This window comes from Danio aesculapii, chromosome 2 (assembly GCF_903798145.1).
Source record: "Danio aesculapii chromosome 2, fDanAes4.1, whole genome shotgun sequence".
Lineage (NCBI taxonomy): Eukaryota > Metazoa > Chordata > Actinopteri > Cypriniformes > Danionidae > Danio > Danio aesculapii.
Window position 1 is genome coordinate 41,240,122 of NC_079436.1, and position 133,349 is coordinate 41,373,470.

Genomic DNA, 133,349 nt, shown 5'->3' on the forward strand with positions numbered 1-133,349 from the left:
TCAACATACTGAAATTAGTCACAGCCAATTCTGGTTTAAAGAAAAAACAAACTTGCAGTGTTACTTTAACGTAATTGTCTCAAGACTTCCACTCTCATTAACTTCCATTCATTTTTAGCTGTAAAAAAATAGCTTGTTATACTTGAAGAACAAGTGCACTACCTGACAAAAGTCTTGTTGTCGATCCCAGTTGTAGGAGCAACAAATAATAACTTGACTTTTAGTTAGTTCACTTGTAAAAGTGGCAGAAGGTAGATTTTACCGATGAATCATCTGTTGAACTGCATCCCAATCATCACAAATACTGCAGAAGACCCATTAGAACCTGAATGGACCCAAGATTCTCACAGACATCAGTCAAGTTTGGTGAAAGAAAAATCATTAATTTGGGGTTACATTCAGTATTGGGGTGTGTGAGAAATCTGCAGAGTGGATGGCAACATCAACAGTCTGAGGTATCAAGACATTTGTGCTGCCTATGACATTACAAACTAGATGAGAGGGCAAATTCTTCAGTAGGATGGCACTTCTCATCCTCCACATCAAAGTTCCTGAAAGCAAAGAAGGTCAAGGGGCTCCAGAATTGGCCAGCCCAGTCACCAGACATGAACATTATTGAGCGTGTCTGGAGTAAGATGAAGGAGAAGGCTCCAAGTTCATGGGAGTCATACACAATATTAATTAAGCCACTTCTTATACCAAATGATGAATTAGAAGTCAAGTTATTATTTGTTGTTCTTAAACCTTGGATAGGCAACAAGACCTTTGTCAGGTAGTGTAGTTTATCCATTATCTGTCATTTCTTCTTCCTAGTCATTTCCCCATAGTCAAATGTTTTAAAACAATTGCAGAAAAGAGCTTACTTCTACATTGCAGAATAAAGCGAATAACAATTCTTTGAAAAAAGATGACTGATTTGGTGTGTGTGGTGGGGGTAGGGAGTCCTGTCTTGCTAAGATTTTAAAAAGGCAAAAGGAGACTCCTCTGGAGAGAATCCTTGAAACTCAGCATTCTGTATTTTTCCATTAAGCTGTCAAAGTAGTTTTGGGATATCATGCTCTTAACGCACCATCTCCGAGCCCAGGAAGCTCCTGAGGTTTGGTGCTCCGATTCACTTCTGCTGTCGATGTCCCCTTAACCACATACTCATCTGTCTTTATTCTGCTTCTGGGATTTCACTTTTCCTTTCCATACAGATCTGTCAGGACTCAGGGAGAGACGGAGGGATCCTGGGTAATCGCGAAATTAAAAATGTCTAGCGAGTGTGCACACAGAGGCACTGGAGACGTTATTCTTCACGGCAGCGAAGTCTGAAATGCGTTTAATTTGATTCATACCTTTATTGAAGAGGAAAAATGGCCGACTCCTAGTTGGAATCGATCACGGAATTGCTTTAAAGTGTCCGTTCCTATTTCTCTTCTGACAAGCTGATGCACTTGGCCGGAGGAGAAGCAATCTTTTTGATAACAGCCAAACGGAGCACTGTATGAGGACACAGATTCTCAGTTCTGACAGCATCTGTAAAATCAGATCCATACATCATGCCAGCTCTTGCGCGTCCGCCACCAACGCCTGGCCGAAGGAAGCTCGGAATATAAATTCCCAGCCCTCCCCGCGACACGGCTCCGTATTAAAATTGCATGATGGTAGCATGATGGAACTGCAAGAGTCGTTCCCTTCGGAGACATCTAATAATGTCACCCTGCAACATTTATCACATCACGACAAGTCTGTTCATTAAATCTGCCATGTGATGTCTCCTCTGTCTCAGTCTTTCCCTCTCTCCTTGTTACCCCAGGTGGGATGCGGGATTACTAGAATAGCTAAAAACAGCCCAGGCCCAGCACAGTGTGGCCTGGATCTGTGCTCTGGCTCTTTGAAGGCAGAGCTGAGGGAAGCGGTCGTATCAAACATAATGAGGCCTGAGTTATGTAGGCCACTCACCGTTTTTATGTCATTTTTAATTGCTGTTGCAGGCATGGCCTCTTCCCAGATTCCCCGGGCGGACGACCTCATATGGCAAAGGACAATTAGGGGCCATTTTGTCAGAATTTACGTCTTCATCGCCCATTAGACAAGCCAAAGATATGTCATGATTGTGTTTTTCAAGTGGAGAATCTAATTGCTCCATTATGCTCTGACAGGAGACATTCATACAAGCTGATGTGCTTTTACCATGGAAAAGCTACCTTGTTAAACGCTTTTCTTTCCCTTTTATTGATGCGTGTGTCACTAATGTTATGTGTTGGAAATAATGTTTGTTTAAATGTCTATACATGGAATAATACTGAACTTTTTAAAAACAAAGATACTTTATGTGCAGATTAATAATGATCCCAAAAAAGAATTAAATTACTCTGTAAAGCCTTGCATATGACAAGAAGCATTCATTCATTTTTCTTCAGCTTATTCTCTTTTTCTGAGGTCAAAAGGCATTATAATTTGAACGGCATCTATGCTTATGTTAGTCTGTTTTTCTTTATCCCAAGGTCCCCATACACTTAGACCAGGCCGTATCCTAAGCATATGCTTTGGCGGTCATAGGGGAGTGGAGAGCATGAGACTGGTTCCTGAAAGATCTCAGTGACAGATGAGTCTCTGCACCTGTGTGTGACCTACTCACACACATGCAGTTTCTCCATGATGGACGTCCAGCGTTCTCTAGACTGCAGCTTTGCACAGGAAGTTTGGCCAGAGGAGAAATGGTGGTTCCTAACTAAGCCTGGTCTCTCTCTAGGTTTTTTCCCTTCACTTTCAATAATTGGTGAAGTTTCGTTCCTCGCCACTGGCTTGCTTGGTTTGGGACTTGAGGAGCTGCACATTGATGCGTTTGCTCTTCAGTGTTTGAAGAAAGCCCAGCAGAGACTGTACTTCCTTCGTCAGCTGAGGAAGTTCAACCTGCCACAGGAGCTACTCATACAGTTCTACTCAGCTGTCATCCAATCCATCCTCTGCACTTCAATCACCGTCTGGTTCGGCTCAGCTGCCAAAACCGACCTCCGTAGACTACAGCGAATAGTCTGGACTGCTGAACGAATCACTGGCACAACCCTTCCTACACTTCAAGAACTGTACTCTTCCAGAGTGAGTAAAAGGGCTCGCAAAATCACTCTGGACGCCTCACACCCAGCACACTACCTGTTCGAACTGTTACCGTCTGGTCGGCGCTTCAGAGCACCAAGTACAAAAACAGCCAGACACAGGAAAAGTTTCTTTCCTCAGGCTGTCTACCTTATGAACAGTTAAATATTCCCCTACTGTGCAATAAATATGTGCAATACTTTCTCATACGCACTTGTATACAGCACCTTATATCAATATACAATGCAATACTTTCTACATTCGCACTTGTACACAGCACCTTATAACCTATATATTTATAACAATCTGAACATACAACTCAACATCCAGGTTTCTACACTAAACCCATCTGTTTAATGTTCATCATTTTTTATTATTATTATTTTTTTTTTCAGATTTATTTTGTGTTGTCACTTGTCACTTTATGTACACTGGAAGCTTCTGTAGCCAAAACAAATTCCTTGTGTGTGTGAAGCACACTTGGCAATAAAACTGATTCTGATTCTGATTCTGAACTTTCAGCAGTGAAAATTAAATCACACTGAACTGAGCTAAATTCAACTTTAACTCTAAAACTGGACTGACGTTTCAATTTTAATTGACTGAAAATTCAATGTTAAGCTACTTTGTCACAATCTACACTGTAAAATTGCTACATTAATAAAGATGAACTGAATTGATTTCCAGCATATGTTTTATGCAGTGGATGCCCTTCCAGCCGCAACCTAGTACTGGGAAACATCCACCCATTCACACACACACTCATACACTACAGTCAATTTACTTTATTCAATTCACCTATACCGCATGTCTTTGGATTGTGAGGGAAACCGGAGCACCCAGAGAAAACCCAAGCGAACACCGGGAGAACAAACTCCACACAGAAATGTCAACTCACAGCAAGAAGGTTGCTGGTTCGAGATCCAGCTGGGCCAGTTGGCATTTCTGTGTGGAATTTGCATGTTCTTCCTGTATTGGCGTGCTCCCGTATTCCCCGAATGCGAGAGTGTATGGGTGTTTCCCAGATATTTACTAATAAACGTTCCTCAAAACGTCATGTCTCATATTCGATACTCACATTTTAATGTGATTCTGCTCTTATAACTTTTGATTTAGAGCATGTATGATATGTTATTATATAACCCCTGCAGAAGATTGTGTGGAGCGCGGGGCACAAAGTAATAAGTGGTAAAATGTTTTAAGGTATTTGCTCAGGGTTAACCATGGCAGGCTTCCGAGGTTTTCAACACAGTGTCTGCAGACGTCTTCCTGCCAATTATTGAAAAAAGTTCAATGAAATTTGGATAAGAAGCAGGAGAAACCATTTTCGCAGCATAAAAGTATTTTTTATAACAGTCGATATTGTTTTATTTTTTAAAAATCTGTGAAAGTATGAACGTAAAATATTCTATTGTTGTGATTACCGTCTTCTAGACTAAAAGATGGAACCATTTTGAAGGATGTAAAAAACACACAGTGACTGCTAGCCAGTTTTGGGGAAAACAACACAGCGGGGTTAGTTGTAACAGGGTGTTACAAATAAACCACACACTGTTGGACACCAATTAATTAAACTAACAAAATATTTTTTATAATTCTGAGTAATGTTGGGAACTTTTCATATTAAAAATGTTTTTTAATAGAAATAAGAATTTTAATGCTAATAATGCAAATAAATGCATTGTATAATAATGGATAATAATGCAAATAAATGCATTGTATAATAATGGATAATAATATAAATAAATCAGAAAGTGTTTATCCAAAAGATAAATAAATAAACATGCTGTGCTACATAGAATAAAAAATGAGCCAATTACTGAGGAAATATAGCTACTATTTAAAGTAAACTGAATTTATATTAATTGTGTGAAATCTGCCTTTATAAGCACATGTTATAACTAACCATCTTGTCTGTTACATCTTGCCCTGCAGGTAAATAGTAAAATTTTTACTCTTGGCACTTTTGGCAATACTGCACAGAAACCATAGATCAGGCGGTGATACTTTCAGGGCTCATTTGTAGGAGAGGCTTGTGTGTTGTTGGTTGGTTTGTATGGTTTGTCTAACCCCATTACGTTATACTTCAATATTTGGCCAAAACCAAAAAGTATTACTCTCTGCCCCGCTCTCCCCTACACATGAGTTTTGATCATGTTGATCGTTTAGATTCTTTAGAAACTTTAGAAAAAAGCATTGCTCTTGGTTTACTGCAAATCAAATATATAAGAATTATGTGGTATTTTTAAATCCAAAAACTAAGCTATACCACTACATTTTTGTTTTTTGTAAGCTTAGCAAGTAAAATTTTCCTCTTCTACTTGTCCCACTTTACAAGCCTGCATATCTTTCTGCTCCCGCGCTCCTTGTTTTTTGTCAATCTAATCGCTAATGAGCAGTAATATCCAGTGCAACTGTTTTGCCGGTCGATGTCTCTCATCACAATGGTAATCAGTTTTTACAGCACTCATCGGCCGAGTGGTTTCAGCTCGCGACTATACCTGGAGTCTAATCAGATGTAATCAGCAATGGCGCGCTGATAATGGCCACGCGCTACGATCAATGTCCTCTGGTGGCGAGAACAAATCATTAGAGGAACATAATCGTTAACTTTGACAACATTAAAAATTGATAATTTCATTTGCACCTCGTGAAAAATCGGGAGAGCAATATCCATGTCTGCAGGCTCACTTGTCATCGTAATCTCATTTGAATAAACAGCACAAGGTAAAGGCATCAGACCGTCACAGCCAGCACCATCCAAAGTGCGTTAGGAGACAAAAATCATCGCGGAAAATGTGATTACGCATTAATCTCCACTATGTCTGGTGTATTTTTAAACGGTACCGCTGAGGTTGGATGGTAACTTTTTGCGTGCTTTAAGTGCCCAGCTGATGTTGGGCAGCATGGCAGGGACTAAATGTTCCCGCTCAGCATGGGAGACGGGCAGAAAGGATGTCCCGCTGTTTGATGAATGGCTGTGGAATCAATGTGGATGGGCTCTGACTGTAGGGATTGATACTTCTATCAATGCCCTTTTCCTTACCAGCAGATACATCAGCCGGCTTTGGGCATTGATAGAGAGGGAGACGGCATCTTTGTGTGTGTTTGTATTTGTGACTGTCAAGCTGTGTTAGACCGTATCTATATTTGACATTTCAGATGTAAGCGCCTCTTATCTTACAGTTTGTGTCTGTGTGTACGGAGCATTTCATGTTTCTCTATGAGTGTTGAATATTACGTTTCTTAAGATGCACAGTGTTCTCCTCTCTGTAGGCATACTGTAGGCACTTCTCATGCTGATGTAGACAGAATGACATTGAACATGGCGCTAGACGCATCACTAGTGGCACAAAATAAATCTGGAGATGTTGGAGGCTTTGTCTAACTTACAAAGCAGACACAAGATGTGTTTCCATCCAAAGACGTAAACAGTGTTGGGCAAGCTACTTGATTATTGTAGTGAGCTAAGCTATTAGCTACTCAACTTAAAATGTAGCTTAACTACACTAAAAGTTACCCTTTGGGAAATGTAGCAAGCTAAGCTAAAAGCTACTTGGCAAAAGTAGTTGAGGTACATCTAAGCTAGCTTTGCAATTTTCATTTTTAAATCGAAGCAACTTAAATCCAAGTCAATCACATCTTAGTAATCAATAAAACTGTCAATGAAACATACGAGGCAGAATTGCCCTGTTAAATTATTTACTGCAAATAATATATTGTACTAAACAGAAACAAATAGTAGTATCTTACACAAATGTTACGCATTTAAAATACTACAGTATTTTATAGTAAAGGGAAATATTTAGGAATAAGCATTATATATTTATTTCTATATATTTATAATAATAATATAAAATAATTGTTTGCATTAGCCAAAACCGATTAGCTGAAGTCACAACGAAGCGACAGCCAAGGGAGGATTCCGCTTAGTCTTAAAGCCTTTTCAATTGGTTATTTTCACTTATTATGATGGCATAGCAGTCAAAATAAGACAAATAAGCTCATGTATGGGATAAATTCTGGACCTTTTGCCAGTGAGGGTGTGGATCTTCCGAACATGGGCCTGCCATAAAGCATGTCATCACCGTCTTTTGAAAAAGGTACATTTTTGTAATAACATGATCCGTTAAAGCAAAATCTTGTGACTTTTTTGATGCACAAGCTGGATTTTAAATGTGTCTATATAGCGTATGCTCATATTTTCTAATTGATAAACATTTTTCCTCCCTAATTTATCCCTATGAGCATCTTGGCATTTCCATTAAGGATTGTTTTGTATGCGATAGTTTAAAATGTGCATTACCTATAACCCATGAGGTATAGTTATGACCCATTAAAATACCTTAACCCATGGTGTTTATGGAGCTCTAAATCTGGAATTTTATGATCCAATTTTCCCTTACTTATCATCATCTCTCTTTAAAGAAATAGTTAACCCACAAATGAAAATGTGTATATCAAAACGATTTTAGATGAAACTGTGATTTATAAAATGCAAATCAGGGGCTGCTGGCACTTGAGAGTTAAAAATACCACATGCAGGCAAACCAAAATGAATATCCGTGACTCCTCGTGATACATTGAGGTCATATGAAGTGAATCGTTTGGTCTGTGCAGGAAAAAAACTGAATAACATTTTTAAAATGACTACTTTTAATCCACTGCCTTTGCAAACAGTGTTCACGAGATTCTCTTCGCTTAAACATGATTCTGATTTGTAATTCAAATTTGAATTTAAAAAACAAGAACAATAAAAATCTCCTGAAATTTTAATTATTATTAAAATAGGATTTTAAAGGTTGATATTTGTGCTAACTGTAATTTTGAATCATATTTTTTTTCAGTTAGAAGGTTCTAAACAACCCAAGGTGAACGCCCAGAATAAAAAAGTTCTCTAAAAATAATTATGTGTCATGATGTTATAAATAATTATGCAACAGGATGCTCCAGGCTGTTGTGAATGAGCTCAGGAATTTTTACTAAGGCTGTGGATTAAAGGTAATTATGTTGTAAATAATTTTCAGTTTCTTGCAAAGACCAATCATTTTGCTTCATAAGATCTCAATGTGTCATCAGGAGCCACGAGTATTAATTAAGCGCTTTTGCTTGAATGTTTGACTCTCAACTTGACTACAGTCTCTTACCTGAAAATGTTCTTTAATTTCCCATACATATTGAATAGCCTAAAGGTGAGTAAATTAACAGTATACAGCATATTTTCATATTGAGTAAACTACCCTTAAAACAGCATTCACAGTATCCATCTATCCAACCATTAGTCTGCCTATTTACAGCTTGTGTATCTTTCTATCCAATAGAATACTTCCTTTAATCAATATCTCCATCAGTCTATTCATTTATCTATCTATCTATCTATCTATCTATCTATCTATCTATCTATCTATCTATCTATCTATCTATCTATCTATCTATCTATCTATCTATCTATCTATCTATCTATCTATCTATCTATCTATCTATCTATCTACACTTCAAACAACACAGTATTTAACTGTAATATGAACTGTATTTGACTGTAGGGCAGTTATGCCATAGATTACTGTATTTTAAAGTTAATATACAATACTTTAAATACATATAGAGCAAGATAAATGGTGCTGTAAATGTAAATGCATTATTCTTGCTGATTTACAGAAGGTTACTGGTGAACTGCTGCCATTAAGATACTGTATATTCTACAGGAAATTGTTAGCAGTGTATCTGTAATAAATATTGGATAATATTGGATTTGTTTTAATATGTATTATTTAAACTCATGTTTAATTATTAATTTCATTAAATACAAAATTCATTCATTCATTTTCATCCACTTTTCCGGGGCCAGGTCGCAGGGGCAGAAGTCTTGGAAGAGAACCCCAGACTTCCCTCTCCCCAGACACTTTTAGATGATATTAAAACACTGGGCATGCCCCATACAATTTTTATGAGTATTTCACACTGTGGGGGGAAAAAAAGGTATAACTTAAATCGCAGCAAATTCAATGATAAACTTTCATTTAATTTTCTTTGAGTTTATTTTATCCCAGATTTTTTTCTGCTTCACTAAATTCAAATTTGAATTAGAAATCTGTAATTGTGTTGATTTTGCGATTGCTTCCTGAAAATTCTATTTCTTAATCCACATTCACATCAGAAAAAGAATTTACACATTCATATTATTGAACCACACAGTATTGAACTAACGACTGTTATTTTTAGCGTTCGAGCAAAAAAAAATTAACAACAATGCATGTGGCTCTGCATTTTATTTCTCTTCAGTCTAACTCTCCATCATCGTCCATCTCCTCAGGAATAATGTGATTCAGCCGACAGTTAAAATCAAACTGTCTGAAAAGCATCCAGCAAAATGCCAGGCTCCAGAATCTCCATAAAACAAAACAATTAAGCCCATATTCATTATGAAGCTCCATCTCAATAAGTGCCTGTCAATGCGATTACAAATTAGCTATTATGACTAAAAAGCCATGTTGTATATTTATCAAGCAGTAAAATGTCATTGCACACATGCACAGCAACCTAAAATCTGATTATAACGGTGACATTAATGGAAGGGTGAGACATAACAAAATGCAAATGCTGTTTTCAAGACACAAATGTATTATGGGAATCATAATAGACTTATTCACTTCCTTAATGCAATGCTTGTGGTATTATTGTGAACTATTCATCAGCGAATGCTATACTAAATAAAACATCTCTCTATTGTGCATTTATTAGCCCGACCATCTGTTACGTAATCATTAGGCATTCATTTTAGGTCAAAACAGTCAGTAGTATTACTACTCCTACTTGACTTTTAGGTCAAATATTCTTGTGCCCTAAAAATCCATTAGATCATAAAAAAAACATTCCTTATTTAGCATATTGAAACACGGTATGGTACACAGCCTACATGAGAAGTAGATTTTCATGGTGGGTGTGAGGGGGTGATATATTTGGCCATTTCTGTCAGGTATTATGGAGCATTAAATACATTAAGGTCTGGTAACCTTGAGCAGAACGCTGCGTTAAGGAACTGTGCCCGAAGCCATCCCTCTTCACCAGCCCGAGTGATGGAGCAGAGGCTGCTTCATTAGCCCCCATCTCAGTCCCTTGACAGCTTTACACACACACTCACACATAGATCTTAGCCTATGTGCATCCACATTCTCCTAAAATATATATTGCACTAATGTGTCATTGGTGCTGAACCGAATAGATTATCTCTAGAAAAACTCATAGGCGCCCTATTAAAGTGGCTATATGTAAGAATTTACATTTATTAATAGATTTTTTTATTGCTGATGGGTGAACAACTTGTAGCAGCATTTAGACGAGACCTTCCTTGACTCCCTGGTTTGTGTGTAAAAGTCTTTAGACGGATTTTTAAGTGACAGTGTCTTTCAGAAGGATGTTTAATATATATATATATATATTATATATATATATATATATAAACATATACATATAAAATGTCTCTTAATTGCTAACATTATATTCAGTGGGTATGAAAAACTGAGGTATGAAAACTCTAATGGCAGACAGCTGCTTCTCACTGAGGGCTATATATGCTAATGAGGGATAGATCATCACTAATGGGCAGGACTTTCAACCCTCCCATTTTTCCCAGGATTCTCCTGTATTTTACAATTCGAATGTGGACACTTGTGGACACAGTGGTTTTGGGTGCATGCTTGAACAGACATATTCAACATAATGATAATAATAATAATATTTACAACATCTAATCATGTTGATCTTGGTGGGTTTTCTTTTAAACAACAAATTTTAACTTAAATGACATTAACAGTTGGGAAAACAATCAAATGCTTTCATTATAGATGTGTGTAATTTAATGTAATCAAATAAAAAATATAAATGAGAGATTCGTTCGCTGCTCTTTAATCAGAATGTTAAAATTATTCAGTAAAGAAAAGGTTAGAGATTTGATAACTCGATTCAATTTCTGTATAATAGCTCTTAATTTGAAAAGGTAAATTTATTTGCAACTTTTTCTAATGTAAATATTATTATATCCTTTGTAAATAATAATATTAATAATAATAATAAGGGGCGATGCAGTGGCGCAGTAGGTAGTGTCGCTGGTCGCTGGTTCGAGCCTTGGCTGGGTCAGTTGGCGTTTCTGTGTGGAGTTTGCATGTTCTCCCTGTGTTGGCGTGGGTTTCCTCCGGTTGCTCCGGTTTCCCCCACAGTCCAAAGACATGCGGTACAGGTGAATTGGGTAGGCTAAATTGTCCGTAGTGTATGTGTGTGTGAATGAGTGTGTATGGATGTTTCCCAGAGTTGGGTTGCAGCTGGAAGGGCATCCGCTGCATAAAACAAATGCTGGATAAGTTGGCGATTCATTCCGCTGTGGCGACCCCAGATTAATAAAGGGACTAAGCCGAAAATAAAATGAATGAATGAATGAAATGAATGAATGAATAATAATAATAATAATAATAATAATAATAATAATAATAATAATAATAATAATAATAATAATAATAATAATAATAAAACATACTATGGACCATTTCAACCACGTATTTACAATGAAACAACTCCAGATTAACATAATTAGTAAATTGGGGAATTTTTACTAAGGGAGAATGTCAATCAGTGTTTCTGCAGACTGTTTTTATGAAATGTGATTGTAAAAAAAAAATTGAAAAACAGCTAGTAGCGGCACTTAAACGAGACCTTTCTTGACTCCCTGGGTTGTGTGTAAAAGTCTGTAGACTGATTTTTAAGTGAAGGTCTTAGATATTTTTTTGCCGCGGCAATCAAAAGGATGTCATGCTTAATCATGCTTCAGAGAACGACATTTTCTGCTCTGTGCCATGTGAAACAAATGCATATACAATTTTTCAAAATAACAGAGATTTAAAAAATGGCAAAATAAAACTGTATTCTCCACTCAGACTGAATTAAAAGAGTCTGGCTATGATTCTGCAAACCTGAAATACTGTATGTTCATCTGGATATGTTTTTTCTTGTAAAACCTCTACAAAAGGATGCTGGTTGTCATACGTATTGGATATGGTAAAATAAAACGTATGCTAAGCTTAACTATTCATTCATTCATTCATTTTCCTTCGGCTTATTTATCAGGGGTTGTCATGGCAGAATGAAATGCCAACTAAAACATTCAGTATGTATTTTACACAGTGGATGCCCTTCCAGCTGCAACCCAGTATACTGGGAATCATTCACTCTCTCATTCCAAGCATTTATACACTACAACCAATTTACTTAATCCAATTCACCTATAGCGCATGTCTTTGGATTCTGGGGGGAAACTGGAGCACCCGGAGGAAACCCATGCCAACACGGGGAGAACATGCAAACAACACACAGAGATGCCAACTGGCCCAGCTGGTACTTGAACCAGCGACCTTCTTGCTGTGAGGTGACAGTGCTTACCACTGAGCCACCATGTGGCCCCTTAAGCTTAACTATACTAAATGCATTTGCGGAGGTAATTCAGCGTGCCAATTTATCTTGCTTTTACACTTTGAGCTCTATTCTTAAAGTATATTTCACTTTCACTCAAGCACTCTTCAGTGTATGTAGTCTATACAACGCTACACCTGAGTTGCTAAGCATCAGAAAATGTGTCTGTTTGTTTACAAAGACTAATCATGCTCATTGTTTTGAGGTCTTTATACAGTATTGTGCAAAGAACTATAGGGAATTAAGGCTTATTCATCAATGATTTGTGACCCTGGACCACAAAACCAGTGTTATTTTGCACACGTATATTAAATAGGCAAAAATACATTGTTTGGGTTAAAATGATTGATTTTATATGCCATATTTGCTTATGAGGTTTTGTAAATTTCCAATTGTAAATACATTTTTTATTAATACACTTTTCTAAGCACTTAGTTTATTTTAAATATATATATATATATATATATATATATATATATATATATATATATATATATATATATATATATATATATATATATATATATATATATCCAAATTTTCAGATCATTTTATTTTGGCTAAATATTGTCCTATAGTAACAAAAACATACACCAATGGAAAGCTTATTTATTCAGATTTAAAGGGGGCCTATTATACCCCTTTTTGCCTATGTGTCAGCATAGTGGCAGATTCAAAACAGGACAAAAGTTATAATTTTGACTTCATTTGTGCATCTCTTGTCTCCTAGTTGCTAACATTATCTTCAGCAGGTACAGAAAATTTTGGTATGAAAACTCTAACGGCAGACGGCTGCTTCTCACTCTATGCTAATGAGCAATAGATCGTCACTAATGGACAGGACTTTCCCCCTCTGATGACATGTACAAAGGGAGAATGTCAATCAAAGTGTTTCTGCAGACCGGTTTTAAGTATGATTAATATAAATAGAATTAATATATATTTACCATTTGAGGCTAGCTATATTCACATACTGTGACACACAACTGTGTTTAATCCACATCAAAAGTGGTTTTCGCATAATACTGTAGGTCCCCTAAGAGATGATTGGTTATGTGGTCCAGGGTCATATTTATGAAAAAAAGAATTTTAAAATGGTGGTATTTCACTCCTACTGTTCATGTATGCAAGAAACTACAGCAAAAACCTAGACCTCACCTGCCTAAAAGATATCCGCATTTTCCCTTTAAATGATTACAAAGACTATTATATCAAACATAACTTTAAAAGAGAGAAAGCGCATATACTGAAAAATAATCATACTTTCTATCGCTCATTTGTTGCTGTCAGAGTACACTTTAAAAAGCTGTGTGCTCAACTGTCTGCATGTCCAATTCTACAGTATCTCACTCCAATCAAAGTCCCTTTAAGACAAGTCATTTCACTAAGCAGCCATCTTTGAAACGGCTCTCGAGCAGTATGCTCGGGCATTCTGTCTGAATGGGAAATATTGAATTCTCCAAAACTGTTTGCCAAGCTTTGGATTACATTACATATTTGGAATCACCAATAAAATTAAACAACAACTGTCTCATAAGTTTAGTTTCTAAACATTCAAATCAAACAAAAATTGCTATTTTTCAGGTTGCCCGACCTAATGCGCATGCGCACTCGAAAAGAACAAGATCACGACACCAACCTCATTTATGCCTGTTCTACACATTATCATCCTCTGAGAAATGATCATCCGATCGTGCTGCTATTATAAAATAATTCACAATTTGGTCTTGATGGTGAATCAAGTTTGTGGCCGTTTGAGTAATTGCTGTCATGTGATGTGCGTTTGACAGGACGAACTGTCCCTGGAGTTCATTTCATACAGATTACAAAACCAAAAATATTCAAGTGCAGTTGGTTCATTTAAAAGTAGAGATTTCAAGCTTTATATGGATATATTTCCTGTCTTGGAAGCAAGTATTAGCTTAGATTCCAGTGTATTTGTTGACCACATAAACTATCGTGAAAGCACACGTCTGGTCCGAGTTTCTCCCCTGGAGAATCGTCAATCTATGGCAATCAAGGATTGGCTCCTGTACTAGTAGGCGGAGCTTCATTTGCCATATTGACTGATACACTTTTTCCCCATTTAAAACTGTATGAGTGACACGTCCTGTGTACTCTATAGTCTTTGCTCCAATTTGTAACTTTTTGATTCAGTGGCTAATTAGCATGAACTTGAACATACATTTTAGTACGATTTGCTCATCTCCCAATGATTGTTGGGTTTAGGGGTGTACTTTGATGCCACGCCTACTTTTAAAAATCTTACATTTTCATACAACTAAACTTGAATGAATTAGCCACCAAACTGACAAAGCGTAAATTAGTTACGTTTCCTCATGAGACCAGGCTGGCATATCCTATTGTACACATAAAAAACTTTGAGCTTCATAGTAAGCAAAAAAGTGGCTCCAAGTGACACAGCTCTTCCCATTAAAATCACCAAATCTATAAACACCCTTTCAGCATAGACAGCTTTGTTTGCTCGCAGTCAATATCTGGTATAAACCTCCCACTGTTACCCTGGCCTACTCAGACTTTCATGATAGAATTCCAAAAACAAAACAAAGGGTTTCCTGATATCAATAATTCACGGTAATCCTGCCCCAGTGAAATGAAATACGGAGGTCTGGATTAGCCAAATCCCGCTCTGTTTTTTGGGGAGGGTATAACCATTATTGTCTTTGCCTGCCCCGGTGGCTTTTATTGTATACCCTGCTTGTGAGAGATAACAACTACAGCTGCCATTCTGTTTTGATAAACAAAGAGAAATATATTTACACCCCAGCATCCGAATGGAAATATGAAAATTCCCGGTGCCAAGTACGGGGTAAGCAGTTCTGTGAAATTAATGATGCGCCACAGATCTGTTGTGCGTGCGGGTTCATATTTCAGCCAGTCTGTGCTGATATTCTCTGGAGCACTTGAGCTACATTTTTCAGGATACAAAACGCTGCTTACACCACAAAGAGCTTGATGGGGGAAAAAAACAAAACTGTAATTTGATGAAATATGATTTCGCGTGCCGGCAGTCGGAGTGTCAGTACATCTACAGTTCTGGCTAAAGGATTTTCAACAAACAACGGCAGCTTTGCCCTTCAGACTAGAGCCGCCCACTATTTATTAAGGAGAGGGAACACGTACCAACAAATGGCTGTGGGGATGTTTACAATTCTTCCAACAAAACCAGAAGAAAGACCGTGTTCCGCAGTCTGCCCCACTCTCTCCATTAATGATTGCTCAGGTAGAGGGAGGGAAAGAGTGATGGATGCCGGCCAATGGCGTCTCTCTCTTCTCTCCTATGTGATGGAATGGGAAAAGTCAGCGTTTGCCTGTGGATTGAGCTGCGGGTGATTAAATAGTCCAGTTAGTCCACAAAGTCGTTAAAAACATTAAGTGCTGGGTAATTAATCAGAGGCGCCGGGCAAATGAGTAATTGATTTGCCATTAAAAAAAGGCTTTCTTGCTCATGGTCCACCCAGAATGCCATTGTGTGTGTGTTTTTTTTTTGGTCATCCCAGCCTGCTTTGATACCGCATTCTCATTCTGCGTCAATTAAGGCATCTCTCATCAGGAAAAATATTAACTCTTTATTTACGCATTATTTCCAAAGTCTACTCTAAGAGAACTGTATTGAGGGTAGGAGGCTCATTCTGAAAACGTAGCCCTATATACATTTCTGAAGATCGGAAAGTATGTAGCCAATGGTACGTATGGCTGCATTTCATCTTTAAAACGAACAATATGGGGCGGTATGATGCCGTTCCTTTTCGCGTTTACCAGCTGACAGCTTACCTCCATATGGACAGACTTCCAGAGTCAATCAATAAAATTGTTTGGGTTTAGGGAAGGAGGAGGGTGGGTCAAACTGGTTACAGCGTGAAATCAGTCCATACGGAGGTAAGCGGTCAGCTGGTAAGTGCGAAAAGGAACGACGTCATACCACCTATAGCGTTGGTTTTAAAAATCAAATGCAACCATACATACCTCTGACTACATAATTCGCATTCTCTAGAAAGTATATAGGGTACATTTTCAGAATGAGTCCATGTTGCACAATTCCCATAATGCAATGGTAAATCCAGTTTCTTATTGTAAAAAGCATTTGCAGTATTATACTGGGTGAAATACAGTAAATAACTGCAAATTACAGAAATTTCTAACAGTGAACTTCTGTACATGAACACAACACATAGGCCCAATCCCAATGCTATTTTTGTACCCCTAACCCTTCCCCTTGGCCCTTGAAACAGAGTGTAAATGGGAAGGGCTTTAAAATTTACCCCTAGAAAATGGGACACTACTACAACACCTGCACACCTCATCATATGTCATCATGATCTCTTGCTTCAAATGAGATCGCATGATCGTGACTGATGTAGTTATTCTAGTTGTGTTATTTTTTGGTATTTATCTTCAGGAAATCACTGAAGGCAACGATATCATGTTATCATAACAATATAATGTGGCAATAAGCTCGTTACTGTACTGTGCATTTCACAGTGGCCATATTTCCTATGTAATCATACAAAAACAACATTAACATTATAGTAGACACTGTAAAAAGCTCATTCCCAGCCACTAGACTTTTCTGACAGGGTAATCGAGTGTCATGGAATGACAGAATGGTGTGCGACAGGAGTTATTAATATGGATTATAGAAAGCAAAACTTAGCGGTTTTTCATTTTAGCTTTTTTTTTAAATCACAACGATAAAACACGAATGCAGTTATGAATGTATTAAAATATATGCTTGTTTGTTGTAAAAAATTTTAATAATGAATTCGTAAAATCTCCTGACTTCTGTGTGCAGTCATACTGCCATTGTAGCTGGTATATTGTGGTAAATTTTCCTACCCCTTGGTTTTGAGTGTGGTCCTGAAAAATCCAAAATGTCTTCGCTGCAATCTGTAACCACGATGACGTACTGGACCAGGTCCAGGTAAGGTAACTCCCATGCTACTGTGATGGTTGGGTTTAGAGGAGGGGGAGGGAGAGGTGTAGGTGATCATCCATTACGTACTTGACCTGGTCCAATACGTCATTAAGCTGCAGGCTGCAGTCAGGACAAAAGTTCTTGAAAAATCTCTGTTTCAAGGGCTATCTAGCCCTTCCCCTTAGCCCTACGCCTTTAATCTAAAGAGAATTGGAACACCCTCTACCCCTCACATGAACACGCAAAACAAGGGGTAGGTGTAAGAGAAATGGCTAAGGGGTAGATTTGGGATGGGGCCATAGACATACCTGATTCGTAACAGTTACAGTGTAAAATGAAAGTTTTGATAGCATTTCTAAAATATGTTCAGCTTATTCAGATTCTCGACGGCAAAAGACCAAATTAGTCTAAATGATTAGCAAACATTAATAGAGAATTATATTCCTATGACTGATGTTAATGGAAGTTAAGTATAAAAGCATATTTCTTTTACTGCTACTCCAATTTATATCAAAAGGATACAATTGCTAGATTTGAGAATGAAAAATAATGAGACTTTAATTTATCTTTTCTTCAGATTTCCTAAGATATTAAAATCTAAGGTTAAAATTTCATTACGAGCTAATAATTCAATTTGTCCTAGAGCAAAATATCTGAGCTATGATATTCGCATCAGTTTAATAGTTTTACACACTCACTGCATGCCTACACTGTTTCATATTTGTAGAAATATCTGACTCAAAGTTGATATTAAACATATCTGAGAAGTCCATTATGTCTCATGAGCTCTGCGAAAGCAACCTCCAAGCAATAACATTGTCCTCTGGGATTGTCTCGTTCTTGGAGTTTGAGCTCTCAGAATCAAACTGCCCGTGAATAGCAAAGTAAATCAGCAGACCGAAATACTGCACAGCCACTATACGCAATTCTAATTGAATTAGACAGTCGTCGTGGACAAAAAAAAACTGAGAAAGTGCAGATCTCAACGGGGGTGAATTAGACTCCAGCATAAAAGGAAGAAATCCATCATGACAATGGTTTTTATGAGGAATTGTGCTTCAGCTTGTGAAACATCCACAGGCTTTTCCCATTTTCCCCCTCTATATGATCATGCTTTGTTTGATCCGTAATGTGTAATAATCATGTTTAAACAGCACGCTTCAGCTCCCAAAGTGATATTGATTCCCTCATTTGAGCGAATGGGTGGAGTATTGATTATGCAAATCATCCCACAAAATTGCGGATTAATCATTCCATCTAACTGACCCCATTTGTTCACTCTCTTATACTTCATTCCACTATAATGTACAAAAATTCATGATGTAACCAAGCAAAACACAATGTGATTAGGCAATATTGAAATATGTGCTTGACATAATGCGATGCAACGAATTGTGGGAGTTGTGTTTGCTTGCCTACCTGCCCTGTCAGTCTACCCAGCTCACAAAAATATATGCACCTTATTTTTAACACAAAAATAAGTGTGACCAATTTGAATGTGTCAGGCCTTCTGGTCCATCACAGAAGGCCAAATGAGCTTGTCAAATCGCATGTGAAACACTTGCGAAACATGGGTTTGGAACATTTTTCACATTTCGTGCCGTGTAAAAAAAGATTTGTTAATTAAGAGTCTAGCTATTTTGTGAAGTGTTTTTTTCTATTTATTTACGATTGTGAACCATAAATTATACAGAAATACGTCTGTAAAATAACAAAACAACGTACTGGCAGTTTATTACAAGGTTTTTGTAGCATAATATACAACACCAACCCAGACAATATATTACTTTTTTATTTAAACATTATTTTTTTTATTTAACCATCAACCTGCAGTCTTGACACGCTCCCCTCATCATTCTTCAAAAAGGTGTTCAACTGTTTAGAAATGGAACCTGGATAACACCCTACTGAGCAATCACAGGCCAAAACTTTCTTCAGTTAAACAAAGATAAAACTGAAGTTATTGCGTTTGGGAACAGAGATGAGGTTCTCAAGGTGAATGCGTACCTTGGCTCTAAGGGTCAAACAACAAAAAATAAGGTCAAGAATCTTGGTGTGATTCTGATGTCAGATATGAGTGTCAACAGTCAGGTCAAAGCAGTTAGTAAATCAGCATACTATCATCTCAAAAAAACACTGCAAGAATTAGATGCTTTGTTTCCAATGAGGACTTAGAGAAACTTGTTCATGCTTTTATCAGCAGCAGAGTGGATTACTGTAATGGACTCCTCACTGGCCTTCCCAAAAAGACAGTCAGACAGTTGCAGCTCATCCAGAACGCTGCAGCCCAGATTCTGACCAGAACCAGAAAATCAGAGCACATCACATCTGTCCTCAGGTCTTTACACTGGCTCCCAGTTACATTCAGAATAGATTTTAAAGTATTATTACTGGTCTATAAATCACTAAATGGCCTAGGACCGCAGATCACTCAGATCTTTAGGATCACATGAACTAGAAATTCCAAGAGTTCAGTCAAAGCAGACTGAATCGGCCTTCAGCTACTATGTCCCTCGCAGCTGGAATCAGCTTCCAGAAATGATCAGATGTGCTCCAACATTAGGCACATTCAAATCAAGATTAAAAACACATCTGTTTAGCTGTGCCTTTACTGAATGAACACTGTGCTACGTCCAACAGATCGCACTATTCTGTCTTTATTTTCTTTTTTATTCTTTTATAACCTGTTTTAACACATTTAATCTGTTTTTATCTGTTTTTAATCATTTTTATATGATTTTATTTATCTTTTTTATTCCTGTTTGTGTAAAGCACTTTAAATTGCCACTGTGTATGAAATGTGCTATATAAATAAACTTGCCTTGCCTTAAAAATGGCAGGCATTAAAGCGTCATTTAAAAAAAAGCCTCTGGCTTGTTTTTTGGTTTTGACACACCCCAACACAACTCGGAGGTGCTCAATCACAAAACGGTTTAGGCAAACACAGCTTCACTTTTATTCATTGATGATGATGCACCGAGACAAAAAGAATGCACTGTAGCTGCTTTTTCATTGGTGTCTGATCACAAAGAGCTGTGTGATAAATGCAACAGCAACTACAATAATGTCAGTATGGGAGTTATTATGGTGAGTAACAAATAGAGTTCGATGGTGAATTTCATTACACTTTGCTTTCATGACTATCAAGTCTAATACACGCTAGCAAAAAGTGTCCCGGTTTGTACAAGCATTAGGATCTTTAAAGTCCATTGAAGTCTGAAATTTTCGTTTGCGTTTTTTTTTTTTTTTCATATTCAAATCTGAGAAATTCATCATGTGCACAAACGTTCCACAATGAGTCTGATGCGTTTTAATTAATCTGTAGCAAAATAATTAGCAAAACAATACAAAATGGAGTCTTTGAGTAGTGAAAATGATTTTGTTGTCTTCTCCCTGCTCAACAAAAGAAAAAGAAAAAGTAAATATTGGCTCCATCCCATCTTTAGATTGTGGAGAGGAAAGAGAGTTCTAGTTCCTTATCAAAGAGCTGCAGGATTATCCCAAGCCATTCAAAGTTTACTTCAGGATGTCCGCGGTTCAGTTTGATCCCTTGCTCACTAGTGTGATTTCACCAAGTAGTACACGTTCCTGGATCAACATCTACGTTGATCCAGGAACAAGATTCCAATCAGCCATTTAAAATTAAGGGATACGTTCACTATTTATGTTCAGTTTAAGCTTATGGTTAGGATACATGATTGTTATTCAATTATTATTTCCCTCTGATTAGGAATATACAGGAATATATTTCCCTCAGATTAGGAATATACAGTTATGGTTGGGTTGAGGGGTAGGGAATAGGTATGTATTACATTTTTAAACAAAAATGACATTCCAGGATCAACATAGATGCTAATCCAGGATCACATCGTACTTGGCAAAATCACACTCACCTACTTTGCTAGCGATACTGGAACAACATATTAAAAAGAAGACCACCAATTTGTGTAAACCAATTGATCCTGCACCAGTGTGATTTTGGATTTTGCCTTTCACTTGTGTGGCAGCCCTGAATTAACACCTCTCAAAATGCCTTTTTGGATGTGAAAAACTGAAAAAAAAAACCTGAATCGAATTTTTTTTATGATGGATAAACGTTTTGGAGGTAGTTTGTCATTAAGATTGACACAATGTGAGGTCGAATTTATTTTTAATGTGCAAAAATTGCAGATGAAAATTTCGGATTTGATGTGCAATAATACAGACCCAGAAAGGACATGGAGGTGGGGGAAAAAATAGGTGGAAGGAAAAAAAAATGGGTGGGAGAAAAAAAACAGATATATAAAAGATATATCTCGCAAAACTGTTTTTCCTGTTTACTTTATGCATGTCAAGCCTACCATTTTTGCCGGGATTCTCCTGTATTTTACCATTCTATCCCGCTATCATCCTATCATTAAGTATTTTCCCATATTTCTGATATATTTTGAATTTTAAAAGCACACTGAAATGAATATAAAAATGTCTGTGTTCACTTTCTTTCCATTAAAGCTGTGAGTCGATCGTCGCCCTTTGCAACCTCTGAATCAGCGAATACATGTATAGCGCTGACTGACGGATGCGCTCCATATGATAAACTGATCTCAGATCAGCTTTTGTACACCCCATTTAAAGTGACACCTCTGTTATCAAACAAGTGAAGAGCAGCAAATGAATCTCTGGTTTTGTTTTGGTTGATAAGAGAGGCGTCACTTTAAGAATGCACAGATATTAAAAGCATTTTATTACTTAGTAACAGTTTGTGCTCATTTAAGAGAAAATTAGTTGTGTTTAAAATAAAACACGCAAGACAGACATGTTTACATATTATTAAGTGTATTTGTCTGTTTAAACACACACCCGAATTCCAACGTGTCCTACACTTTTGCTTCTCTTTAAATGTGGTGTATAGAAGCTGAAGCTGATCAGTTTATCATACGGAGCGCGTCCGTCAGTCAGCGCTTTATTCCCTCCCAAAACATCTTTGTGCAATACGTATTTGCGAGGGAACGCTAAAACCATCACGTCCCTTCCGGGTCTCCGTACAATAACCATTAGGGTTGAAAGCGTGTGAAATGAGACTGCTGAAGAAATTGCTGATGAGAGACGAACACGGCAAGTCACGAAAGTTTTAATTAGGCCAGAAATCGAGGGTGTGTGATTTTAAAAAAATCAACTATTAAAATAGCTTATTTCGCTGTATTTCAACATTCTTTAAAATATTTAGGATCATTTAAGTACAAAAGTGGCGGCACGGTGGCGCAGTGGGAAGCACATTCGCCTCACAGCAAGAAGGTCACTGGTTCGAGCCTCGGCTGGGTCAGTTGGCGTTTCTGTGTGGAGTTTGCATGTTCTCCCCCTGTTCGCATGGGTTTCCTCCGGGTGCTCTGGTTTGGTCCAAAGACATGTGGTATAGGTGAATTGAGTAAGCTAAATTGTCTGTAGTGTATGTGTGTGAATGGGTGTGTATGGATGATTCCCAGTGATGGGTTGCAGCTGGAAGGGCATACGCTGCGTAAAACATATGCTGGATAAGTTGGCGATTCATTCCGCTGTGGCGACCCCAGATTAATAAAGGGACTAAGCCGAAAAGAAAATGAATGAATGAATGAATGAAGTACAAAAGTCAGTTAATTATACAGTATAAGATGGTAGACCTAGTGATTTTTTTTATATTATAATGACATTTTTTTTTTACAAACTGTGCCTTTATTGAAGACTTTTTAAAAATCCTTATGGGGAAAAAATAGCTAAATCAAAACCAGGACCTTTAAAAAAAGTGATTAAAAATGCTGAGAACACATTGACAACAACTTGCCAGAAACATCTGCCTAAAATAATCGCCATAAAAGAGGCAGGGGCTTAGTTCACAGCCTTAAATGCGTAAACACACGCGCACTACTAGAGAGCGAGATGGTAATGAGGAGGCGAGACTCAGCAAGTCATCTGTCGGCCAGTAGGAGATTGTGTTCCCCTCCACTGAGTCCTCTCTCCCCTGCCGCCCTCATTTCCTGCTGTTCGCGCACTCATCAGCATTACAGCTCCAAATCCTTAAACACTCCTACAGACCCACATCACCGGCCGGATCTTTTCTTTGGCTTGAATCTGGAGTCTGTGGGCTGCCCGTGATTTTCAGCGATATATCAGTTTGTGCTTCCACACACACACACACACACACACACACACACACACACGTCTGTTTGACATTTGTCTTATTTCCCTTAAGGATGTGGTTGGTGGCTGTTTGGTTGGGCTTCTGTGACAGTACTCAGGCGGAGGCAGATAGAATGACAGTGTGTGTTGATAAATTGTACACAGTGATACGTCTACAAATGCCCGTGACATGTAACATCATTATGGCGCTGCTGAGCTGAGCCAGGCATGTCCATCACCAGGGAGACGCAGAGCGGTGATGTAGCGCCACCTAGTGAATCAAGTTATTTCTACTTTTATTTTCTAAAGCACCAGCCAACAAGGATCTTTAGTTTACTGGAAAACCTGTATTTAAGCATCTAATATTCCTGGTGTGCAAAACTCAAAAGCTTGATTGAGTTGTAATCTTATGTAAATGTGAGTCAAATTTGTGACATACATAATTATGTAAATTAGATGAGCATGCAGTCTCAGCGGGGAAGCGCATGAACATCTGGAGCTCTTGGCATAATAGCGGTTTGGTTGGTGTTTGTTGTAATGCACCTGCATAAAGCTTATAAATATACTGTAATGTGACTTTAATCCTTGCCTGTCTCTCCAATTCCCAAACCTAAAATGTTTTGTTTTTCATGCATGACAAAAAAAGGTATGGCTGCCAAGGGTGACACAAATGACACTTTAAAAATTATTAAACTACAGGAAGAATTAATAATCAAATGTGATGCATTTTATTTTTTACACTTTTAAAAAGTATTTAGCTAGTATATATGCTGTTGTTTGTTTGTTTGTTTGTTTGTTTTACAAATAATGCAAGATTTAAATGGATGTTCTCTATGTTTAGAATTAGTATTGCACTATTTATAACCAGGAAAAACAGAGTCTCTGCATCGGTGACAAGTAATTCTAATTTGATGAAGCACCTGACGTCGTCACACGCCACCACAAAATTAGTGGATAAGCCTTGTGAGTTGTAGTCTGTGCAATAAATACTTAAAGCTTTAAACCATCTATTGTGTTTTATTGTGCAACTATAGTAATGATGATATATATTTAAATTTGAATTTGATGGTTGTCTCTCACATTGTCTCACAGCACTATTAAAATAGTGTAGCTAGACTGCTTGTGGTGTTCAAAACACTTGTTTTTAGTCATCATTTCTTTCTTTTAATGCTGTAGTAATTTTCCTTTGGCCTTTATTCATCAGGGGTCACCACAGCGGAATGAACCGCCAACTATTACGGCATAAGTTTTACGCAGCGGATGCCCTTCTAGCCGCAACCAATTACTGGGGAAACATCCATACACGCTCACATTCACATTAATACATTACAGCCAATTTTGTTTACCTAATTCACTTATACTGCATCTCTTTGGACTGTGGGGAAAACCGGAGCACCCAAGGGAATTCCACACAAACACGGGAAGAACATGCAAACTCCACACGAAAAATGCAAACTAGCCCATCCGAGATTCGAACAAGCGACCTTCTTGCTGTGAGCCACCGTGCTGCCCTTCATTACAAAATCATAACACAAAATGCCACATCTGATCAAACTAAAATACCCCTGCTAAATAAAACAAATTAAAACAACACTTCTTATATACATGTTTACTTTCCCTTCATGCTTTCTGATGCACAGAAGAAATGCTTTTTGATATATTTCTTTGATCATGAGCTATTAATTTAGCTTTTATCATTTCAATAAATATGTATCATATGGCATCTACACCAATCTTACCTGCGGATTCATGATTTAAATAGAGGAGAATTATAAATTTAAGGGGAGCGTTACATTTTTACGAGAGGCAGATTTGTCTCTAATTGGATTCAGGATCGTTTGTGTCCTGTAATGAGTGGGCTATCTAAGATCCAAGCAATTACTGTAGCGCTAATGATGAGTTCAGGCAGGTGGAAAATATTGCACATTCCAGAAGCGTCTGAAGATGTGCGTGATACTGTGTGTGTGTGTGTGTGTGTGTGTGCGTGGGTGTGTGTGTGTGTGTGTGTGTGTGTGTGTGTGTGTGTGTGTGTACATGTCTTAAAGGTGAGAATCACACACCTTGGACATGTATTACAGTGTGACATTTGATGGATGACTCCTCTACATCATGTTGTCATGTGTCAATTTTCATCCAGCAGTATAACCGGAGGGAGGTTTGTACCTCAATTATATTCACCGGGATCCTGCATCAGTCATAATACACTTTATAGTGATAGTTCACCCCCAAAAAATCTAATTATCTCATCATTTACTACACCCTTGTGTGATTTTGAATCTTTATCAGTTTCTTTCTTGTGTTAAACACAAAATAAGATATTTAGAAAAATGCTGGTTGCAGAAACAAATCAACTTCCATAGTAAAAAAAAATACTATAGGGATGTCCCAATTAGGTTTTTTTGCCCTCAAGTCCAAGTCCGAGTCATTTGATTTTGAGTATCTACTAATACCGAAACCTGATCCGATACTTCTATAATACATAACGGCTTAGTAGAGACATGGGAGCTACGGACGAACTACAAATGTCTGTGGTGAACGAAACATGCGGTACATCTTATAACAGGACAAGTAGTTTGTCAGTAATCTTCTTATAAAGGGCTGACAGAGCTTTCTTGGTGAAATAGTGACGAGACGGCATTTCAAGTCGAGGTTCTACGTTAGGTTTTGAGGTGTCTTATCAGGTTTGTTGTGTTAAATGTAGCCTTTTCCTTTTGACCTCTTGCAATGGTATAAGTTAATATATCTCACAATGTTAGCAATGGCAATGTTGTCGTCATCAACTTTATAATACCCCCAGACTGAATATATACTTGCGCTTACCACTTCAAGCTGCTTCTGTGTTCTACTTTGCTGGCATTTGACCAATAGTGCCTCTGCAACAAAGTGATATATATATATATATATATATATACAGTTGAAGTCAGAATTATTAGCCTGCCTGAATTATTAGCCGCCCTGTTTATTTTTCCCCCAATTTCTGCTTAACGGAGAGAAATTTTTTTTCAACACATTTCTAAACATAATAGTTTTAATAACTCATTTCTAATAACTGATTTATTTTATCTTTGCCATGATGACAGTAAATAATATTTTACTAGATATTTTTCAAGACACTTTTGGTTAATTAGGCAAGTCATTGTATAACGATGGTTTGTTCTACAGACTATCGAAAAAATATATAGCTTAAAGAGGCTAATAATTTTGACCTTAAAATGATTTTCAAAATATTAAACTGCTTTTATTCTAGCCAAAATAAAAAATAAAAAAATAAAACAAATAAGATGTTTGGAAGGTAACGTCCGATTCCTATCGAGCCTGAAGCCTCATAATCAGGCTCAATTTCCGATCACGTGATCAGATCTGCACATCCCTAAAAAATACTATACAAGTCAATGGGTCCAAGCAACCAGCATTTTCGCAAATATCTTACTTTTTGTTCAATGGTAAAAAGAAGTGAAGTTTTTAAAAAAGAAGTGAAGGGTGAGTAAATAATAATGAGCAACTATAATACTGTGGAAATATAAATTTATATAATGTAGTTTTAAATTAACAATAATCAACAAATTACTGTAAAGTTCTATTCTTTGGTTTTTGATTATATCATTTTAGTAACAGCCCAGCAATGAGAGACATTAACCTTAGTCTTTCTGACTACTGGCTGAGCCAAAGTGATGCAAATGCAACGGCCAGGCTTTTAAGGACTGCCTTTGTCTTCTGGTGATACTTTCATGTTAAAGAAACCTTTTTGTTGATTAACTCATCTGGTCAGTTGCTGGGCAGGTTACTAACACCTACTGTATATGCAGGTTATCATGCTGACTCTAAAACTTAATTTGCATGCTTTGTTTAGCCATCTCCCCTCCTCTTAAGAAAACGTTATAGATGGGACATCTTTGTCTTAATTCAGACTTTGATAAAACTCGCAGACTGCAGACCTCCAATAAGCTCCTCCAGACACATGGACTTCTTGAAGACGCTGTATGACTGCAGATTAACCAACATGTCTCAATAAAGAAGATTCTGCTTGTTTCAAGTCTCCTGGACTGAGTTCTCCTCTATTCACTTATTTATTTTTTACAACAATACAATAAAAGCATTGCGAAGCACTGTGTAATTCAATAAATGCCTAAATAAGTAACACATTTCCAGGGTTGTTTAGATATATACTGCTTGTTTATAGTGTTAAACCTTTTTAAAGCTTATTCTCTTCATTACAACAACTGTGAGCATATTTATATCACAGCTGGTGAACATGCTAATTTCATGCTTGTATTATAAAAAGGTATCAGTCAGCTGTATTTGTGCATACTCTGCAACTCCAGCAGTAAACGGAGCCATACAATTTGATAAAAACCAATGTGAGTGTGTACAAATATTTGTAGCTAGCCTTAAAGGGGACCTATTATGCCCCCTATTATGAGATGTCAAATAAGTCTCAGATGTCCCCAGAGTGTGTACATGAAGTTTCAGCTCAAAATACCTCATTAATAATTTGTATAACTCTTTGAAAGTGCCCCTTTTATGCTTTGATCCAAATGGTGCCGTTTTGATGTCTCTTTAAATTCAAAAGAATTATGCTCTTTTCAAAAGAGGGCGGAGCTACAAACGCCTATGTGTCAGCATGATGGCAGCTTCAAAACAGTACTAACGTTAAAACTAATCATGTCAAAAGCAGTGTCTCAAAAAAATGAAGTCTGAAGACTCTAGTGTTCATTTGCGGATCTTAAAACTCCACATTTATAATAGCCCCTTTTACATACAGACCTTTCCATGTCTGTTCCGTGTTTTAGTGTCTGTTAAGTTTCTAATATCAAATTGAAAATAGACAGTTCCTCATATCATGTTTTCATTTTATTGTGAAGAAAGTGAAACAACGTAGCCAGGGTGATGTGAATGAGGTTATAAAGTACACTGTTCCCTTTGAAGATTTAACCGACGTGTTCTCATGAATTTATTTTCCATATCAAACTTCTGAACTTACAAGGAGAGGATGCAGTACCAAACTTTGTTTAGGCTACTTAATATTGAGGAAAAAGTCCCAATCAGATAGGCAAATGTCTCCATTTTCCCCCATCCACACTGACATGGAGCAGCAGCGTTTTAAAATGAAAACAGCCTCTTCAGCGTTTCCAAAAAGCTCTGTTTTCGGCGCTCAAAAACTCTGGTGTAGTGTGGACGGATGACGTAACCGTAGCAAAACTTGTTGAATATATAAATATATAGATATTGAAACTTGTTTTTTAAAACGACAGCGTATTAGTGTAAATGGGGCCTCACTCAGGGCTGTCTATGCTAATGAGGGAGAGATCATCACTAATGAGCGGGGCTTTCACATTCTGATGATATGTACAAAGGGAGAATGTCAATCAAAGTGTTTCTGCAGACTGTTTTTATCAATAATACGATGATTATAAAAATATAGAATTAATTTATTTTTACCATTAGTGGTTGGTTATATTCACACATTGTTGCCAAACGACTGTGTTTAAACCCCTAATAAAAGTGATTTTTGCATAATAGGTCCCCTTTAAAGGGATAGTTAACCTAAAATGAAAATTACGTCATTATGTACTCTTCCTCATGTGGATTTAAATCTTTATGAGCTTCTTTGTTGTGTTGAACACAATAAAAAATATTTTAAAGAATTCTGGTTTGATGCCCATTGATGTTCATAGTAGGGAAATAAAATTACAATGAAAGTCAATGGTTTCCAGCAACCAGCATTTTTCAAAATATCTTCATTTGTGTGCAACAGATGAAAAAAAAAACTCAAGTAGGTTTTGAACATAATGATGACAATTTTCTTTTTGGGTGAACTATCACTTTAAATTTCCCACTACTGGGTTGCAGCTGGAAGGGCATCCGTTGTGTAAAACATATGCTGGATATTTTGGCGGTTCATTCTTTCTGTGGCGATCCCTGATGAATAAAGAGACTAAGCCAAAGAAAAATGAATGAATCACTGAATATCTCTTTAAATACGTTAGCTGTGTGTTTCCCTGTAAATAACTGCAAACTACACTCGGCCAGCCAATCAGAATAAGGTATTCAGTAGCTCAGCAGTATAATACATTTCAAAAATCCCTTCAACATTCAATATCATTAAGCATCAGAACTATCAATATGTCCAGATCGATTCACCCAGCCCAAGCCAGTTCTTGTGGGCAGCTGAATAAAAACAAGACTTGTGCTGAATGTAAAGAACGGCAAAGAAGCTCTGATGTGGCATTTTATTTACACCACACCAAACCCTGAAACCTAAGCATACATTAAACTTTAACACCATTCTCATAATGCCTTAAAGCAATGACATAATATCTGCCTCTAATTGAAAATCAGTCAACCCTTCGCTCAATCAATCAGCCGACAATCAAATGATTATTCCATTAATCAATCAAATATCCACTCGCCTGCATCCCTTGCTGTGTCATCCTACCTCAAAGCCTCATTATAAAGGACAGGGAGAAGAAAATGTGTATGTGTGTGTGTGTGGAAGCAAAGGGTCAGGTGTAGCTGGCCTGTTTGCTGCAACTGATACATTACACATCCAACAAGAGCTCTTTGATAAGCGCAGGAGCTCAGCTTACCGGATGGAGAAAATCCTGTGTCAGTCGCATTCAATTGTACATGCATCCTCTTATCATACCCCGCACTTGAGCTGAAATCAAGTGTGACGGAGACGGAGCAGGCACAGGGTGCGGGGCAGAATAACTTTCACACGCATCGCCATGTACTGTATACGTATACTGTATCTGCCTGACCCGGAGCTGTAATCTAGAGGAGTTAAAGCTCCCGATTGTGGAGCCACAGCCCCAGCTGAGGTAATGGTGATCCTGGGTACAGCAGCAGGCCAGAGTTCTCTCCCACACAAGCGAGGATCACTGCACAAGGGAAGCAGAAAGGTCTGTGGAGCAAAGTGCTTTGGCAAGACGGCTGCCAAATACAGGGCCTCTCTGCCATCTCCTCTGCACAGATCTGGCTTTGTGCGAGAGCTACCAGCTTGCGTTCTCGGGGGACTCAAACCAACAGCCCTATGGGTGGTCTGAGGAAAAATACATACAGTACCTCAGGAGAGCAAATTTAAAGGGCACCTATCATGCAAAATCAACTTCTGGAAGCGGTTTGGACCTAGGTTGTCAAAAGTATAGAGTTCAGTTAATCAGAGAGTTCAGTACAGTAGAGTTCATCTTTACTGAAATTTTAAAAACGACCATTTCCTGCTAAAATTTGAGTTCTGAAGCAATGCTAATTGGCAGATTGTGATTAAGTACCAATTGGTACCAAACTCAATACTTTTGACAACCCTAGTTTGGACAGTGTGTAGGTATAAACCCCTTTCACACAGTGATACCGGTAAATATCAGGAAAATTATCGGAACGACTTTACTGGTATGTTCAAAAAAGCGTTGTCCACACAGGCAAGGACGTTACGGAATTTTTCAGAAAAAGACCATTCACATATTCATTCCAAAATACGGGTAAATCCTGACATCATTAACTAGAAATGAGCTTTAAACGACTGCGATTGTATTTGTAAACGTAATAGGGATTTGGTTGATGGTTTCACTTTTATTTACAGCTTTAGCATTCATGCAGCTTATCACAGAGACATTCAAAGGCAGAAGCACTAACCGCAGCTAAATGTTTACACATTTGACAACATTACAAATTCTGTGGATGGATAAGTATTGTGAACAACTTCAATGAAAACATATGGAGGAAGACTTTCGCATGTCAAGATGTGCATGTGTGTGTGCTTGCGCTCACTGGATCACTCCTGCACTTCACGTGCACACGCGTCAAGCAGAGCTTGAAGCTAAACAAACAGTGGTTTATCATAGGCATTTTATTAATAATATTTTACACAGTTGGCATTCAGAAGGAACAAAGAAACGTTATCTGACTAACATCTAGCAGCTAAATATGTGTGGAAAAATATTTAAAGACTTTTCATAAACAGCGCATTTGTGAATGCTTCTGAATGTTGTGATTGGCTGGAGTAGACCTCTCACTTTAGCGCTTCCTAATTGTGAACGCGCTCTTCCCGGCAATCTTCCTTCTGCGTTCACACAGAGCAGCATTCCTGCAAATTACCGGTAATGTTACAACTTCTCTTTTTAGAAAATTGCCGGAACGAATTTACCGGTATTTTCAAAATGTTCCTGTTCACACATACAGACCTTTCCAGAAAATTGCCGGTAATTTTCTGGAAAGGTCTGTATGTGTGAAAGGGGTTATAGTGTGTACACATAAACACAACCAATCTCTTTTTTAAAATATAAAGTAAGATCCAAATTCCAGTGAGATTGAGGCCAATCTGACCCAAAAAATGACATTTAGCAGGTTATAATAAATTATCTGATTGGTATTTTGTCCTAAAACTTCACAGACACATTCTGGAGACACATAAGACGTATTTTACATCTTATAAAAGGGCTAAATAGGAGCCCTTCATGTTTTCCCAAGAAGTTGGTTCAAATCAGTACTGAATCACAGGCTATTACATAAGTCATCCCTTTCGTGAATGTAAATCAACATTATCTCATGGTGCCACATGAGAGAATTCATGAATGGGAGTGAAGCGTCGCTACTGATGCGGATAGGTCACGTGATAATGACAAATGGCAGATGTAGTATGTCCAAGTTCCATTTATATTACTCACATTCATAGAATATACTTTTCTAACCGTCGTGTAGTAAATTCAAATTCAAATGTAGTAGTAGGCGATTTTTTATACTCAGTATTTTTCTATGAAGGATAACCTAAATAGCTAAATGTCTAAAGAGAGAGTGATGAGAAGTGAGCCTCCTTCAAGTTAGCAGGGAGAACCAACTCATTTGCATTTAAAGGCACTAGCGCAAAACAACTACATGTCCATCTGACCCAAAAAATTAAGTTTTCAACAGGGTATAATAAATTAAATGATTGGTTTTTTTCACCTGAAACTTCACAGACACATTCTGGAGACACAAAATACTTATTTTACATCTTGTAAATATGGACAAAATAGGAGAGTTTTCTGAACAGCAAGCGCTTTAGGGCTCTGCTGTGTTTGCGTAGATCTTTCCACTGTGTCCTATTGGTGAAATATAAGCATCTGGTTTTTCTGTACTTGTTTTTCCAGTCATTTATTACTTTTCAATCTCTAAAGACCTATTATTTCTGTTCCACAGAAAACGCAGAGTGAATCCAGTCATAAAATTGGAATCAGTTATATATGTCACAGATTTTGGCAATTTTTGGACAACCTCAAAAGTAGGGCTGTACACCTAATCAAATCATTAAGTGGACAAGCGTTAGATCAGTTGGGATCATTCTGCAGTGAGAGTGCATCTCCATAAAATCTAATAAACAATCTATTAAATTTTTGGGGTCCCGACACATTTGTATTGTTGTCTGTACTACTTGCTGTGCGTTTCTGTATTTGAATGTGTTGTGAGTATTTTCATGCACGTGTTTAGTCAGAAATTGTTGAACTGTTTACTATTTGAATCTCCATAAAATCTGATAAACAATCTATAAACTTTTTGGGGTCCCCTGACACGTTTTCTTTGTAGTCTGTGCTATTTGAAGTGCATTTCTGTCTTTGCATGTGTTGTGAGTATTTTCACTCATAACAATCTTTAAATACAATCAAGAAAAAGATACAATTGAAATAAAGTGTTTTATCATTTCCCGAGTCTAACAGTATTGAAGTACAGTAACTGAATGCTAAAAATAATTCAATAAAATTAATCTTATTCAATACCAATGGTTTGGGCTAGTGAGTTATCTGAGGACCAGATCAATTCCTAGACAGTTTGGGAAAACATATTTTGTTTTCAAGAAATCCAAATCACCAGTGAATACATTTTAAGTTCTGTCACAAATTGTACTGGACACCAAAGAAACAATTTCTCTGTCTAACAGGTTGGAATATTTATGCATATGGTGTGGGAATGTGAGAAGGTGTTTGAGTTTTGGGAAAAAACTTCATCAATATTATCTGAAATGATAGGAAAATATATACCAGTGCAACCTGTTGTGCTACTTTTAAACGATGATCCCAGTTTTGGTTTAACGGAGCGACAAAGAAAGGTCTGGTTAGCAGGACTAACATCTGCAAAAAAGATAATTGCGCAAAGATGGCTCCCTCCGCAATATTTATTCGGTACTGGCTATTTCAGTTTTATGATATATTATTGTTAGAACTTTCAACAGTCTGAATAAATAAAAAGCCTCAACTCTTGATGGGTGGAAAGAGGCTGCAGACAAATTGGCAGAAAGACTCATGGATGATAGAAATTAATGTACTACAACCTGAATCTTTAAATCTCTGATAGTCTGTGTGAATTTCTACTCACTTTATTTTGTTTATTACTATGTGTGTATGGATGTATATACGGTTGAAGTCAGAATTATTAAACCTCCTTTGAATTTTTTTCTTTTTTAAATATTTCCCAAATGATGTTTAACAAAGCAAGAAAAATTTCACAGTATGTCTGATAATATTTTTTCTTCTGGAGAAAGTCTTATTTGTTTTATTTCAGCTAGAATAAAAGCAGTTTTTAATTTTTATACATCATTTTAAGGTCAAGATTATTAGCCCCTGTAAGCTATATTTTTTTTCAATAGTCTACAGAACAAACCATTTTTATACAATGACTTGTCTAATTACCCTAATCTGCCTAGTTAACCTAATTAACCTAGTTAAACCCTTAAATGACACTTTAAGCTGTATAGAAATGTCTTGAAATATATCTAGTCAAATATTATTTACTGTCATCATGACAAAGATCAAATAAATCAGTTATTAGAAATGAGTTATTAAAACTATTAAGTTTAGAAATGTGCTGAATAAATCTTCTCTCCGTTAAAAACAGAAATTGGGGAGAAAAAAAAAACAAGAGGGCTAATTATACAGGGGGGCTAATAATTCTGACTTCAACTGTATGTACATGTATGTGTATGTAAGCATGTGTGTACGGATATGTATGGACAGGTATATATACTGTACATACATGTGTGGAAATGTGTATTATTTTCTATAATATTATAGACTGTAAATATACCCTGTATTTATTATGTTTGTGTTTAAGATATGTGTATCTTATGTTTATATGTATGTACATATTTTCTGTTAGTTATTTGTCTTAATTGCAATGCTATTTGTAGGATGGCATAGACTTTGGCAGCGCTAGGAGGTGGGGTGGGTGTTTTTCGGGGTGGGTGTTTTTCTGGGTGGGCTGGGGGGGTTAAGGAGTGGATCTTGTTTTGTTTCTTGGAAAGAAAATTTGAAAGATGCTGTGACCACTCACATGTAAAAACAATAAAAATTTTATCACAAATATTTTTTTTTAAATAATCTTAGTTAAGGTCACAAATGGTACGATTTCTTATGCCTTAATGTTTTTAAAATCTTTATACAATCACAGGCATCATAAACACATGCAAATGATACATTTACAAACTCAACATTGCTAATCCTGTGATGTGACTACTGCAAATAATCACGTTGCAATATCGATGCTGAAATTATATATAATTCAGAGGCAGATTCAGATGCTGAATGATATATTGTGCAGCCCCACTTCCTTGCCAGAGAAGTTCTGATAACAATAATAGCAAATATTTTTTTTAAAGAAACAACTACACTCAGTTCTTCAATGTTTTAATTTGAACAGAGCTAAAAGCAAATTTGAGGAAAAGTTTTCTAAAATTTTTTTATTTACTTTTATTAAACTGTTGACAAATTGAACGAGTTTCCAGTATTATTTACTAAAATATTAAACTGAAAAAATTTAAAAATCTGAAATCAGAAGACAAATAATTTAATAAGTGATTTTTACCTTGATTCTTTGTCTTCACACATCACAGATATGCTCTTCAGTAACTGGATGATACCTGAGAAACAGTAGTAATTTAATTATAAGATGATTTGCAATAATTATTGAAATTGTGAGGATTTCATTAGTTGCTTAGATGTAATTATTTATATAGAGATTTATTATAAATAATTAATAACACATGCAATGTTCATGTAAATGTATGTGCAAATATTAATAATTTAATATTACAATCGTTATATCTTCTAAAAAAGCAAAAGTAAAATAAAAATAATCCAACATATATATTTTTCTTAAATCCAACTAGGGACATAAAAGCCCATGTAGAACCCTCAAGTAATCATTTATCACATCACAAAAAAAAAAATGAGTATGTGAGAATTTCTTGGAGAGTACTAAAAATACCTTTATTGCTACATCTCTTTTTCTGTTCTTCTTATAATATTTCATCCTTGAGATATAATAGTAACTATCCTGAGGATCCATCATGTGTGGGTGTTCATTTTCCTTCTCTGTAATTCACTGAAGATTTCCTCCATCTCTCCTGTCAGTCACCAGTCTGAATCCAGTGTCCCTCCTTGAAACTGTAATCAAAAGTATCATCATCTTAGCATTCCCTTTCTCTCTGTCCCTCCCATTAAATAACTTGTAGTTTGTTATAATTATGACATACAACTTATGTGTATATGGTAATGTCTTCAATAAGTTCACACAGTGTTATAACGCAATTCTGTTTATAAGGAGTTTTCCCAAAAAATAAATTTCCGTTTTTGTTGAGCCTACTTAACCTTGACTTGTTTTAAATCTGTTTGAGTTTCTTCTATTGAAAACAAACAAAAATATATTTAAATTGAAGTATTTTTGTAAACCGAAAGTCATTGACTTTGAATTTTCCTTCCTAGAAGTCAATGGTCTTCTTAAAAAATGGCTTCTTTTGTATTCTTTGCTGGGAAAAAAAACTAATAATTGTTGGGAACTTAAATGCCCAGTCTTCATATATAAATTAACTAAAGTTTCATTTGTTTGGAAAAAAAAAGTGTCAGTGGTTTGATGTGAAGCAGTTTTCACATGAATTGAATGAAAATCGCATCATTGAATTGTATGAATGAAATTCGCATGAGAATAAACGCATATTTTTCCTAAAAGTTCCAAATATCTGTATGTTAATAGAGCTCGGGAATCTACGTCACGACAAGTTACGGTCGTCTGCCATGTTTGTGGAGCGCTTAAAGGCTGATTTATACTTCTACCTCAAGCGCACGCGTGTGATCCGACGCCGACGGTCCTTAGGAGCATTGTCGCCACCTACTGATTTTCACAAATATGGTAATCGAGACCATCCGTGACGGTGATCAGTTTGAGGTTTCCTATTTCAGTCATTATTTCATTATTATTTCGTAACGATCATTTTAACATCTGTGCTGTTTTGGTGCTTATATTATGTAAATTAAAAGAATTTGTTAAAACACTAATGACTATTATTTTATTAAGCTAATAAATAGTATTCAATCGCTGGAGTAAAATATTAATATAGTGTTATACATTTATTAAACGTAAAGATTTGTATGAAGATGTATTATAGCCTATACATATTAACTTGCTATCATTTCCTTCATTCTAATGAATCCATTATATAAATTAAAGCTGTCCAATTTAGATCGTTTATATATTTCGGAAAAATGTTTCAGCCGACTAGTATCTGCTATACTCAACCCGAAAGTGAAAACAAAAGTGATGAGAGTGAGTTGTGTTTGCCGCGCTCAATATTTTGCCGCCCTAGGGTGCTGCCTAGGTCGCCTCTATGGACGCGCCGGCCCTGGCTATACTGAATCTTTCAGATTAATAATGACTGATCATCTATGATGACTGATAAAAAAAACTGTCCAGTCTATTATACTGAATGACGATCGGAAACAACATTCCCCATTCATCTGTCTCGATCGTCATATTTGTGAAACAGTATACACTATTGTCTATGTACACTATTTAACAATACAGATATAAAAGTATATTGATGACGAGGTCCGAGAAACATCCGTTGTAACCATATATGGTTCGCCCCTGCCTAGATCGTGTGTGCTGAAACAAGTGTGGGTCTGGGGGACTGCAGCTGGATATTACTGATGCTGATGCGCACCTCTTAAAAGGCGTAACTACACGTCGCAATGACACGTAGCGCAAGTGGGTACCGGTGACAAGCGTGGGTAGTGCTAAGAGCCGCGAGCTAGATGAAGCAAGTGTTTACACCTGTCGAGTCGCTTGAAGGAGCTCCAGATGGAAACTTTTGCTTTGTGTTTACCTTATGATTAAAGTTGTTGCAAGTCCGCTGCTTCCCGCCTCTGAATGAGCGAGATTTAGCTTCTTGTAGTGTGCCATTCAGAAAAACAAAATACTTGCGAAGTAACCCGACACAGAGGAACATAAAAGCCTACTGCCAGCTAGCGTTTCGGAAGTGTTATTGCAGATCAACACAAACAGCAGGCAAAGTATAAATGGTCGGCTACGCGCAAGGCTTGCGTCTTGTGTCACGCAGATCACTAGACCAATGACTCAACACAGAAGTATAAACTATGGCGGCAAATCAATGCCAATATTAATCGAGCGCAGCGGTGATGTTTGCGCGCGAGGAGAAGTGAACCGTGAGCAGATTACAGATCTACACGCGAGAAAACTACAGCTCGCGAGCGCACAGGGGATCTTCACGCGCGCGCTCAACTGATCCAGCGCGAAGAAAACAAGTCCCCGCTTGTGTAGAAAATTCTTCTTGATTTAGGAATTTTTAGATATTTATACTAGAAACAAGACAAAATCTAAACAAGAAAAGCATTTTTTGCAGTGCTCCCTCTAAACAAAATTTATATAATGAAAACTTAAATGTGAAAGAAAAAAGACAGTGTGCAATGCTATATACTTTATTTGAGCAGAATACCAAATATAAAGTATACACTAGTTTGTGAATAATGTAGTTTTACTACCTTCAATGGTGCAATTGCATATATTGATGAAGTATTGATACTTTGACTACAAAGTAAACATAATAAAAATTTTAATTTGCTTTGTGTAAATTAAATATAAATTAAAGATTAAGTAGATTAGTTGATTTAACAAGACAATGTGTCAGTAAACAGGGCGCCTGTTAATAAAGTTTCCAATAACTACCTTTTCTAACAAAAGCAATAATTTTCATAATAAATGAAATGATTACTTACGTGCTGGTCCGTTGAAGCCATGTTTGTTAAGGTGATGATAAGATCACGTGAATTATGGTTCGTCGTTTAATCGGCGTCCAATCCCGGCTAACTTCCGGAAAGGTAGAGTAGCCAATAGCGCTAGAGATAACAAGTGAACCAATTCCCGCCCCAGGACTGACAAAATTCCAAAATGTTTCGCGCGAGCAGAGAGAAGAACCAGCGAGCGAGCGGAGAGAACTGATCGCGCGCGCGCGCTGTAGGCATGACCTCGCTCGCGAGAGCGTACATCGTGCGCACAGATGATGAGGTGCGCGCGCGGGACTTGTTTTCTTCGCGCTGGATCAGTTGAGCGCGCGCGTGAAGATCCCCTGTGCGCTCGCGAGCTGTAGTTTTCTCGCGTGTAGATCTGTAATCTGCTCACGGTTCACTACTCCTCGCGCGCAAACATCACCGCTGCGCTCGATTAATATTGGCATTGATTTGCCGCCATAATAAACCAGCCTTAACTCGAGAAGCCGAGTATGAGTGCAGAGGGGGCGGATGCAGAGTGGATCAAATAAATTAAGCGAGTTTACTGGCATTAACGAGCTGTCTCAAGAAAACATCTCCATATAGGATTTTCATCATTATTTGTAATGTGAGCGCTTACAGTTTATTGTTGATGATGGTATATATGATGCTTAAAAACCCAAAATGCATTGTGTTGCTTACAACACGTTTCTGAGCTCTATAGGCTAGCTATTTGTAAAACTCATTAAAATAATACAAACATCTTAGTTAACCAATAAAATAGGCTACATAAATCAATAAATCAATAAATTTTTAGCTAAAGCCAGGTAAATTTAGCCTTTTTGTGTGTGTGTGTGTGTGTGTGTGCGCGTGTGTGTGTGTGTGTGTGTGTGTGTGTGTGGGGGGGGGTACTTTTCCCATGGTGTTAGTAGTAAAACTGTGGTCCCACAAATAGAAGGCAGCAAATTTCACCTTAAAGAAGAAACCGTTGTTCATTCATTCATTTATTTTTCTTTTCAGCTTACTCCCTTTATTAATCAGGGGTTGCCACAGTGGAATGAACCACCAAATTAGCATATGTTTTACACAGCGGATGCCCTTTCAGCCGCAACCCAACGCTGGGAAACACCCATACACACTCTTTCACACACATACACTACAGACAATTTAGCTTATTTAATTCACCTATAGCGCATGTCTTTGGACTGTGGGGGAAACCGGAGCACCCGGAGGAAACCCGCGCCAACACGGGGAGAACATGCCAACTCCACACAGAAATGCCAGCTGACCCAGCCAGGGCTCAAATCAGCGACCTTCTTGCTGTGAGGCGATCGAGCTACCCACTGCGCCACCGTGACGCCCAGCAACCGTTATCACTAATAAAAAATAATCTAACATACAATTTTGTTGCACTAATCATAATTTAATTGTGTATTTGTAGTCAAAATGTGGTCATATAAATGGTGAACAATACACCCAAAAATACATGTGTTTACAATAATAATGGTAAATGTTTATAATGCGACTAGTAGAGATCCACAGGACCCACAGTTCACATTCAAATTAATACGTTTTATTTCTCAGTATAATCATTAAAACCCATTGAAAATTTCTAGAGGATTTGGATTTCATCAGGCTGCTCATATCTGTGTGCAAATATTAATGATCTCTTGGGATACACATTCTTTTTGTTCACTATTATAGGTCTCCAGAGGTTTAGCTCTTTTTCTGGACCCTTTTCTGAGTGAACGCTACCATTGAGTGTGATGTGCCTCACTGATCACAACCACCCTCTGTATCCAGATTGTGTCCATTTGACCCTTGGACCCTCTCTCTCTCCCAGGAGCACCCCCACCCACCGGGATAAGCCTATGAAACGTGATCGAAGGGATTGTGAGGAGCAGAGACGTGAGGTGTACCTGAGAGCCTTCCGTGCCCATGAAGGGAAAGATTATCCTGAAGGAATGAGTGAAGCTGCCCACAGCCTATAATCCCTTACCTGAGCAGGTGCCATATTATTCACTGCACATGCATAGAGAATCACTCAAGTCTTTGTGCTTATTTGTTAAAGAGCAACAAACAAGGGCATCTGGTGTTTTTATTTTAAATGATGTGGCTGAATTTTAAATTAAATGCTGTAGTAAGATTTGAAACTTCCGCTTTATAATGTTACATTTTTTTTTACTCGTGAATGTATTTCAAATTACACCTGCCATGTTTTTACTGTCTTGTGACCAGTGATGGGAATAAATAAGTAAATGCCGTTACTATCTGAGTTACTTTTTTTCAGTATGACAGGGTGTCCGCAGGGTCTTACAGTTTTTTACAGATGCTATAGGACACATTTCTAAATACTTAGGTCAAAACTTTTGCAAAACTTTTCACACAATTCTCCTAACCAACTTTCAGCTTGGCAAAGCAGTTAATTTCATATTCAAAATGCACTACGACTACCAAACCACTTTATTCAGGTCTCAAATAAACTCATTCTTCCAGAACGCAAAGGTTGACAGCCTACAAACACACTTTGTCACCCACAAAACAATGACCTAAAAAACACTAACAACATATAGCATTAAACAGTGTTTTCCAATGTAAAACAAGGACACATCTCCAATTATAATTGCAATATATATTGTTTATAACTGCAATATACATTACTGGAATGAACCAGACATGATGCAGAATTCCTCAATATTTTATGTAGTTTATTTATTTATTAATTTATTTTTGCACTAATTCCAAAATACAAGAATTTGTATAGACACCATCCACACATCCAGATACAATAGTAATGTTAATCTGGCAGGGTAAATGGCATTTTTAGATTTTGAATTAGTTTCAGTATAATATTGCTGTTGAATTTTGCTGTCTTATTCAGTTTTGCATTGAGTTCTTGTTTTGAACATAAGTTTAACAGTTTTAAAAACAGTATTCAAGCACATGCAAAATGTTCTGTACCTACAAAGGTTTTTGGCAGTTGTTGTGTCTGAGTGAGAAAAGAATTCATGAAATTTGAGAGATGTAGTCGTTGCATGCATTTTGTGCCAAAACTATGATAATAGGATATATGCCGAGCTAGTGTTGTTCCCATACTGATAAACTTCCGGTGACCGGTTATTCTGACTTTTTTTCCATTTTATATGATTCCTTTTACAGCATCGATGTTGTAATGTAATTTAAATACATTCAGTTAAATTGACTTTGGCATTCATTCAGTAGTGGCTCAAGCATAAAACGAGACAAAAAGCCGTTTACTCGCATACGCCTGACAGAATCGGCAGGCTAGCGCAGAAGCTCTATTGAATATACTGGGGTAAAATAAATGCTCATATTTTAAAGACATGGCGGGGAAAATGTAATTTAATGCAGTGCTTCTTGTACAATCTGAGACCCACTTTATATCACATATCACTCAGCCAGTGGAGATCGCTGATTTTTAAAGAAAACAGACCTTAAACGCACCGATTTTGCAAATGCAAACAGTTCACTGGAAGCACTTAACCAAGGTTACTTGCAAATTAAAAGTCCCATTAGCATGCTTCGGCATATACCCTATAGATCCTCAGTTTAGCCAACATAGACTTCTGTTGTGCTCACTGTGTCAAGAGTTTTGCAAAACTGACTTAGATATTGAGAAATGTGTCCTAGCGTCTGTAAAAAAAACCTGTAAAAAGTCTTAAAAAGATTCACTGAAATATTGTGTTATAAGGCTTAAATCATTTTAAACAGGTCTTAATTTGCTTATGTCTAAGTAAAGTTACCCATTCTGGCCGACACCCAATCATCTATAGTCCATCTTCAAACCTATTTTTTTATATATTCAAGTTTTTGGTCACACTTTACAATAAGGTTCATTAGTTAATGTTAATTAATGCATTTACTAACAAAGAACAATACAGTATTTGTTCATGTTAGTTAACATTAGTTAATGAAAATACAGTTGTTCATTGTTAGTTCATGTTAACTCTCGGTGCATTAACTAATGTTAACAAGCATGGACTTGGATGTTAATAATGCATTAGTAAATGTTCAATTATGATTAATAAATGCTGTACACGTGTTGTTCATGATTAGTTTATGTTAGTAAATGCATTAACTAATGAACCTTATTGTAAAGTGTTACCAAGTTTTTTATTGTAAAGAGATACAATTCACAACAGCTGTAAGACATTTTTACAGCAAATTCTCCAAATTAAATTCCCTAATCAGGAGAAAAAAAACTAAAGCAACACATCCCTTTACATCAGTGTTTCTCAACCACATTCCTGGAGGACCACCAGCTCTGCACATTATTCATGTTTCCAAACACACCTGATTCAGATTATCAGCTCATTAACAGAGACTGAAAGACCTGTAATGGGTGTGACAGACAAAGGAGACATCCAAAACATGCAGAACATGGTTGAGAAACACTGCTTTACATGATCTTCTATTATTACAAAAATCTATTTACAGAAGTAACCGGGCCATAAGAAAAAAATCCTTAGTGTTTAGCCCTATATCCGTCTAAAATTTTATACAAATTGTCTTAAAAGGGTCTTAAAAAGCCTTTGGGCCCTATCCTACACCTGACGCAGTAAGGTGCAAGATGTGTTTGCCCCGACGTGTTGCTATTTTCAGACCATCGCAACCTTAATTTTCCCATTTTCCACCACATTGTTTAAATAGCAAATCCATTTCACTTTGTGGACTAGTGGGTGTTCCAGTTTAGAAAAGAGGTGTGTTAAGGCGCATTGTTGTGGGGAACTAAATTAGACTGTATAAAATAAAGAATTAAAGGATTAAAATATTACAAAAATTATTACTTTCTACATAAATATAAAAACCACTGCCTTCATGCCTTCTTCATCTTGTTTTTTTTTTTAGTTTATTCATGACAGCTTGCTTTTGTATATTATTATTATTAGCAGTATTTATAATATTCATTCATTCAATCATTTTCTTTTCGGCTTAGTCCCTTTAATAATCTGGGGTCACCACAGAGGAATGAACCGCCAATTTATCCAGCATATGTTTTGCGCAGTGGATGCCCTTCCAGCTGCAACCCATCACTGGGAAACATCCATACACACTCATTCACACACTACAGACAATTTAGCTTACTCAATTGATCTATACCACGTGTCTTTGGATTGTGGGAGAAACCGGAGCACCCGGAGGAAACCCACACCAACATGGGGAGAACATGCAAACTCCACACAAAAATGCCAACTGACCAAGCCTTTTATGAATGCTATTAATTAAGATGTATTAACACATACTTTTGGAAGAGATATTTGAACTCAAGGAGTTTATCAGTTTCATGCTGTTCCATTATTCATTCATTCATCCATTTTATTTTCGGCTTAGTCCCTTTATAAATCTGGGGTCGCCACAGCCGAATGAACCGCCAACTTAACACCCATACACATTCATTCACACACATACACTACTGACAATTTAGCTTACCCAATTCACCAATACCACATGTCTTTGGACTTGTGGGGGGAAACCGGAGCACCCGGAGGAAACCCACGTGAACATGCAAACTTTACACAGAAATGCCAACTGACCCAACCGAGGCTTGAACCAGCAACCTTCTTGCTGTAAGGGGACAGCGCTACCCACTGCGCCACCCTGAGAATTTTTTTTATTGATGATGTCTGTCATGCTTAAAATGAATTGTAAATGCCAGCAGAATTAATATCACTCGAAAAGTCCATCTATGAAGAACATAAATTTGCTTGGGAAGAAGAAGTAGAAATTCCAAGTCAAATTTGGGAACAAAGTCTTGAACTGGTTCACAGATGTTCCCTTAAAGCAAGAGATTGTCTCATTCAGTTTAAAGTGCTTCATAGGCTTCATTATTCTAAGTGTAAATTGAATAGAATATTTTCATGTGTCGCCATTGTGTGACAAATATCCAGCCTGATCTCACGAGAAAACGTAAGTATTTTACATTTTGACAGTTTAGTGGCTAATTCGTATGAATTCGTACGAGTTCAGTCGTACGAAATGGTACGATTTTTAAAAGGAGGCGTGGCTTCTAACCCCGCCCCTAAACCCAACTGTCATTGGAGGATGAGCAAATCGTACTAAATTGTACGAATTAGATCGTACGAATTCGTACGAATTAGCCACTAAAAAAAAAGTTACCAATTGCCGTGAGATTGTGTTGAAATATCAGCTTTTAGATTCGAACCTGTCTCGTTCCTGTTATGTGTCCCAAATTACAGAGTTTCTGGAACAAGTTTTTTCAGATACATTAAACATTCTGATTAAACCAGATCCTATATTAATTATATTTGGATTTTCCTAAGAATTTTTGAGATTGGTACAACAACAGTTTGTTTCATATGGGTTGATCTCTGCCAAAAAAATGTATCCTTTTGTTTTGGAAGAAAAAAGAAGTTCCAACTCTTAAATTATGGCTGACAGAGTTAACAGGTACATTACATCTGGATAAACTCAGATATACCCTAATAGATAAGGTTTTGTTATTTAAAAAAGATTTGGTCCCCTTTAATTTCCTTTCTACAAACTTGTGACTAATATGATTACTATGCCTTTAGTACCTTTTGGATAGCACTGGTGGGTGGTTGGTTGGGGGAATGCATGTTTATTTAAATTTTTTGTTTGTTTAAATATTATTTTTATGACTGTTGTTCGTTGTTGTTGTTTTTTATCTTTCTTTACTTTTCTTTCTAATGTCTAATTGTTAAAATGTAGGTTTTATGTTTATATATATTTTTTAAAAGTGTATTTACAAGTGAACGTCTGTGAAAATTTCTAAAAATAAAAATATTTAAACCAGAATTAATATCACTCGCTGTCCTTTATCAGGGGTTGTCACAGCAGAATGAACCGCCAATTGTGACCAATGCTCTTCTACTACAGAGAATTTATTTATTTATTTATTTATTTATTTTCATACACTATAAATTCTTTACCGTGGTTTACAGAAGATACACTCTAAAATGTAATTCAGTTTATTAATAGTTTATATGTGGCCATGGACCACAAAACCAGTCATAAATGTCAATTTTTGGGAAATTAAATATTTATGCATCATCTGAAAGCATAGAGCAATGTTTTCAAATAGCACTAAGTGAAAATCTGGAACATGAGGATTCAAAAAAGCTAAATGCTGAGAAAATCACATTAAAAACATAAAAAAATTGACATTTGGAGTTGGAAATGTACAAAATATATTCATGGAAGACGATACTTAATATTCTAATGATTTTTTAAATGAAAGAATATTTATTATTTTTGAACATCTTTATTTTTGCCTATTACAAAAAAATATACTAGTCCAGCCTAAGACTTTATAGTTTAGTGGTTTAAAACAAGAATAGCTTTATCATCTTAAAATGGCTTTCAATGATCACAATAGAGCTAAAAAAAAAACTATTATCAAGTTTATACCTTGCCACTATCAGAAGTTTCAATCACTTAATGCCTAATCAAATTTATGAGCCCTTATTCTCATATAAATTTGAATAAGCAAATGCCAGAAAATGCTTTTAAGAAAGCACTTTTCTTGTGGTCTATGCATATAATAATAATAATGATAATAATAATTAATTACAATTACAGTTGAAGTCAGAATTATTAGCCCCCTGAATTATTAGCGGCCCTGTTTATTTTTCCCCCAATTTCTGTTTAACGGAGAGAAGATTTTTCAACACATTTCTAAACATAATAGTTTTAATAACTAATTTATAATAACTAATAAAATAATTTATTTAACTTTGCCATGATAACAGTAAATAATATTTGACTAGATATTTTTCAAGACACTTCTATACAGCTTAAAGTGAGATTTAAAGGCTTAACTAGGTTAATTAGGTTAACTAGGCAGGTTAGGGTAATTAGGCAAGTTATTGTATAACAATGGTTTGTTCTGTAGACTAATGAAAAATTTATAGCTTAAAGGGGCTAATAATTTTGACCTTAAAATGATTTTAAAAAATTAAAAACTGCTTTTATTCTAGCCAAAATAAAACAAATATGACTTTTTCCAGAAGAAAAAATATGATCAGACATACTGTGAAATTCCTTGCTCTGTTAAACATCATTTTGGAAATATTTAAAAAAGAAATACAAATTTAAAGAGAGGCTAATTATTCTGACTTCAACTGTATATAGTGCCTTTCTGGGAACTCAAAGAGCTTTAGAGGTTTATTTATTTTTTGGTGGTGGTTTATATATATATATATATATATATATATATATATATATATATATATATATATATATATATATATATATATATATATATATATATATATATATATAATTATAAGTAAATGATGACAGAATTTTCATTTTTGGGTGACCTATCCCTTAAAATCCAGTAAAATCCTCTCTGCACAGAAGTAATATGCATATACTCTTTGATCTGCAGATTCATGACCTGTAAGAACAATTAAGCAAAGCGGTGTGTCTAGTAATTATTATGCAGCATATCAGTCCCTGTGCTACCATTGGTCGTTGCAGCATTTTATCACAGCTCATTTGCAATACTTAAATGGGCAAAATCATAGATATATACACTAGATATCGCATACGGACCCTGAGCATGTGGCAATAGCACCACCACAGTTGTACAGGCTCCCAGGACAAATCATTCAACCGCACTACCCAAGACTGAAACCAATCTAAAAATGTTGGACTTTAGCGCTTTGTCTTTGTGGACATTGCCCTTGCGGTCACTTATCCATCGATGTAGAAAAGTGATGTAAAATTATAATTTTCATAATTTAAATAAAATTAGCATACTGACCACCGGGAACACTCCAGATCATAGATATATGTATATATGTGTATATATCTCAGGCTCTGGATGGTTAGTCCTCCACTGCACCTTGGTCTCACATTCATTTCAAAGGAGCACTACCCTGTTCTAAAATGGCAGCTCTGTTGATGCGTTCCTTCCAATAGACGACATCTAATGTAAATATCTATGGGGCAAAATAAGCAACTCTCTTTAAAAATAAGAGTTATGTCAGTGTAAATGCCCATTTAAGCCAATATTTCCCAACCATGTTCCTGGAGGCACACTAACAGTACATATTTTAAATGTCTTCCTCATCTGACCCACTCATTTAAGAGTCTCTTCTAATGTTGTAATGAGTTGATTCAGCTGTGTTTGATTAGGGAGAGAATGAAAATGTGTATGTTGGTGTGCCTTCAGGAACACAATTGGGAAACACTACTTTAGGGTTCACCGAGTCATTGACAGTAAGCAAAGTTCTGACACAAGTATTAAAAGTCTGTAGTGATTTATAGAGGAAGTACACTTGCGGAAAGCAGCACAGAAACGGATTAAAGGGCTTCAGACTTCATTAACTTGTGTCTGTGTTAATGACACACGCTGCAGTCCCAGCAGTGTAGACTGGTTCATCTCGCCGTCTACATCCAGATTAATGAAGCCTGCGTTCATAAACAGACACTCAGTGTTGGAGCCATCTGGTACCAACTTCTGAAACATAAAAATACTTTCCCTCTGAATAGTTTCATTGGTCTATAATTGTTTTCTCCTGTGTGACGAAAGAAAACAGCTCATGTCAGTTTTCCACCTGGACGTTTTTACGGTTGTACTAATGACTGGATCGAAGGCTCTGTATTGCTAAAGAAAATGAGAGAGAGAGCCAGGATAATTCAACTTGGATTTAGCATAAATAAATGATAAGACACCCACTGAAAACACGGGCAATAACGTGAGAAAAACACTTTTCTAATGAACACTTTCAAGGACACTGGCACAAAATCCTCAATTAACCAGCAATTAACATTATTTATGTTCATTAGCGATGTCAGGATGCCATAGACGGTTCATTATGAATTCATACGAGACGTTATTGTGATTAATAATACATTAGCGTTCGCACACTAGTGTATACGCATCTAGCTGAATCAAATAAAAGAGGATTGCAATTGTTTGTCAACATTGATTTTTATTAGTAAGAGAAGGGTCTATAAATCTAAAAGGGATGTCGCTATTTACATAGTAGTTCAAGTCCTGAACGGTCAGGAAACAGCACCTTTAAAGCACCTGTTGTGAAACAATCATAAGTCTGTCTGCCTTTAAATGTTTTAATGTCCTGTTCTGTGTTGCTTTGATTATTCTTATGTGTTATGGAGTTATATGTATCCTCCCGTTCAAATGTTTATCAAGCTTTAGTCAAAAACATGCTATGCACAAGTACGCAAACTCAGATGTGAATTAATAAATACACTAAAATCTTTTTTTCTAATGTTGCAACAGAAAACTGTGAGATTTAAGTGTATAATTATAAGATCGAAACGTTTTTTTCCTCAGAATTGTGATTTATGTTTTGAGAAAAAGGGTCAGATTTGCAAGAAAGCATGCAACTGAGACAAAGGAAGTTGTGATTCTGAGAAAAGAAAATACAGAAGTGCAATATTTTAACCCTTATGTACTGTTGGGGGTGTTTTCATCCACTCTAGGGTGATTTTGAGTCTTAATTTGACCATAGCATTTTCTGTGTTTCAGCTAGCAGAATGATTTTGGTGACGAATCTTATTTTGACACATATTTTGGGAAAATGCTTTAAAAACTCAACAATACACTCAGGGCAGAGTTCAGGATGAAAGCATCCACTAAATTAAGTTTATTATATGCATCAGATAATTTATTTTAAATTTTTTTGCATAAATATTTTTAATTGTGCATAAATACACACACAGGCTTTGTTTTTATTTACTCCATGTAGTTCTGAGAGCTGAGATGCATATTTTATTTTCTCAGACGCATCAAGGTAAGTGCGCCAAGGTCACTATCACATTCTCACACACTTACAGACACAAATACACACACGTTAATTTACTGTTTTACTCCACATAAAATCCAGTTTGTATCGAAGTTTTTTTTTTTTGCACAAGCCCATCTAAAGGGTTACTTGTGCCAACTGATGATCAACATAAAAATTACAAATTTTACCGCTTTCCAAGAGGGAAAATGACCAGCAATCAAAAATGCATGATTATATGGTGTCATGGTTTTGTAATCAAAAACATTGGGTTATAATGGAAGTCAATGGGGCAAAAACAGCCACAAACAGAAAATTAGGAAGAAAAAAAATGAAAATCTTATGCTGCACAAAACTAACGACGCATCAAAGGCAATGTTGTTACTGATCGTTCACATGTCCAAAACTGTGATAAAAGTGAAAAAAATCCAATCTACAACTAATTTTTATTTTGAAAATTTTTTGGTGTTTTTTCGCCACCAAATCAATGACATAACTTGCAAACTTGGCATTTAAAGAGTTCAAATCCTGTAATTTTAAAAACATTTTGTAGTTTTGATCAGGACTGAGATTGATTAACAGATTTATGCAAAAAAAAAAGATCTAAAAATTATCTGATGCATTTTCATAGTAGTTTATTTAGTGGATGTTTTCATCCCGAATATAACGAAAGGGTAGTAAATTTAAACAGTGCACAAAGGTTAAATTCAGAATTTTGAAATTAAAAGTCTGAATTCAGTTTCACAGTTCTGATCCATTTTTAAGAATCATGACCTAACACATTATTTTAAAAGACTTGAGCCAATCCCAAGTTTTTAAAACTAAATGGTATATTCAATGGAAATAAAAACAAAACTGCAAGAAAGCTTGCAACAGCAAGTATGAAAATTATGAAATAAAAATTCAGAATCCTGAGAAAAAAAGCCTGATTTAAACTCAATTAGAAACTAATTGTACTCAATAAACAAACTAAATTTGTACATACACTGTAAAACCCAACAGTCAACTTTATCAAATGAAATAAGTGTAGTTAACTCAAAATTGACTGAAAGTTAATTCTACTCATTTGAAAAGATTTTTGAGCTCAGTGTGGAAGAGTTAAATACCTTATTACTTCAACTTAAATGGAGTAAGTTCACAGTACTCATATAGATTAGTTTTTTAACTTAAATGGTTTGTTGCAATCGGTTTCCTCAAATGGTTTGAGTTACCTTAACCTTTTGAGTTTTCCAGTGTATGAAATTGGAATTGATTAAAAGTTGTGAAATCCTGACCTTTTGTCTTAGAGTTTTCAATTCACATCTTGCAATTTAGACTTTTGTTTTTATTTTGCTAAAAAATGATCTTAATTGTGAGAAATACACTCAGTCAGTAGTACTATAAAATGTTAGAATGACCTCTTTTTTTATTTTTAATCATGTGGAAGAGATTAATTATTATGTACAATAATAAATGATCTGAAAGAAACAACTTGCTGTAGAATATGCTATTTTCAGCTATGTGTTAAAAAAGCAACACAATTTTAGTCTGACATACTAATAATAGTCTTCGACAAATAACACGAAATAAATCTATTTTAACTGTAAAAAGCATTTGCGTTCATGTACTTGCATAAAGTATGCTTTGGGCCTTAAAGCAGACCAAAACAAGAGCTGCGCTTTGTGGCCAAAAATATTTACATCCCTTGAATGAACTGTAATGAATTGGCAACAAAGTCAAGGCAGAATCCTTTCATGGTGTGTGGTGTGTTCCCCTGCAGTGCTTTTCTGCACAAAAGTTTACATCTTTTTGCATTTATTTTTGTATTTTTTTTTCACATGACAGGAACTTGGCTTTAGCGGCAGAGACCAGAGAAGTGAAGTAAATAAGATATATGAAGCCATACAAAGACTGTGAAAACAGAGGAGTAATAGCAGTACTATAAAGCACAGGCGAGAGGTGGTGTTCAGCCCATATACGAGAGTAACACGCTGCACACAGAGTGCTTTAGGGTCTGTGTGAGAGCGATGGAGGCCAGGTCTACAGTTTCCCCTTTCCTCATCAGATCAACACAAACCTGTAGTGAATAAGAAACAGAGAGAGGAGATTTTTGTAATGATGTTGGTTGGAAATATTAGGTAAACAAAACAATTGCTTTTTTTTTAATAATGATAACTTGCTTGCAATAACTTTTAGTAATTAATTAATTGATGTATGTATTGTAAATACATCCAATCTTTTTTTATTGTTATAATATTTTTGAGGGTTTTGAATACATCCATATGTATACTTCAAATATGTGCTTCAAAATATAGTTTTACATAGTGGGTGGGGAAATAATGAAAATATTGGCAAAAATGGTTCACACTTTATTTTAATGGTCCGTTTGTTGAATTTAGTTACATTGCATCTACATGTCAACTAATTAACTCTCAATAGATTATAAGTAGACTGTTAGGTTGGGGTTGGGATTAGGGTTAGTGTAAATTGACATGAACTTGTAAAGTTTCTTATAGTCAGTTAAATGTCTGTTGAAAGAGCTGTATCAACAGATATTAAGCAGACAGTCTACTAATACTCAAATGGACCATCAAAATAAAGTGTTACCTAAAAATGTTCTGTGTTTTGCAATTATTTAACTTTATAAGACTTCAATGTATCCTTAGTAGCCATAGACAATTATTTTGTTTTGCAACTATATTTTTTTCTGAATCTGAGGCTACGTTTACACGACAATGATGGAGTTAAATCAGAAAAGTTTTTCCATTGTATTTTTTTTTTGTTGTTTGTTTTCATGCTCACACATCAAAACCATCTGTGTTTACATATATCATTTCCAATAAAATATGAATCATGTAGTCCGGGGTCCAATAACATGAAGCCAGATTAACTGTCTAGCCAGTTAAATTTCAGTTTAGTTTCAACCAATTCTGGGTTTTAGGTATTGAAAGTAGCTCAGCTTAGCTGCTTCATAATACCATGGCAACAAATAGTGATTAAAGTTGAGCTGCCATCATGTTGCCCAAAAAACAAGGTTGGTGCAAACTAAACTGAAACTTAACTGCCAACCAGCTAATTCAGCTTCATGATACAGGGCATAGGTTAAGACTGGTGATGCCACTTTGTTAATAAACAGAACCTGTAAAAAAGTAACGACATGTCTGTGGTCGCATGGCAATGCTGATGTTTATTTATAATTTGCTGTGTGTGTATGATGTTTCTTTGCTGTTGTAAATCCACACTTTACTAATAAAGCGTTAGCGAACACTTGAGCAACAACAACAAATTGACACATCCCTAACACGTACTATACACGCGCATGATCTCACCGTTTTCAAAGATTCTTGTTTCGGTTGTTTGACAAGAGAGGCGTTCTCAAAGACTGAGGCTACAGTGCATCTGGAAAGTATTCATAGCGCTTCACTTTTTACACATTTGTTTATGTTACAGCCTTATTCCAAAATGGATTAAATTCATTTATTTCCTCAAAATTCTACACACAATACCCCATAATGACAATGTGAAAAAGGATTTTTTGAAATTGTTGAAAATTATATAAAAATAAAAAGCTGAAAAGTCACATGTACATAAGTATTCACAGCCTTTGCCGTGAAGCTCTAAATTGAGCTCAGGTACATTCTGTTTTCACTGATCATTCTTGAGATGTTTCAGCAGCTTAATTGGAGTTCACCTGTGGTAAATTCAGTTGACTGGACATGATTTGAAAAGGCATACACCTGTCTATATAAGGTCCCAGGGTTGACAGTGCATGTCAAAGCACAAACCAAGCATGAAGACAAAGAAATTGTCTGTAGACCTCGAAGACAGGATTGTCTTGAGGCACAAGGCTGGGGAAGGTTACTGAAAAATGTCTGCTGCTCTGAAAGTTCCAATGAGCACAGTGGCCTCCATCATCCGTAAGTGGAAGATGTTTGGAACCACCAGGACTCTTCCTAGAGCAGGTCGGCCATCTAAGCTGAGTGATAGGGGGAGAAGGGCCTTAGTCAGGGAGGTGATCAATAACCCGATGGTCAATCTGTCTGAGCTCCAGCTTTCTTCTGTGGAGAGAGGAGAACCTTACAGAAGGACAACCATATGTGCAGCAATCCACCAATCAGGCCTGTATGGTAGAGTGGCCAGGGGGAAGCATCTCCTCACCTAGAAATTTGCCAAAATGTTGTGCGGATGTTTTTCAGCAGCAGGAACTGGAAGACTAGTCAGGATAGAGGGAAAGATGAATGCACCACTGTATAGAGACATCCTGAATGAAAACCTGCTTCAGGGTTCTCTTGACCTCAGACTGGGGCGACGGTTCATCTTCCAGCAGGACAACAACCCAAAGCACATCACCAAAATATCAATGGAGTGGCTTCACAACAACTCTGTGAATGTCCAGAGCCCTAAATCCTATTGAATATCTCTGGAGAGATCTGAAAATAACTGTACACCGTCGCTTCCCATCCATCCTGATAGAGCTTGATAGGTACTGCAAAGAGGAATGGGCAAAAATTCCCAAAGACAGTTGCGCCAAGATTGTGGCATCATATTCAAAAAGACTTGAGGCTGTATTTGCTGCGAAAGGTGCATCAACAAAGTATTGAGCAAAGGCTGTGAATACTTCTGTACATTATTTTCAATAAATTTGCAACAATTAAAAACAAAAAAATTTGCATTGTCATTATGGGGTATTGTATGTAGAATTTTGAGGAAATCCTTTTTGGAATAAGGGTGTAACACAAAAAATGTGGAAAAAGTGACGCACTATGAATACTCTCCCGATGCACTGTATGTCAACACAAACGACTTAAAACACTTAAACGACTTAAAACGCTTTCAATCATGTGCTCCACATGCACACAGTAAGACGATTTTACCTGTCTCATATCCTCCTGCTGTTTATTTTCTTTCCATTTCTTTGAAACGTCGCAGCAAAATGTTGAAAAAAATCTCAGATTGCTTTAAATGAACTGACAGTGAAATTAAGTTGTTGTTGTTTAGAGTAACACAAGAATATAAAGTTGCAAAAGCGAGTAAGAATGTCCACTGGGAGACGTATCAAAACAAATACGCTGAAATATTGGACTGCTTCAAAGATCAGTACCCTGCTGACAACATCGCTTACCCTTACAGTATGGACGAGCTCATAAATCTAAGTAAACATTCCATGTCCATTGAAGAGAGGCAATATGAAGCATGTACAAACTGACATTAATCTTTTATAAAGCTGTCAAAATGGACAGAAATCAAAACATCTGCTTTACAATGTCGTCACATGACTAAAATGCTTCATAGTTTTTTAAAAAGCCTCCAGTTTCACAGTCCATACTGCAACTTGAAAACAGCGTTACAAGATACAATTTTATTACCTAAAAACGCTGTCTCGGTGTGGACAAAAGCCCGAAATATGTGTTTTTAAATAAAAACTTATTAGTGTGGGCGTGGTGTAAAAAAATGTTTACAATTCCTAAAATACCACTGTCATGTAAACGAACAAACAAAACACACACACAAAAAAACTGTGTTTTGGCTAAAAAACATTGTGCAAATGGCCCCTGAAAGTTCTGGTAGCTATTAACTTGCATTTTATGATGCACAAAGGACCACAGTTTCAGCTAAAAATCAAATAAACAACTGAAGGGGAAAATTTCACCCACATTTTGGATGAATAAATTTACAGCAAATCTTAATTTTTGAATGAACTATCCCTTGTTCCCAAAAATGAAGGATAAATATAATAAATGTAATTACAGTCATGTTCCCTCAACTTTACCTTCACACTCAAAGGCCCTCAGTATGGTGGTGTAACTGGGTCCCAGCCAGGAAGTGTAGGTCCCCATGACGCGGAGCAACTTTTTGGTGGAATCGCTGAACAGCACATCAGGCTGCCCATAATTCACCGAGCTGAACAGAGAGAATCCTTCAGTGGTGTTACCAAATGCGTTCTAGAAACAACAGAGAACCAAGAACAAGCAAAATAAGAAAAAGAGCAAGTGCGATCAAGCAGAATTTCTCAAACCCTTGTAGAAAAGCAAACAAAAGAGAGAGTGGGTGTAAGTTTGACATATAAATATGCATATTTTGTTTCATTTGCAAATACTGGAGCTTCTCTACACTCTTTGCTCACATCCTGCACTGCTTTGTTCAGTATGTGTGCTAGTTCTCCTCTGTAGTGTCATCCTCCCTTAATGACATACTGTAATGTAAGACGGTGTCTTGTGAAAATCAATGATCACCACAGGGCTCAGGCTGGATGTATTGAACGCATAAGTCAGCCTGATGTAATCTGTGTAATACCCGAGATGTTCAGAGATACCATTGTTAATATAGGTTTAGCCAGGGTTCGTTTAATCATAGCATTGGCCGCTAATGTGCAGGAACAACACTTCCAATGAGGATTTCATGCTCTGAAATCTACAAAAGGGATTTTTCTTTTTTAACCTTTTACTCCTTTTATATTATTTCACAGATAATGCAATAAAAAAGCGAATCAAACGTGATATCCAGAGACTGTGTAACTGCCCGGCACTATAAATGTCATTATGTAATCCGTGGCATTTCTGTGTGTCTGTGTGTGTGTAGTGCAATACAGTCCAAAAGTCTAAGAAGACTGAGAAATATTATGTATATGCTTCAATTTATTTATTTTGTGTTGAATTTAGATTTTTTGATATAAGTTCAGCGGCACAGCATTATTTATTTGAAATAGAAATAGTTTGTAACAATGTATGTATTTATAACTTTTAATGCAGAAATTTAATGCATTCTTACTGGCCCCAAATGCATACAGTTTAGTCAAAATCTGAATTAAAAAGAAAGAAATATAAATTAACCTAGAATTAGTGTCTACAACAACATAAATCTTACAAACTTTACATATACTTGTTTTGTGGGTCCCCTTTAGACACTCTGTCAAATGTACTGTAATTAGAATAATTGACTAGTATAATTTTGCAACTTCATGTAATGTAATTCCCATCAGTGTTACTAACTTTGCTACCATGTCAACTAACTTATAGCATTAGTACACTAAAAAAAAATGTATTGTATGAACTCAATTTAATTGAGGGCAGGATTTCCATCCAATAAATTTGTTTAGCACCAACTAACAAAAAACTATTTACGCAATTAAATGCAATTGAGTTGGTCCAACATAATTTTATCAAATAAAAGTTTAAATACGTTTGTATTTTTATTTAATTTAAACTAAAAGATCTGATAATATAATGTATGTCTATTATGTGTCGTACATTTCAATGTCTCTTAGTTTTATTTGAAGTTATCCTAAATTAACTAAAAGAGCTTAAATATATATAGTTAAATATACTGTTGATTGAGACTCATCTCAAAACTAATTTTAGGACAGTTATTGCTCACTAAGCAAAGCAACAAACTGCATTTTTACTAATTTATCTGCCAACACCAAAAAGCATAGGTGCTTTTGCAAGGTGGTAATCTTAAAACTCAAGCACTACATGAAAATCTTCTAAATCCTAAAGTGCAGATTAAACTCTAACAAGTCTTTCTATTAACTTTAAACACCTAAGATTAGTTTTATTGTCAAAATTTCCCTCTCCTAATTCAATCCCACACAAAGCAAGCTGGGAACTAGAAATCCCCTAACCAGGTAGTTGGACCAACACAATTTCTTCATGTTGTCCCAACACAAAACGCTTAAGTTAACTTAATGGTTTACAAATTTAAGTGGACTGATCATAAAACAAATAAATTACCTAAAGAAATTACAAGAATTGTGTTGTTTTAGTTCATTTTAAATGGTTAGTTTGAAAAAGCAGCAGTAATAATTTTTTGAGTGTAACGTGTCAGTTACATCAACTAATTTCTAATGTAACGTAACATTGCAACATCAACGAGCTCTTTTTATACCATAGCATATTAAATTATAGAATTTGAAACTTTTCATAAATCCTGTTAGTGTTAGTAACTTTTGACTGCCAACTAACTCTTACTAAAGATGGGCTGCACAATATATCAATTCAGCATCGATATCACAATGTGCGCATCTGCAATAGTCACATCGCAAGATCTGCAATGATGAATTATAGTTGACAAGGAGCTACAGAACACATGATTTGTAGTCGCTGCTAAGTTTATCCATAACAGCAGGGGTGTCCAAACTCGGTCCTGGAGGGCCGGTGTCCTGCAGATTTTAGCTCCAACTTGCCTCAACACACCTGCACGGATGTTTCTGGAAAGACTAGTAAGTGCTTGATTAGCTAGCCCAGGTGTGTCTAATTGGGGTTGGAACTAAACTTTGCAGGACACCGGCCCTCCAGGACCGAGCTTGGACATGCCTGCATAACAGGGTGAAGGTTTATCATCTGCATGTGTTTTTAAAGCCTGTGACTGACCATTTCAAGAGTTTAAGATATATGGGCATAAAAATTATAATGTTTGGAAGTGTAACAAAGATTAATTGTATTTAATAATTTATACAGAATTTATACAATTTATGCAAAAAAAAATGTTTGTTTCTAGTCCAAATATCTACATTTCAAAGCATAAACAAGATTATTTTACTTACCATAATGGAAGATCATTTTGCTTGTTTTAGGGAAAAACTCCTAATTTTGAGTCTTCTGAAGATGAAAAAATATACAATATTTTTACTTGATCTAAGAATTTTTCGGTATTTGGACTAGAAACAAGACAATGCAAAGTAAGAAAAGCATTTTTGCATTGTTATTACTGTACCTGAATACAGTAAGACTCCCCAGAAAAACTGATAAATAGAGCTATTCATCTTATGAAATTCATGTGGCAATATTTATCGCAGAAAAAAAACAAAAAACGCAATATCGTATTTTTTAAATATCGTGCAGCCCTATACTAAGACATTAGTATCTTTGCATTTATGCCAACTAACACTTGCCAACAAACTTTAGTGTAGTAGGTAGATATTTTTGCCAAGTATGATGCCATCCTGGATCAACATCTATGTTTATACTGGAACGTCATTTTTGCTCGAAAATGTAATCCATACCAATTCCCCACCCCTAAACCCAACAATAAATGTAAATTTTTCCCAAAATCAGAGGGCAATAACAATTAGATAACAATCATGTAGAAGTGCATAACCTTAACCGTAAGCGTAAACTTAACATAAGCTGTAAATGTATCCCTTATTGATGTCATTACAGTGTTGGTAACTTTGCAACTATGTTAATTAACTCTCATTTAAGTATTACTTCAATTCACCTTAAATAGTTCTACTTTGTCCAAAGTGTACTACTACTAAGACTGCTACTGGTTGCTTGGACCCATCAACATCCAGAGCAGGGGGAAAATGACTATAGAAGTCACCAGCATTTTTCAAAAAAATTTCTCTTGTGTTCAGCAGAAGAAAGAAACTCAAAAAAGTTTTAGTGAAGGGTGAGTGGAAATTTCATTTTTGGGTGATCTAACCCTTTAAACAGATCTACTAATTATAAGATGACATGCACAGAAGTAGTTTAAAGTTTCCATCAAAACACCATCAAAATAAATGCTTCACCACTTCGCAAAAAACAGGCCTACTTTTTCTTTCCTCTACTTCTTTTCTACAGTAGGTGTAAGTGTAAAAGAGTCCTGGATTTTCAAAGTGTTCTCAGATTTTTTGGACTGTAACGTGTGACTGTGTGGCTGTCTCTCCTGACCTGCACACGTTCCAAGAACTTGTAAACGCGGCATTTGTCCTCCAAACGCACTACCACGGCATTGGTTGGCACTACAGCCAGGTGGCAGCTCTCATGCTGGAACAGGTTCGCTTCACTCCCGTCAGGACACAAGAGCTTCAAGTCTTCCAGCTCCAAGTCCAGCGCCCAAGACTCCTGGTTCTTACCTTAAATTTAAAAAAGTGCTGTTTACATGCAGTGAAAATTTTGCCATTTTTTTAAGTTTAAAAGCTTGAAAGTTGTGCAGGCTTTGGTAAACAAATCTATATCTCTATAAAATTAGAATCTATAATCCCTGAACTTGGCTTACTGGGTTTACTGATACTAAAAACAAGGGTTTCACAGATCCCAGCAGGCACACAAAGAGATGCATTGTTGTGAAATACTGCCCTCCTGTGTCTGTCAGCCAGTGAAACATGATCCAGATCATCAAGTGAAGGCTACGATTGTCCTCCATCAGTCCCTTAAAAATTCCATTTAATAAGAAACCGACTTGAAAAATCTTACTGCATCGGGACTTTTTTTTTTCTTCTCATGTTCTTACAGCCTGCACTACTTACCCTGCATGTTGTCAAAGACTGTAGTGTGCTTAACAAAAGCAACGTCGCCAAGATTTTCTGCCACACACCTGCATTTTAAAAATAATAATGCATATAAATCATACTTATAAAATATATGACCTTGTTTTACATATTTTGCTCAATAAAGACACAAGAAATGGAGCATAAATGACAGTAATGACATTTATAATAATACAGAATACTTTTAATAAGGCTGTGTTAGCAGCCATTTTGCAGCCAAACTGCTGTGAAATATTACAATGCTTTCTGAAGGATTATGTGATCTTTATAATGTAATTAATAGTAAATAAATACTTTTTATCTTTTTACCTATTTTTAACGCTAAAATAAGAAAACCAAAATAATTGGAAAGAGGAAATATTGACTTCTTAACACAAACTTTTCAAGAAAAAAATAGTTTTTTATTGTAAACTTGCTTAATTATTATTTTTTATTATTTTTATTTATTTATTATTATTATTATTATTATTATTATTATTATTATTATTATTATTATTATTATTATTATTATTATTATTATTTTCTATAGGGGATAGTAGGGAAAATAAGAAAACTAAGACAGTCTGTAATTTTTCCTATGTTGTAATTACTATGTATGGTCTTGTTAAACACCAATGAAATAAATAAATAAATAAATAAAGAATTTAAAGAACATAAAGTTGTAATTTGTAAAATCTTTGATAAATTTACATTCCTTCATTCATTTTCTTTTCTGCTTAGTCCCTTTACTAATCCGGGGCCGCCACAGTGGAATAAACTGCCAATTTATCCAGCACATGTTTTATGCAGCGGATGCCCTTCCAGCTGCAACCCGTCTCTGGGAAACATCCAAACAAATTCATTCACACACACATACACTACGGACAATATAGCCTACCCAATTCAGCTGTACCACATGTCTTTGGACTGTGGGGGAAACCGGAGCACCCGGCGGAAACCCACGCCAACACAGGGAGAGCATGCAAACTCCACACAGAAACGCCAACTGACCCAGCCGAGGCTCAAACCAGCGACCTTCTTGCTGTGAGGTGACAGCACTACCTACTGCACCACTGCGTCGCCCGATAAATTTACAATTAATATAAAAAATATATGAATTAAAAAATAATAGATTTTAGCAGAAAATTTAAAATTTGAAAGAAAAAAATCCCTTTAAAAGTTAATTTCTGTGCTCTGGATTTGAGATTAATAGCCAAGTTTTGAATACATTATATATTTGTGTTTACATCTTCAAAATTTCACAAAAGAATTATTATTATTATTATTATTATTATTATTATTATTATTATTAAGAGCATTAATTGCAGAAAACGTCTGGTAAATTTGTCAATATAAAACATTCCATATTTTTCTTTACCTTAAATAATGTAAAACATATTACCACAATATTTAAGAAGAACATGGGATATTTAATTTAATACTTTATTTAATATAATTAATAATAAATGTCCTAAATCATAGGCCTCAAACTGGATTCCAGGAGGGCCGCAGCTCTGCACAGTTTTCCTTCAACCCTAGTCAAACACAGTTGATCCAACTAACCAAGGTGTTCAAGACTACTAGAGATTATTAAGCAGGTGGTGAGTTTGAGGTGATGGGAGCTAAAATGTGCAGAGATGCGGCCCTGCAGGAATAGAGTTTGAGACCACTGCCCTAAATGATAATATTCTTATTTTAATACAACAATAAGCCACAACTGCGAATTTTACTCAAAACACGTACATATTAATAGCAAATCCAGAGAAAATGGTCTTTAAATTAATTTCAAAAGGCATTTGCACATCAAAATTTTGTTTAACAAGCCCATTAAGCATTTCAATACTCTTGGCTATACAGACAAAAAAAATCATATTTTAAGTAATGCTTCCAATAGGAAACATGCATTATTTCACATCTCTACTGCACCTCAAAGCTCCAGCCTCTCCAAAGTGCCGTTCCCGAGGGTTGTTGGCACAAATGTGGCGGTCGTTCTCGTCCCCGATGCAGGCCTCACACAGATTCCTTGGGTTGTTTCCTTTGGGATCGTGTTCTGGGTCCTTTACGCCTGGGACGCAGCTGTATCCAAAGAAATCTCCGACCGCTATAAACCACATGGAGAAGCAGATGACTATTTAAGCGGCTTCCAAAAGTTGCAATTACAATCTCGATTTGCATTTCAACCAGGTGTAAGCACTGCAAATATTATATCTGAGAGCATTACTTTGTGTGCATGTGCAGCTCACCAGACGTTAAACCAGATGTTAAGCGCTTTTGTAAAACAACAGCTGATCTATCTAATGGCAATAACTTCAAGATACAAGCCAAAAAGGAATGTAAATAAATCATGGTAATATAATATAGTAAAACTTGGAGGAATCATATTTTTCACCATTGTTTTATTTTTAACAGGAGTAAAATGGAAATTTATACCATTATACTTCCTAAAAATTACAATTGTATAAGTTGTAAAACTACATAAATTAATAATAATTATAAATTATGATGAATTGTAAAACATTTTCAAGCTTTAAATGTAATCAAACATGTTTTGTTTATGAAAATCAACTTTATTTCAAGATATATATGTCTGTTACAAAGCTACCAGCCAAAGGTAGCTCACACTAATGTTTTATACACTGAATTATTAAAGTAAAGCTAATTGAAAAGTATAGCAAAGACAAAGACAGCCTACACAATACAAAAATACCAAAAAAAGTTTAAAAAAATAAATAATCAAGTAGTATTATATATATATTAATAAATAAATATTAGTTATAATAAATTAGATATACATACATATTAACGTCTACAAAGCAAAAGTGTTCAATTAAATACAATTAAATAAAAAACATTTCAATCAGGTAAAACACTGTAAATCTGGAGTGTCAAACTCACAGTCAAACTGCAAAGTTTAGTTCCAACCCTGCTCCAACACACTTACCTGCAGGTTTCAAACAAGCCTGAAGGACTTAATTAGTTTGGTTTGGATTAATTAGTATGGTTGGAACTAAACTGTGCAGAGCTGTGGCCCTCCAGAAACTTTGTCACTGACACCTGTGCTGTAGATATTATATCTGAGAGCATTTATTTTGGGCATCTGCAGCTCACGCTTAGTTAAACCAGACGTAAAAAAATTTAAACAAAATATAGTTCTTAAAATTGCAAATCTATAAGTTTTATATACTGTATAAATGTATATTAAATGTTACATATAGAAATGTTTTATACATATATAAAATGTTAAATTGTAAAATGTTTTCAATTAAAATAAAAAAGCATTAATATGAAGCATTAAAACATTTTAAATGGAGCTCAGAATACTTCAAATAGAAAATAAAATGGAAAAATAGAACAAATAAATGTAAAAGTCATTTAAAACAGAAATATTTAACAGGAAAAAAACTCAAATTTAATTTAATTCAAATTCAACAGAAAAACAGCATCTCACCGTGAGGAAAGTTGCATTGCACATCCACACTAATCTGTGATGTGTTGACCAGGAAGCCGATGGGGACGGTCCAGCCCACTGTAGTTCTCATCCCTGGGTGACAAGAGCTGCGCTCGTGCATCTCCAGCAGTGAAAGATCACTGGATGACGTCCGTGCCAGAGCAACTACATAATAATTAATGCCATCTGCGCCAGACACAAAAACACACGCTGACGTCAGGCTCTATAATTCCAGTCTGAAACATCTTTAGCCATTGTTTTAAATGTTGGAACATACTCACCCACACCGTTATAAGACTCTCCTACAGCCACGTCTAAGCCATAGCAAAATCCAGCTGTGTAGATTTCATCCGCATACATAGTAGAGGCATCTGCAGTACCATTCTGTGCCATTTTTTGCCATTTAACCAGTTGAGAATTTGATTGAGTGCAAGAAAATCAAAAAGTAGAAGCAAAAATTAGCACAATAGTATCATTTTAAATCAGAAAGCCTTGCAATATTACAATGATTTCTACACACTATATCTAATTAAAGCGACAGTTCACCCAAAAATGAAAATATACTTAATATTTACAGGGGTAGTTATTTTGAACAATGTTAGAAACCTGCAACCACTGAATTCCATAGTAGGAAAAAAAATATTATGGAAGTCAATGGTTAGAGATTTTCAATATTTTTCAAAATGTCTTAATTTGTGTTTAATGGATGAAAAGAAACTCAAACAGGTTTGTAATAAGTGAATGATGAGTAAATGGCTGAATTTTCAGGTTTGGGTGAACTACCCCTTTAAATATGCTTTTTGGTAAGTACTTTTTACAACCTTGATTTGCTTCATGCAGTCGGTGGGACTTTGGCCCCTCACACACACTAGTTGTCCGCGAAGGTTCCTGGCTGTGGCATTTCCAGCTAAATCCAAACACTTCTGATCTTCGGCATCAGACACTGTGCACCATCTGACTGCAAAAAGGGAAAAATTTGTATATTTTTCAAAGAATGGCAAATATCAACTGTTATTCAAGATGTGCATGTTCACTGCAAAGCTACCAGCCAAAAGTAACTCACACTAATATTTTACAAACTGTTTTATAAAAGTGAAGCTATTTGAAAAAGTATGGGAATGTAGGGACCACAAAACTGTACATGTTTAAAAAAATATATAAATAAATAAAATAAATATTATATTTATATTTGATTACATTTATTAATTTTAATTATATATTTATAGATAATATTTTATTTGTAATTTATCATTTTATATATATATATATATATATATATATATATATATATATATATATATATATATATATATATATATATATATATATGTTGAAAAAAAATCTTCTCTCCGTTAAACAGAAATAAACAGGGGGTTAATAATTCAAGGGGGCTTATAATTCTGACTTCAACTGTATATATGTAAGCATCTTCAAAGCACATGTATTTTGGAAATAAATTAACTATTCATAATAAAACTAAATAAATTAATTGATTAGAAAACTAAGATTGAAAAGTAACTCTTTTCTATGTGAGTACATTTCAAAATTACTTTTCAGTGTTCTAATATGCTGATTGAAACCATTTAAATGTATTTACTTTTAAATACATTTTTGCAACATTATAAATGTATTTAGACTTTTAATCATTCCCACTAATAATAATCAGAAATGTATTTTGAGCACCAAATATGAATATTAGTATGATTTCTGGAAAATTATGTGGTAACCAAAACTGTATAATAATGATGAAAAAAAAACAGATCAAAATCAAATCAAGAGAAAATGTAAAAAAAAAAAATATATATATATATATATTCCCATAGATTTAATAAACAGCTACTTTTTATTGAAAGTAATATTTCAGAATATGACTTTAAAAAAAAAAGCATGAATGCTCCCAAACTAATGACTAACATTTAAAGTCATTTTATATTTACCTGAAAAAAGCTACATTTTTTTTTACTTTTTCAGAAACGAATTACTACATGAAGCAACCCAAGCGATGTGCATCCAGTATTCAGTCAGATCCCAGATGACTCAAGTACAAAAAGCAAAAGAAAAATATTTCTTGTCACATATCATAAAACATTTATAAAACTGAGAACATGTAAACACAATACTTACTAATGTTGTTTTCAGTGGACATGGAAACCAGAACAAACAGGAACAGCACCACAGCAAGATGTCCTCCTGGAAGATCCATGCTGACTTTGAACAGTAACCTTCCAAATGGGCTCAAACTCACAGAGGAGGTGTGGGAAGTAATGGTGAAAAAAGAGGCTTTGGGCTCATATTGCTCCCTTTTTAGGGTACCCACCAGTCTCAGAAACCAAAATGGGAGGGAACGACTTTCCATTAGTTCTTTACCGAAGTTTGCTTTTTTTTTTTAGATCTAACATTGTTAGATTATTTTCCACTTATCCGATCACGATGGCCATCTAATGTTTCTTTCCTTATCCAATGGGACCTCATGGCATGCAAGCTTTTGCACACTTCACTGCACCTGGCACCGGCCAGGTCAGATCATTTCTGAGGTTATAATTAAGTAAGATACAATAGCTTTTTGTGGACAGCTTCTAAAGCTCCCCGAGATTAAACCGAAGGTCCGAATAAAGCCAAGTTTGATTGGAGATCTGGACGGAGGGGCAACAGGAGGTTCTTTTGTGCCCCTACGCAGTCGAGGAAGCATATAGGCAACATGATACCTTCTCTGCATCCTAATTCTCATGTCAATATCCCCATAATCAATGCTTTATTAAAAGAGACAAGAGTCAACTATGAGATACAACACAGCATTTCAGAGCCAAAGACAAGCCTATAAGGGTACACATACACTGATGTGCAAATGTGGCCAAAACATTACATAATTCTTCTTAACCCTTGGGTACTGTTCAAATTTACTACAACTTCTCATTTTTACTGTTGATCATCAGTTGGCACTATTTAACCTTTAGATAGGCCTGTTCAAAAACGTTTATGGCTTTTATATGGAGTTCTATGAAGTAAAACAGCAAATTATACTATGCACGCATAAATACACTTACTATGTTTACTATGCTCTAAAAGCTGAGGTCCTTATTTAGATTTTTATGTTGATAAACAGTGAAAATTGTTCATTTTACCTCTTTCCAACAGGAAAAACCACTAACAATCAAGAATATATGACAATATGGTGTCATGGCTTTGCAATCAAAAAGTGTTGTTTTAGTGGAAGTCAACGGGGCAAAAACAGCCACAAACATAACAAAAGGGTATTAAATTTGGCCAGAGTGTTTTGTTGAGTTTTTGAAAACTTTCAAATCATGTTCCTGTAAAATGCTCCAACTACTTAAGGCAGAAATTCTGCACAATTCAGATTGTATATGAACTCACTCGACAATGCTCAGAAAGCAAGCGGGATATTTAAATTCCATGTCGTTCTGTGCATGTACTTGAGTTTTTAAAGGTACAGTTCATATATCTGAGTATTACAGGACAAAATTGTATTACAAATAATATATAAATATATTTATACATTTTAATACAAGAATTGTTGTGCTGTTAAAATTGTGTGTTGAAAGCATCGTCAATGCACCGTGATATCAAATTGAAGCGAATCGATGGCATGATATTCGTAACTGAACCTGAAAAAACTAAGCTAAAACAAACGAAAATCACAAAAACAAATGAAAATTCTTACTTTGTTTCTCAGGAATAAGTGGCTCAAAAATGGCAACTGGTTCAATATTTCAACAGTAAAGTCAGCTTTCAAAGTGTTTTCTAAATTAATTTCTTCCATTTGTTTTTCCATGTGGCTGCAAACAAAAGAGGAAAAAAGCAAAGCATACATTTCCCCCGAGTTGCAATTGCTTTCACACAACACTGACCTCAGTGCCATAAATGCCCACAAATATTGCACTGCATTGATTATACATGAAAAATCTATGATATTGAGTGGAGCAGAATTGTGGCTAGTCACTTGAGGGCCATCAGACGGCTTATCTCTCTGCCCTTCAGTGCCCCTGACTCCCTATCCTTTTTTCCCATATAGAAAATGACATGGCCATTAATCAACAAGCTATTTTAGAACAAAAAAAAACTGTCAGGCCACTGGCTCCTTGACTCCTATCATGGCAAGGACATTTTGCTTTCTTTAAGCACCTATATGTCCGTGTAAACGGTGAAGTAAATGACCACATACATTTAAAGAACTACATTCAGATGTAAAACTGCTCATAGCGGTTTAGAAAATCACAACATTGCAGGGAGCATTGGAACATTATAAATGAATTAGTTAAAGAGTTTGTTCACCCAAAACAAATAGTTGCTCACATTCAAGTGGTTCTAACTAGTCTTATGAATTTCTTTCTTCTGCTGAACACAAAACAAGAGATTCTTAAGAATGTTGGGAAAAAAGTAGCCTCTGACGTCAACAGTGGGAAGAAAAATACAATAGAAGTCATGTTTTTTAACATTCTTCAGAATATATTTCTCTGTTTTTAACAAAAAGAAACTCAAGCACGTTTGGAACAAATTTTGGGGTGAAATGTTCCTCTTATAGCTTTACCGAAGGAGAGAAATACCAAAGCAAATAGATGAAGAGCCAGAAATCATTAGCCGAAAAGGTGTTATGACTAATGCTAGCATGAGAGAAAGGAGACCAGAGGCTGTTTTGTTTATGGAAGTCAATGGAGGAGAGGCGTCACTAGAAATAAATTAATTTAATAAAATAAATAAAAATCAATTTAAAATAAATTTAATCAATCGAAAGTCTGTTCTCTGATCTTCAACATGCTTTACACACGTTCATGGTGAATCAAATGTATAATTTACTCCTAATAAAAATGTTATTTTCTAAGAGAAGTCAGGGTAGGGAGTGCTGCGTCAGCTAGGTCTGTCAACTGCATAGATATATACACTAGATGTCACCTACGCTACTGCTGTCTGTTGGAAGGAATGCGTCAATCGAGCCGCCATTTTGGTACAGGGTAGCGCTCCTTTGAAATAAATGTAGGAACAAGGTGCAGTGGTGGACTGGCCATCTGGAGCAATGATACATTGTTTCCGCTACATTCATTCTTCCATGGCGGGGTGCCACGACAAAATTCATCCCGCCACGGCTACATTACAGCTTCTCATTCAAAACATTAAATTTTTTTAATAGCGGGTAATAATCGCACCAAAACGTATTAAAGGGTAAGTGAATTATAACAGCGCGAACTTTTCTGTAACCGACCGTAGTAGTGCTGTGCGTCATTTGTTTAGCCCTTTAAGGTTACGTGCTGACTAACAGGTGCGTGATGCGTGAGGCCAGCAAACACGACGTATAGCCGTTTCACTTTACTTCAGGACGCATTAATATCGCTCTGTAGGTCTATTGGAGACATTCATAAATATTCCTAGTAAATCTAATAAATGTTGGAGACATACTCGTTACATAAATGCACTAAATCACACTTCAGCAGCGTTCATTTAAGAGCGCACAAGAAGATCTGCGCTCAGTGTTGCCAGATGTTGCTGACTGTTTCCAGCCCAAAAGCTGTCAAGATCACAAGCGTTTATACACTGTTCTAAGCATATGTATGCGAATCATCATTTTTGGAGATCAAAACAGGTTTATGAGGGCAGACCGGGGCTGGCGGGCACGCCGTTGCAAAACCGCCCAAATTTTCACTACCCGACGATGTCACTTTTTACCTGCAAAAATAAATTCAAAACCGCCCAATCTGGCAACACTGTCTGCGCTTGAGCAGCGCATATTTGAGGGCGCGCAAGAAGTTTTGTGCACGAGCAGAGGAAATCGGCGCACAAGCAAAGAGATTCGCATGCTGTAGGCTATTACATAAATGCGATCTCGACTCATAATATTGCGCTCACGACATATGTCATTAAAATACCGCCACAGGTAGTGAGTAGATCTGGGTAAAAAAAGGCCTGCCGCCACAGCTGGAAAAAATCCTAGAGGAAACACTGATGATATATACCCATATACGCAGATATGATCGAGAGTTTTAAAGGTGGTCGGTATGCAAATATTTTAATTATGAAAACTATAATTTTACATCACTTTTCTACATCGATGAATAACCATGGATGGTTATCTACATGGATGGCACCAGCATCTTGTTGTCATATTTAATTTACATTTTCACTGATTTTATTCAACAAAACTAGCATAAGCCTAGTATTTAGTGCAAATTGTTGCTACTTTGCTTTATGATCAGTGCAGTAAGAGACTATTACAATAACACTAACACTTATAACACAATAACAATAACACTTGTTTAGCACAAAAGTTAGTAACACACAATCGCAAAAAAAACAAAATCTTACCTATGAAATGTTATGCCTTCATGCTCGTTACTAAACCCGTACGCTGCACAAAAGTCCAGCATATTCAGATTGGCTTTGGTCTTGACTAAGTGCGGTTAAATGACTTCTGTCCTGGAAGCACTGTACAAATATGGCGGCGGTATTGGCGCATACTCAGGGCCTGTATGCGATATCTAATGTATATCTATATATATGCCAACTGCATGAATCACATAAATGCTGACCAGTGAGGTTAATGCTGTTACATGATTGGCTGAGGTGCTTTGTGAAATCCATGTTAGCATTACGCTTTTTCAATAGTGAGTAATACACAGATTTCCATCTCCATATGGTTTAGAAAATCTCTGGAAATACAGTCCCATGAAACATTTTGAATAACAGTCAAATTAAAAATGGCATTAAAATAGCATATAAAATATTCACTAAAACCCTATTCATGATAACAATATTTTTAAAGAGCCCCTAAATGCATTAAAAAGGGTCATATTTTGGTTTTGGGCGTCTCCAACAACAGTCTGATATGCATGCAAGGTGAAAAAAACACACATTGTCTTATAATATGCATTTATTTTTACCTAATTATCCCAATGACTCTCATATGATTCGTTTAGCGATTCATTTGTTCCCAAACCCCTCCTTAGCGGTGCTAATCTGCACGGATTGGTCCGATGACCCAGTTTGTTGTGATTGGTCGACTGTGTTCAGCGCGAGACAGAGAGAAATGCCCACCACGGCTTATCAACAATTTTGAAGTAGTCAGAGTGCAGTGTATGTGTGAGGCCAATGCAGAAATGCAATAAAGCAATGCAGTTAAACATCAGCATATTACTCTATTCTTAACCATAAGTAAAAACAGTGACACACATTCAGTATTAATCCACACAGTGGCAAAAGCTGAATTATTTTGAAACTTGACTGCCGCTGGAACAGCTGACGGTGGCCATTGCAACGACAAATGGCAGTGGATCGCGAGCTCACAACCGCATTTAAATTCGTAAAGAATATAAAAAGTTAACCAGATACAGTACAAGCGGTTATAAGTAACAAAACTCAATTAAATACATAATTTGCAAGCTAGAGAAAACGAGGCAGCCATTTTAACCACACTTACTTACACTTGTGAAATGGAGGAAGAAACTGATCCATGAAATGTGTACTGTAAAGTTCCTGTCAAGCTCTGACAAAGTCCCATACATCAATATTCTTTTCTGATCCTTCCTTTAACAAATGACTGATGAATGCCCCGTTGTAAGGGTGTAGATTGCTGAAGCACTCGTCGGAAAAATGACAGAAACACAGCACAAGGCTGGGGCTATAATGCTAAGGTATTTTTGAAAATAAACTTCAACCACTGACTCTTCACAGTTTCATCTTTGGGTAGAGAAAATAACACTAAAATTCCCCTCACACTCCAGAGCACAGTGTCTATGCCACTTGATTTAACCGGGATCTACTACAGTGTTTTCTTTCTACAGTGTCTGTGGGCGGGGCCGTGGGTTTCAATTTTCCCGGGTCAGCGCGTGCAACAACTGGGCAGGGCTTGAGTTCTGTATCGACGTCACGCCAGAATGGCTAAAGACTCGTTACAGCGGTGGTTCATTCAAACCACTAGGAGCCAACTCTTTTATAGGTGAATCAATAGCTTTAAACGGTGCACTTTCAGATTTAAGCCTTAAGCTGGATATTTCACTTCATTTGGAGCGGTGTTACACACTGCGCCGTGGAAGGGCATTTTCAAAACTCATAATAGGGGCTCTTAAAATAAAAATATAGATATTTTTATGAACATATGAGAGCTGATGATAGGTGTGTTCAACTTGAGGATGCAAGTGCTGGGTGGATTACTTAGAAACTGCATATTGTAATCTAGATTACACATTTAAAGTAATGCAATGTGACTACATTTTTTCCTCATCACATCAGTTTTATTATTGTGTGCCAAATAGTTCTAAAACCAACAAAGAAAAATTAATTATAGCCTTTTAGCCTGAGCTTTCCTGTCTGTATTCCTGTCTTATTCCAACAAAGGCATGAAATAAAGCAAATTACATTCACAAAACAATAAACAAATAGCCAGATAAATAACCATGCAGTGGGTATGTGTTGTAGAGTTATGGACAGGTGTGCACTAAAAAATTCTGTAGGCTACTGGTAGTTCAGTTTGCAAAAGTTTAGGTGGTCACAACTGCATAAATTATAAACTGCAAGTTCATAAGATGACAGTGGTCATTTCTGGTATGCTTTGGCTTCACTTTTCTACAGAGCAATGAAATTGAGAACTTTTTTTATTGTCAAACCTTCTGAAAATGAACCATGGTTTAATTGTAGTGAAAGTTTAGTGACCTTTTTAGTGCATTTGAACACAACTTGGATAACCTCTTTGTTTAACCACAGTCTTAAAATACCATTGTAAAATCAGGGTTAATTTTTTTTATTGCAGTCAAACCATGGTTTCATAAAGGAATGGTTATGGATAACAAATTCCGGGTGCAAGAATGAATTATTCATTTATGGTATACAATTTATTTTGAAATTATCTTTACCATCACAATACTTTAAAAACTCCTTTAGAAAAAAGCTAATTTGCTGTAAATATACTATGTATATGTAAATATTGTAATTAAAGTCTACACAAGATGCAGTAGCTCACAGTCAAATCAATGGTACTCCATTGATCACATTTTTTTCAAATGATTTGCCTCTCTGAACACTAAATATGATAATAGTGTATCTTATTATCGTGTTTATGTTAAATCCTAACACATTTCTAAAAATAAAAGCATTTGTTTATAATTAGTCTAAAATTCACTAATTAACTTTAGCTCACAAATCACAAAGTGACGGTGGCAGCTAGTGGTTGCTAGTGTGTCTGAAGTAGCAGATTTTGTCTACAAAAAAAGAATTGTTTGTAGACACATTTTCGTGCTTCGTGTAACTGAAGCCAAAAGTATTTGTTCATAGGTTGACTAAAAAAGAAATGTTACGGAATATAATCTAGCAGGTACTCACTTTCGGGCGGACCGTGGTATCCCACAATGCTCTCGCGCGTCACTTGTTTATGGTGATGTCACGGCGCAGTCTTTTCAGTCTCTCTGGGTGGCGGCAGACAGTCTGTCAGCGCTGAAAACACGACTTCGAATAAAAGAGTGATAATACGGAATATTAACACAAACATGAATCTGCAGTGCAGCTAAAGGTAAACGCGATCTCCATTTTTACTTTGATCGCTGGAAATGTATGCGGTGAGTAAATTATGGTCGTTGTTAGCACTGTTAGCACAGCTGCTGCAAACAGGCCGATTAGATAGTTATATTGCAAACATTACCCTGGTATTTCCACAGCTTCGGTTTTTGCGTGTTGTTTTGTGATGTTTGCGCTTGGATCGAGCTTGCTAAGGATCTGCTATCTACCGTTAGTGACTTGTGTTTGTTAAAGCTGATCATCTGTAGTGTTATTGTCGTCCACCTTCTTGAATACAAGAGCCCCGTGTTAATAATCTGCAGCTTTAAATGCCTACATTTACAATTCATTAATGTAATTTCCGTACATCTCAGATATCTTGATTGTTTTGTTGCCTATGAGACTCGTTTAGATCGTGACTGTAAGAGCTTTCTTTTATCTGTGCCCAGTTTGCCCACAGTCACAGAAATTAATTTCAGTGGATTTTATAAACTGATTGGCAGTTCTGGAAAAGTCACGAAATCCTTTTTTCTGTTATTGAAATTATAAATGAAATATTTTAATTACCCTTTATATTATAATTTGTATGCAGTTTAAAGCTATTTCATTGGCTAAATCGCATCTTGTACATGCATCTTACGATTGAGGTAAAGTTGGATTATATTCGCACAATATGACTTTCTCCTTACTAATATTATTTCTGAAAAGTGTTATTAATAGAATTCTAAGCAGGGAAATCAAAGTACAATATTGTTCACAGTAAATGAAATGGTGCTGTAGGCATGGGGCGACCGTTTTCAAGGTATTCCGCTTTATGAAAAAGTTTCTGCTATACCGTTGCTACGGTATATGTAAGGTCTTTTAACGTTTAAGTTTTTATTTAGCCTGACTTGTTTACTGCTCCAAAATAGTTTAAATGCTTATCAAAATAAAATATATTGTGTTTAATGGAGAAAGAAAGTTAAGTTTTTTTTTACCCAGACATATAAAAAGAATATATTTTAGAGTAGTCACAATATCGTGAAACCGTGGTATTTTTATGCAAGGTTATCATACCGTCAAAATCTTATACCAGCCCATTGCCAGTCATACTTGAATGCGATTTCAGACCAAGTATTTAAAGTACCATGGTACAAAAAATAAAGGGAGCTGGTCAGAAGTTGTCTCTGAACGAATGTACGAATATAAAACCAACTTTACCTCAATAACTATGATTGGAAGTTCTGGAAAAGTCACAAAAGTGTTTTTTTTCCTGTTAATAAAATCATTAATTAAACCCTATTTAATTACCCTTTATATTATTATTGATATGCCGTTCAAAGCTATTTCACTGACTAAATCGCATCTTGTACATCTATCTTTCGATTGAGGTAAAGTTGGTTTTATATTTGCACATTCGGACTTTCTCCTTAATGATCATTTCAGAAAAGTATTATTTACAAATTCTAAACAGGGAAATCATATTAGCAGCCAATGACTATCAAAGTACAATATTGTCCACAGTCAATTAAATAGTGCTAATGTTCTTTTCAAGTCTTACTTATATGCAATTTTAGACCAAATATTCAAAGTACCATAGTACATAAAGTAAAGGGAGCATGTCATAAGTTGTCTCAAAACGAATGTACGAATATAAAACCAACTTTACCTCAATTAACTTGAGATATGTAATGGGTCTAATACTTCTGAAAAGTTTAGTTTCTAGTAAGTTTCGTTATTTCATTCATTTCCTTTTCGGCTTAGTCCCTTTATTAATCAGGGGTCCCCACGTTGGTATAAACCGCAAACTTATCCAGCATATGTTTTATGCAGCAGATGTCCTTCCATCTGCACCCCATCACTGGAAAACTTCCATATACACTCATTCACACACATACACTATGGACAATTTAGCTTACCAAATTCACCTGTACCACAGGTCAGTGAAACCGGAGCACCCGGTAGTAACCCACACAAACACAGGGAGAACATGCAAACTCCACACAGAAATGCCTACTGACCCAGCCAAGGCTCGAACCAGCGACCTTCTTGCTGTTAGGCGATTGTGCTATCCACTGTGCTACCATGACCCCTAACAAGTTTCATTATTCATTTTTACAACAAAGACTTTTTTTTTACTCCAAGTGCTAATTGTGTTCATTTTTTATAAGTAATAAAAATAAATTATGCTTAAAGTGTTTGTTCACACTTTAATTTATTTGTATTACTTGGAAAAAAAATACATATTATAGTTGTTAAAATGTTTGCTTATTTTAATCTTATTTTTATTTGATAAATATTATAATTATTATTATTATTATTATTATTAGTGCTAACATTTCTGTGTACAATCACTACTGATTGTAATCACATCCAGACTATATGTTTATCAAATTCTTATTACAATTTATTAATATTTATGATTTATTTATTATGGGATTTATGTGGTGTAATTGAAATGTAGATAAAACTGGACAACGGGAAAATCTGAAAATATATGTTACCATATAAAGTTTGAATTTATTTGTTATTTGTATTTTAATGTATTTATTTATTTTAATTGTTAATTTTTTACATTTCTCATGTCAACTATTTTGTACAGTCAGATGTTCTTAATTTCACAAGCACAAGATGCTGATCTCAGTAAAGCAAAGACAAGCCAGTTAGATCATCTGAATTTCTGAAAATATCAATATAAAGCACAAAACTAAATTTTTGGGACTTTTTTGTGTTTCTATAGCCCTAACTTTAATATAAAGAGCAGTAAAATGGAATCAAGGCGTTAAGTCTGTCCAGCTCTTAGACTATCAGTGTTTGGAGACTTCCAGGCACCATTCTTATCCTGTCACTCGCCGTCCTGAAGAAATGACCGTGAGAAAAGCGTGTCTGTGGAAACGGCTTAACTTGCATCTTTGCCTTTGGTCTTTTTAGGATCCAATGGGAAGGCAGAGTCTGGCTGTGCGAATACTGAAAGGCAGTGCTGAGAGTCACCTGAGGAGTTGTACAAGTAAGATTCTTATCTTTGTTGTTTTTTGGATAAAATAATGCCACACATTTTCGAGAATTCAATCTACAATTAGTCATCGTGTCCTGAGTTGTGTTCTTGAATTTTACACTACAATGATGAGTCCTACACTCCCAAAATGTGTTCCTTTCTGCCTCTCCAAAAGTGCTCCTCTGCTTGTCTTTGATGTTGCTCCATAATGGGCATCTCTCTCTCTCCTCGGTTGCCACAGAAACGGCCCCCTCTCTAACACACACACACACTCATGCTGTGTGTGCGGAAGTATTTGTGGCAGGAGAGAGAAAGAAAGAGGCAGAGCACAGCTGCACTCTCTAAAAATGTAATTAAGTCGTCATCTTTGCTGTCCTGTTTTTTTTCTTTGGGGGATTGATCCTGTCCTACTGTTTTGCACAACTTTTATGTAATCTAGGCAGGTGATGCGTGTATCTTGGTGGAAATTTCAGTTTGTAACACCTCACTTTCTTTTCAGTGCATTGAACCAAATGGGGCATTGCAGCACCCAAATCATCATTCTGTTCCTGCTTCAGTTCTTACAGACATCAGCTAAAGGTAAAGATTTTTTATTATTAGTAATTAAGGCTTATTGTTTTTATTTCATATTACATTTGTAATGTTATAAACTTATTTTTAAATCAATTCTGTTATTTGGAACTTATCAAAGAATCTTGAAAATAAAATCTACAATCTACCACAGTTAGAAGAATCAGCACTACTGTTTTAAACAATATGATAATGAGAACATTTCCTGTAGGCCTGTCGTGATATCTATTTTTTGTTGTATGATGTATTGCACCAAAATATAATGCGATAAATGATTTTTTTTATCATTTTAAGACCATTTTATGGCACTCATTATATAATGCTAAAATGACAACATAATAGCATCAGCAAGTACACTCTTCCAAAGAATACATAATATTTTATTCTCAAGAATATTTCATTTAATTATAGTTAATTTAACGATTTAATAATTAGGCATTGGAATTAGAATGTGAAAACGCATATCCTAAATAAATAATAATAAATGTTAAGAAAAAAAAGTGAAAGTTAAAATGTAACAGGCTGCAATATCTTCATTCTTCAGGCACCCACATGAAAATATACTTAAGTAATTTGTAGTAAATACTATAGTGATTTTTAACCATACTGACGCTGACACCTCAAATAGTGATGTTGTGCAATCAGCTGAAATGTTGCTAGAATTGGTTTTTATGTATGGGCAATATATATTGCATCACCAAAAATGATTGAGGTCATGTCCATGTGTTGTGCGATAAGTCGATATATTGATTATTGTGACGGGCCTAATTTCCTGAACACTAAATGTCTCCTTAATTCCTCAAGTGTCGTGACTCTGAAGACTGAAGTAATGGCTGCTTAAAATTCTGATTTATTTTAATAGATATTTTGTTTTGAACAGGATTTTTATAAAATAATTGTAGCTTTGATGAAAGAAGAAGAAGAAGAAAATGTGTTCCAATTGACATGTTCCTGAATAGTGTTCACTGCTCTCTACCCCCTGCACAGGGGAAACAAGGGTAAACTTAAAGTTTACTAAATAAAAAAAATATATATGTGTGCAACACTGTTTATTAAAGAATGTGTGAAAGGGTTTTTTTTTTAACTGTAACCATGTGATTTGCATAGAAATTCAATTAAATTCAAGTTTATTTGTATAGCGCTTTTCACAATAATTGTTGTTTCAAAGCAGCATTACACAAGGTGCACATTACTGCAATACAAAGTCAAATTCATCAAAATCCCCCCAAAAAAGTTAAGGTTATTATTTACTGTAGTCAAGTAAGTACCATAGTAGTACTATTATTCACATCTTGCGGGTGTTACACTTAAGTGCTACATCCGACAGATCGGACTATGTTTTTCTCTTCTTTTTCATTCTTTTATAACCTGTTTTGACACATTTTAATCTGTTTTTATACTATTTGTCTATATTTTTGTCATTTATATGCGTCTCTGTTATTCCTGTTTATGTAAAGCACTTTGAATTGCCACTGTGTATGAAATGTGCTTTATAAATAAACTTGTCTTGCCTTAAGTTGAACATGTTTTTGAACTCGAATCATGGCAGAATTTTGATGTATACTTCACGGGCCACTTGTGGTCAAAGGGAGCGGTAAGAGAAAAACAAACAAAATATGCAGAGCGGGAGGTTGTGACGACCAGGATTGAGAACTGCTGCCTTTGTTATTACATTTCTCGAACTGAGCTTATGCTTTAAAGATGCAGTACATAACAAAAATCATTTTAACTCTTGATCTTGTTAACTTTGGGTCATTAAAGGAATATGTTCCTTTTTTTGAAAACTCCTCCCAAGAATTAAATAGTTGAATTTTAACATTTTGTTTCCATTCTGCTGATCTATTGGTTTGGCGGGAGCATTTTTAGCTTAGCATTGTTCATTGAATTGAATTAGACCATTTGCATTTGCATTTAAAAAATACCAGTGATATTATTATTATTTTTTGCATTTGCATTATGCAGTGCCTGAAAATAGTCCCAAGCTAGGTAACTGGCAAGCAGGCGGTCACGTTGGTTAGATTAAGGCCCAATCCCAATTCTATTTTTGTCCCCCTTGCCCATGGCCCTTGAAACAGTGTGAGAAGGGCAAAGGGCTTCAAAATTTACCTCTGAGAAATGGGACACCACTACAGCATCTGCACATGTCATCGTGAGCTCTTGCATCATATGAGATCGACGATCATGACTGCTGTAGTTATTCCAGTTCCAGCGTTATTTTTTGGTATTTATCTTCAGGAAATCGCTGAAGGCATGTATCATGTTATCATAACGATCTAACACACAACATTAACATTATAGCAGACACTTTAAAAATCTAAATCCCAGCCACTAGACTTTTCTGACAGGGTATTCGAGTGTCATCGAGTGACAGAATGTTGTGTGACTACTATACAGGAGTTATTATTGTGTATATATATTGTGTAATTTAGCGTTTTTTACTTTATTTTTTTTTTTTTTAGCATGATGGGAAACCACGAACAAGGTTATGAATGTATTAACTTGTTTGTATGTTGTAAAAATTCGTAGTAATGACAAAAATATACTAATTTGTGCATCTCCTTCTATGTGCAGCCATGCTGTCCTTGTAGCTGGGGTATTCTGGGAAAATGTCTTCCCCTTTGGTTTAGAGTGTGGTCCTGAAAAATATCAGTTTCATGGGGTATCTAGCCCTTCCCCTTAGCCCTACGCCTTCGAGCTAAAGAGAACTGGGAGACCCCTACCCCTTCACGTGAACGCCCAAAACAAGTTGAAGGGCAAAGTGGTATAATTGAGATTGAGTCTAAAAGAAGTTACCTGATTTTCAGGCATGTGTAATATCATTGTAGCTGCTGAAGTCATGATATGGCAGCAACGTTCCATGAATATTATGCAGGAATGAGAGTATAGTTCCTAGCCACATCAGCCTAAAAAATGGCAACTTTTCATTTTCAGTCCGTACAGAAGAGTCAAGCCTTAAATAGGAGAACTGTCAAATCTCTTTTTGAGTGAGATGCTAATGGTTGAATCCAATCTATGCTAAGCTAAGCAAAAAGTGGTCCTGCCGAACTGGGAGATGGGTTGAATGGATTAAAAAAATGGTAAAAGTCAACCGTTGTAAAAAAGTATACTAAAAAAAAAACTAATAATAAACATGTACCCCATACATCTGTAACATTTAAACACTGCATCGTTCACAACCTTCACACATTTGGTTCCTCAATATTTTACTAAATTTTTGGACAAACTATCCCTCTAATACTGAACTTTTAATTGATTGTGCACATTGGCACCAATGTAAATGCCTATTCCATGGAAGCCAGACAATAAGAAGCTAAAAAAATGTAAACTGTAGGATTGGTGTAGCTAGTATTGGTTGTGCTTTCGTTAGGTGTCAGTGTCCTCTCTTCTCTCAGGCTCTGTTGGCGTGTCTCACAGAGAGCATAAAACATGAATGCCGGGTTAATTGATCTGTGTCACTGATGCTCCCTGGCCTTTATCCTGTGTAGTCAATTTGTAAAGCTGACAGAGTTCAGTGTCTGAGGAAATGAAGGCAGGGAGAAGGGAAGAAAACAGCCTGCGTTATCAGGCTGAGAAAGAGTCTCGTCTGCAAAGACTGGCGTCACGCTGGTCTTCCTTAATTAATTTCATTGTTCCCAAAGATTTTTCAGCTGGTGACAACCGACAAATGGCTACAGACCGAGTTCCTTTTTCTTTAATTCATGATTTAGCTCCCTGGTTTTCTGTCTCTCTCCAGATGTCTCCATTGACTGCATGTGTGTCGGCAGTGACTGTAATGAGCAGCAGTGTACTGGAGACCAGTGTTACACCTCTGTTATCATTAGCAACGATGTGACGACGTTCAAGCGGGGCTGCTTGATCGGGCCGGAGAGCAAGCGCATGACCTGCTCCGCAACAGCTTCTGCTAGTCACGTCGTAGAATGCTGTTCTCAACACATGTGCAATGCCAACGTCTCCAAAGAGACCCTTCTTCGACTGCTGTTAACAAGTAAGATTCTTAATCTGTAACTGGCAGGAGATTTGACTTCTGGAACTTTCCAGAAGTACTGTTGTGTAAACGAGGATATAGATTAAAGATATCCAGACAAAAATCCTTTCCAAAAATAAAAGTCTTTCCAGCTTTTTTAAATGAAAGAAATAAAATTGATGTTGATTTTTAAATAGTATTGTTCATTTGTAAATTTGATTTACAAACATTTAACATTTACAAAATGTAATTAAATTTAAATTATTTATTATATTTCTTTATTCATTTATCTGCTTTAAATGTCTTTTTTATTTATATATGTTTTTTTATAAGTTTATCTATGTCATTTCGAAACTTACCAGTTGAGTAAAAGTAATAAGTCAGAATTTGACAGGGAAATGAATAATTTTGAGCTTGACTGTGTATATATTTATAAGTAAATAATCTGTTTTTAATAGTAAATTGTATTTTTTTGTATAGTTGTATTTTTGTATGGTAAATCTTTTATAAAGTTAAAACAATACTTAAACTTAAAACCATAATTTCATTGCATTTTATTTTACAGTATGTGTACTTAGAGCTTATATTGTACTTGATTTAAAGTTCTGGGCTACATTAGGTAATTACTTAAGTTCAGGACTAGGTTTAGAGAGAGTATCTTATTATTACAAAAGTCCCTTTAAGACAATTGATTTGAATCGGCCATCTTTGAAACGCCGCTCAAGCTGACTGGGGAAACATCAAATTTCCCAAAACTGTTTGCCAAGCTTACGATTATGTTACATATTTGGAATCACCAATAATATTAAACAACAACTGACTTATAAGTTTCGTTTCTAATTGTTTGAATCAAACAAAATCTGCCTTTTTTTAGGTTGCCTGAGCTAATGCGCATGCACACTTGAAAAGAACAAGATCACGACACCAACCTCATTTATGGCCGTATTATACATTATGACTAATGGTTCGTTAGATTGCGCTGATCTTCTAAAATAATTCGCAACTTGGTCTTGTTGGTGAATCTCCTCCAGAAATAACAGTGACTCTTTGTTTACAAGTTTGTGGGCGTTTGAGTAGTTTCTGTTATGTGATGTGCGTTTGACAGGATGGACTGTACCTCGCATTACTTTCATACAGATTACAAAACCTAAAACTTTTGTTTTCAAGTATAGTTGATACATTTAAAAGTAAAGATTTCTAACTTTATGCTGACATATTTCTTATGTCTGTGAACCAAGTATTCGCTGAGATTCCAGTGTGTTTGTTTACCACAAAAAACTGTCATTAACACACCTCTGGTCCGAGCTTCTGCCCCAAAGAAACGTCAGTCTATAACAATCGATAATTAGCTGCTATACTAGTAGGCAGAGCTTCATTCACCTTATTGACCGATACACTTTTTCCCATTCATGTATGAGTGACATGTCTTGTGTATTCTACAGTCTTTGTTTTTACCCTGTTTATGCAATGAATATAATAAGTACATACTATACATGTGAAACGTGGCTGTAAAATGATGTGCTGTCATTATATAATTATAAGTTAAACCTTTTTATATTTTTAGCTTTTTGTTTGATTACGTTTTGAATTCTAAAATGCACATTATTTTTTTCTATTGCCATCATTTGGGAATGTTTTTGATTGTACTGTGTTTCTGAAAAGGTCCAGAAGAAGAGAAGACTGTTCATTACCGCGTGGAGATGTTGGTTCTGTTTGTGTTGGGGCCGTTTGTGGTTCTGGGTCTGCTGTCTTTTCTGGCTTTGCTGGTGTGCCGTCGACTCCATCATGGGCGTCTGGAGAGACTGCATGAGTTTGACACTGAGCAGGGGGCCATCGATGGGCTTATCGCATCTAATGTCGGAGACAGCACACTTGCGGTATTGTATTTCTATAGACTACATTAATTGTTTTGGGTTTTTACAATACAAATATCAGGTCTTTTGTGGATTTCATCACTTTTATATGTTAAATATAATATGAAGATATATATTTTTAGCTGAAGTTATTCATTCATTGACATTAGATTTCTATAGACTACATTAATTGCTTTTATACTACAAATAGCAGGTCTTTTATGGATGTTTTATCAAATTTATATGATAATATATGAAGCTATCTGCGTTTTTTTGTTGTTTAGCTGAGGTTAGTCATTCATTGACGTTATATTTCTATAGACTACATTAATTGTTTTTATACTACAAATATCAGGTCTTCTATGGATGTTTTATCACTTTTTGTTTTTATAAATAACACATTTTAAAAATGTACTCATACTCGCCCATATATACAATTATTTGACAAAATATCATTCAAAATAGTAATATTGTGAAATACCATTACAATACATTTTTACGTTTTAATGTGATTTTTTTTTTTTTTTTTTTTTTTAATTTTTATTTATTTATTTATTTATTTTTTCCATTTAATGGCAGTGGTCCCCAACCACCGGCTGATCAATTGGTACCCGGCCGCACGAGAAATCATACATTTTTTCCAATTTATTTATTTTCTGAGTCTGAACGATCTATTATTTTAAAAAGTCTTTTATTTTGAAAAATGACCGTATTCTCTTGCTTGCATCTCGATCATTTGAGTGCCCAAATTTAACCCACAAACTAGCAAAATGAGTAAGAAACTGACATCTTTGGCGCAAGTTCGTTATTTTCAGTAGCAAGACGCGCTCGTGCCTTCCAGATGCATCCAGTTGAATGAATGCCGCAAGCACACCTCAAGACACGTGACAAGAACTGACTGATCAGCTTCAGTTTGTATGGAATATACAGATTTTGGTAGACTAATTATCTCAGACAAACACCGAACACCCAAATACTGCAGTGATTTTTAATTTTCTCCATAAATAAAACTATCAGAGTGACGGCAATGTTTTGTCAGTTTGTCATCCTTTAAGAAAACGGTTGGTCGCCTAGCAATCTACGTAAACTCCCCCCAGCATGTGGTAAAATTGTCAAGCGTTGACCGGTCTGCGGTGATAAAAAGGTTGGGGACCACTTATTTAAACCATCATGAATTGCTGCTGAACAAACATTTCTTATTAATATTATTGATGCTAAAAAAAGTTGTGCTGTGTAATTTTGTGGAAAGCATGAACATTTTCTAAAATATTTACTTAAATATTGACTCTTGTCAATTTGTGATTTTTAACAAGTATTAATTTCTTTTTAAATAATAAATCGTATTAACCCCAAAACTCACAATGCCAGTGTATGCTGATTAGTATTATGATTATCATATGCAAGTTATCTTTCCTTTTTAAATAGAATTCTTTTTTTAGCTAAAGTTATTCATTCATTGATGTTAGATGGTAACTAATATGTGTGGTTTCCTAGGATCTGATGGATCACTCCTGCACTTCAGGCAGTGGTTCAGGACTGCCCTTCCTGGTTCAGAGAACGGTTGCGCGGCAGATCAGCCTGGTGGAGTGTGTTGGTAAGACAAGCTGTAGGACTTGCATGGAAGACTACACAAAACATGTCACTAGAGATGTTTTAGGGCCTCATGCAATACTGCCTTGTTTCCGTTTAAAACATTTATGAGCACTATTTGTTCATATTACACATTTAAGTTAAACTTTTAAAAACTAGCAGTGTACACTTCATTCTTCATGTTCACAGCATCCTCATGAGCACCAATATTTTAAGAATACCTAAAATATTAATCACCGTCTGGCTTTCTGAGATTTTGACATTGGAAGTGCGTCAGACTTGACAAGTGGATAAATGGAAACCCCTTTTTTTAGACTTTATGTAAGTGATGTCTATAAAAAATATGCCTTTTTTGTATGTGTTCTCAGGTAAAGGACGGTACGGTGAAGTGTGGAGAGGTCAATGGCAAGGAGAAAATGTAGCCGTGAAGATCTTTTCCTCTAGAGATGAGAAGTCATGGTTTAGAGAAACAGAAATATACAACACTGTTCTGCTACGACATGAAAATATATTAGGTGAATTAGCATCTTATTTGTTTCCACATCATAACAATAAAATGACATCTTTAAAGGATTTTCACACCAAAATGAAAAATTTGTTATTATTACTCAACCTCATGTCATTGCCAATCCCCTGAGACCTTCATTCATCTTTAGAACACAAGATATTTGATTAAGGCAGCACAGTGTATTGAGAAAATATTGTTATCGCGATAATAGTATAAGCAGTTTCCATATCACAGTAAAGTGCAATATTTAAAATGAATTTTATGTGCTAAGCATGTGTGTGCTGCATGCATATGTTGTTTATCCAAATCTGACCAATCAGATAGGACTTTTACTTTCTTTGTCCCTGCCTCTTCTGTTAGGTGAACCTATAGCTGAAAATAAATACTAATGCTGGGAGACAAGAGAGGAAAATGACAACAGCTAATAAGAATCCAAATTTCAGTCATTCACAGGGTTTATTTAGCTTAGAAAAAAATCTATTGCCTGTTAATTTTAGTGTGATCATTACATCAATTATTATTTTTAATTGCCAATACAATAAATCGTTTTTTTAAGTTACTTATATTGTTATAGTAACACTTAACAACAATATTGAGTGTCATGCAGCCCTTTTTATTTTTTATGTTTATTGATCACACTCACTTAAGTACAATCATACAGTGTTTTAAGTTACATTTGGATCTCAACATGTGATCTCAAATGACATGCAATTCAAATGCATTATTTCCATTGTGTACTAACTATAAATAGGACTCAAATTTTGTTAAATCATTAAATAATAAAAATGTAATATAAAAGGACTATTTACCTTCAGTGTAAGAACGCCCTGTTTAGATAAAATCCGAGAGCTCTCTGACACTCCATAGACGGCAAGGGTTAGGGGACAATGTCTAGAAAAGGAACCAAAAATATTGTCACTGGTTTGCAGTGATCATTTATTTTAATACAGGTAGTACGATGTGTTGCCATTGGCGTAAGCAGCGCAACATGCAATACCATCTTACTGTCGTAGTAAACATGCACGACCTGACAGGGAAACAAAAACATTGGAGTGCAAACTAGCTTTTACAGTTTTTTTTTTTTTTTGGTGCACAATGTGTTCATGGATGGCTCCGGTTTCCCCCACAGTCCAAAGACATGCTGTACTGGTGAATTGGGTAGGCTTAATTGTCCGTAGTGTATGAGTGTGAATGAGTGTGTATGGATGTTTCCCAGAGATGGGTTGCAGCTGGAAGGGAATCTGCTGCGTAAAACAAAATTCTGGATAAGTTGGCGGTTCATTGCACTGTGGCAACCCCCGATTGATAAAGGGACTAACCCAAAAAGAAAATGAATGAATGAAAATTGCCACTGCAAAGCATTGTGGCTAATGTTATTTTCAACTCTTTTTCTTTGCAGGCTTCATGGCTTCTGACATGACCTCTCGAAACTCTAGCACTCAGCTGTGGCTCATCACACACTATCATGAGAATGGCTCTCTGTATGACTACCTGCAGCGCGTGGCTGTGGAGATGGCAGATGGACTGCACATGGCGGCGTCGATTGCCAGCGGGCTGGTGCACCTGCACACGGAGATCTTTGGCACGGAGGGCAAACCGGCCATCGCTCACAGAGACCTGAAGAGCAAGAACATCCTTGTAAAGAAAGATCTGCAGTGCTGCATCGCTGATCTGGGTAATTTCTGTCTTGCTCTGTTTTTGTTTATGTAACATTGAAAGCTGCTTGAACAGGACAAAACCATTTAATCCAGCAATATTGAATTTTACAAATGGGTCAGTCCTGATCTTCATTTTTGTTGTATTTACATTTAGTCATTTAACAGACGCTTTTGTCCAAAGTGAATTACAGGCAATCAACGATTTAACAAGAGGCAATACACACAAGAAGTGCTAATTATACAAAGGAACTGTTTCATTAAGTACTAGAGTAAGGAGGGGGAGTATTTTTTTTATAGAGAGAAGAGTGTTTCAACAGGTGGTTTGTCTTCATAAATGCACAATGTTTTGTTTTTTTAGGGAAATGAAGTGATTGTAAGTATGTGTCTGGGGCAAAAAGTGGTGCAAGTGTCAATTAAAGTGACAGAGATGAAAGTTTTCTATAGGTGGTTTGTTAAGCTCACTCACCTGTGTGAGGCACACTCTGAATTAGGGTTGTCATGAAAAAGTCCATTTCCTGCTAACATGTTGAGCGCATTCTTAAACAGCGCTGATTTGCCATTGTGTTCACGTGCAGCATATTTCTGCTCAACAAAAATGACTGTGATTGGCCGTGCAGTTTATCAGTTCAACTCACTTGTTGACTGAGTTTAAACATAGATACAGGAACACTGGAGCGTTTTAAAGCGGTTTTAAAATTTCAGTATCGATTGATATTGAAATCCAGTATCGTGCAACCATACTCAGAATTGCATAATGTTTTGAGGTTGTTGTGTGACGTGGTGGGGGGAAGAGAAGAGGGGGTCCTTGTTGTTCACAGAGGTTCAGGTGATCGTGGAAGAGATGGGTTTTTAGTTGTCGTATTTAAGATGGATAAAAATGCTTATATAAATTTTTACACCAAATTCTGACTGTACCATCTGTATATTGCAGCAGAAATTAAGACATTGAGACACTAAATTGATAATTAGTGATCCAGAACAAAAAGATAATTAGCGATCCAAAACAAAGTAAATAATATTTATATTATAATTTTTATTATAAAATAATTATAAATTCAGAAAAGTGGCACCAGTGTGGCCTTCTGCTGCTGTAGCTCTTCCACATCAAGGTTTGGTGTGTTTTACATTCAGAGATGCTCTTTTGCATTCAAGTTATTCAATTTAAAGTTGCCTTTCTATAAGTTTGAACCAAGCTGGTCATTTTCCTCTTACCTTTAGCTTCAACAGTGCATTTTTCCATTCAGATATGCTGCTTTCATCCACAGAATTCCTGTTCTTTTCCGATCGTTCTCTGTAAACCAAAGAGATGTTTGTGTGTGAAAATCTCAGTAGATTAGCAATTCCTGAAATACTTTGACCAGCCTATCTTGCACAGACCACCATGCCAATTGCTGCCATATGATATCTATAATCTAACGTGCTCCAAAACGGTGGCAAAATCACATTTAGAAAATACAAACATCTAAAATTTGCAATTTGTTACTGCCGCCTAAATTTTATCGCGTCGCCTCATACTTCAGTTTCTCATCAAATCTTGACCACTGAAATGCTGTGAATTATTTGACATGGCCCGCCCCCTTCAAGACCTTTCTCATTTGCTACTCATTTGATGTGCTTGATCTCAACCACTCTCACTGGCAGAGCAATAAAGCAAAACTCTGTTGGCAGTTTTTTTTTAAAGGGGAGGAGCTACTCTATGTCCCACCCTCTCTTCGTTTTTTTAAGTTGAGATCATCAAACACCAAATGAAAAATGCATATTTCGAAGCACTTCATGGGAACTTTAATGAGATGAATGGGTATACCAAATAAAGTGACCAGTGGGTGTTGTTTTACATCCAAAACAGTTTGGTGATTTCATACATGTACTTTTCCCCACACCTTGTATCCCTCTGTAGGTCTGGCAGTAACACACACGCAGTCTGATAATCAGCTTGATGTGGGAAATAATCCTAAAGTGGGAACCAAGCGCTACATGGCACCGGAGGTTCTGGATGAGACTATTCAGACGGACTGTTTTGATGCCTATAAAAGGGTGGATATCTGGGCCTTTGGGTTGGTGCTGTGGGAGATCGCACGCCGAACCATCAGCAATGGTCAGCTTGCTAGACTACATTTAGAAAAGTTTTGTTTGCAGTGTTGTGAACGCATCTAATTATAATGTAGATCATAGAGTTGTCCATCTTTATGTTCACTGACTTTTTTTCCCCCATTCTGGATCCTGTAGGAATTGTAGAGGAATACAAGCCACCTTTCTATGACCTGGTCCCTAATGACCCCAGCTTTGACGACATGAGGAAAGTGGTTTGTGTGGAGCAGCAAAGGCCATTCATTCCTAACCGCTGGTTTTCAGATCCTGTAAGTACTGTTGAAATATTTGTGGTTCTGGGATGTTGATGTCGTGTAGATTGATAATAGCTGGCTTATAAGTTTAGCTTTCAACTTCCACTTAAATGTGTTTAGGCTTCAAATTCCATAAGATCTATCAAAGTTGATGAACAAATAGCACAAGAATTTTAAATCTAACCAATGGGGAAAATGCTGTTGTTTTATGTCTCAAATGCTGATGTCTGATGCTAACTTCTGTTCCCCTACAGAAATGCTAACCAAAATCTGGCCTATTAAATTTTGTTTTTACCACTTCAACTTTTTGCCAATATTTTTGTATTACAACTTAAATCAAGGGTGCCCTTACTTTGGTCCATAGGTCACAAACTGGATTCCTGGAGGGCCACAGCTCTGCTCAGTTTTGCTCCAACCCTAATCAAACACAGCTGATCCAACTAATCAAGGTGTTTAAGACTATTATAGACTATTAAGCAGGTGGTGAGTTTGAGGTGGTTGGAGCTAAACTATGCAGAGCTGCAGCCCTCCAGAAATTGAGTTTGAGACCACTGCTTTAGTCTATATGTGCTTGGAACGAACTATGACCCCTGAACCGTAATTGATATCATTAGCGTTTGGCTTGACTACGGTATCAAACTGCTAATATTATGGCAATATGAGTGGTGTGGTACGGTACCCGTCACTTTATCAGGCTTGCATTTCCACTGACGAAAGGGTACCCTTTTGGTGTGCGTGATGTATGACAGAAAGTTTCAGTCGACGTCATTCTCACTCGAGGAAATGTCAAAGTAAAGCTGTACGGGTCGTTTACATATCATGTGAGAAGCACTCACAGAACAGATGCTTTAAACAAATACTTCTGTATAAATGTTCATTACTAACCTTTCTATGAACATGATTTGACTATAACTGCAGATCAATGATAACTACTGTAACTATATAAAACTTAAGTAAACTTCTGCAATTATATAAAATGAATATTTAAATGCAACACATATGAACACATACAGACCCTTACAGTCTCCGATATGTTACCAATTACAAGCACTCTCGCATTTGTGCGTTTCTGAAAGGATCAGATGTCCGAAGCACTTGAATAATTATTATTATCAGCTCAAGAAGTTTGTTTTTTCAAACATAGATGCGCAGCGAGCTCTCTCGAGAAAGTGAAACCACTCGCGCTTTTAGACGGCCTCGTAAAACAACGACAGGACATGGCAGGTTTTGTTGTTCTTGGTTTGTGGCAGTTCATCAAGTCGACGACAAGTTTTGTTTGAGCTCAGGTCGACAATGGCTTGTTATTATATGTATATATTATTACGATGTAATGTCTCTCTGTGCATTAAAAATAGCACTTCCTTTGTTTCCTTTGTTCTAGCTCTGCCAAAAGTGTAACGGTACGGTTTGCTTTTAGGTACCTTTTGACAGTGGAAACAGCCATAAAAGTGTAACGAACCGTACCGTAGCACTCAGTGGAAACGGGCCAATATTGTATCAGGGTTCCCACACTTCTTCAAAGTATTTGAATCTCAAACATATGGATTTAAGGCCTGGAAAAACAGACATATATTAATTTAAAAATCTTACATTTAAATATTAAACAATGACAAATAATGCACATTTGATCAATATTTCAGAAACCTTAAAATGGTAAATTTTTTTAAATTACTCTGACATTTTTAATGTAAATATTATGGGTAAGTGAAATGTTAAGTACAGTAAAGACTTTAATGGTGCTGCTTATCCTGGGGTATAAATTACAGAGGTGCTTGATTTTAAATTAATGATGCTTTAAAAAGCCTACACTCGTCAATGCTACCAAGCTGACAAATCACAGACCTTGCGCTATGCGTCGTCGCAACGTGTAGTTATGTTTTTTGAGAGCTCAGCATCAGTCACAGCGAGGGGTATGTGAATGCATGAAGGCTGTGCACAACACAGAAGTAGAAAAGGATCAAGTAGAAAAACTAATTGAAAAATTGACCTGGAAAAATTTGATCAATTATAGGTTCTGAATGTCGATTTATATTAATCCCCCAGCCCTATCTGGTGTCCATGAAAAAGTTGGAACCCTGTGTAATGCTACCCATTGGCCATTTTAGATGGCTACCTACATCTCTGAAGTGAATAATAATATGAGCCCCAGCCTGTAAGTTGACAATTGTAACACGTTTTAAAGCACATATTTAACTGTGTTTGTACACTGCAGTTTTAATTCGGTTGACTGAATCTGCCCAGTTTCTCTTTAGGAATAATAAAAAGCCCACACCGACATCTAATCATTTGCAATGGGCCAAAGATTCTCGATCTGAAAACAAATGTGTATGTTTGTGTGTGTTCACAGACCCTGTCTGCTCTGGTGAAGCTGATGAAAGAGTGCTGGTACCAGAACCCTTCGGCTCGTCTCACTGCCCTGCGCATCAAAAAGACTCTGGATAAAATCCACAGTTCACTGGAGAAGGGCAAAACCGACTGCTGAGGGGAGCGAGAGAGCTGCAGAACTACTGACCGCTCATTATACAGACACTGTGTGTAACCAAACCATTGGATTCCAGCGCTGGCATCTGTCCCAACTCTAACATGCTGTTTATTTGCTTTGTTCTTCTTGTTCATTGGCCTAAAAACTTTTTTATAGAGAATTACGCTCTCTTTTATGGATTTAATTTTTCCCCCCTCTGAACCCGGTGGAACTCACATTTACCCTCAAGAAGCAACAAAAAGGACAGATACCATCAAATATATGGACACACACTGACAGGCTTTGAAGAAATCCTCTGTCATGGATTTTTTTTAAACAGCATCACGTTGTCTATTTCTCCATTGGCAGACTTTAAAGATTTGTACTTTTCAGGAAAATGAAAAGGACAGATTACACACATGCTGAAATGCAATCAGTCTCATCGTGTGTATGTGCACATGATTCTTGTTACAACCAGACAAACTTCATAGCCGCAACATCACCTGCTTTTAGAAATCTGGTGGGTTTTGAGCTTTTAAAAGGTCCAGATAGTTCCTGTAGGCATGTTAGTCACAGTTTTGCTGTAGTGGACTTATGTCATAAAGCATTTGGCTGCTTAATGCCACTATGTACAGTAGGAATCAACAGGCTTCTTTCTTTAATTAGGCCTGTTTAGTGACTAGACCTGGGTTTTGAAGTAGTGGTAAAAAGAGTTCACCTAAAAAAAAAAAAAAATCTGTCATGTAATTCCAAACATAAATAACTTTTTCTGTGGTAAAACAGAAAAAGATGTTTTGAAGAATGCTCACGCTGCTCTTTTTCCATACAGTGAGCACATATTGTGGCATGCTCTCTAAAAATGAACGAAAACTATTCATATGTTGTTTGGAATGACATGAATGATGAGTAAACAATGAGAGAATTTTTTTTTTTTTTTTACGAAATTGTTTGGGTGAACTCTGTCTGGTCATTCTCATAGCACCCCATGAGGGCTTCCCTTTGACACAAGGCCTTTCTGACCTGTTGCCTCTATGCCTGCCTGACTAAAAGCCATTGTAGCACACCGTAGTGCTTTTTTGTTTTATTTTTTGTAGCTGTTGTCTTTATCTTTGCCCTCACAGGCATGCGTACTTGATGTTTGTTCAATGACAATCAGCCGCTGTCCAGTAGGGCCTGAACTATTTGCTATGTCATGTACAAAACCCTACTTATGAGCTTTTAAGGTGACGTGTCAGCACACTAACAGAGCTAGTCTTGGTCATAAATAAGACTCTGGTTTTGTGAATTTGCGTATTTGTTTACCCTCATGCTTTTTTTTTCACACTTTTTGTATCACGGTTTTCAACATGCACCATAAGCCGAGAGAATTCGGATGCTTTTAAAACTTTAAACGTTTTTGACTATTTAAAAGTGGAACTCTAATATAGGATGTAAGAGGTTTACAAAGGAAACATGCTATTGTTCTACCGAATGGCTTGTGTATGTTGCTTATGGTTTGGGTTAAGTGAAATTGTTTGAATTTTATTTTTTTATTTTGGAAAAATTGGTCATTATACTCTACAATTTTCAATTTTGGTTGCTTTTGCTCTCCCAAAAACCGAACGTTTACATGTTTGTGTTGAACTGGGGAGCGATGTTAGGAATTAAGACTACAGCAACTATTGCATTATGAACTGTGAATGTTATAATGAAGAAACCTTATGTATGATGTTACTGGAATATTGAATGCGCGGTTAAGAATTAAAAGGAAATCTCTGCTCTTTTTATCGGTTACATCAGTGGAATGTTTTTTTTTTCTGTCATGTCCTTGTGCTTTAAGCTAGTCCATGCTGTGATGCTTTCTTTTTAACCGTAAAATTTCAAGAATCGTGTTGCGGATTGTCATGCATCTGTCTCGAGTTTTCCTGTACAGGCAGATGAGCTAAATCAAGCCTTAGTAAAGGTTCCACATTGTCTGTCTCTGCTGGAAAATGACCTTCTTATCTGTGCTGATGTTTACAGGAGGTCTGCAGCCTCTCTCCGATATCCAGTGCTTTTACAGCTGGAAGTTCACCAGCTCGAGCTAATGAGAACGTAAATGCCAACTCTGCTACAGATGCAAGATCAATTGTAGACCCATTTTGTAATTGTCTTTAAAAAAAAAATCGCCTTGGTAGTTCCATTGCTTTCTTCCAGTTTTGCAGATGCTCTGTGTTGGAAAAGAATTCAATTTGTTTTCCTTTTTGCACGATAGCCAGATCATTTATTTGTATGTCATAGGGGAGGGGTATAATTATGCCAGTAAAAAGGCATCAGCCATTGTTAACCAAAATATGCTTTTATTGTCTAAATGGATTTAACAACTTTTTTGTTGTTGTTGATGATTATTAGACACAATTTGGTGTATTTACATGATATGAAAATTAATAAAATCTCATGCTGGGCTTTTATTTGAAGAACTCAGTGTTTTATTCTTGTTTCAGATGTTTTTTATAGATGGTTTTTATCTGATGTAGCATTTCAATATAAGCTCATAAAAAGCTTACAATTCGATTTGGTACAGAGATTACATAATTCCCCAGCTGAAAAAAACAGCATATGCTGGTATGGTATGTTTTTATGCTGGTCTTGCTGGTCTCAATGCTAGTCAGGACCAGCACTAAAACCAGCAAGACCAGCATCGAGACCAGGGGTCCGTTTTTCGTACCTCGCTTAAATAATCGAAGATGATTTGACAGATCCTGGATCTTTTAATCTTGATAACTGATCTTTGGCTAACTTGGGTCTTCAAACAAGTTCGTAAAACAGATTAAAATGTCTGGATGAACTGATCTGAGATTGCTGCGTGTGTTGTGAAGGACTGATCTGTTGATCCTCGAAATCATGATTAGCAATGCAACGATTGGCTGACGGCACAGCAGCGTAATGACATCATCTGATTAAAATGTAATTATCCATGTGAGAAAAATTATATAAAATTCGTAGCAAACGTTTGTTAAATATGACACATGAGCTGCAGGCTTTACACTTTTGTGAGTTAAGAGTATTTAGGAATTTGTTTAGTTTTACATTTTAGAGCGGATTTTTTTATTATTTTAGCAGGCTATTATATTATAGTATTTAAGTTTCTTAATCAGCCCAAGATATTTTAATTATTTTTTGCATCAAACATTTTGATATCGGTAATTGTGTCAAAACACATCAAATCACCGTCATTATTAGCTGTCAAAACATGTACATGACTTCATAAACTATTATTCCTTATATATATATATATATATATATATATATATATATATATATATATATATATATATATATATATATATATATATAAACAAACAGTTGAATATTGTGCATGTCTCTTATAATACACAAAGCTGGGTCGGTACCTTAAAATAGTATGCGTTTGTAACTAAAAAGTCCATATTAATAAATGTTCTCTGTGATCCCGTTGGGGAGAACCAGATTGCATACGTTTTGCAGTGCAGATTGCATAAGTTTTATATATATATATATATATATATATATATATATATATATATATATATATATTTTTTTTTTTTTAACTTGTATGTATATAAACAAATATTATTTAATATTAAATATTATTAATTATTATAAATGATAAACGTATATATAAACATTTTTTAACTATTTTCCCAAGTGTATATAACCTATAGGTTACTACTGTAAGAAAATATCAGCATTCGGTGCATACTTTAAGTATCACCCTGCTTGAAATGACCTGATCTAATGCTGTTTACATAAGCCTGTTCCCTAGCAGGTTTGAGCTACCAAAACTTTTGCTGTGACAACAACTCTCGGATGGGTTTTGAAGAACTAAGTGATCCTGGATTGTGTCAAATTGTGTCAAAACTTAATTGAGTAATCCACATATGAGCAAAGGACCCCGGCATACAAGCATCAAAACATACCAGCATATGCAGTTTTTTTCCAGCAGCTGCTGCTGGGTTACCATGAAAGATACACTATGTAACTATTATTTGAAATCATGAGAGAATGTCATAAAAACTAACTCTCAAACTGTGTTTTGGACTAATCATGAAGTCACTTGTAGCGACAACTCAACCTCAAACCAAAAAGATTTGTGGGCAAAAGGGGGAAGCGTCGCACCTGAAATAAATCCTTCACTTTGCGTACCATGACATTTTTTTGTACTGGTTACCCTAGATTCATAAAACGATGTTTGTCAGCAGCCAAACGATACCAGGCAGTATCCGAAATCGCCTCCTGCACGCATTCCCTGGTCGCAGTCATTGCATGAATAAAACGCTAGTCCACTTAAAAGAGTGAGCGAAAACGTGAAGGGATGGTTTTGTTTGCTGACTGATAAACTCTCAGACGGATTACAATTTCAACTTCTCATTCAGACCCCTAGACGGTTAACACATACCAAGTACTTATGTATGTCATGTATACAGTGTTCAAACGTTAATTTAACATATAAACATATTTTCAAACTTACGATAAAAGTCCGCTGCGGATGCCATCTTGTGTTCGGACTGAAAACCGGAAATTAATTCCACGCCTGAACTCTAGCCATTGTATGGAAGCCCGTTCCCGCCACTGAATAAAATAAATAAATAAATAAGTACATTATATTAAAAAAAAATTAAGTCAGAATTCTGAGTTATAAAGTCAGAATCGCAAGTTATTAAGTCAGAATTCTGAGTTATTACGTCGCAATTAATAAATCTGAATTCTGAGTTATTAAGTCAGAATTCTGAGTTGGCCCGTAGCCAGCCTGGTGAAAGGTGTGGTTCTTTTTTTTTCTCCAAAAGTGGACCATTTTTGCAGTTATACGCCTCAGTTTCTATTTAACTATGAGATTTAAATACTGCATTCTAGTTGCAGTTTTGTTGGATTTGCTAGTCAGATGTCACCAAATATTTTGATGTAATAAAAATATTTCCTAAAAAATTGCAAAAAAAAAAAAAAATATTAAAACAAGACTAATTTTTTTAAATATAAATTTATTACATCATATATCATTAGAAAAAAAAGCGATCTGTTAAAAGTTTTAAAGTAAAAAAATCTGTAGCCTACTGTCATTTATTAGACAAAAAACAAACTGGCCAGCACATTCCACAGTCCTCAATCACAATTTGGCCATTTCAATAAAAAATTATAATTAAGACATAATAATAATAATAACAATAACAACAACAACAACAATAATACAACAACAATGAATTCTTCAGATTTTTTGCCTCTTTGGTTAAAAAAAAAAGTACATTTTAAAATTCCTGGATGTCAACAATAGCAAAAATATATTCAACTTAATTTAATATGGTCTGTTTCTAGAACCTCATGGATAGGGGCAGATTTTCATCTGTTAGGAAGTGAGTAACTTCAGCCTTACCCGGTTTGGCAGTCTTTTTGAACATATGTTCAATATTGAGCGATAATGACGCCGCTGCCTGTTTTTTCTGCCTTTCTTGCTCTTTTCGACCCGCAGCGTGACTCAGTATTGACGTCCCATCAAAGATTCAAACGTTACTACTACTACTACTACTGGTTATGTCACGTGACTCGCGTCACATTATTGTGGCTTTGAGGCTCCATGGCAGGGGTCACCAAACTTGTTCCTGGAGGGCCGGTGTCCTGCAGATTTTAGGTCCAACCCTAATCAAACACACCTGAACAAGCTAATCAAGGTCAAAAGCTGCAGTCACACTTGACTTTTCTTCCCACAGACTTCCATTCATACACACGCGAATACGTCAGACCGGAAACGCGGGGTCATGCGTTAAGTTTCGCAGGTTGCTGCAGTGCAAAGTTCATGCTTAGTGAACTCTGACCTGCGAAATCGCATCACTTGACTGCGTGAGACCAATCGAGGATCAAAACAGGACCTCTCTGGACAGAAATTTAAAGCATGGAGCAATCGCTCGCTTTAATAATGTCTAATCATCTTGTTTAATCCCGCCCCTTTTCGCAGCGCCGCACGACAGAATTTCGCACACACAAAGCCCGGTGTGACCGTAGCTTTAAGCTGCGGTCACACTTGACTTTTCTTCCCATAGACTTCCATTCATACGCACGCGAATGCGTCAGACCGGAAACGCAGGGTCATGCGTTAAGTTTCGCAGGTTGCTGCGGTGCAAAGTTCAAGCTTAGTGAACTCTGACCAGCGAAATCGCAACACTTGACTGCGTGAGACCAATCGAGGTTCAAAATAGGACCTCTCTGGGCAGAAATTTACTACATGGAGCAATTTTTTAAATATCTAATAAACTTGTTTAATCCCGCCCCTTTTCGCAGCGCCGCACGACAGAATATCGCAAACTCAAACTCTAATGTGACCGCAGCTTTAAGCTACGGTCACACCGGGCTTTGTGTGTGCGAAATTCTGTCGTGCGGCGCTGCGAAAAGGGGCGGGATTAAACAAGCTTATTAGACATTTAAAAAAGCGAGTGATTGCTCTATGTTTTACATTTTTGCCTAGAGAGGTCCTGTTTTGATCCTTGATTGGTCTCACGCAGTCAAATCATGCGATTTCGCAGGTCAGAGTTCACCAAGCTTGAACTTTGCACCGCAGCAACCTGCGAAACTCGACGCATGACCCTGCGTTTCCGGTCTGACGCATTCACGTGCGTATAAATGGAAGTCTATGGGAGGAAAAGCCAAGTGTGACCGCACCTTAAAGCTGCGGTCACACCGGGCTTTGTGTGTGCGAAATTCTGTCGTGCGGCGCTGCGAAAAGGGGCGGGATTAAACAAGCTTATTAGACATTAAAAAAAGCCAGCGATTGCTCTATGTTTTACATTTCTGCCCAGAGAGGTCGTGTTTTGATCCTCGATTGATCTCACGCAGTCAAGTGATGCGATTTCGCAGGTCAGAGTTCACCAAGCTTGAACTTTGCACCGCACCAACATGCGAAACTTGACGCATGACCCTGCGTTTCCGGTCTGACGCATTCGCGTGCGTTTGAATGGAAGTCTATGGGAGGAAAAGTCAAGTGTGACCGCACCTTAAAGCTAAGGTCACACCGGGCTTTGTGTGTGCGAAATTCTGTCGTGCGGCGCTGCGAAAAGGGGCGGGATTAAACAAGATGATTAGACATTATTAAAGCGAGCGATTGCTCCATGCTTTAAATTTCTGTCCAGAGAGGTCCTGTTTTGATCCTCGATTGGTCTCACACAGTCAAGTGATGCGATTTCGCAGGTCAGAGTTCACTAATCATGAACTTTGCACTGCAGCAACCTGCGAAACTTAACGCATGACCCCGCGTTTCCGGTCTGACGTATTCGCGTGCGTATGAATGGCAGTCAATGGGAGGAAAAGTCAAGTGTGACCGCACCTTTACTAGGTATACTTGAAACAATCAAGCAGGTGTGTTGAGGCAAGTTGGAGCTAAACCCTGCAGGGACACCGGCCCTCCAGGACCGTGATTGGTGACCCCTGCTTTATGGGATTCGAATTACTGGCCAGTTATTTAAAATTACACTTTATTACAATTTATTTGAATTTAAATATATTATATTAATTATATAATAAATATATTATATAATAACAAATTACATAAAATAATTAAAAGGACAAATTCTGGACCTTTTGGCCGTGGATGGTGGTTCCCCCCTCCCCCTCAGAATTGTGACTTTATAACTCAGAATTGTGGCTTTAGAACTCGGAATTCTGACTTAATAACTCGCAATTCTGACTTTATAACTAGGGATTTTGACTTAATAATTTTTTTTAAATTCAGTGGCAGGAACGGGCTTCCATACCATTGAGTGTATCGATGTGTTTTAAACTGGAAATATTGCCCTCAGAAGGGCACTTCAGTGTGAAAACAAAACAATCATGTCTGTCATATTAAAGTGTCGTTCCAAAGTGCTCAAAACCACTTGTGAGTAATAAACACTTCAGCCCTCCTCCATGATTCTTTGTGCAGGACAGTTGTTTGGTGTCAAAGAACGAGACTCAGAGTTCGACTTTAACTGTTAATGCATGTAGGCCTACATGTTTTGTATTTTTTTAAAATAGACTACTACTGTATTATTTAAATGAGTTCTAAATAAAAATGACAAATTATAAAATACATTTAAATTAATCCATAGAAACACATTTAAAGTGCATGCACAATCATTCAGAGTGCATTTTTGCAAGTCAACCAAAAAGTCAAAGGCACACCTTGATCTTCTTGTTAAGATGATGCAGAAGTGTGTTCCCAAAAAATAACCTTTTTTGACCCCTGCACCATTCATCCCTTCAAAGCTGTCACTGCAGAAGGTAAACCTTCAAGTTGTAGGCTTTTCACCTTATTCTTCACGTACGAGTGGGCGCAGCCATTGGAATCTTTTTGGCTCGAGACTTCCGGTCTCATTTACTTCCATTCATTTTTAGACGTTAAAAACAGCTCTGTTTGCTGCTTGATGTTGCAAACTGATTTTCTTATTATATTATTCTACATTGTCTGTATAGTCATGAAAACACTTGCGTGTAGAGTAAGTAGTTTGACTGTTTTGTGCCGTTTATTATTCATAGGACACCACAAATAAATAGCTGCTCTCTTAATTAGTGCATTATTTAAGGGTATGATCACATTTATGATGATTAGATGATCATAAACAAACTATATCTAAAGCAACCAACCAACGGTTACATGGTGTCGCTTTAAAACACATAACTGAACAAAAAGAAGTACTTGGAATCTATTATAGCCCATTTAATACATTAAAAGTATTACATCAATAATACTGTGGTAAAACGACTGCCTGATTTTCCATAGAAATCCTGATCACTACGAAACCGTTAGTTTATGTTGTCTGGCAGTGTTTTGTAGGGGTTGAGGATGCCTTTAGGATCCAGCATGGCTTTAATGCTGCCCATGAGAGCGACTGCCTCTGAGGGTTTACTGTAGTAGATGTAGTTTCTCTTCTTTAGACCAAGCCCATGCTCTGCACTGATGCTGCCTTTCCACTGAGATGTCCACTCATACACATATGGCTCAATGGCAGCCAGCAGAGCAGGGTCTTTAGAGGAGGAAGTGATGTTTAGATGAAGATTTCCATCCCCTGAAACAAAACAAGAAAGTCACATTTGATAAGTGAATGGACTGAAAAACAATACTCAACATCAATTCCAACTGCCCAAAATCTGACGTTTGATAACTAGTGTCAAATACTGTAGTAAATGCACACCTTTACCTGAAGCAGAAGAGAAGACTTTGGCAAACTTTTACTGTTTTTTTGGCACACAAAAGTGTCCTTGTAGCTTTGATTATAGTTGGTTCCTTACAGTTGGTTCTGATTCATGTTTTTGGTTCCTTTTATGAACGTGAGGGTCAGAGAGCTCTTGGATTTCATCTAAAATATCTTAATTTGTGTTTCTGAAGATGAACAAAAAGTCTCAGGGGATTGGAATGACGTGAGGGTGTGTAAAAAAAAAAACACTTAATTTTCATTTTCGGATGAACTAACCCTTTAACTGTTGGCCTAATTTTCTGACTGAAACTCTCCGACAACAGGCTGCCATTGTAAGAGAAACTCACATTATTAGCATATTTAGCACTGAATAAAGCACATGAGGTTTACTTAAGGTGATCATTGTCATAGTTTTCTGTTGTTCAGCTGTGAGAAATAGAAGCTGTTTCTAATATTATAATTCGAGGTATTGGTTAGGACAAAAACTCCTTTTAAAATGGAGAATATTCCTTCTATCAGGTGCCGTTGCTTTTATTTAGAACACTTAAATCACTCGTTCCTGTCCTCAATCTGGCAACCTGCGCGTGCGTTTGTTTTGATCCAGGTGTGCAATACCTACTTCAACCACTGGGTGTCAAACTTACATACTGCACCTTTAAGAAAATTGGGAATGAAAGCCCCGCAGTGACCAAACCTCTCATCAAAAGACTAGACTAACTTTTGCGTCTACTCAAAGTTCACTTTAGTAGTGAAAAAAAGCTTAATTTATTTAGGTTCAATGGCAAACAAGTTCATCATCAACTTAAAATAGCCCAGCAATTATTAAAAAAGAAAAAGGCAAGCATACCAACATGTCCATAGCCGACAACATTCTTGGCCATGTCTCCAAGGTGCCTCCTCATGTCTTGGACTAAATCGTAGATCTTCCCCACAGGAAGGGAGATGTCATATTTGTAGGTGTATCCTTCATGCGTCAGAGCTTCTGTGACTCTCTCCCTCAAAGACCACAATGCCTGTGTGTGAGACGAGAACTTCAGCGCCACACAGAACAAATGCCAAGTGGAATTTAGATAAACAACAAAAGGGAGCAGAGTGCCTTGATTTTTGTTGCCTCTGTCGCCACTGTCCCGTCAGTGACCAGAGATGATGTCATGACTTCTTCAAGGAAGTGGTGTAGTTTTTCTTCATCGTGGGTGGCGTTGGATCCAGCAGTCTCAATGATGATGTAAAAGGGGCATTCTGTAACACAAATTATTGTGCTTTATGACATATTTAAGAATCCAGTGATGCACAATGAGAAATATTTACATTTACACATTTGGCAGACGCTCATTCAATTTATGACACACCATGTTTTATCAGTTCCCGATGATCTGCCTGTTTTGAAGCTAGTGCCATTACAGCCTGAACTACAGGATCTCATGATCTCATTTAGGATATCATTACCTTTTCTGTTGTTTTGATAATTAATTTTATCCAAATGTCCATGGGTCAAAAACTCAAAATGAGTTTATCATCACAATATTTAGAGCTTTATATATTTAGTTTTTCATAAATTAGACATGTATGTATGTGTGTATGGATTTATTAATGTATTTAGAAAAATAAATGCTGGCTATCATACATTTTTAAAGGGATAGTTCACCCAAAACATTTTGCATAAAGCTGCAAACCTATAACTACTGACCTCCATTGTATTGGTTTTTCTACTATGGAAGTCAATGTTACAGATTTTCAGCTTTCTTCAAAGTATCTTATTTTCTGTTCAACAGAAGAAAGAAACTCATAAACGTTTGGAACCATTTGAGTGTGAGTGAATAGTGATTAATATCCATTTTTGGGTGAACTATCTCTTTAATAGACCACTAAAATGTCATTCTGTATGAACTAGTTTATATACCAAAACATATTCACTCACTCAATTTCCTTTGGCTTAGTCCCTGATTTATCAGGGGGTCACCACAGCAGAACGAACCACCAATTACTCTAGCATATGCAAAGCATATTGTTAGGTACCTTTATATATTTTACTTTTTTATTTTACATTTAAAACCACTAGGTTTTACGAATGTCAACAGGATGTTTTATAAGTAAGTAAAAGTTATTTAACGTAGTCACATTTAGTATGATCACTTGCTATTTCCATAAAGTTTCCATCAACTTCAAAAACTGATGCTAATATGTACCTGTGATGGGGTTAGTGAGTTTCAGATGCTTTTCTAGAAGGTTCATACAGGAGGCATCTAAAAACTCAAAAGCAGACAGAATCTCTCCCAGCATCCCTCTACAACACTGAAATGTTTCCAGTAGTTGCTGGAAGCTGGAGCACCCTGCAGGACACACAAGGAACTGCGGTGAGCTGATTTAGCCACAGGTTAAAGATAAATACAACAATAACAAAACAAGGTTGCATGCAAGCAAGCATGGTGGATGAAAGGGGCAGCCAAAGGGGTGGTTCTTTTTTCTCAAAAAGTGGACTTTTTTTTGCAGTTATCGCCTCATTTTCTATTTAATTATGAGCTTTAAATACTCCATTAGGTGACATTTTAAGCACTATTTTAGCTGAATTAGCTTGTCGGATGGTCATCAAAACCATAATTTTTGATGTACCGAATATATTACATAAAGATTTATAATAAACAAATATGAAAAAAAACTTATTTTTAAAATACAACGTAATTACATCATATATCATTAGAAAGAAATGTAGCCTGCTGTCATTTATTAGACAAATAACAAACTGTCCAGCACATTCAACTTTCCAGAGTCAGAATTTAGCCATTTAAATTAAAAACAATTAAAACATGACTACATTTACGTCATATTCTGCGTGGTCTTAAAACCTTCGATGGGTTATTTCCACAATTTATGATGGAACAGTAGTCAAAATAGGATAAATGAGAAAATGGGGGCAAAATTTCTGGACCAATGGCAAATTCTGGACCTTTGTCAGTGGGGGATAGGTCTTTTGAACCACCCGAACCCCTAAGGGCCTGTTTATAAGTCTGCCACAAAGTCTTTAAAACCTAATCGATTCTGAACAATGACTATCAATGATTTTATTGTTCGACATTCTAAAAATCTGTGCAGACTTTATTATAATAAGAATAAGAATGCTTATCTAAACTTAATTGTTATTATTACAGTTATCATACTTGATGTGAACTGCACTTACAAAGTATCTGCAGATTTCTAGGAGTTATAAAACTTTTTCAGACTGTTTTAATACCACAACGAATGAAATGTATGACCATATGTATAGTATAATTTTAGAGTTCTGATTTGCAGCAAAAAAGCACACAACATCATTTTTATGGGGTTATTTCATTCTGGGTGACAAAGAGACATAGATTTTGAAACGGAAACAAAATCTTCTTTGTGGGGTCAGTTCGATTGCAATTTTAAGACAGATTTAATACATTTTAAGACTAATTAAGGCTAATTATCTTTATACTTTAGACATTTTAAGGATCTGCGGATACCCTGCCTTAACATCTTAGCAAGTTTGAATTGTGCTTTCATTCTGATGTGTTCTTTTACCTAAAAAGGCTACATTGACAGCTTTAGGCTTGCGGGGACACAGGATGGAAACAGCAGTAATGACTCCTAATGTCCCTTCTGAGCCAATGAAAAGCTGCTTGAGGTCATAACCCGTGTTGTCCTTGCGAAGTGTGGCCAGACAGTTCAAAACACGTCCATCTGCCAAAACCTACACAAACAAGAAGGATAAGAAATACAACTCAGAGTCATTTAGGGACATTTGGATCTCTTTCATCAGAGATGCTTTATCATCATTTCAGGTCAGTACTGCCTGTACCCAGAGAAAAATATGTATTATTATAACAAGAAGGTTATTTCTGACTCTTGAAGACTACAGCCTACAACTGAAGCATGAATGTAGATGTAGTATCTAGACTAATCATGCATTTTTTAACATCATCATCTAATCAAAGTTGCCAGTGCCAACTTACAAAGATGACTTCAAATTATTATTAAAATAGGACAAAATAAGATGGTTGTTGAGTTTATGTTTGTTTTTTGTTTTCACAAAATGCTACATTATTCAATCCAGAATAAACAGTATGAGTTGGCTTTTTGTATAATTTAAAAAATCTTATTTTGGTGGTCCAAGTGAAATAAAATGGCATGCCAATTTTGGAAGAACACCAAAGGTGTGTGAATGATGAGCGTTTTTTGTGAACTATCCTTTTGAAGATTTGCTCAAATATAAAAATAAAAGTCAAATAAAAAAGTTTTATTGTAGTTTAATTCTCTTTTAAATAATTTTCCTTTTGCAAGTAACTTAAGTTACTATACTGTACCTATAAAGATTGTTTATTATCTTTTCATTTTTTTAATTATTTTTCTTTTTTAATATTCATCCCTTTAAACATTTGCTCAAATAACAAAAAAAAGTTTTTATTGTCTTTTAATTGTTTTTAATTACAAGACAATAAAAGAAGAAGGGGGAAAACAACAAGATTAAGCAATGTAAATCCTAGCTGCCTAACTGGAAATGTCATGCAAATCAATAAAATCTTATAATTATATATACACTACCTGACAAAAGTCTTGTCGTCTATGCAAGTTTTAGGAACAACAAATAATAACTTGACTTTTAGTTGATCATTTGGTATCAGAAGTGGCTTATATGAAAGGCAAAGGCCTCTAGATTATGCTTATTTTACCAAAATAAAACATGATCATGCCTTGATTAATTATTTAATTAGGACAGTAAGGTCCGACTTGGTTTAGACAAAAGTCTTGTGATTTAACAGAAATAATGTACAGTATAGAATATAAAGTCATGGTGCAGTGGAAAAATAACTAATATTGTGTATGACTCCCATGAGCGTGGAGGACTGCATCGACACATCTCTGCAATGACTCAAATAATTTATTAATAAAGTCATCTGGAATGGAAAAGTTCATCAAGATTTTTTGGATTCATCTTTAATACCTCCTCCTTTATCTTACCCCAGAAATGGTTAATAATGTTCAATGTCTGTTGACTGGGCTGGCCAATCTGCACCACTTTGACCTTCTTTGCTTTCAGGAACTTTGATGTGGAGGCTGAAGTATGAGAAGGTGTGCTATCATGCTGAAGAATTTGCCCTCTCCTGTTGTTTGTAATGTCTTGGGCAGCACAAATGATTTGATACCTCAGGCTGTTGATGTTGCCATCCACTCTGCAGCTCTCTCGCATGCCCCCATACTGAATGTAACCCCAAACCATGATTTTTCCTTCACCAAACTTGACCGAATACTGTGAGAATCTTGGGTCCATGTGGGTTCCAATAGATCTTCTGCAGTATTTGTGATGATTTGAATGCAGTTCAACAGATGATTCATTGGAAAAATCTCCCTTCTTCCACTTTTCCAAATGATCAACTAGAAGTCAAGTTATTATTTGTTGCTCTCACAATTAGGATCAATGACAATATTTTTGTCAGGTAGTTTACATCAAGCTCTATATATTTTATAAAGCTAGGCATTTTGAGTAAAAGCAGTTTTTTTACAATCCTTCTCAGGTAAAAAAAAAAATGGGGCATTTAAATATTGTTTTGGGCAATAGAATATGACAAGAACACTGCTCATTAATCACACATAAATAAATGTAAGTGAAGTTATTCCAAGCCTATATGAGTTTTTTTCTGTTGAAGATATTTTGAAGAATGTTGCTAACTAAACAGTGAACGTTACGACTGAATTCTATGGTCAAAAAAAAACTATGAGTTAATGTTTACCATCACTTTTTTTGGCTAATAGCATTCTAATATATTCGGTGTTTAACTGAAAAAAAAAGGTTTGGAATAACTTGAGTAATTTTTCCTGTGAATCTCTTAGAGGTAAATGTGCTCACCACTTCCAGGCCCAGAACTGTCCCTCTAAGTGAGCCGTAGCGCAGGAGTCTGAGACCACCTGCGTTAGTGGACACATTCCCTCCAATATGACAGCTTCCCTTCGCTCCGAGATCCAGCGGCATGATGAAGTCTCTCTCCTCTAGATAGTGAGACAGGTTTTCCAACACACAGCCAGCCTGACAGGTGAGGATACCTGAAAGTCAAGCCAATCTTAGTAAAAAAAATTATTAAAGTGACACATTACACACAATACCACTTTCCTGATAGATTTTGGACTTTTCAGCTTTTCGTAAAGTCTTTTGCAGTAAAATGTACAGAAATCACATTTATTTTCATGCAATTTTTCAATATGTGTTTGTAAGTTTCAAATACAATAGTTTTTAAAGGTCAAACTTCAAAATGTTCTTCATTTCTGTATTCTGGGGAAAAAAACAATCTTACACTCATTATTTTCTGAATTACAGACTGATAAAAAATTACCAAAATCTCCTTGGTAAAATGTTGTGACTCTAATGTGTCAAAAATGGTTATTATTTTTTATTTTATTTTATTTTTTTTACTTTTTCCTAATGTTCAGATAAGGCTGCACGGTAACTCAGTGTTTAGCACTGATGCCTCACAGCAAGATGGTTGCTGGTTCGAGTCCTGGCTGGGCCAGTTGGCATTTATGTGTGGATTTTGCATGTTCTCCCCATGTTCACGTGGGTGCTCCGGTTTTCCCCCACAGTCCAAAGACATGTGCTTTAAGTGAATTGGATGAACTAAATTGGCCATAGGGAGCGTAAGTGTGATGGTGTAAGTTTATGGGTGTTTCCCAGTACTGGGTTGTGGCTGGAAGGGCAACCGCTGCAAAAAAACATATGCTTGAATAGTTGGCGGTTCATTCTGCTGTGGCGACCCCTAAAATAGAGACTAAGCCGAAGGAAAATGAATGATGTTAAAATTTTTGTGCTAGAAATGTACGCAAATGATCCCATATTTAATTAAATAATACCTCATTCGCATATTTGAGTATAACATTTAAAATATATATTAACAAAGAAAATATTTGCAATCGGCTAATCAATTAAAGTAAGGTGAAAACTATTAATTTTTTTGCCCTAAAAATTTGCTCATTTACATTTAAAGTTGCCATGAAATCAAAACTGACTACTTATTTTTATATGTATACAGTAGTGCTTGTTGTATACACTTCATTATTTCCTAAAAATGAATTTGCCCTCAGAATCTTTAAATATCATCAAATATCATAACTTCTCTCCCCCTCAAAACAACTTTTCTTCACTTCTGGTCACATGAAATGCCTTTAAATCGGGCCCATTAGGGTGTGTTTTGTTTCTGCTCTGAATTCGTCCATTCATCAATCTTCCTTTATTTTGTTAGCTACGCCCATCTTTAAACAATCCAATCAGTTCCCAAACTGCAATTTCTCATTTCATGACTATTTCTAGTGGATCTACATCCCAGCAGTGGATAAAAGGACATCTTAATTTCCATTTCAAGGCAACTTTAACTTTTGTCACAATGACTAATGTCACACGCTTTACGCAAAGTCACGACAGATAATGAGGTGATCTAGCAAAACTAAGATCTAGGTGTATGATCACACCTGAGATGTTGTCGAAGGCGATGACTTGGTTCATTAGAGAAGTGGAAAGGATGATCTCATCAAACACTGGCACACTTCCTCCCACCAGACCCGTGTTTCCTCCCTGCGGACACACCGCCAGATTGCGCTCATTACAGTACCTGTGGAGACACATCGGACGAGCTGACAAAACAACTCAAATACAGCTGTAATGCAGCGTCATCCTGGAAAACTGACCTGAGAACCTCAGAGACCTCTTCTGCTGTTTTGGGCCTCAGGAGAACATCACTACTACCTGACAGAAAAAAAAAAACATCACAATTCATTAAAATGTCACTACTTTTTAATCATTTATGTTTAATATAATACTCAAACATTATGCTTTTTTCCTAAATAGAATTAAATAGCTTTAAACTATTTACTTTATCTTATAAGAGAGAAGCATATTTTATTCACTACTTGCATTCACTACTTTTAAATATATTTATTATCTGTTTTTTGTCCTGTCTCTGTAATGCTGTTGCACTGTAGAAGCTCTGTCACGAAAACAAATTCCTCGTATGTGTGAACATACCTGGCAATAAAGCTTTTTCTGACTCTGATTCTGATTAAATACATTTTGGTATTTCAAATAAAATTATATATGAGCAATTCCATGCAAATGTCAACCTTACCAAGAAAAAAAATTAAGTTTTCACCAAAACATTGAAACCCTTTTTATGTTTTTTGTGTAGGCTTGTATTTTACACTACTGTAAAATACTCAGAAATGTCTCTGTCAATGTTTTCAAACAATTGTATTTGATTTACCAAAATCACACAAGTGGCAATTTCACATCTGTCACATCCATAACAGAGAGATGTCACATCCATAACGAAAGCTTTTTCCTCATAAATGCAAAAATGTCAAACAAAATAAAGTCAATCATGCTTGTTCTATAGAGAGCCAACTCTTAATCTTTAGATTTGCATTGTTTCTTTTGGGTTGTGCAGTTTAATTCACAGAATTTCAACTAAGATTGTTGTGGACTGTAAACTCACTAACTTTTTTCGTCACATCTATAACGCATGCTTATTTATTTTCCTCATTTAAAACCTAAAAGTTGTTTACAGAATGATATTTTTATGATCTTATAACTCTCTGGTTAGTTGTTTTGGAAAATATAAACAGATATTTCAATATAACGTTAACATATACTTTCTCTGTAAATTTATGTTTTGAATTTTTCCTGCAAATGTCACATCCATAACGCTGGAATTGCTCATATGTAGAAAGCACATTAAACACAAGTTATTTTAACTTTGCCAACTTTAATGTTTCAAATCACTTGTCAAAATATGGATAAAATAATATAAAATAGTTTTTCAGCAAAAAAACGTATACATATTTTTTTTAAAAACTATGTAATTTGTCTGACCTCTACTTGAAATGAAAATATATAAAGACTTTTTTTGTAATAGTGATTGATGGCAAATTAGTAGTCTGAAAGTTAATAAATAAATAAATGAATAAATAAAAGTAAAAAAAAATAATAATAAGTATGAAGATTTAAAATAAAAATTATTAGCATTTTGGGGCTTCACTGTGATCCTTAAAGTTTTTTATTATGGCATCAAACTATTCTTGCTCTTCAAATATTGTTTTGTATTGTTTTTTTTAATATATAAATTATTGTTACACTCAGGGTACCCCCGGGATCCTCCAAATGAAATTCAAGGCTTTATAAGACCTATTTAATATCTTTTCAAATGAAATTCAATGCCAACTTCATATCCATTCCGACAGAAGTATGAGGGGAAAAATGTCAAATCTGTGTTAATTTTGAACCCTACAAAATAATTATGTACAAGTGGGCTACTTGAATTAAATAAAACATTTTATTTCAATTATCAGTTATATTACATATGCAACAGCGTGGGTCTTTTAGCATTGCGGCGGGTTTTGGAGTTACATCTGGCAACACTGGGCGAGGTGCACTCAATGTGACGCTGCATGATTTTTTAAATAAGCCTACATTAGTAACAGTTAAGTTTGTTACGGTGTGAACTTGACGGAATGAAAGGCAAAAATAAATTAATAAAATAAAGACCTTTGTAATGAAAACCAAGGCTTTGTATACCAAATTCAGGGCTATTAAAGCCTTAATTTGATGATGACCAAATTTAAGACTTTATCAATGCTTTTAAGACCCCGTGGGTACTCTGTACACTGAATGTTTAGTGTCTTCTATTAACTATGTTAAAATTATACTGTAGTCATTAATTTTTGAAAAAAAAAAAGCAATATATAGTTTTATATATATATATATATATATATATATATATATATATATATATATATATATATATATATATATATATATATATCATATATAGTTAATTTATATATGACACTTAATTAGACTGATAAAACATATAAATCTTTAATGTTACTCTTTAGCGAATGGAAATCTATTTCACCTTGTACAGTCTTAAGCCAGTCTACATTGCTGGACTTCAGCAGGTCTGGATCAGTGATGGTTCTTCCAGGCAGTAGCGCTCTGAAGAAGGACAGATCCTCCTGTGTGACCCTGGAGAAGGGTAAACGTGGAGGAGCAGCACTGGGGTTGACTGGATTGGCTCCCAGTCGTCTGCTGTTGTGCACACCACGATGCTGAGTCCATTGCACTATCAGAGCTCTGTCTTGGGTCTCTCGGGCAGCGACTGCAGTGCTGTACTGAGGACACACTGACCACATATATGTGGACCTCAAAGAGAGTCGTGTGCACTTCTGAAGCATCCCCATATCTGTGCTGAAGAGAGCAGAGTGCTTACTTTCCTAATGGACAATACTGTGCTTATGTACCACTGTGCATAATATAACAGAAATAGACAGATATTAATATGATTCACATTAACTCGAGTCGTATTTACTCTGGGATGATAAAGTAATGAAAAACCTACAAATATATTACAACGCTAGATAGATAGCTAGACAGACAGACAGACAGACAGATAGACAGATAGATAGATAGATAGATAGATAGATAGATAGATAGATAGATAGATAGATAGATGATGTAAGCTAATGTAAACTATAGATTAAAAAACTAAAGATAGATAATGTCAACTAATGGATAGATAACGTAACTGCTAAAGTGACTTGACTTACTAACAAACAAATGTTTGTAACATTTGTCGACAATTTACTGCCGACATTATAGGACTTTATGTCGACGTTTTGCATTAACGTCATAGGATTAACGTAAACAGTTTAGAAACCTCCAGCTTTGGTCATTCTCATTTGACATTCGCTACAATTCAAAATGTTAATGTGCATATCGGGTAGGAGACCTACTGCGTCCGATGTGAAGAGAGCTTCAGTTATCACATTATATCATAAAAGTGCTGGTTCTTCTAACATTATTCTAACATTCTGCCTTCCACATTAGATATTTCAAATGTTTTGGTTAACTTCCTCGTGACCTTTGAGTTTGTACAGCAGAATTGTGCTGAAACAGCGCTCTCTATTGGCCAGGAGCTCGATTAAGAATCCTCGGTGTATACATGTACAGTTGAAGTCAGAATTATTAGCCCCGTTTTTTTCCCCCAATTTCTGTTTAATGGAGAGATTTTTTCAACACATTTCCAAACATAATAGTTTTAATAACCCATTTCTAATAACGGGTTTATTTGATCTTTGCCATGATGACAGTAAATAATATTTGGCTAGATATTTTTCAAGACACTTCTATACAGCTTAAAGTGACATTTAAAGGCTTAACTAGGTTAATTAGGTTAACTAGGCAGATTAGAGTAATTAGGGAATTAGGGTAGTTATTGTATAACCGTGTTTTGTTCTGTAGACTATCGGAAAAATATATAGCTTAAAGGGGCTAATAATTTTGACCTTAAAATGTTTTTTTAATCATAAACTGCTTTTATTCTTGCCGAAATAAAACAAAAACTTTCTCCAGACGAAAAAATATTATCAGACATACTGTGAAAATTTGTGTTAAACATCATTTGGTAAATATTTAAAACAGAAAAAAATTCAAAGAGGGGCTAATAATTCTGACTTCACCCGTGTTACTATTTTATATTGACTTCTACCACGTGTATAACAAAACAATGATCTCTTGTAAGTCGTAAAAGGCAATGTCTTGATTCACTTAAAGACATAACAAACAAGTGATTGACTGCTTATTTTATTGACAATGAACTGTTACAATCAGGAAAATGTGCTATATGATATTTATACCTTTTACAAGCCGTAATAAAACTATAACTGGTAGTAAAGGTCATTTGGAATGGTTTACAACACCTATTCTTATGTTGAGAGTGGATCAGCACATGATTCAGATCACTAGATACCATCAGATGACATCTTTCATCACACACAGATTTACTCAATCTCATGATTCAACCTTCTATCTGGACAGTTCACATTAAAAATTTAATCACCCTCAAGTGGTTTCAAACCTTTATGAGTTTCTTTCTTCTGATAACTAAAGAAGATATTTTGAAGAAACCTGAAAACCTGAAACCATTATCTTCCATAACAAATACTTTGGAAGTCAATGGTTTCAGGTTTCCAGCTTTCTTCAAAACATATTCTTTTGTGTTTAACACAAGAAAGAAACTCAGAAACATTCAAAACACGAGTAACTAAATGATGACCGAATTAATTTTTCGAACGAACTGTCCCTCAACAGTAGTTCTCAGTTGAATCAACACAGATATGATAAGATGATTCTTATTTCAGTCTCTTGTGCTGACTTTATGTCGGAGTAGTTTGTGTTTACTGATGATGGAGACATGATTAGAACATGACTTGAGCTCTGAAATGGGTCTGTTTAGTGGCATTATTGCCCATGCCCGTCCTCAGCATCCACTTGGACTTCATCCTCTGTACATACTGCATGTCCTTCTGCTGCTGGCTCACGAAACCCTTACCTGAAGAAGATCAATTTTAAACAGTCAGTGGTGCACAAAGATAAAAAGACTTGAATGACCTACATAACATCTACAAAAACAAATATTGGATAAATCTTTTCTGTAAAATAGCTTACCGAAGTCTCCTGTCCACCCGAGAGCTTTGTACTGTTTGAGGACTCGACCAACAGCCTTCTGGTTATGTGCTGGAACCAATGCCCTCTGAACACCAAACCTCTGCTTGTAGTACCTCATTAGGGAACGATGGCCAATTTTAGCACCTGTAACATAAAGCAAATGCTATAATCAGATGATTTCTTCTGTAATATTTTCTCACTGCTTTGCTTTGTGTTTATTTTGTTATTGAAAAAGCGCAGCAAATATTATCATATTCATCTACATATCACTCTCAGCAGCATGGGCGGTGTCTGGGTTTACTATCAGCATACTACTGCAGTTATTTCTAACATTTATTTTTTTACTTCGAAGCAAAGAACATGTTCAATCTGCTGTGTTATGTGTGTATAATAACATGTAAATTAAATAACATAATGATCACAGAGTAATGTGTTAAATACCAGAGGGCAAAGTGAGCTCCAGCGTCTCGTCGTCAAACTCCACAGTCTTTTCATCAGGCAGCTCGCCATCTTTCATCTCCACATCAACTCCATCTTTAGCGTCAGGATAACTGCTCCTGTATATTTATAAGGAAAATCATTTTTAATCACATTCAAAATAACACATTCACACAGTATTTTGATGTTTAAACTTAAACCCCCTCAGTGATGGTGAGCACTATTTATTTCTCAGTTTTACAACTTAGTAAACCTGTACTAAACTAACATATGAAATCTGTTATACATGTAAAAGACACAAAACAAATTTATTCTTACTCTTAAAACAAATCACTTTTAAAAAATCTAAAAGTTAAAATTTCACAATGTAATGGAGTTAGTGACTGTCTCAGAAAATATACAATGCATCCAGAAAGTATTCATAGCACTTCACTTTTTCCACATTTGTTTATGTTACACCCTTAGGTACAGCCATTTTCAGGTCTCTCCAGACATGTTCAATAGGATTTAGGTCTGGGCTCTGGCTGGGCCACTCAAAGACATTCACAGAGTTGTTGTGAAGCCACTCCATTGATATTTTGGCGGTGTGCTTTGGGTCATTGTCCTGCTGGAAGATGAACCGTCGCCCCAGTCAGAAGTCAAGAGCACTCTGAAGCAGGTTTTCATTCAGGATGTCTCTGTACATTGCTGCATTCATCTTTCCCTCTATCCTGACTAGTCTTCAAGTTCTTGCTGCTGAAAAACATCCCCACAGCATGATGCTGCCACCACCATGCTTCACTCTAGGGATGGTATTAGCCTGGTGATGAGCGGTGCCTGGTTTTCTCCAAATTTAACGTCTGGCATTCACTCCAAAGATAATTTTGTTTCTTATGGTCTGAGAGTCCTTCAGATGCCTTTTGGCAAATTCCAGGCGGGGAGTTGTTTCCGTCTGGCCACTCCATACAGGCCTGATTGGTGGATTGCTGCACAGATGGTTGTCCTTCTGTAAGGTTCTCCTCTCTCCACAGAAGAATGCTAGAGCTCAGACAGAGTGACCATCGGGTTATTGATCACCTCCCTGACTAAGGCCCTTCTCCCCGATCACTCAGCTTAGATGGCCGGCCAGCTCTAGGAAGAGTCCTGGTGGTTCCAAACATCTTCCACTTACGGATGATAGATGAAACTTTCAGAGCAGCAGAAATGTTTCTGTAACCTCCCCCAGCCTTGTGCCTTGGGAAAATTGTGTCTCAGATGTCTACAGGTAATTCCTTTGTCTTCATGCTTGGTTTGTGCTTTGACATGCACTGTCAACCCTGGGACCTTATTTAGACAGGTTTATGCCTTTTCAAATCATGTCCAATCAACTGAATTTACCACAGGTGAACTCCAATTAAGCTGCTGAAACATCTCAAGAATGATCAGTGGAAACAGAATGTACCTGAGCTCAATTTACAGCTTCACGGCAAAGGCTGTGAATACTTATGTACATGCAATTTTTCAGGATTTTTATTGGTAATAAAATTGCAACAATTTAAAAAAAAATCTTTGTTTCACATTGTCATTATGGGGTATTGTGTGTAGAATTAAGGAAATAAATTAATTTAATCCATTTTGGAATAAGGCTGTAACATAAAAAATGTGGAAAAAGTGAAGCGCTATGAATACTTTCCGGATCCACTGGTTGTTGGTTCTATTCTAATGTTAGGTTGTTTTGAAGCCAGAAGTTATGACATGTTGATAATAATAAAAAATAATAAAAAAAACGCAAATAGATGATTTCCATTTCCACACAAACTATATGTAATTAATAACACCAATTTTTTACAGCACTTCTTAATATTTATTAATGCCATGCCATTTACACATATATTTGTTAATAAAAGCTTGTTAAAATCAGTTTCTAAGCTTATTTTATACAACTTGAAATAATAAAAAGGCATTAACATACATACAAATTAATGTAAGCAAAAATTATTACTGAAGTAAATGCCTTCTTAACTGCAATGCCTTATCTGCGACTGAAGAAACAATATATATAACTTCATAGTTACCATACTTATTTTGATGTGTAGTTTTTTAATCAGAGATTATGTAATACTCACAAACAGACCCAAAACTAAATCTGTTCAAAAAATGTCAAAATTGTCTGTATACCTGAAATCATAGAAATCTGCAAACTCAAGTGCAGCGTCTCCATCTGTGAAGAGTTTGCAGTGACTCTTGTCGGTCATGTGTGCCTGAACTGCTTCTGTAGAGTAGAATGACTTCCCTTTTTCATTACACCATAAGCATACCTTACCAACGCCGACTTTCTCTCCTACAGAAAAACGACAGAAACATTCATAACAACAAATTCTAACAATAAAAGGTAAACTCAGCCTTCTCCCTAGCTTACCCAGGTATGACATCAGTCCTCTCAGGTCCACTAGATATTCAATGTCTGGGATGAAGAAGCTGTGTGTTTTGGTCATGTGTGTTATGTTTCGGCTGAGCGAGTGTGAATGATGTCCGCAGAACAGACAGTCTGTCACTAGGATTGAACCGGGGGCAAGAGCTGCCCCAGATGTAGAGTCTTGCTCCATCTCTTCTTCCTCTTCATCATCATCATCGTCATCATCCATTTCCTCATCCTCATCAACATCCTCCCAATCTGAGAAGAAAAACAGTGATTCTTAATTACAGTTATGAAACAAATTTAATAAGCTATAAAACTGCTGTACAGAAGACAGTAGCATCATTATTCAGTTCAGTTCGATGTCGAATCAATTCAGTTCAATAAAAGTTATCAATGAAAATTTATTTCTATATTTTTATATACCACGGAACATTAAAAATAGTTTATCCATATTAATAATAAAATTAGCTAATATTTGTAAATTAATTTCCGAATTCTTTTGTGCACAATTAATTTCAATGTTGATTCAGTTCAGATTAATAACTGTCGGTGTTGCAAATAGAAATAGACGATAGAGCTGTGCGATTAATCGTAAATCTAATCAAAATCGCGATTTGAAACATTGTGATTAGCTAATCGCAAGAGACTGCAATATGAAATATATCATTTAATTTCCTCCCACACAGAGAAAAGGCGAGACTGCCGTCTGTGTGCGATAGTCTTACTAGTCAATTGAGTGAGGACACTTTTGTTCTGCCCAATCAAAATTGCGCAACCGAACTATGCGGAATGCCCATAATAGGGTATATGCGGCGCTAGTGTTTCCTCCCATACTGATAAACTTCTGGTGAACTGTTAATGTGACTTTTTTCCATTTTATATGGTTTCTTTCACAGCACTGATGTTGTAATGTCATTAAAATACATTCAGATAAACAGACATTGGCCTTCATTTAGTTGCTCAAGCGTAAACGAGACAAAAAACTGTTTCTTCGTACGCACCTGTCAGAATCGGCAGGCTAGCGCAGAAGCTCCATTGAATATACTAGGGTAAAATAAATGTAAATATTTTAAAAACATGGTGGGGAAAAATTTAATTTAATGCAGTGCTTCTTGTACAATCTAAGATACATACAGCTCACCGCAAGCGCTTAATCCAGGTTATTGACAAATTAAAAGTCCTTTAGTTTAATTCCGCATTTACCTTATAAAACAAACAAACAAATAGGAAAGCGCGAACGAGTGGTATGATGGCGTATTTTGGGTTCAAAGTCACAACCACCAAACAGGCACGAGGAAATACAATAACCAGCACCTAAGAAAGCACCACATGTGGCTATACGAGGAGCGTCTTGCTAAAAAGTAAATTTACAAAAACACTGAATCTAGTAGCGAGCAACAGCAAAGAACAATTTCAGAGTAGTTTGCAGCTGTTACACCGTATGAAAAAACATCACGAAGACACCAGGAGATAACTAACGCCATAACTCACTACCTCGCTAAAGACACAGTGCCTTTTAATATGGTGACCAAAGAGGGATTTAAAAACCTCATCCAAATGCTGGATAGGAGATACTCCTACGTCTCACGCATATTTTAGCCATTTTGCTGCTGTATGTTGCATGTTGTGATATTTTGTGTAGCATCTATGATAATTATTTTGTTTTTAGACAATATAGGCTACAGAAAGGCACTTTGCTGAGTGTTCTGTATTTTTATAATTACTATTTTTGTTTGTATAATAAGCTACACTATCTCCCTAATTTGAGTTGAACTTATTTACAGAAAAGTGAGGTTTTTACTTGTGCTTACTGTTTGCTGTAGAGAAAAATGAGTGTTTAATTTGAATTAATGTTGGAGTAAGTTAATATCTTTTCAGTTCCTTTTTTAACAACACTCACTGCATTTTAGCAGTAAGAAGCTATGATACAGATTATTGAGATCACAGAAATACTGAAATCACAATATCTGTCAAAAAATTGCTATTAGATATTTTCCCCAAATCGCACAGCCATAATATAAGCTCTAAAAAATAACAATGTCAATATTAAACAAAATTTAGTTTGACTTTCATTCAATTCAATTCGATTAATGTGAATAATGCAATTATTTCCAAGAAGCAGAGCACAAACTTGACAGTACGATGTCTACGTTAGAATAACAGTGCAGTTAAAGGGATAATTCACCCAAGAATTCAATTTATTCATCCTCAAGTAGTTCCATACCTACATGAGTTTCTTTTTTTCCATTGAACACACAAATACTCTATACTCTATATATAAATACTCTATAGGACGTTAGAAACCTGTAGCTATTGACATCCACAGTAGGGCTAATTGGAAAGTAATCAAAATTGACATTCAGAACCTACAATCGTTCTAATGTCAATTTTTTAAATTACACTCCCTACCGTGTGTGGAGTCACATGACCCCGCTCTGTTAAGGCCAATTTATTTGCCGGTTCTACTAATTCCGATCCATGCCCAGGCCCGTTTCCCGGATCGTTTAAGAAGTGTGAGTGCTCCGAATCGGGCTCAGGCGGTTTAGTTGGCCGGGTGAAAGAGGTGTGCCAGAGCGCGGTTCACTTGGGTTCAGGCACGGTACAGGTAGTGTGAGTGCAAAGCGCGCCTGAGGCCGAAAGAGAAGGCGAGATGTGACTTTTAAGGGACTGTTTCATATGGATTTATTAATCATTCTTACCGTTTAGTGAACGCAAACTGTCGTAGATTATTAAAGACGCAAAACCCTCACTGCGCCACAGCTGCACCTTTAGCAAACCTCCTAATACCTGCAGCACAATGACTTTATGATTGTTTATGAGTGTCAAAAGTGGCTGATCTGTTCAGCGAAATATTTGACTGAGTGTCACTGCATCCCAAACGACTAAAACGATATAAAGAAATCTCCACTGTGCTGAGCGAGAGCGCTTCTTAAACTGAACAGTGCATCATGGATGACGCAAGCGTGCTCACCATTTGGGAAATATATGTAAAAAAATAATAATAATTCACAGGGGGCGAATATTTTTGACTTCAACTGTATATCGTTTCGAATAATCGGGATTACAATTATGAAAAAAATAATCGTGATTATGATTTTTCCCATAATCGAGCAGCCCTAACATTGACACAGCAAAATTTATTGAGGTCATGTGCAAGTATTGCACGATAAGTCAGTATATTGATCATTGTGACAGGCCTAGTAATAACTCATACCCTCCTCTTCTTCACCCTCCTCTTTTGCGATCTTCTTGGCCTGCTGCTCAAACCATTGCAGCCGAGGTGGTTTGTCAGGCCGCTCTCTGGCCAGTTTCTCTGTGGGCGTGGCTTTGGAAGGGGTGTGTCTTTGCTGCTCTTTAACTGCTTTCTGAATCGCCTCATTCTGTGCATCTTTTTCTAGCCCCGCCCCTTTCTCCAGATTCTTCTCGTTCATTCGCTGTACAGTCTCCTGTGCGGCAGCCAGGGCTTTCTTCTCCGCCTGCTGGTGCTTATTGGACTGGATGTGGTTGGTGTAGGCGTTGTCGGTGGAGAACTTTTTGCTGCAGGTGGCGCAGTAGGCCGCTTCATGTCCGGCACTCTGGCTCTGCTGCTCGGCCGCTGCCCGCTGCGCCAGCACTCGCTCCTGGAAGTTTTCTGCCGTGACGGGGGGCATGTCTGCAACCTTCCTCTTCAGATTGTAGCGGTGCCAGTCTGTTTTATAATGCGCCCGCTGGACCTCGCCATCAGAAAACTGCACACGGCAGCTTATGCAGGTGTATGACATGACTGCAGGAAGAAAAGAAAAAAAATCTGTAACAAATTAATTTTAAGCATTATGATCATTTCAAATGAAAGGTCAAACTTGTGTTTTTAATAAAGTGCTGCAGACATGAGGATTGGTTTAAAGATTTTGTTGGCCAATATTTTGATAGACAAAAAAGTAGCTAATTTTATTTTAATAAACTAATGTTTGTATTAGGGTGGCACGTTGGCACAGTGGTTAGCACTGTTGCCTCACAGCAAGAAGGTCGCTGGATGGTTGGAGTCCCAGCTGGGTCAGTTGGCATTTCTGTGTGGAGATTGTATGTTCTCCCAGTGTTCACATGGGTTTCCTCCGGGTGCTCCAGTTTCCTCCACAGGTCCAAAGACATGCGCTAGGTGAATTGACTGTAGTCTATGTGTGCATGTCCTGGTCCTCCAGGTTGGGGGTTAAGCATTGGGCTAACACCTCGTGAAAATTAGATGTTATGAAAGACCAGCATGATGCTGCTACATATCCACCTCCATATAAATGGCCCTGGGAGTATGCTAGTACTGTTTGTATTAAGTAACTCGATTAGAATATTTGAGGTGTGTGAAGTTTATGTTGTAGAAAAAACTCCAAAATACCTAATTTTTACATCGAAATAAAAATCCAATTTAAAATCCAGTGGCAAATTAGTCTTGATGTCATCTCAGCACCATTTGATCAGCAAAGCAACAAGACATTAAGCATATTTTAGTGAAATAAATGTAACATTTTTGAATTATTTATGTTTTATGTTGCCTTTTGAGGGAATTTTACTTTCCTAATTGCTGGGCGATTAAACAAAAAGTAATGGAAATCAACATTCAGAACCTATAATACATCTAATTTTTCCAGATCAAATTTTTTGTTACTTTCCCTACCAAGTGTGGAGTCAGGTGACCCCACTTTGTCAAGGTTAATTTATACTTATTATATTATTCTGATATTATACTTCTGCCAAGTGCACGCTTACGGTCCAGCGCAGTTTTTGCATACCCACACCTCTCAAAAAAATTTAACTACATGTCACAACGACACGTAGCGCAAGCTTTGTGATTGGTCAGTTTGGTAGTGATGACAAGGGTGGGCGGCGCAGAGAGCCACGTTTTAGGCAATGTGTGTTTTAATTTCAGTTGGTCAGCACTGATGTTCAATAAATAATCATAGATAATAGATGGTGTGTGTTTCCTTCAATTATTTTAAAATCAAGTAATGCACCTTTCATTCAAAAATCTCTCACTTGTAATATGTGAGCATAATTACTGTACAAAACCTGTCAGTGAACTATGAGGGCAAAAACTAAATAAATAAATAAAACAATCGTTCATTAATAATAGAGTTAAAATATTAAATTAATCGAGATTTTTATTTTAGGCCAAAATCGTTCAGACATATTAATTACTTCTAAACAAGGGTTTATTCAATATAAAGTATGTATACTTCGTTTTTGATATATCAAAGTACATTTTAGATTTTGAGTTTTTTTAAAAGGTTAAGTAAAAAATAAAGTGAATTTTTGTGTTCTTTTGCTGATATTTTGTTTGTCTTACAGTCACACCTGTTGTTCATATTAATAATTTCACACATGAGTGTGTTTTCTACAATAAAACACAATTAGTATTATTATTATTCTGTATGAAAAAAACAAGACCTTTTTGACAATTTGATGTTACATTTAATATTAGTTAACAAAATGTGACTTGTAACCAAACCACTGACTGTTTCAGTAACGTTAATTATTCGCACAATTAAACTTCATGATCAATTCTCCACATTGACATCGCCGTGTTTTAACCAACCATCGTGAGAACTTTCTCCATTTTTTCTACTTTAAATGAGAGACTAAAACGAAAATTAAAATCATGGCGTTTACGCTTGTGAAATTATGTAGCGATTTACAATTTAGTCAAGCGGCATGTCGTCAGATCTGTCACTTTGTGCACTAACGTTAACGTTACAGAACACTATAACAACCAAACCATGTGAGACAACAAGAAAAATTCGTGTCAGATATCATGTTCACATATCAGAAAGTGCAATCTTACTTTGTTTATTCGATTCCCTCTGGTAGAAGTTTACAAGTCCACAACAGCGATGACAACACGAGGATGGTGAAACAACCTTTGAACCCTACCCCCACAAAATCTTACAAATGGAGCGCCACCCTGAGGCGTGGAGAGGAAAAAGACGTCATGACTGTAATATTATAGACTAACAGTAGTAAAGATGGATTCGGATTTCTGCCTTCCAAATTCGTCCCAGCATGGATCAACATTGATAATTTTCTCATTACTTTATTAAGATGATTATTTGAATAATGAATAAATTATTGCTTAATGTTCAGTGCGTTTACCTGTCTCTTTGTAACTCTATTTTCAGAAGCCACCAAACTAAGTCAGAGCTCATGGAGACCTCGAGTGGAACTGAAGGACTGGATGATTGAAAACAACTGTTTTCCTCTTTGTATAATTATGTGTTAATACTGTCTAAAGTGATCTTGATATTATTATGTGTATATTCAGTTTAAAGCAATTTTCCTTTTTATTCAAGATAGACTTTGTATAGTAAGATTATAGCAGTCTGAATGCTGTTTATACCAGTTTTGAACTAGTTTGATAAGACAGCTGAGAGTACGAAGAATCAATCTTGGGTTTTTATAACAGATTGTCTCTTGCATGCGTATATGCATCCGATGGGTAGGGCCAGATGGAATCTGCTGACATTTTTTGCTATTTCTGCACAGAATTGTGTTAAAGATCTGCGGATTTATGCAGAATTATTTTGGGAGTATCATAACTAAAACCTAATATATGAAACAAAAAGTAATACCTTTTTAATTTATATTGAATGTTTACAATGCAAATCCAGTTAGATCCTCTTTATTTGGTAAACAAAGCAAGTCTCTCATATAATAAATCTACTAAAAGACAGAAAATATTACTTTACAAACTGTATTGTAAATAAACCTTATGAATATTTTTATATTAGTCAATAATATTACTGAAATTAATTTAAAAACTGAATAAATCTAAATTTACACACATTTACATAAGTAAATACATAGACTCAATGATAGGCTAGAAATCTGCAGAATTCTGCATGTGCAGATTCCGTGTGGGCCTACTGATGGGGCAGTTCTACAGGTCTGAGATCAGCTCTTCATTGTCTACGGGCGACTTGACCCAAGCCTCTTGTCGCCATCCCTATTTGGATTCAGGTACAACCCCACATTGATGTACATTACAATTGTCTATCTTTTGACAATTGTCCCTTTCTAGTCTTGTGGGAGTATAATTGTTATTGATTTGTGATTGTAAGCAGAGCAGCCAACAGGAACTCATTGTGAGTGTTGAAGCTGGTTTCTGCTGATGAAACTGCAAACTATCTTCAGTAAACTTTATTTATTTGAATTTGGCTCTTCTTCATCTAACAGACTGCTCTTCTTTGGGTTAAAACTGTAAATTATCCCTACAGTACTGTACATCAGTAATTATATTTAAATTATAGTGGCCAAATTGTCTACCACCTAATATTAAGTAGTGATGCTGTTCCGTTTGAGGCCAAATCAGAAATAACTGGCTGTCAAAAAAGGGCAAGCTTTACTGTTCACAGAAGCCAAAAGCCTGAGGTAAGTTGTTGTAAGCTAAATATTTAATATAAATAAACTCATTTTAAATAAGTAGTTTGAACAAGCAGCAAGCCATTTCTTTTAAAAATGTAATAAATTGAGTTTCCAGCTATATTCAAAAATATATATATGCTATAAATATCCTTCATAATATACCATTTTTTCAGCCATACCACTATTTTTTTGTTAATGACAATGTCCATATTATCAATGCTACATGCATTTCAACTGCCAGCAGCGAGCACTCTGCAACTCTCACATGGTCGCCCACTGAAGCTAAGCAGGGCTGTGCCTGTGGTAAGTTCCTGGATGGGAGACCACATGGGAAAGCTAGGTTGCTGCTGGAAGTGGTGTTAGTGAGGCCAGCAGCACTGCTGTGTGGGTCCTAACGCCCCAGAATAGTGAAGGGGACCCTATACTGCTCAGCGAGCGCCGTCTTTCAAATCAGATGTTAAACCGAGATCCTAACTCTCTGTTCATAAAAATCCCAGGATGTTCTTCGAAAAGAGTAGGGGTTTAACCGTGGCATTCTGGTCAAATTTGCCTACTGGCCTCTGTCCATCATGGCATATTTTAACTGGCTTCACAGTGTCCAGATGCTGGGCACTGGTGGTGGATGAGAAGATCCCCCCTAATGTGTAAAGTGCTTTTTTGAGTCTCCAGAAAAGCGCTATATAAATGTAAGTAATTATTATTAAATGGATGAACCATAATGAGCTTTAGAATATAAATTGAAAAAAATAATCGAACACACATGGTTTAAAATAATGTCCTTTTAATGTGTTTGTGCAAAGTGTCACAGTCTCTATATGATTCCTGAAGGCTGACGCTTTTAATCTCTCCTACAGCACAAAAGGCCATTTAGGAGAGAACGAGCATTTCTGTAAAATCATTGTGGACAAACACTATGATCTTGCGTAGCCCATTTTAAACCCGATTCAGAGCTCACAGATATCCGAGGAACCAATTCAAAGACAAATTCAAATAATTAATAGTGAGCCACAGCAGTGTGTTTCCCACATGGCTGACACTGGTAAATCTGCATGGAGGAGACATTTCAATCGGCACTTCCTTTTTCATCGCTGAATCACGTTTTAAGCTGGCAGTCGGAGGGTTTCTATACCTCAGGTACATCGTAACCTTGGAAACTTAATAGCATTGTTGCTGTTTGTATGACTTCTCGCTGGCATAGTTCAATTGAAATTAATTGCGGCCCAAGGGTCAGTGTTTCACCATAGTAATTAATATTCACAGGCTTCCCTATAGAAGAAAAACAGCATTTCTGCGCTCGTCTTCATCCACATGAAAGGGAGGGAGAGAGAGAGAGAGAGAGAGAGAGAGAGAGAGAGAGAGAGAGAGAGAGAGAGAGAGAGAGAGAGAGAGAGAGAGAGAGACAGAACAGCCTGGTAAATGACCACATAACACACCATCACAATGTTTCCACTCATGGGTAAAATAATTACAACTTTATATGTTATAATATGAAATGTAATTGTTTTTAATAAACTTTAAAAAATATGTCTTATGCTCACCAATGGGGTGACACGGTGGCTCAGTGGTTAGAATTGTCACCTCACAGCAAGAAGGTCGCTGGTTCGAATGCCAGGTGGGTCTGTTGGCATTTCTGCGTGGAGTTTGCATGTTCTCTCCATGTTGGCGTGGGTTTCCTCCGGGTGCTCCGGTTTCCCCTACATACCAAACACATGCGCTATAGGTCAATTGAATAAACTAAACTGGTCGTAGTGTATGTAAGCGTGGATGGATGTTTCCCAGTACTGGGTTGCAGCTGGAAGGGCATCCGCTGTGTAAGTTTCACCACTTGAAAGTATATGTGACAAATAAAGGCTTTATCATCATCGGCGATGCGAGTTCAATTCCCGACTCAAAGTCCTTTGCCGATCCTTCCCCTCTTTACTCCCCATGATTTTCTGTCCATTCTCCACACTGTTCTATCCATTAAAGTTTAAAACCCCCTAAAATGATATAAAATAAAAATATATTACTAAATAAAATGTAATCTGTAACAATGTAAATATTGTACTTTAAGGATTGCAACTTTCTCAAGATGCTGTTATTCATGATTCTGTCTGCATACCCATAATTGCGTTTAATATTGTGCTCTTATATTAACATATACCTTAATATCTTTAATTATCTTTTTATATATACTGTATATATAATACATCATATCTTATTTTTATTACCACAATATATACTGTGACACCACAAAAATAAAGGATAGAGCAGTGTTTCTCAACCACGTTCCTGGAGGACCACCAACACTGCATGTTTTGGATGCTTCATTTGTTTTTACACCCATTACAGGTCTTTCAGTCTCTGCTAATGAGGTGATGATCTGAATCAGGTGTGTTTGATTAAGGAGACATGAAAATCTGCAGAGTTGGTGGTCCTCCAGGAAATTGGTTGAGAAACACTGCGATAGAGGATAATATAAAATGATAGGTGTTTTATTTCGGCCGTACTATATATTGTCATATTGCACAGCCCTAATTAATATTTATCATTTATTCATGCTATTAGCATTACGCAATCTAGTTTTTTTTCCCCAAACTTATTATTATTGTCTTTTTTAATTGGATTGTAAAGATATTTCTGTTGTATCATTGGTCTTTCAGAAAATCCTGTCCTAAACAAAGAATCTCAAACAAAATATTTACACAAAATTATTCAGCATAGCATAGTAATACTGAAAAGAAAATTAGCATATCATCAGCAATCAGCATATTATGATAATTTCTGAAAATGGCTGCTGACAACATTACAATTTCAATTTAATTAAATTCGATTTTGTTTAAGAAAGTCTCTTGAGTTACATTTAGTTGATCAAAAATTAAAGTCAAAATAATGATATTGTTAAATGTTGTTTTTTTTATATTGTTAAATGTTATTATTAACAATATTATTATTTTTACTTTATTTTTGATCAACTAAATGCAGAATAGAGGTCACATGGTGGCTTAGTGGTTAGCACGGTCGCCTCAGAGCAAGAAGGGTGCTGGTTCAAGTCTCAGTTAGGTCAGCTGGCATTTCTGTGTGGAGTTTGCATGTTCTGCCCATGTTCGTGTTGGTTTCCTTCTGGTGCTGCGGTTTCCCCCACAGTTCAAACTTTTAGGGGAATTGAATAAACTAAATTGTCCATAGTGTATGTGTGTGAATGAGTGTGTATGGATATTTCCCAGTGATGGGTTGCAGCTGGAAGAGCATCCGTTGCGTAAAACATGTGCTGGATAAGTTGACGGTTCATTCCGCTGTGACAACCCCTGATTACAAATGGGACTAAGCTAAAAAGAAAATGAATGAATGAATAAATGCAGAATAAGCATAAGTATAAATACAAAAGTAAGAATAAATAATAATACTGTTGAATGTTAGTATATTTAACAATATTAGTGTTTATTTTATTTTTGATCGACTGAATGCAGAATAAGCATAAATAAATATAAATATAAATAATAATATTGTTAAATGTTATTATACAATATTACTATTTGACTTTATTTTTGATTAAATGCAGAATAAGAATAAAAATGAATAAAAAAGAATAAATAATATTGTTGAATGTTTGTACAACGTTTACCAATATAACTATTTTACTTTATTTTAATAAACTAAATGAAGAATAAGCATAAATATGAATAATAAATAATAATAATATTAAGTGTCAATACAACATTTAACATAACTATTTTGAATATGAATAAAAAAGAATAAATAATAATATTGTTGAATGTATTACAATGTTTACCAATATAACTATTTTACTTTATTTTAATAAACTAAATGAAGAATAAGCATAAATATGAATAATAAATAATAATAATAATATTAAGTGTCATTACAACATTTAACATAACTATTTTGAATATGAATAAAAAAGAATAAATAATAATATTGTTGAATGTATTACAACGTTTAACAATATTACTATTTTACTTTATTTTTGATCAACTAAATACAAAATAAGAGACTTCTTTCATAGACATACTAATAATAAAAAATTAAAACAGTTTATACAGAAGGTGACTTGAACAATACTCACAAGAAGAACACACACATTTTCAAAATCAGTTTTAATAATAAAAAAAAATCATATTTTAATAATAAATTAAGAGCTGGGAGAGCAGGAAGTCTTGGTAAAAGGGGTTATGTTATTTTATTAGTCTTAAATTTGTATCTACAACGAAGGGACAAGCAAAAAAATATGCAACAACTCCATGAAAAAAGAAACCAAAGAGAAAGAGAGAGAGAAAAAAATACATTATCGAAGCACTTTTTTTTTTTCAAATTTTAAGCAACTTTTAAATCTAAAAGAAACTTTACAATATAAAGAAACATACAAAGAACATCTTAATTTACTACACAAGACAGAAACAGTCCCTAAGACAAGGATCCAAACTACCCTAAACATGAAATACAAAGCAAACCCAGGAGACAGACTGCTTTATACTCAATACTGTATTTCGTTCGGCAGAAAGAACATCGGTGAAGGAGGTTTTTTTGTTTTCTTTCTCTTTCCGCACCTCATCTCCGCGCTAATATTACAGTATCGTACAGCGTCACAATAGAATTACAGAAATGGCCAACAACGTGAGTGGTTTACATACAGAGGACTGGCCGAGGAGAAGAGACCGCAACCTATAAAACACTATCTCAAGAGAACAGGAAGGACACAACCCTCCGCTTTTTTATTTTAATTTTTTAACATCCTTCCTCCAAGCTTTTTTTGTTTGTTTTTTAAAATTTTAAATAGATAAAAATCCTTCATAGTAAAGTCTGCGACGCATGGTCCCTTTAGCACACAAAGAGACAACTTGCTGTGTTCTTGTATGTCCATATACATTAAAATGCGAGCTGCTGTTTGGAAAGTGCAAGGTGAGGACAAGCATCGTGAGGCTTTCGCCCTCCGCATAAACATCCTCCTGTGGAGCGAACGGTACCGCTTACTTTCCTGTTCTCCGAAAACATGACGTCATTTTACTAAGTAGAGGCTGACAAAAATCTTTACATTTGCATGATTTAGTACATCTGTACAGTGGAACAGAGTCAAGGACAGAGAATGGCGACTCTTTTAACTGCAAACACGGTTTTTTTTCCTTTACATATATATTTTTTGTCTTTTTTTCGCGTAACCCCAATATCTCGTAGTATTCATTGGTAGTGACTGAAATATCAAAACATGTCAATGATATCAAAATGCATTTTACAGTATTTACAAACAAAAAGAGTAATAAAATAAGACAGACGCTGTATAAATGTGTGATTCTCTGTGTACATCGTGTCGTGGAGATGTGGAAAACTTAAAAATAGGTGCTGTGTGTGTCTGTGTGTGTGTTTATGTAATCAGCAGGAGGATTTTAGCATTTAGCTCTGATATTTATCGGTTCCTTTTGACCCCTAATAATCATTTCATGGAGACTTCCAAAAACACATTTTGTTTAAAGGGATAGTCCACTGCAAATTACAAAATTCAGTCCTCATTTAATGCATTTTTTCTCTAGAATATAAAATAAGATACTTTGAAGAATGTTGATATCCAGAATTTTGGTTCGCACTGATGTTCAACATTCTATAAAATATTTTGATTACTAGGATAGTCCAATGAAAGGTCAAAATTCTGTCATCGTTTAATCTCCCTTGTGTAATTCCACATTTGCATGACTTTTTTTCTCTAGAACATAAAATTAGATACTTTAAAGAATGTTGATGGCCATAGTTTTGGTTCCTACTGACTTTCAATATTGTATGAAATACCTTGTTGAATAAGGTAGTCCACTGAAAAATAAAAATTCTGTCATTGTTTAATCATCCTTGTATAATTCCAAATTTGCATTATTTTTTTCCCTCTGGAACATAAAATAGGATACTTTGAAGAATGTTGATGTCCATAGTTTTGGTTCCCATTGACTTTCAACATTCTATAAAATATCTTGCTTAATAAGATCGACAAGAAGGTGTCAGAAATTTGCCTTATTTTATACGATTTAGCATCATAACACCATGTCACCACAACATGTGAAGTGACAAAATTCCAGCGACAAAAAGTTTGTCATGAAACGACAGAAACATGTAAATACCAGTCATTCAGGAGCACAGAATAGTGCACTCTCATCAAAAAAGGACCGGTTTATAAGCGAATTAATACATATTAAACCTCATGAACTTTATTAAAGTGCATGATGTTGGTTCGCACTGAATCACTGTTCTAACGTTTATGTTTATAAGTTTGCTAGTTATTTTATTTTAAAAATCGGAGGTAAACTCTCTGCTGCCGCATGCAGAATGTCACATAACATGGTATTTAAACTCATACTGGTATTATTTAACACTGAATAAAGCCCATAATCAGCACCTGAGGTGATCATTTTCATAGTAGTTTATGCTGTTATATATAGAAAGTACTATATATATAGAAATAAATTTGCACATCGCCTTCGCAGATGGTTAGAATGAAAAGATAGTAAAGATAGCTTTTATCATGTTGTTAGGACATGGTTTAAAGTTTAAAAATCATCATCAACGTTTTGCATTCCCACTGTATAAACAAAAAATGCAACGAAAAATAATTATGACAGAATTTTAATTTTTGCGCACTCCATACGTTCAGAAGATGCAACATATAGTAATAGGAAATGTATATTATGAAACAGGTTGTCAGGAATATGTAGTTCACATTTAGTACTCCACATTACTGACCCCTCACCTTTTAATAAGCGCTGATATCTAATGTTTTTGGTGTAAAATAGAACGCGTAATTAACAAAATGTGCTTAAAGAGGTGGACTCCATTTCCTGAAACTATATCCAGTATGATGAGCACCGGGCCAACAGGAACCTCAGTTGAAATGTGAAGTGACTAGAAGCGCCCCTGTTCAGATTCATGCAGAAGGAATAGCATGTGGGTCTCTGATGAGGAACAGAACGATACAAATCTTTCAAGAGGTATCTCAGACTGGCATATTTACATGTGTACAGTATGTCCTGACGGGTCGCATGCGAGACGTTGTGCACAGGAAATCCATTCATGAACAAAAACAACAAATAAATAAATTGCGATCGCGGCGAGTCTGTGTTTGAGTCAAGTTTAGCACTAGTTCGACATATAACTGCACGTTTTTATCTGTCTGTGGACTGCAAGACAAGGGAGTAACATAAAGGGGCGTAACTTGTAGTAAGTTAGAGGTCTAACTTGCAGTTATCGAGATCCGACTGAACCATGCAAGATGTCACAACGAGACGTCGCCCCCTGTGGTTGCAAATAACAATACAATGGCGAATGCTTCAAGTATGAAAGCCTCAGCAACTCGCGACTGTATGTTAATAGTTGTGATGGTTGGGTTTAAGTATGGGTAAGGTGTAGACTTTAATAACGATGATGTTTGGGTTTAAGTTTGGGGAAGGTGCAGACGTTAATATCTATAATGGTTGGGTTTACGTTTGGGGAAGGTGTAGACGCTTATAACTGTGATGGTTGGGTTTAAGTTTGGGGAAGGTGTAAACGTTTATAACTGATGGTTGGGTTTAGGTTTGGGGAAGGTGTAGACGTTAATAACGATGGCAGTTGGGTTTAAGTTTGGGGAAGGTGTAGACGTTAATAACGATGACAGTTGGGTTTAAGTTTGGGGAAGGTGTAGACGCTTATAACTGATGGTTGGGTTTAAGTTTGGGGAAGGTGTAAACGTTTATAACTGATGGTTGGGTTTAAGTTTGGGGAAGGTGTAAACGTTTATAACTGATGGTTGGGTTTAAGTTTGGGGAAGGTGTAAACGTTTATAACTGATGGTTGGGTTTAAGTTTGGGGAAGGTGTAAACGTTTATAACTGTGATGGTTGGGTTTAGGTTTGGGGAAGGTGTAAACGTTTATAACTGTGATGGTTGGGTTTAGGTTTGGGGAAGGTGTAGACGTTAATAACGATGACAGTTGGGTTTAAGTTTGGGGAAGAAGTAGAAATAAAAAACGATGATTGTTGGATTTTGGTTTGGTGAAGATGTAAATGTTAATAACTGTGATGGTTGGGTTTCAGTTTGGGGAAGGCGTAGAACTTAATATCGATGATGGTTGGGTTTAGGGTTGAGGTAAGTGTAGACGATATTAATGATGGTTGGGTTTAGGGTTGGGGAATGTGTAGACGTTAATAACTCTGACGGTTGGGTTTAGGTGTAGACATTAATAACTGATGTACAGCGCCATATCGCCGATAACAGTTTTGACATGTAGGTCTCCATAACTTCAAGTTACACCTCTATTGTACTACAAGTTACACTTCTTCATGTAACGGCTCCATCTTGCAGTCCGCAGACAATACCTACTCCACGTTTTCGGCTCTAGTATGGCATCACTTCCTGTCTACAGGTTGTTTTAGACTGGAAAACGTGTTTGTTTGTTAGTTTTTTGAGACGCAGGCTGGTCTGAAGAGGTTAAAGTCACTGCTGGTTTTTGCTCAACAGCGACAATAAAACTACTGTACATTTCCTGTACACAGACATAGAATAAAAGATACCTTTTTAATCAGCGGGAGGTAAGATTTCACAGCAAACACAAAACGTAGTGCAGACTTCTGGCAGAAGCCATGACACGTTTTTGTGCATTATGGATGTGTGCTTTTTCTGTCAAATTCATGGTTTACATACAATGTGCCCCTTTCAGAAAAATGATCAAAACCAATAATCATCATTGCAATATTATTCAAATAAAAATTAAATCAACAATTGATAATAATACAATACATACACAGAATAATGAAAAAGTTCATTGCCGAACCCAACGAGATGAGTGTCCTTTTGCATTTACACGATAAAATGGAGGAAAAAAGGTGCAGATATTTTCCACTGTAAAAACGACTGCATCCGCTCAAGATTTTAAAAAAATGAATCAAAAAAAGTGGAGTGAGTTCGTAGAGATCATACAGCGAGCAGCCCGGTGAAACTGCTTAAACATACAAACACACATACACCTGCCTTCCTGTGTGTGTTCAGCCCTGTTAGTGTCCTGAACTAGGGAGGAAGTCCGGGAGGCAGGGAGATTCAGTCAACAAGCTCTTCCTGTGGCTCTGGGGCTGTTTCCTGTTGCTGGTGGCCATTTTGCACAAGCCGGGATGGGCCACTTTCATGTGAGTCCTCTGCTCGTGGGATGTCCCAGAAGGCTGTGCAGAAAAGGCCAGAGATCCGATGGGCAGAGGGTGCCGGGGGTCGGTTGACAAGAGGGGGCAGGGTTAAAAAGAAACGGGGGGTTGTTGGAGAAGGTTTGAAAACAAAACGAAAAAGAAAAGCCCAAATAAAACGATATCAGACGAAATCACACACTCATCGTCATGTTGGGTGAATACTGGAAAGAGAGAAAGGGGAGGGGGGGTATATATAGGGAGGTGAGATTATGAGAACTTCACACAGAGCAAATACAAGATGGTTATGTCATCACTGAATATGTTAAGATGGACACCAATAATCTGACAATAAGACAATACTCTGATAAGAGTTGACCATGTAAATCGATTTTCGATTGATTCAATGCGATTAAGGTCATAATCATAATGTGTGTGTGTATTATTATGGAATTATTTTAATTCGTCTTCCAACTGTGTTTCTAGAAAGACTTATGTTTTTAAATCTTGAATCTTCTCTAGGCAAATTACATTTGCAACACTCATCAGACACTCCTTTATAAATTCTCCGTCAGTGAAGGGTTTCCTGTGCTGTGCGATTAGCTGAGCTACCTCATAACTAGCCAGCTTAGAATTTTCTGGCACTTTATTAGCATGAAAAAACTGCTGTTGTTGAGCTGATAGGGCAGCTGCCAATTGTTTTACTTTTTGATCTCGTTCGACACCAGTGTAAGAGCTCAAAGCCTGTTGTTTTGTTTCATAATGTCTTTTAATATTATATTCCTTCATTACTGCAACTGACTCCTGGCAAACTAAACAGACACATTTCCCGCTGACCTCTGTGAAGAAATATTTTTTGCCCCAACGTGTCTGAAATTTCCTGCAGTTTCTGTTGATTGTTCTTTTTCTTGGTTGCGCCATGGCTCGCCAAAACGTGATTATCAATTATGTTTCTTTCAGTTTGGTCGGTTCGTTTTACGTAATGACAGGAACTGCTGCCTTATTGATTGGTTACTTATTGAATTATGTTCATTTTTGTGTAGCGGGCCAGATTCTATTAATATTTAGAAAAAGCCTCGCGGGCCGCCACAAAACCGATTGCGGGCCACAGATGGGTCGCGGGCCATAGTTTGTACACCCCTGGTCTATACACACACAGCTGTTTGACACTATTCTCTGCACCTACCAAGTCAGTGAAGGACCACAGACACCTGCATCGCGAAATGCAGAGGTTTTTTTTTTCATATGGCGTGCAGTATCAAAATTCCATTAAAGCTACACTCTTCCAGCAGGTCATAGTCGCATCCAATATCTCGTTTGTCACGGGGCATGCATGAAATGCTCCTAATTAAAAGTGAAAGTGCCAAACTACAGGTAAACTCGATAAATTAAAAATAAAACACCCGAAATTACATCAAACTCTGGAGGAAATGTGTATAGAGTGGTGATGCAATGACGTTAACCGATCTATGTGCTATAACATGTAAAACGGGATCATGAAAGGAACATTCAAAAAGCAACTCATGTAAACACTTTAATCATATTATTGTCTTATTCAGATTAAGGCAAATCATTCAATTACTGATGTCCATGTAAACGTAGTCACTGTCTCAAAATACAGCAAGAAAATGTGTGATTTTGTTGACAAAGTAGTAACCCAAGACAGAATACTTCAAGATAAAAGACCTAAGCGTCTGTCTGGGAAACTGCTGGTCTTTTATAACAGAAGCCATTCCAGCACTCACTCTTGGACTGAATCATTAACACTTATAAATCAAATCATTTTCAATCTCTTTCTTTATGTTCTGTATACAGTATATTTGATATTCTGGTCTGTTATACGTTTTATGTCCACTAGGTGGGGCCTTCTGAGTGCCTGCTGGGCAGATCTACACCACTGCTCAAA

General features: G+C 36.1%; 5 protein-coding genes across 8 annotated transcripts in view; 1 reads left to right on the forward strand and 4 right to left on the reverse strand.

The window, feature by feature from the left end:
* Positions 1-50,864: 50,864 nt before the first annotated feature.
* Positions 50,865-66,024, reverse strand: otomp (otolith matrix protein). Its single transcript, XM_056467648.1, has 9 exons — positions 65,177-66,024; positions 63,874-64,010; positions 63,334-63,436; positions 63,053-63,238; positions 61,531-61,705; positions 59,605-59,672; positions 59,027-59,211; positions 55,144-55,315; positions 50,865-51,450 (listed from the first exon to the last, which is right to left on the reverse strand). Exons 1-9 carry the CDS (start codon positions 65,406-65,408, stop codon positions 51,440-51,442), a joined length of 1,269 nt encoding a protein of 422 aa, XP_056323623.1. The 5' UTR covers positions 65,409-66,024; the 3' UTR covers positions 50,865-51,439.
* A 6,421-nt stretch (positions 66,025-72,445) lies between these two features.
* Positions 72,446-92,893, forward strand: acvr1l (activin A receptor, type 1 like). The gene is made up of 11 exons (XM_056479386.1): positions 72,446-72,560; positions 75,455-75,530; positions 76,018-76,097; positions 79,822-80,073; positions 81,715-81,929; positions 83,400-83,499; positions 83,864-84,010; positions 85,403-85,678; positions 87,559-87,756; positions 87,888-88,018; positions 90,351-92,893. The coding sequence occupies exons 3-11, from the start codon at positions 76,031-76,033 to the stop codon at positions 90,483-90,485; spliced, it is 1,521 nt and encodes a 506-aa protein (XP_056335361.1). The 5' UTR covers positions 72,446-72,560; positions 75,455-75,530; positions 76,018-76,030; the 3' UTR covers positions 90,486-92,893.
* Positions 92,894-98,925: 6,032 nt separating this feature from the next.
* On the reverse strand, positions 98,926-110,533 carry d2hgdh (D-2-hydroxyglutarate dehydrogenase). Of its 3 annotated transcripts, none has more exons than XM_056467663.1 (10): positions 110,405-110,533; positions 109,528-109,854; positions 107,306-107,363; positions 107,090-107,229; positions 105,480-105,673; positions 103,157-103,325; positions 101,803-101,946; positions 100,713-100,855; positions 100,464-100,629; positions 98,926-99,487 (listed from the first exon to the last, which is right to left on the reverse strand). In XM_056467663.1, the coding sequence occupies exons 2-10, from the start codon at positions 109,850-109,852 to the stop codon at positions 99,225-99,227; spliced, it is 1,602 nt and encodes a 533-aa protein (XP_056323638.1). In that variant the 5' UTR covers positions 109,853-109,854; positions 110,405-110,533; the 3' UTR covers positions 98,926-99,224. The 3 variants fall into 3 exon arrangements, with proteins under 3 accessions (XP_056323638.1, XP_056323631.1, XP_056323649.1); XM_056467656.1 differs by having other exon boundaries at positions 109,528-109,859; XM_056467674.1 differs by lacking the exon at positions 101,803-101,946 and having other exon boundaries at positions 109,528-109,859.
* Positions 110,534-111,238: 705 nt separating this feature from the next.
* znf622 (zinc finger protein 622) lies at positions 111,239-120,823 on the reverse strand. The gene is made up of 7 exons (XM_056479400.1): positions 120,743-120,823; positions 118,148-118,696; positions 114,934-115,188; positions 114,693-114,855; positions 112,560-112,675; positions 112,119-112,262; positions 111,239-112,002 (listed from the first exon to the last, which is right to left on the reverse strand). The coding sequence occupies exons 2-7, from the start codon at positions 118,692-118,694 to the stop codon at positions 111,869-111,871; spliced, it is 1,359 nt and encodes a 452-aa protein (XP_056335375.1). The 5' UTR covers positions 118,695-118,696; positions 120,743-120,823; the 3' UTR covers positions 111,239-111,868.
* Positions 120,824-130,828: 10,005 nt separating this feature from the next.
* Positions 130,829-133,349, reverse strand: part of zgc:110158 (uncharacterized protein LOC553590 homolog) — a 38,032-nt gene continuing 35,511 nt past the window's right edge. For both annotated transcript variants that reach the window (XM_056479423.1, XM_056479413.1), the window contains one exon: positions 130,829-131,667. In XM_056479423.1, coding sequence (XP_056335398.1) covers positions 131,638-131,667 — 30 coding nt within the window. In that variant the 3' untranslated portion in view covers positions 130,829-131,637. The remainder of the gene's footprint in view (positions 131,668-133,349) is intronic.

Excerpts from the sequence above, each read along its gene's own strand:
- otomp (XM_056467648.1), bottom strand. The coding sequence starts at position 65,408 with ATGGAAAGTCGTTCCCTCCCATTTTGGTTTCTGAGACTGGTGGGTACC. Across the intron at positions 63,437-63,873 it reads ACTGCATGAAGCAAATCAAG|AATGGTACTGCAGATGCCTC; the intron begins GTTGTAAAAAGT and ends AAAATGGCACAG. Across the intron at positions 63,239-63,333 it reads AGAGTCTTATAACGGTGTGG|ATGGCATTAATTATTATGTA; the intron begins GTGAGTATGTTC and ends TGTCTGGCGCAG.
- acvr1l (XM_056479386.1), top strand. The coding sequence starts at position 76,031 with ATGGGGCATTGCAGCACCCAAATCATCATTCTGTTCCTGCTTCAGTTC. Across the intron at positions 76,098-79,821 it reads CTTACAGACATCAGCTAAAG|ATGTCTCCATTGACTGCATG; the intron begins GTAAAGATTTTT and ends GTCTCTCTCCAG. Across the intron at positions 83,500-83,863 it reads CAGCCTGGTGGAGTGTGTTG|GTAAAGGACGGTACGGTGAA; the intron begins GTAAGACAAGCT and ends ATGTGTTCTCAG.
- d2hgdh (XM_056467663.1), bottom strand. The coding sequence starts at position 109,852 with ATGGGGATGCTTCAGAAGTGCACACGACTCTCTTTGAGGTCCACATAT. Across the intron at positions 100,630-100,712 it reads CAGAGGCAACAAAAATCAAG|GCATTGTGGTCTTTGAGGGA; the intron begins GCACTCTGCTCC and ends TCTCACACACAG. Across the intron at positions 99,488-100,463 it reads TGTCGGCTATGGACATGTTG|GGGATGGAAATCTTCATCTA; the intron begins GTATGCTTGCCT and ends GTTTTGTTTCAG.
- znf622 (XM_056479400.1), bottom strand. The coding sequence starts at position 118,694 with ATGTCATACACCTGCATAAGCTGCCGTGTGCAGTTTTCTGATGGCGAG. Across the intron at positions 114,856-114,933 it reads AGGACTGATGTCATACCTGG|GAGAGAAAGTCGGCGTTGGT; the intron begins GTAAGCTAGGGA and ends GTTTTTCTGTAG. Across the intron at positions 112,003-112,118 it reads CGGGTGGACAGGAGACTTCG|GTAAGGGTTTCGTGAGCCAG; the intron begins GTAAGCTATTTT and ends GATCTTCTTCAG.